A 116,728-nucleotide genomic window follows, 5' to 3' on the forward strand; every position below is an offset into this window, starting at 1 on the left:
TGTTTCATGATCGTTCGCAACATAGCACAACATAACGGAGCTCCTACTTCGTAGGTAGGCGCGTCTGCAACAAATCCTTGTGGTTTGGAGTGATCCCAGAGCGTCGAAACGTTATCGTTTGTTAGCCATTGCGTCCTTCCTTACCTGACCAATGCCAGGTTTGATTCTTTTTCAGTAGATTATGCAATGGTTTAAGCTAAGCCTACATGTTCGAAATGACCTTGGCATAAAATGTAAGCAAGCCAAGATAGGCTTTGAGCTACGTCAGGTTTGTGGGAGTTGGAGCGCTTCTGGCGGCATTAACCTTCTGTGTGCAAGGGCACAAGCCTGAATTTTCAATAATGTGTCTTACATACTTCACAGAGGTGGAGCAGGAACCTTGCGAGCACAGCGAGTCCAGCATTCCTCAATACCTGGCTCCAGGCTATGAGGACATCGCCCAAGTAACACACGACTTCTTCCTCTCCTCTAAGCATATCGTTCATAAGAGCCTTAAAAATTGCCGGGGCACTTGAAATAGAAACTTGAACAAGCCAAGGTGTGTTTGTTAATAGCAAACAACCTTGCGAATCCTTATGCACGGCAAGTTGCTGGTATGCCATGGTTAGAGGAAGCACAGTGAAGACTTTCCCGCCAACTACCGCGAAAATATCCTGTACTAGTGACAATGGGTAGTGCATGATCTTTATGGAAGGATTTAACGTCACTTTGTAGTCTCCACGCAGTCTCACCTTATGCTCAGGCTTTGGGACAACTGAAAGTGGTGTACCCCAGTCACTCTGCAGAACGAGCTGCAAGATCGCTTTTCGTTTGAGGGCATCTATTTCCTCAGCGACATGTTTCCGTGGTTAGAGAATAGGACATGCTTTGGCGAAGACCGGACGGGCCCGCTCTTTAAAAACTATTTTTCGCTTCATGGCCCTCCATAAAACAAACTTGCGTGCTGAACGCATCAAGATACTTCTGCAGCAGGACTTCTACTTGTTCTGCTTCCACGTTGAAAAGGCGATACCAGTTCAATTTGACCTGCGCGAGCCAGTCTCGCCCTAGAAGGCATGGTTGAGTCCCAGGAATGACAGCCACAGGCAGAGTTTTCGTTTGACCTTCATAATCGACACTTGTCCTTCCGTCTGTCCGACACTTGTCCTTCCGTTTCGAGCGGCGTGCCGCCGCAACTTTTCAGTTCCAGAAGGCACTTTCTCAAGCATAGCTTCCATTGCAGTCGACTGTCGATTTCCTCGTTGACAAAAGATAAGACTGCACCGATATCTATACGCATGTTAACAGGGTGCCAGATAGTGCAGTTGGATTTGCCTGTTTCTCACAGATTGAAAAAGCTGCAAGTGGTACAGCTCACCCTGTGCTTCGAACGCATTAACCGCTCTGCCATTTTTCTTCCTCCTCACCTTTTCTAAATAATCTACGTTCTTACACCAGTAGCATCGTGCCTCACGATATTTGCATTCGCGTGCTTCGGGCTTATCTCCGTATCTGTAGCTATTTCCTCCAGAAAAAATTTGTCTTTTGTTTCTGGCGGTTTCTGTTTGTTGAGGGCGGCCTTTCATGATGACAGCATTAATTTAATTAATTATGGGGTTTTACGTGCCAAAACCACTTTCTGATTATGAGGCACGCCGTAGTGGAGGACTCCGGAAATTTAGACCACCTGGAGATCTTTAACGTGCACCTAAATCTAAGTACACGGGTGTTTTCGCATTTCGCCCCCATCGAAATGCCGCCGCCGTGGCCGGGATTCGATCCCGGGACCTCGTGCTCAGCAGCCCAACACCATAGCCACTGAGCAACCACGGCAGGTGATGACAGCATGAACGGCTTCGTCCATTTGCGGAGTTCCCTCAGATGGTCGGAGTCCCTTCAGTTCTCTTTCCGCTACTTCCGCTGCTTTTGCCAAGTCGCAAGCTGCTTCGAAGTTGAGCTCTTCTTGAGCAGTGTCGCCTGAATGTCCGGGTTCCTGAGCCCTGCAAAGGGCCGCTACTGCAGCGCATTGTGCCGAAAATTTCAGAGAGCGCACTCGGAAGCGAAGTGTCATAGTTCTATGGTAAACGCGGAGACTACGTTTCTAGATGGCGCCGGTGGTTGAACTTGAACCTTTCAGCTATTACTTTCTTACAGCATTACTATTACTTACAGCGCGTAATGCTCCTTCAGGACTTTTTGACCAGGTCCTCGTGTGACTTGTCATCCGGTTTAGCAGGCAACAGCAGGTCCTCGAGGATATTGCACGGGTGCATGCCGAGGGCTGTGATGAAAGCGGACTTCTTCAAGTTGACGTCCTCGATTTGCGCTGCTTTCCAGTAATGGTCGGAGCGCTCTACGTACGAGTTGAAGGCTTCGTCATCGCATTCGACGTAGGAGTGGAATTCCCAAAACATCAACATCTTCAGCCGCTCCGCCCACCCCACTTCCTTTCGCTCGGTGCCGATTGTAGCTGAGCCTTCGCCGCCAATCCTCGTCCCCAGTTGATATAGAAAGACACGCACGCCCGGAGCCAGCCGAAGAATGTCGTTTATTCCGAGAACGAGCGGCACTTGTATTGCTTTCGCCGAAACTGCGGTGTCCCTCTCGCGGCCGTTGATGCCGGTGCCATGATACACCAGTAAAACGGATATCGGCCATCGGTTCCGCAATGACAGCTTTCGTTCGCGAGTTAGAACACGTACCACACCCTTTCTCACAGATTCTACTATTGTATTTTGCTCTCGAAACCACTGATGCCCGCTTTGCCGAGACGGCAAAGCAGCCTCAACCATTTGCAAAAGGTAGAGGCTTGGGTGTGTCGGTAATTCATTGTAACACAAGCCCAGTGCAAAATACGGGACAGGCTAGAAAGACTTACACTGCCTTGATCTGCCTTTGTATCTCGTCGCCGCCTTTTGCAGCCGCCGTCTTTTGCGTTGCTTGAGCATTTACTGACGAGTGTTGCCTACATGCAACATACCATGAAAAATAAGATTTCTTACCGAGTTTCGGTATTGAGTACGAAGTTTATGGCTATCTTTTCGCCCAACATGGAATGTGAGGCAGCAAGCGTTATTTGTTGGTTTAGAGCAGGAATATAGGAGGACATGCTTGATTATATATAGGCACGCTGACTCGCTTTCTCTTGAAAGCACGGCAAACAGAAACATACCGATGCAAGATATCCGGCTGATATGGCGTCACGCACGTATATAACCAGCATCGCATTGTTTGCTGCATAGAAACCCCGAGATATGTAGCTGCATACTATACTGAAACGTTTAGAATTCGTGTAAACAGAACAAACAGGTGTCTCCCTGTACCTGACTTCTGCAGTGTGCAGGCAAAAGTGCTCTTATTGCTAAAGTGAAACTTTCTTTGCCTACACGCCCGCCCCCGCCGCCCCCCTTCTAAGAGGAGAGGCAGAGTGGGGGGGGGGGGGGGAGGCGTTGGTTGTAAATCCAAGCCGTGGAGACCACTTTCATGAGAATACTGCAACAGCGACTTGTGAAATGCATTGAACTTGAGTCGTCGCTCAGGGTTGTCAGGTTGGTCCCTTCTTAACTTCACGTCCCAGAGCGCGTTTCCGAACATCGTCTTCACCCGAGAGCATATCCAAAGTAGATAACAGGCCATCTGCTGCAGATGCAGGAGCGGAGCAGTTTAGACCAGAAGCGTGGCCAGAGGGGGGACACCGGGAAAGTGGCCCTCGCACCCGAAATTCTTGTGTACCAGGATACCTGGCATAAAAGCGCGTGCGAAAACATCCGCCTTTCCCTCTCTCCCAGTGAAGTGCGTCCCCTCATCCTTCCCGAAAAATATCTCGAGCTACGTCACTGGTTGGCACAGTGAACATATTCAAATGGTAGACCCTAGGTGCAAGTTATGGCTGGTGCAAGGACCACGAACTGCCCAAGGTTGCTTTGCCTATAGGTGGTTCCTTGTAAATTTCAGTATGCGCTTGCACAGTCGGCTGTTTCAATGCTGCGACCGCATTGCAATGCTCGGTGCTAGGTATCTGCGTCCACTTACACCCATATTTTCCCGTGCTCCTTTGCTTGCTGTTGCAGAATAAGTAGTTTATGGAGCCGGTTACAGATAAATATTTCATCTGAAATGCACGTGAATGTACTGCACAGTTAGAGGCAAAAACAGCAAAGTCGCAGCATCAGTACTTCGGTAAAGAGCCCAAGTCAACCACACTCGGCCGTTTACTTGGTGCCATGCATTAAATGCACTGCAGTATGATCATAAGTCATACGTCGCGTGATAATGTGAAGGCAAACTATGGTAACCGAAATCGAAACCCGCTGTGACATCTGGTTGAAACATTGAACATCTTTATATGATGGACCCCAGATGCAAGTTATGACTGGTGTAAGGACCACGCTTGCCCAAGGTTGCATTGCCTATGGGTGGTGTAAGTGCAGTTCCACGTCTCCCGAGTTTTTCTTTTCTCAGTGTATTAGTGCGAAAGTGCCCTACGTTCAGCCAAACGCTATTCTTCCCCGAGCAAGGCATGCCATATCTTTAGGGAAACTTCCCTAGAGTTAGCATCACTGAAGGAAGAAAACGCGGGGGGGAATGAAAGCCGTGTTTCCCACAGGAGGAGAGATTTTCAGCCAATGACCCTGGAGCGGGGATCAGAGACGAGGTAAAAGTAGGGGTTAGAGTGGGTGCAGAAAGAATGGGCTGCGCACCATATTGGCTCGTAATCATGAACCAGCCAGCCGAAATGCGTACTCTTCCAAAAGAATGAGCATTGCAGACCTACTGTCCTTGTGTTCGCATTTTGGCATGTCTTGTGCACGCTGTAGTGCTTAAGCATAAACAATTAATGAGACTAACCTTGTCATGCCAAGTATGTCACTTATACTGCGCTGTTTCGATACCTCTAAATTCTCATTTAAGCACGAGAACTTTCGCTCATAGCAATAGTAACGTTTTTTATCTGCTAGGGCGAGTTTCCAGCTGTAAATAGCATGGCAAATAAATCATAACTCAAATTATTACTGTGCTCATTAAGTTATAGATCAATTACCATTGGCATTCTTTTTTTGCGTGTACCATGTTCTCCATGGCCGAAAATAAACGTGAACCAGCTCTAATTTTTTCGTATATGAAACAGCGCTTCACAAGCCGAGGTTAAAGCAGAGATCTGTGGGGTGCCTAAATGTGCACATTGCTGGATATTGCGCTTTAAATAGGATAAACATAACATTTTGTGCATCGCCTTTAGATCCACAGCGTTCAAATTCGTACAGCACCTAACGCCTCGCATCGCATATATTCCGACATGTGCGTTGGATATGCGTACTTTCTTCAGGTAACATATGATACGCGTCCTCGAAACGGAGCAGAGGTTTTTTTTTTTTATTTATTTAACCGTACTGAGAATTGAGGATCAAAAAACACAAGAAGCACATACGTGTACGCGCATCCTTTCTCACGGGCGGGCATGCGTGCGCGTAAAACAGCCTACACTGCTAGTTATGAGGAACAAGGGGGCGTTTGACAAGAACGTAAACAGGTAAGGTAACCACCAAAGGCCAGAACGTTGTTCGTAGCGCAAGCATATTCAGTTTCTCGTTATTTCTGCAACGAACACCCGATAGGAGCCTTCAAGGGTATACGGTCATCTCGGAAATTATTTAGACACTACAACACCCGCGATTCTGTAACGTGGACGCTGGGCACGCTAATCGAACACTTTTCACATTGCTTCCTCGGTGAAATGCGGCTGCCGCTGCTGGAAGTCGCACCGCTGATCTGATTTTCAGCCGCGGAACGCAGCTTATGTTAGGAACGAAGCGATATGTTTGGGTAAACGATGTTTTCAATCTGACAGCTACTACTAACATCCGTTCTGCCGTATTGGCGCGCGTGCAAAATAAACACCTCATTTGGCTTGTTAAATCTAATGAATTTATTAGGCCCGTTCCAGAAGTTGGTGCCACGAAGTAAAATTCTTGTAATTTTTTTTGCCAATAAGGAGCTGTATGCGTCACAAAATTTTCTAGCAGGAGTTCAGCCGATTTAGAAGCCAAGTTTAAGAACTTCTGGCTGAACATATCCAGTTTCTAGTCTTTGATTTGCTCATGTCTGACGCAATGTCGGAGTCGAACAGTCAGTTGGGCTCCTTCAAGGCCGTGTGCGTGTTGCGTACTGCGCATGCAAAAAAATAAATGAGCACCGAAACACTGAAATTAAGGCACTAGCCATTCTTTATTTATTTTTTTTCATTTTATGTGTATACCGCGTTTTTATTTTATTACGCGCATCCGCTGCACACAAAGGCGTCGTCACTCGCACACATCGTCAGGTAGATCTGTGCAAATTGAAACAGAGATATAAATAGTTTCTTTTTTTTTTCAAAACAACACGTTCACACCGTCGAAATGGGACAACGTACGGGACATAGAAGGACGCACATAGGCGACTAGAAGAATGTTAAAGGGACACTAAGGAGAGAACTAAGTTCGGCAGCATTATTAAATTACATTTCTACAGTAGCTGAGCAGTCACAGAGAAAACCTTAATTAAATAATTAAAAAATGGCAATCGTCGAATGCATTTCGCGACGGCACACAGAGGATCCAGCACCAGCTTCCTATGACGTCATAAATTTTTGAGGGCGTATTCTCAATTCATTTCATCGTTCATTGACATAGAACGACTACGTTGCATTCTCAAACATCCAAGGACAGACTTGGTGATTTTATAGAACTGATTCTGTACTAGAAAAACCCAAGTACTAGAAAGTACTTTGAAATCCGTGACGTCACACTGGCGTGTGGCTCTAATGTTTCAGCGCAAAATGCGGCGAACATTGACCTTTGTTACCCTTGCTGGTAAAGTACCCTTGACCGCCTAATGAGCGATAATAGTCTTGAATCAATGCTTTACAAGAATCAATTAATTTATTATTTCTCGTTGGTGTCCCTTTAAAAACACATCTGGAGAAATACAAACACACTAATAAACACTTTGTAAACAATAAAAGAAACTATAAGCAGCGCGCCGAAAAAAAAACTATATTGTTGTAGCTCTCTAGACAACTAAACGAAACTATGCAAAAAGACGTCCAGAGAGAGGTTCGTATTACCCAATACAATAAAGCGAAATTACTTATGCATGCGTAAGCTGAAGAGTTAGGTCTATCGTAAAATATTTTTTAAGTAACTATCGCCGACGTGTGCCAGTCCAGAGTAACAAGACCAAAAATAAAGTTTATCCTATTTAGTGCCACCGTAATTTAATTGTATTGCTTTTTAAACAGCGTACGAAGCCAAAATGATTTTCAATCATTTCCTTTTCTGCATTTTGCTCGCAAAGCGTCTTAATGTTAACGTTATCCCACAACGGCCACCTATTAATGTACTGCTTGGGAAGATCTTGCTTGGTATAACATAGGCACAGTAAATCCTTGAGGCAAAAGTCGTAGAGTACCTCCACTCAGCCGCAAGATAATTTGACATTTCTTTCTTTACTTGTTATTTCTGATTTATTTCATTTTTGGAGTATCTTTTAAGTTAGGTTTATTTATGGTGCTTCCTTTGTTTTTTAGCAATATTATTGCAAATTTCCTCTCTTTCTCTCTATTGTCCTCAGTTACCTTGGATAAGTTCCATGGCCGCAGCATAGCCTTGCTGTGCTCTTAAAAGGGAGACCGTTAGGAAGCAGAAACCGTTTTTATTTCGCTCTTCCCTGCCCATTTCCAATAAAAAACTACTGCCAGTACTTTACGTCTGCCTCCTGTACCCACAATTTCTACATACTTCAAAAATCGCAGCCAGTGATTCTTGTCCGGGGGAAACTAACTGAACTCTGTGATTGCATTTGAGGTCGTTCTGTTCGGTACCCCACGTGGACGTCACCTGGTCAACTAGTCATGCCGTCTGTCTCGTACTCTGACACTACCATGGGGACATCGTTCTTTGGAGTAAACAGGTCTTCTTTACAGCATATTCAGCTGAAATGCAACAAGTTTGCGGCCAAGCCGCGCAGAATATAAGTTGGAAGTTCGTTTGTGTTGTATACAAAACTTTCCCCGGTCCTTGAGATAGCACAGTTCTCCGCAAGAAACTTTCAGGGCAGAGGAAAGAGTATTTAAAATGTTAATTCGTGTGACAATGCAAAAAGATGAAAAACGTGTTTTCTCCATGGAAAGTACCACATTTTCCCCGTGCTGTCAATTCATCTTCAAATCACAACACCACGACAGCATTTAGTCAGGTCACTTCTTGCGGAGAAAACAAGTGGTACGTCGTTGGCATCTTCGGAACTAGCTTTGTCGAATATAATTCAGCTGAATGACTTCGTTAAAACGAGCGTAATAGCACACTTTAAGCTTTAAAGGAAACATCACCTTTGATTACAAATTAGTGTGCAACAAAAAACAAATGACTCGACACGATGCACAACAAACTGTTGGTTTTCGTAAAGTGGTCCTAAATTGAACTGACAGCAGCAGTTTTCGGCAACCAAGGTTCAACTGTATGCCTACAAATTGAAACCAAAATTATTTGCAAGGACGGTTAAGGGCGTAACTTACAATATATCAAAATAAACAATACTATATAGTATTCGAGGATTGTAGCAGCACAGCATCACCGGCCGCACACATGCCAACCGCACAACCTCAGCAAGCGTCTCGGGATACGATCACTTTTTTAGGCTTTGTATCATGAAATACTATCCACATTTTCTTTTCAACATCTAACGTATCTCCATCTAGATTAGATTAATCACTATTGAATCATTTAAATTTTGTAATACTAAATTACGTCATTCCAAACGTGCACTGAAGAAATCAGAAGCGCTGATGCTTTAGAATTAAGATCAAACGGATGTTTTGTTGAACATTCCACACAAAAACGTGAAGCCTGTTTCTATGCTATTCTCCTGGCCTTCAAACGTAGTACATGTGAAGCACTAATTTTCGTCAGCCTCTTCCTTTTTCACGCTTGTTCTGCAGCTCCTAGTACATTTTCGTTCATCAAATCCTCATGTGATTATGGTTCAATTCTTAAACTCAATTCAACATTAAGACAACACTGCCAATTCTGTGCCACACACAAAATTCCACGTAACGCTGACAGTGTCTGTGCACCTTTTTTACACTTTTGCTTCACTTTTGCATTATAGTAACAATATCAAGCTAAGAAAAAGGTATGTGCAAGGAGATATCCTAAAACACGTATATTGAGCCAGAAAAACTGTTTCCTTGACGATGCTAAACTGAGCGTTAAGCGAACAAGATTTATTCCTATCTTGTGTTGGTCGATAGGCAAGGTGTGCACTGGTACTGTGTGCTGCCCAGAACAAGTACGAAAAAGTACAATTCGCGGACACTCGGAAGCATAGCACACATGTACGAAACAGCACTGGACACCTAAACGTCCTTTCAAAAAAACCACGTACGTACACCACAAAACAGCAAAACTGTGTCCTGTACAAATAAAACAGTGCGTATATTACGATAAACTGACTAGAGAACAGCCTGTTTAACGCAACTAAGCATCAAAGTCACTCACTTCCCTCTGACAGAACGTGGGAAAAATACATTTACACATTTATATAAATATATACATACACACGAGTGGTGCAAATCACATGCACCTTCGCATTGCTCATGAATGACACAGGAAGGTCTTCATTTTTAGTTAATTCAAAAACCATGTAATATTTACGACAATTTAAAAAGCGAGCTAAATTATTGTTTTTCAAGAGCTAACAATGCGTCAGTTCATCTAAAGAAATTCCACTTCAAATTTTGGCTTTAAACTACCTCATGAATACATGGACTGTGAGCGACACCGTACCGCGAGCTCCGAATTCTGCAGCCTAGACTTCCTTAACTGGACCCAGAGCACGTTGTATTAGCAGTTTACGTTCTGTCACCCCAGCCCCACTCCTTTTGAGTTTATCAAAAGTACCACGCCATCTCTGGCGTCTGACAAAAAATACACAATAATGCACGTACGGTCCTTGGTACAGTGCTCTGTTTCGTTCAGGATATCCAACCTTTTAACATATTTTTACAACCCTTACGGTACATATTTTCCACTGGCATGTAGATGGCTCCTTTAATGCCTATGCCAATGCACAACTTTCAAAGTGTTCAAAAAAATGACACGTTACTAAGTAACAAAAACACATTTGCAAATATGTGCCGCTTACTGGGTAGCACCTGCATGAAACAAATGTCTCTGAAAGTCCGCTCTTCCTTCGACCGAGCTTCCCATCCCTGTGACTGTATCTTTCCACATAAGTTACCTTAAGTGCGACATCTTAATCTTGTTCCACGTAGGTTCCACCACACAAGTGAAATATATATTTGCAAAAATGTCACACATAGTATCGCTTATATAGGACTAGAATAACAGTTTATCTTCAAACGAAAGCCCCGTCGCTTGCAGTGTTCATGTGCAATGCGCAGCGCCGCGCTACTTATGCGTGCAAACACGACAAAGTGCGACACATTTAAAAAGTACACGATCAGAAACATTACGCGTGTTTTCACACATTCCTGGATGTGTTGACCCATGCGCGGCCTACGAGATATTGTTTATGTTGTCTATTGTGGCAGTAACATGGTGGCTCAATGTGCGGCCGGTTCTAGTTTAGTCGAAAGCAATTACTGAATAAGTAAAATTTGACACCTCAGAGGGAAACACTTCGTTTCGCTTCGGCAAAAGTGCACAGAAATACACATTATAAGCAGGTGCATCGGCAAGATTATACATCAAGGCAACACTGTCACCACAATAGAATGCATTTGAAGTTCAAAATTTCGAGTGCACAACACATCAGGCCTAACAATGACTACCACAATATCCCGAGAGATTGCACAACACAAAAACAAAAGTTAATCGAAACAGAATAGGTTGGGAGCTAGTGTCCTATGTGCGACCAAAAATGTTCATCGGCAATACTGTGCCCATAGACGAAATGACGAGAAGCGGGTTCATGTGGCACTAAGTCCTTTGCTGGCTAGTGGGGCTTGGGTGACGTTTAGAAAAGAAAACTGAAGTTTAGAATGCTTCGACAGGCCACTTCGAATATTCAGTGCCAGTTGTCGTCCAGTTACCAGCAACGTTCATCTTGCGGGTCGCAAACCCTCTTGAATTCCCAAGAAACAAGCAGGCCACCTCTCGTAATTTCACAGGAACCGTTAGGCAGAATACATTTTCTATAAGTATCCAGCTCACAAAGAACCAAGGACAACCAACTCTCCAACTCATCAAATAACGGGCAGTACGGGACTGGCAGAACCGGCATGAAGAATACATATAACAGAGTGCATGGCTTTCTTAGTACACAGTAGGAGAACGACAAGCAACAAATCTCTCATCTCCCCCACGTGACATAAGCTGCCAAAATGAGACAATGTCAGATGGAGCTTGCAGTGTTCAAAACCTGCACGGTTATTGAGTGCGCTGAAGACGAGTTGAGTCACGTGCGGCGGAAAAGTGTGAGCGTGGGTAAAGCCCCCACGCTCTACGGTAAATTGCATGCGTGTTTGTGAGCGATTAACACCGAGACACTACAACGATCGTGGCCCACTGCCCATTACAAAGGAGTGGGCGCCTAGACTAGATGACACGCATCTTACATCACATGTCTTGCTGCATTATTCTTCAGGTACAATCTCGAGATTGTTTCGTGATGCAGAGTGGGTGGATGGTAAGTGTTGAGCACGAGTCACGGCTGTGCGCTAGAGTGTGCGACCCCCTACACAGCTACGGCGAGTGGCAACCTCCTATAGGCGTAAGACGAGGTTACGATGAACATGTCTGCGTGAACAATGGCTTCTTTTCGGGGATCGTTCACTGCGCATGAGCAAATGGCTTGCGAGTAACGTTATCTATATATGTCTGGACACATGCAACCGCATGACAACGAGTGATGAAAGGGACTAATATTGTGTAGCGGTTCTCCCGGGTGTAACTAACCAACGCGTTCGATATCTTCAACACCAAGCTCTCGTTGTCGTTGGAGCAAAACATCATCAAAATAGGTGTCCCCAGCAGTTGTGGACTCCGCGTATGCTTTTTAAATGCCAACAAACATTTTTCGCTCCGCCATATATGCATTTCATGGTGCCCTTTCAACTAATCTTGCTCTGAACTACCTTACAAATATGGTAACGTCTTGCTTATGCAGAAAGCTTTCGTCCTAACTAAATTCGCATACGCACGTTGCATCGGCTGACGACAGTCATTTTCTTACGCAAGTCAGCAGTTTTCAGACATTTGCATGCGTCGGCCTAGTTTCATTTTTGTATTACATATCAGCTCGGCAAAGCAACAGCTACACGCAAAATCATACCTACCGTGTATATAAAGTGAGCGACCGAAGAATCAGAATGACACTGGCTAAGATGTCAAATGCTTATTGCCCACTGCAGTGCTGCTGAATCAGCATGCAGCTTCTTGTTTTCAGTTAAAATGCACTTGAAGGCTGAAAATCAGACATTCTAGGCAGCCGTGGTCTATTAAATCTGTGGCATCCCCCTGTTTTAGACAGAATTTGATAAAACCTTGAAATATACAACACTTAGGCGAACGCAGTGAGCATTCCATCCAGAAGGTTGCTAGAACACTTTCCAGAAGGTATGGGTCAATTTTGAAGATGCACATCACTTGCGCTGCAAAACCTACTACTCTTTCCCAAACCAAGCACCGATAACATTGCCAATATATTCTTAATGGTGTTGTGTCAGCGCCACAAATTTGTGGCGCATTTATTATGGAGAATGGAAGTTTGTATTGCCATACAATGTCGTTGCTATTATGGCAAACGTACATTGGTCTCCAGGCCCGTCGCGTGGTTTCTTTTGCACGTTGTCACGGACGTCATATTAGACTGCGACAGACATTAGGACAGTGAGGATTGCATAGCTGACAGTGCATTGAGGAACTGCTCAGTTCCCACAACGATTTGCACTCCTTTTATGCTACTTTGCCCCAGCCCCAGTGTCACACCATCAGCCAGATGTATAGAATGCTGGCACTGGCCCGTTTCCTACAATAATTATCCTTACAATAAGAGTGACAGCATTGCACGCTCCAGGCTAAAGATTATGAAAGAGCAAAGCTAGTTTTCGACACCTCGTGTATGCAACGTCTCAGACCTGGAAGAAGGTACCTTCGGCATGCTATTTCACCACAGTTAATTCCTACTTGTGCCAGAATGTGCCAACTGTATGGTTCCGTGACGACGTCACCCAGGAAGATGCATCAAAATGTGGCTAGGCAAAATCTTTCGTCCAAACTTAAGTCATAACGTGATGTTGTGAAGATGTTGCATTGCTTCGGTAGAGACTATCACAACAACATGTGAAGCCTTAACACTTCCACAAATACGAATTTCGTAGCTCTTGCATGCTACTTTTCACAAGTGCAAGTCTTTCGCATGCTGTCTGATTATGTGAGATTACCAAGACAAAACTTATGAAGCACGACATTCTACTTTGGACAGAAATGCCAAGGAGATGTACGATCTCCGTTTTTGACCACACAAACCGCTTTGGCAGAAGCGTCAGTCATAAGTGCTGACACCAAGTCTTGACAATGCCAAGTCAAGCCACCTATCTTGGTGTTGGTTACTTGTGTAAAAACTTGAATATCAATCACACGCTGTAGAGAAAAAAGTACGCTCTTATGAACGCAATTGGTACTATCTTATGAAACCATTGTGCGTTTTTACACTGCATTGTAAGAGAGGGATCCCTTAGAGAGAAACATTTTGCTCCGTGGTTTCTTTTTTGGGGTGATAGGCACAACGCTATTATTCAGGCACAAAACAGTGCACGACTCTGCAATGGCTTGTATTCTTTCTTCTTGCGGTATCGTTCATTCTGTACTTTGTGCAGGCATTATACACGATCAGTTTGCTCTCTTTAACAAGACTTTTGTTGGCATCCTTTCGTTGGTAATACTTCTTTTACTACGAGCACCACCGGCAGGGTTATTTCTATATAGTTGACTTGCATTGAAGATTTGACACCGATAAGTATACGATGGTGGTGATCACTTATCATAACAATGAAGAGAGAAGTAGAAACTATCATCCGGCTAACAAATGAATTCTTTTCCTTCCCTCAATACTCGAGATTACAAGTGCATGATCATCATAAAAATTGTGTTTAATTTGTTAGTCTGGATAATTGTAATCACTTAAAACCCGAAGTTGCGCCGATTCTTGATGTCCCCTTTCCTGCACTGTTTGAAGACAAAAGAATATGTTTAGTTGCAATAGCAGAAGATTATGTGATGCCTCCGAAGGTGCTGTTGCCGTCGTAGCATAACGTTCTGCCTCAGCAATAAATGTCTTGTTCTACCTATATGACATCGGCTTTTGCGTCAAGACAAACTGAATTTTATTGCAGTGCGACACCATGTCTTAATTCGGACACCTTGTAATTACAACAGAAGCCTGTACCAGTAAATCTTTGTTTGGGCTATTCTTTTCTACATACTTATGGTTGAAGGTTAGGAATTGCCTTCGTTTGCTTTCTTGTGACTTAGCTTGTTCCTTTGCTAAATCCAGACGCAAGAAAGTTATTTTGAAAACTTTGTCGTTCCGACAAGACGTCAGATTTAAGACTGAGACACCCATCTCATTTTGGTGCATACATTCCTCGTAGAACTTTTTCACCTGGATAGCTTAACTAAGGTCAGCTTATATTGCGAGCCTAATGGGCCTCAGTATTTTGCCTCACCTTCTCTTATATGTTAGCTGTGTGACGATTTGCTTTATCGTCATCTTTTTAACATCGTATCGCGCAACCCTTTTTTTACAGTCTTGTTCCAAAAATACATCAGCAAAGCCACGTTACCATGTTGCAAGGTGCCATTGCTACGTCTATATTTTCACACAGTGTGTTCAAAGTTCTCCCCAATACATTTCACAAGTAAGGAAAACAAATGTGAAAGGTTCTTGGCGTTCACCCCTACAAAACAAATGTTAAAGTGTGTCACTGTGGCATCAAAGTCCTTAGAAGTAAGAAAATATTAAATACTTCTCGTTTCTAACTGCTAACCACTTGACTTTAGTCTCATGTGCATAGCATTCTAGTTTCAGATGACAGACCACAATGAAGAGAAAGGAGAAACATTTTGGCCACAAAAACGGAGAACCAACGAAGCACTGCTTGTCCACTTCCCCGTGTATGTCTTGTCTACACACAGCGCCATTTTCCATAAATCCCCATTGTAATCCTTTTTAGTGGGGGTGTTTGAATAGCGAAATTTTCGAATCGAATCGTTTACAAATGTTTAAGCAAAAGCGAGGCTTCTAAGTATCCAATCAATCGCCGAACATTTTCTTCTACCTCCAAAGAATAGGTAAACAAAGTTCGAGAACACTGCTGAAACAAATTTTTTATTGCCTTTATTGCAAGCAACGCTATTTGGCAGTCCGTTCAATTGAGCTGCTCTTCACTGAGGAAAAGCTGAAAGGACATCGAAGTTCCTAGTTGCCTTACAACAGGCACTGAGGTCTGCTGGTAGATCGCATGGACTATTTGCATATGATGAATGGACCACGTGGATCATTTTGCAAAGCAGGTCAGCTCCAACAATCGTAGTAGACCAACATAATCAGCCATTGTGTGAATTCTAAGAAGTCCAATTCTCAAACTTGAGTTCGCAATATATAGACTTCAAATTTCAAATCCTGAATCGAAATTCTGCGCACTGATTTCTGCGCATTAGGCGATTAAGTTTATTTCAAAAATTCAATTTTTTTATCGCGTTCGCAACATTCAAACAATTTCTCAATATTGAACAAACTCAAATTTTCAAATGAATATATTGGAATTCCTAATTCTGAGAGTCAGTCCCAATTTCCGAATGGCATCATTCTCGAATCGAATACTTACGCTCTCAAAACAAAAGTGTTTCGATTCGTATTCGAAAACTTCGAATATCAGTGCACCCCTACTTACAGAGTGATACCCAAAACAAAAAGAGAAGTACGAAGGTCGAGGAGGCCTGCGTGACGTCATCGTCGTCGGTGCGTTCACTTGCGCCCTCCCGCGGGGTCATTCGCTTTGGCCGCGATGCTCTTGGTGCCGGCGAAGAAGACCCGGTCGAGCAGCGACTGCTTGGAGCGCCTCCTGTGGGCGTAGACGTCGCGACAGAGGTCGGCGAACGCCTGCGCCACCTGGTGCACCTGCTCGGAGGCCGTGAGCTCGACAAATCCGTCGTCCGCGTCCTTGGCCAGGATCTCACCTTCCTCAGTGCTCACCTGAAGGGTCGAGATGGAGGAGAATTAGATTTTGCTTAGCCGGTTGTTATTATCGTTGTCATTACTATTGCTGCTACTACTACTGCTACTACTACTACTACTACTACTACTACTACTACTACTACTACTACTACTACTGCTGCTGCTGCTGCTGCTGCTGCTGCTGCTGCTACTACTACTGCTACTACTACTACTACTACTACTACTACTACTACTACTACTGAGCATCCTACTTGAAACAGGGCAGTGTCATATTTCACCAAGCTCGTTCGCTTCACCTATCTAGTATATCACATATTCTTTAAGTGCCTTTATACACTACCAACCATATGAGCAACAACCATATGAACACATAGAAAATATGGTCATATGAATCGCATGGTTTTTAGGAAGAATCGTAGTGCCTGCTGTTAAAAAGGCAGCCGTGTAGATTATATGTTCGTGTGCTCATCGCTAACGAAAAATTCCTCATTTTGGTTGCCCTTATTGATGCGAAAGAGTCAAATGGCCCACTGAGTGAAAAGGATGGAGTCTGTAGTCTGTAGCAGGGAAATTGCGCTTAAATTCCCATTGGCTGCGACGTCACGTCACGAGTGCGGCTCGACAGAGCAGAGCTGAAGAAAGAGAACGCATGCTGCCGCAGTAGCGCGCCAGGTGTTGCGTGAGAGGAGAGGGCATCGACGCGACGCCGCATCACCTTCGCTCTCGCTCTCAGATGCCGGAGCGCAGTCCCTATCTGTCTCTCTCAGCCCCACCGGGCTTAGCTGCTGCGCGAGATTTGGTGGCCGCTGCTGCTTCCTCGGTCTCTTGTCGCGCAAGACGTCGGTGGCATGCGGAGTTGGCACCGCAGGCTGCTGCTGCTTGCTGGTTCGGGCAGCACGTACCCCTATGGTGGTTTACTCGCGGTGCGAAACTTGAAGCAACGCTTAGCGGCGTTAAAGTGGAGATTGATGCTTTAGCATGCACAGCTCATAAGAAGTGCTTAGGTGTCCTCTCACTTTACTTTCCGCTTTATAGACTATGCTACGTCATTCAAAATGCAGATTTATCTTTATTGCAATTTGTATTGTTTTCCTTTGCGCCACCCGTTCTGCAATCCGCTAACACTACCACAAACGCAATCTTTTCGAGGTTCTCTCACATTAGCTGCACTGAAGGCAACGATTTTGACCGTATCATCTAGGCCAAGTATTGACAGCGTGCTCAAGATAGTGAGAAAAAATTTACTTTTAACATGTGGGTTGCAGCACATAGGGCAGGCATTATCAGATCACGACCGATAACTTAATCATAGTCTTTAATATAAACGTATATAATCGAACCACTCTTGCTCAGCAATAGTCGTAACTAGCTTTCTGCTATGCGTCCAGCCAGTTTTGGAAACTGTGTATTCTGCCTGCATAACGAAAACAATTGGCTCGCCATCTCGGCCCTGCGCAAGTGGATGTCCAGCGAAGCTGTTGAAAACCACCACTAGAACTGATGTGGGGGTCACTCAATGCTTTATTGCTTTAGAGTAGTGGTGGTAACGTTCATTTAGAGTAATGGTAGTAATGGTAATTTTGTCAGCACGCCGCCGCTGGTCGTATTGTCGTTTCTTTTCCCTTGCCTCTTCCTGTTTTCACGCTGATCCTCGGTAGTCCCAGCTATGCGTTGCCTACCCATAGCCGTGGTGCAACAGTGAAATCAGTTGCTAGGTTGGTTCTTTTATATATGAAATGCTAGTGACGTCACTACCCACGTCACAAGATGTGTTCGCCGCGGCAACTTCCGCAACGGTGATCTTTACCGGGACACGTATACGGGGAGCGCTAAGTGCTTCGCATTGTTATGAGGAGCGCGTTATCATCAATGATGTGGTTTGGATGCTTGTTTTGTGCTTGTTCTTTGTTTAAACGAATGCTGTACTACCTGTAATATACGTGATACCAAATAATGTACGCGCTTTTCGCTTCAATCACGGAAGGTTTCTTTTAATCGGTGAAGACTTTTTTTTTTTTTTTTTGGTGAGGACCGGCAGCGGAAAATCCCGACAAACTAGAGGCCAGCAGCTTCGCTGTAAAGTCTTTGGAGACAAAACTTTCAGGGGGTTACAAAACTTTCAAAGCAAGGTAACAATTACGTTGCGAGTGATGAGCGCAACGGTACAAGACACAAAGACGGCAATGCGGATTTAAGAGCAAACGTGTGTTGCCGTTATGATTAGAGAGTGAATACACGTAGTTCAAGCGGAGCTGCGTAGAGCTCATTGTGCAGAAAACAGAAAACAGCCGGTGGCATATTACAACAACGAGATCAGTGATAAGAAGTGGTGCAGAAAGTTGGGCGAGTTGGTTTCCATTAGTAATGAATGTACAGAGAGAGAAAGTTACAAGTAATTGGAAACACCATTAACTTTTCTCTTGCAAGAGCGGGGATGAGATGTAACGATCTGATCAGCAAATTTTCAAGCAAGGAAGGGCTGTTTGCCCACGTTAGTCAGTGGATTAGAGATAAGTAGAGATTGCTGGGAGAAGCCTTCGTTCTGTGGAGGACTTTAAGCCTGTAACGTCCAAATACAGTTTCGCATCAAGAAGAATTCGAAAACATTTTTCACCTTTTCTTCTGGCCAAGGAGACAACTTAATTAGCATAGCACTTACTAGTAATTTGTTCCTGAAATTACTTACAAATAAAATCTGGTTCTAGCGTATCAAGAACGCGCTGCAGCATGTTATTTGTTAAGTTTCCCGTACTTAAGAAGAAGCTTTAGCTTGGGGCCAAGCCCGATGCCACCAATTGAAACACATGTAAAACACATAAATGCTCTTATGAAGCAACCTCTGGACTGATATGAATGAAATTCGTTGCATTAAAGAGTGAAAGTCAAATTCTAGTGACGGGAGAAGCAGATTTTCGATTTAGGCCCTAGATTATTTTACAAATGTTCTCAAATTTCGTAACTATGCACCAAAAACAGATATAACAGTTCTGTAAACTACATTCGTTACAGCGCATATAGGAGACAGATGTTCTATATCAATTTATATATTACGTGAATATGTTACAACGTGTACGAGAGTTTTGCAAAAGTCCTACTCATATATAAAAGTGGTGCAGTTGAGAGCCACATATATTGTATCAATTTTGTCCGCTTCAGACGTGCTAACTGAAGTAGTTTACAGAATTAAGACATGGTTTTTCATTGCTGACTTAAAATTGACAATTTTGCTTCCTGATAATTCGCGATTTTTAGTCATTCTTACAGAAACATTTCTGACCTAAATATAAAATTCGCTTCCAGCAGCCACTATAGATTTCCCCAGCTCTTTACTTTAAATACAACAAACCTCATCAAATTCGCTGCCATGGTTGCCTAGAAAAACGATTTATTCATTTCCATGCATTTGCATTGGAGTCCCCGATCCAAAGCTTCCCCATAAATCATAATTTAAAGGTATCACACTCAGCGTAGCACCTATGACACTGGACATTGCAGCGTCAAGATGTTGGTCATGATGACGAGCGGAGAAGGTAAGAGCTAAAGCTTCTTTTTAATTAAGGTAACTGGGCTGTCGAGTGGTCTTACGAGCCATCCTTCATATTTTTTTTGTAATTAAAGTCGGCAACAGCCTAAGAATGCACATGCGAATGCAACACTGTCCATACCGAAGAGAATTCCTATATATTCGTCAGCCAAGTGCGTTCGTTCGTTCCCATGACTGCAAGGGGTAGCCGCATATACTTCTTTCAATATCAACGTTTCTCGAGAGCTTAAGTTTCAGTGCGTGGAGTGGCAGAAGTCAAGGGCGTTTCGATAGCGGGAGGCGCAGCTTGTAATTATTTCTCGGGTCACTCACAGAGTATAAAGCCACTCAGCGGGACGCCATGATGACGCAATGTCATATTCTGTGACTAGAGAACAAAACTGGCAAACTGTACTAGCGCTAATTTTTGCTGCTAACTAGAATAACCGACAAGGTCCAGTTTGCAAAAAATAATACTTTGCAAAGATTCTCGTTGGAAGCGGCGAACAGTGAAAAAGAACAGAACTGTCAGCACAGTCGTTTATTAGTTTTCTTTATGTGCTATGCCTCTTCGAACAACTTACTACAGGCTTCAAAGTTTTTGGCGTTTCTTTTCACTGTTTGTCAGTCAGTCAGTCTGTCTGTCTAGCTGTCTGTCTTTCTGTATATGTATGTATGTATGTATGTATGTATGTATGTATGTATGTATGTATGTATGTATGTGCGTACGTACGTACGTACGTATGTATGTATGTATGTATGTATGTATGTATGTATGTATGTATGTATGTATGTATGTGCGTGTACTTAATTCCCTGCTTGTCTGTTTGCTTGCTCGCTCGCTGGCTCGTTCGTTCGTTCGTTCCTTCCTTCCTTCCTTCCTTCCTTCCTCCCTTCGCATCCTCACCTGCCTGAGGTGTATGAGGTCGGCCTTGTTGGCCACGATGCACACGGGCGCCGGCACGGGCGCCTGCTGCGCCTGCTGCTGGGGGGCGCCACCGGCCCCCGCGGGGCCCCCGCCCGAGTGGGAGAGAGTGGCCGCCCTGTGCAGGTTGGGCAGCGTGTTGTTCAGGTGGCGGCGCAGGAGCCCCAGGTAGCGGAAGCTGGCCCGGTCCACGATGGAGTAGACGAGCATGAAGCCGTCCGCCCACTGCAGGATCTCGTCCCGAGGGAGTTCGTCCTCGCTCTGCAGACGCGGCGCCAGCGCGCGAGTGAGACCTTATAGGGATGCGCGAACGGTGACGTCCGAGACCGGAGCGAGTGCGAATTTAACAGCGCCAGCGTAAGGGTCGGTAGAGTGGGTGGACCAATAGTTTTGCAATCCGCACATGCTTTTGTATTTTGTAAAACATGTCGTAATTAATTAATTAATTAAAGCGAGTCTACTCACTTTTATGTACATTCACACTCATTGATACTCACTTATGTGCCCATCGGTTTGAGTAGATTACTCTTCCAGAACACCAACAAGAATCTTACCGTGAAAAGAGGCTTGGCAAGCCAGAAAATACGTTAATGTGAAAGATGGATTGTGAAGCCATCTTTAAAAGTATTTAAAAGGCTACAAGGCCTGCAGCCTTGTAGCCTTTGTAGCCTTAATACTGCAAGGCCTGCAGTTTTTCTATATGAAGTATTGCAGGCCTTGTGAAGGCCAAAGCAGGACTGGTAAGGCACTACACAGAATAATACGGCACTGAATGTGAGAAACCGAAGTGCAGTGCGAAATATTACAACGAACTTTCTCGGCAAGAAATAGATAAATAAATATAGGTAAAATACATCTTAAAAGGCGGACAGGGCTTCAACTAAAGTGTCCACAGATGACGCTGGGAGTGCACTGCACATTCTCAATCGGTCTGCAATCTGTTGAATCTTTCTTGCATCGACAGCACGCGCCGCGAACGAAAATTTCCCGGCATTAAAAAGTAATCTGTTCACTTAGAAATTGCCCACGATTCTTCCTTTTTTCTTCATCATACGAGCCAGAGTACAGTCACCACTCCTGCGAAACCAAAAATCGGCAGTCCTTTGTTGCATTTGGCGTTCTGTTTGCATGAATTTTTCTCCTCCAACAAAGCAAGAATAAATACGCGAACAAAAGTGGATTGGGGATTACCATTGCCAGCTGCCTGCCGCCGTTACTTAATCCCCCAGAAATCTCCGTCGTTTGGTGTCAAATACTTTGTACTTCCCTTTTTTTTTACCCCGACTGCAGCCATAATGCCACCGCCTTGGTAGATCTGCTGTCCCAGCCAAAATTTCCGACCCTTTTTATATTTGACCGTCCTTTTCTTGTTAGCTCACTTTCAACATTCCACGCAGCGGTCCCAGGAACGTTCAAAAAGAGCGACCAGGTTTCCGAGAAACCTAGGACATCCTCATTATCTGGGGAAGGACTTGAAACCGAGGATCCCGGAGCTTTGAGAGGATTAGAGCAGGATTTAAAACCGCGAGCAGAAAATGAACGCTAAGCTTTCTCTGTTTTTTTTTTTTTTGTTTCTTTTTTCAAGTCTATCACCCATGATTGTCAAGCACAAGCTTAGAATGGCTCAAGGGGATTTCACTGACCGGCAGCATTAAAGTCAGAGCTGCCCCCGTTTGGCGATCGAGCTCAGCGAGGTAACGCTGCTCTCTTTTGAATTATTGCAGAGCTTGCGGAAAGAATCAGTACAGCTACAGTTTATTTTTTCCTTCAGGCATTAACTTGTTTAACTTTCATCTAATAAATAACACGGCAGGACATACCAGATAGGGCGAAGATGCGCATCTCGTCTCGGTCTCCTGTATAGTGTGTCCTCCCGCGTGTTAATAGCCGTAGCCAGTTTGATTCAGCACATTACAAGACTAACGCAAACTAGCGCGATCCCTCGCTTTACTCAGTTGTTTTAACCATGGCAAGAATGCTAACACCTGGTTTATTTCTTTTTTATTCTTTGCGAGTTTCCTGGCAGCGATGTTTCAAAAATTTCTTGCTTTATTTTGTGAAATTAAGCTGCGCTAGGAACGAGACACCGAGGTGGAAGAAGGTTGGACGAACGCAGCACTGCACAAGTTGTTGAAGTCCGGCTGGTCCAATTTTTTTTATGACATCGTATAGGCCATGTGTTGCTTTGAGATTCAACAAACCCCAATTTTCTTTCTCCTCTTAAATCACACCGTACATATTATGATTGTACACCTCATGTGCTGTTAAATAAAGGCCAAGAACTACAATGAAACAAAATTATTAACAAAATGACAACTTCTCGACCGTATCGGAGTACCGCCCAGAGTATGGTCCACAAAAAACTTGGCGATATGATGCAATAAACAAATATCTTAACTATTTGTCATGTGTTTGATAGGAGTAGTCCAAGGGTACAAAAAAGAAAAATTAGCCCCTCGCTGATTCAGTTTTTTTTTTCTCTCTCTCTTTCGAGTGCTCAAACGTCAGTGCTGATTATGCGAAAGCTATTCAATAAAAAAAAATATTCGCTGTTTCGAGTATTAATTATTCATTTATTCCCCCGTGGTTGCTTAGTGGCTATGGTGTTTGCTTGCCAAGCACGAGGTCGCGGGATCGAATCCCGGCAACGGCGGCCGCATTTCGATGGGAGCGAAATGCGAAAAAAATAACGTGTACTTAGATTCAAGCGTACGCTAAAGAATAACAGGTGGTTAAAATTTCCGGATTCCCCCACTAAGACATGCCTCATAATGAGGTCGGGGTTCCGACTTGTGAGATCCTATAATTGAAAGTTGATTGAACGATTCAATTTGAGCAACGAATCGAAAAGAAATTTATCCTATTCGTTGTTTGAAATTTTCTAATATTCGCTCTCTTTGTGAAAGAAAGAAAGAAAGAAAGAAAGAAAGAAGGAAGGAAGGAAGGAAAGAAAGAAAGAACGAAAGAAAGAAAGAAAGAAAGAAAGAAAGAAAGAAAGAAAGAAAGCCTTCAAATAAGCAAGCAAGCTCGAGGTGACTACATTAGCTGCGTACATGCCCACAAAAAGCTTGCGAGCGAAGAACTGCACATAAGCTATTCAAATCTGTTGGATAAACTTGAAGAAGGCATTTACCAACCGTTATCAGGCAGTAAATGTCTGACACTCACCCTTCGACAGGTGTCCAGGATTTCAAAGAGAACGGGCTCGCCGTCCACCATCATCTCACTTTTGTACCTGTTTTCTGTAGGCAACAAAGAAAAAAAGAATACGCTGGTAAAGATATTCGCACTTTGAGCAACACATTCCATCGGCTAAGCATTTACAAGCGCTCCAATTGCAATAGGGCAATCACTGAGCAGAGAACGCGATGAGAAACATGAAGGTACTAAGTCTCTCCCGAAAAATTTCTGATCAGCAATTTTCCATGACTCCGAGCAATTAATAATCAAGTTTCAAAATTTATTGTATCCAATCGCTACGCTAGATCACCGATTCTCCGAATGTCGAATGTATCCCGGCCATTTAGCACGGAGACTCATGGTTACTCAGCGGTGTACACTTAACAGCATTGCAATGCGACGAAAAAGGAATACTAAGTCAGTTTACTTTGATACATTATTCTTAAAAACCCTGTTTATGTCAGTTTTGCTGGGATAGGTTGATTATTAGAGGAGAAAAAAAAAAGAAGTTCCGAGTTTCGTTTCAAAATTTGGTGCTGAAGACCCCGCACCGGCATACGTCAGGGTGACGTCGCGAATTTCAAGGGGGTTTTCTTCGCATTCGGGCAGTTGTGGACCCGTGAATGCTATTTAAGCTTGCTCAGTTCAGGCTTTGTATTCTTTAGAATGCAATGTAGTCCATCCATGTCTACAATAAAGGATTAACTTTGAACAATTAAGAACAATCCCAGTGTGTGACGTCACGGCAAGGGGAGGCAGGAAGTTCGATGCAGCGTCACCACCCGTCTGTCAAGTTTGCTTCTATATATATATATATATATATATATATTTCTTTATTTGGGGTCGCTTTATTGTTTCCAAATCTCGTAGCTGTTCAGTGCGCCTCCTCCAGCATGCATGCCATTATACACGTAATTAAGGCGGCGCTGAGCCCTGCTACGTGTGACATAAGGCCATCACTTCTCGAAGACGGTTACGTACCTGTTTGGTGGTCATACTCTCCTATGTACCTCTTCGTCAGGAACCTCACAACCAGTGCTGAAAGAAATGTGGAATGGACATGTCAAAAAACGAAGGCCTATTAACATGAAATGTTCAAAAAAGCAAATCTGGGACTAAGTGTCAGCTTTTGAGCTAACTGCTAGACTGCCCTTGACTTAAAAATCTACTTGTTGATTTTTCTTTGTTATTATTACTGTCAATCGAAGAGAAATGGCGTGCTATAGGCCTCTTTAGAGCCGACTATCCCAAATTCCCAAATGCATACCCTGGCAAAGCAACACTCTTATGCTAACCTGATATTTTATCTAATCTTACACACGTACAGACCCCTATCAAAAGTTCTCAGGCCATAACGTGCTCGACAACGTTCACTCTCCGGCAAATGGCCGGGATCCTGGAGCAATGTTGGCAGTCGGAAGTTGTAGGTGCTGAGAGACACTGCCCTGTACCCTCTTCCCAAAAAAACATCGCGACTCTTATGATCCGATAGATGACATACGACAGGCACGAAGTCGACGTGTTCGCGCAAGCTGTGGCTTGGAAACTTTTTACCACCCCTGTACATATAAAACAAAGGGAAAGAAATACGCAAATACCTAACGCTACACGCCGCTAACACGTCACAAACCCTGTCACCACAGGCAACGAGCACCCGAATTGAGTTCATTTGGCGCAGTCACGACATCATCCCTTCAGGTCGAATCACCTCGTCCTCGGATTCCGTACTAGCTGAAAGCGCCATAGGAAACCGGCACTCAGAGGCAGTCCGTGAGATTGCTGTACACTAAGAAAGCGCAAGGGGGGGCTGACGGCACGTCTCTGCTTCTCAGGACATGAGCGCGGTCCAAGTACTTTTGCTCAGTGATAGAAGCCAGTCTTCTCTTCTGGATGCGATACCATTATAGAACTGCGCCCACTTTGTAGGTATCCATGTGACGAAAAATACGGAAACGATGCCGAAGTCAGCGCTCTCTAACGCATCGTCTCAAAGCGCTAGCTGCCATGAGGGAAGAATGCGAGAAACGCGACACGTAACGCATGCGCCGGACGGTCGGAAGAGCGGCTTTGTCACGAGAGAAGCATGCGTGCGATCGTGGTCTAAGGGTTAGAGCATTGGACTGCCGTGCTGGGTGACAGAGCTTCGATCCCGCCATCGGTCACTGATTTCTCCACTGCATTACCGGTGTATTTAATCAATCTCGGAGCTATCTAACCAAAACCTCGAAGTGCGTTGAGCGTACGCAATCACGTCACCGTGTACCGGTAACCTCACATTTGTAAGAGATACGAGGCCTAGAAAACACTCTTTGATGAATTAGAGCGTGCTAGATCGGCCGTGACGTATGCGCACAGTTGTCGGGCGAGGTGTCGAAATTATTAAGATCTAAGCACGCCTTACAGCGTTGGTGGAGCCACGTTCCGCCGGTGGCATCAGTACGTCTGTCAAGAATGTTGCTGCAGTCGAGTAGGGCCAGTGGTTGTCGTGAGACTCACGCCACCTTCAGCTGCCCCTGTCCCCGAGTAAGTGAACTGCGGCATTATGAAAGTAATGCGCATTTTCTGGGAAAAAATATATTTATTGACCGGAACGGTACAAAGGGTTAAAGTTCCTCAAAATATTCTCCCCCCTGCATCAATACACTTGCGGAGACGTGTCTGCCACGCCTGGAAGGCACCCTGAAAGTCCTTGACTGGAATGTATCTCGGGAACGCTGTAACGTGCTTTTGGATGTTTTCCACGATCTCCCAATGATTTCCTTTCAGCGCTCTCTTCAGTCGGGGAGACGAAAAAATTCGCACGGAGCTAAGTCGGGACTGTAATGGGACTGGGGAACCACCGGGGTGTTGCTCCGGGCCAGGAAATTGGTAACGATAGAGGACGTGTGGCTGGGGGCATTATCACGGTGGAGCTCGACCGTGTCTTCCATGTCAGCCCTCACGCGCGCGACATGGCATTTCAATTTCTTAAGCACCTCCAGGTAAAAGGCCGAGTTGACAGTTTCTCCCTGAGGTACAAACTCAAAATGGGCGATTCCTCGGGCGTCAAAGAAGACAATCAGCATTGTTTTGATGCAAGACTTGCTCCTTAGCGTTTTCGGGGGGGCGGGAGATGATTTTGTGTGCCATTCGCTGCTCTGCCTTTTCGATTCTGGGTCGTACTCGAACATCAAGGGATTCGTCTCCTGCTACGACAGGGCTAAGAAAGTACGGCTCATCTTGAATCAAATCCAGCAATTCTTGACAGCGCGAAACTCGAAGTTCTTTCTGATCTTCCGTCAACCATTTCGGCACAAGCTTCCTGCACACCTTGCGCAATTACAGATCCTCGGTCCCTATCCCATAACCATCATCATCATGACCAGCATGGTCACTATCCCATGTAACGCAAATGTGGACATGTGTAGGGCGGAACCCTCGCCCCACTTCCTGACCGGTTTTACCGCGCTGCCATGCATAGTCGCGTCATAACAAAATCATGCGCATCGCTTTCATAATGGACCCTGTATGCAAAACTACAGTTAACGGTGCTAGCGCACGATAGTTCTTGCGCTACCGCCAGCCAACGTTTTCTTTTAAAACGAAGCTTTCTTTATATTGCCTAATTTATGCTATCCGCAAAACTACGAGAGAGAAAGAGACAGAGATGTACCACAAGACTTGGTTCGTGTGATATTCGAAAACCTTGCCATCACTGCCCACACTTCGTGCTTTGTGTCACGCTGCGAGCTTGAAATCGAAGCTGTCTGTGCCAGCTAGGTGTTCCTGCTGAGTGGTTCAGGTCGCAGAAACTGAATTTCTGAGCCACGCCACAGATTTTCCCTTTCGAACCAGCAACCGCTCGACACATTGTGTGCAGAGGTAACTTCTCGTAATCTACATGCGTTTCTGAAGTAGAAAGTCACGTGCAGTAACCGACGTGTCTGCCCGTACGTATGCCTGTTCCAGTGCAGTCGAAGTATTCTACTAAACGTTGCGACGAAAACAGCGCAAACGATCAGAGCATGTTCTGGGGATCTGTAGAATTGCATATTGTTAGGTCTCGTTTCGTGCGTGTGAGAAGCAAAACGCTGTAGTGATCGTTCCGCTATTGTCATTGAAGCGTGTCGCTGAACTGAGACAAAAAAAAAAGTTATGCAGATGAAACGCAGATGTTGAAATCTATGTGAAGCGAAGCTATCACGAGGCGGGTAATAAAGTGCAATAAGTTTGCCCAATTGCTCGAGCAATTAGGTTTATGGGGCACGTCAAAGAAACCCAGGCGGTCAAATTTAATCCGGAGTCCCCACACTACGGTGTTCCTCGTAATCAGATCGCCATTTCGGCACGTAAGACCGCCGAGTTTATAATTTTTTTTTTCAGCAAATCCCCGACACGTCCTTTGACGCGACACTTGCGCGCTTCATCCAAACCCTCGGGTTTGTGAACTCGCTCGCCCCGCTATTGAGCAAGAAACAGTGTGTGTGCGGGGGGGGGGGGGGGGGGGGGGGGGGGCGAAACCGCGAGTCTTGGTACAATGCCAGGCGACCTCGCTACGTCATCCCGAACACTACGTCATGCCATTGTCTCGGCGGCGAACAAAACAAACGATGTCTTTCCACCCACCCTCAACCGAGCGGATCTCCCTTTCCAAGTCTGTCTCTCAGCAGCGCGCTTTATTTATTCCCGTTCGCTCGCTGCACCTGATCCGCATGCGCACACGTTTGACGCATCTGCGGGGCCAAGGTGACGTCAGTGCTTGTCACGTGTTTAGCGCTGTGCGACGAAAAAAAAAAAGTTTGATTCTCCGCAGTCCCTTCGGCGTGCATTGAAACAGTAATGCGCGCTGTTTTTAAATGCTGTAAAATGTGATTTATTGATTGCACCATATATCATGATTTCTACCTTGTAAACTTTTTGTGTGTGTAGCTGCAGACTCCTGATAAAGGGTGCGAGGTCGCGGATTCGTTCCCCGGCCACGTCGGCCGCATTGCGATGGGAAGCGGAATGCGAAAAAACGCTCGCGTGCCATGCGCTGGGCGCACGTTAAGAAAAATACAAATGGTTCAGAATTGACATGGTGTCCTCCCTCACCCTCCCTCCCACACTAAGTAAGAGCCTCATAACCCACTGTGCAGTTGCGGGACATAAAACATCATCATATAGGCTCCTATATCATCGCATACAACAGGTGTGGTATGCTTGTACGCGATAATTTTGTAGGTTGTTTTTTTGTAATTGCAGCACATCGTACCGGCTGTCATTTCACGATGAACAAGTCAATATTATTGTTGCCAAGGGAGCAATGCATGTAGGTATGTACAGGTAGATCCCTATAACCCTTGTTAAAGTTGTGGCAGGAGATCTTATAGTCAACATGAGAAATAAATATGCAATGAGCAGATTCACGGTGGCAAAATTAGAAACTAAATAAAAAAGAACATAGCGTTTGTGGATACGTTCAGTGAACACGTATACACGGCATTCAAATGTTTCGCAAATAGTGAGCCAGCCGGTAAACTTCAAGGTGCGAGAGTGAAAAACAACCAAAAAGAATCATTGTAGGCAAACACACAGTATACACATTCCATTTGTGCGTTTACGCTTACAAGGTTCCCCGTGACGGATTCCACTGCTCACACCGCACATCTGTAAGTTTTGAATAAACTTCAACAAGCGTGACTCCCATCCGGCGCTTGATAAAGTCGCAGCACAACGGTGCAGCTCGGGGTCTCCAGGGGAAGCTTCGTCCGCGCACGTGCTGTTTTAGTCCTAGATGTAGCGCCCACCTACACCCCCACACAGTCGCGCGCTCGCCCATCCCCCCCTCTCTCTCTCTCTACCTTTCTATCCCCCTCACTCTCTCTATCCAGCATCCTGGCGCGTACCTTCTCAACGTATTTCACACCTTAACCGGTCCCGCGTCTCGCATCGATTTCCGTTCCGCGAAGCGTTCCGCTTGGGCTCCTGCATTTCGTATCATTTCCCAAGCTTTTCCCTTCCCACTGTCGCTGCTTCGCGGAAAGAATGCAAATACGCGGAAGGGAATTCGTTGCAAAGCGTGTCGCCTTCTAATCAGTCGACTACGCGTACCACATTGTACATAAGCAAAAGGCGTCGACCCACCCTCCCGTCGTTTCGAAGCCCGTTTATTCGGCGCCCGAACACGAACTTGCTGGTGATGTTCCGTGTTACCTTTAGACAGGCTGGAGGGTGTGGCTGCTATCTGCGCCGAATGCACGCAACGCATAGCGTTGGATAGAAACATCGGCAGGCTTCAGCGGCTGCTCCAGGTTTGGGGTCATAACTGCGAGAGCAGCTGCTTCTTGCAGCGGATTATAACCTCTTCGAGGTTCCTCCATATATAAGTCGTCCAATTCGCCATCTTGTGAGCTCTGATTAGCCGACGAGATCTCGAGCTGATCCTTCTGACGCGCTCGAAAGGTACGCTCGGCGGCATTCGATTTGGCGCTCTGCAGGAAAGAACACCCGCAAGCATTCCTCTCGTATATCCGAGCGTGTTACCACGAGCTCCGAATGGCTGTGACAAGATGGCGCTCAGTAAGCTGCGATAGGCTCGCAAAGTTTTGAGCCAATCTTACCGATTTGCTGCAAGCGCTAATATCCTCCTAAGACCACTTGCACATTATATTGTGCGTTGCCTGCCGTCATATTCTTTTTTTTTTCAAAATAACTCGAAAGGGATTACGTGCAACAGTCAGCTCGCGATTATGAAATCAGGCATCTGTGGAAAATATTTGAGCGAACTCTCGCCCTCATGTTTTCACAAAATGTACATAATTTATTCTAGAGCGTCGTCACACGCTACGAAAAGCGACCGTGAGGTACGTTTCGGATACCATGATACCACATCAAAATTCAGGCTGCAGCATGAACATGGCAGCGTGCCACACGATCTTATGTGCATCATTATCTCCAAGTTGAGTCAAAGAAAAAACGGCTTTTATCATAAGAAACACGAGTAAATAGTTGTCTTGTGCCCGTACGTGCTTATGTTACCGTTGACATCTAACCAGTATATGTGAACAAAAGAAATTATTTATAATGTCATGAGCATTTTTGTCGAGCTTCACTAATTTGTGGTGTTTATGATATCCGTGTATCTAACCTCTTTCATGCTAACTTGGTTCACCGCCTATGCGCACTTGTTATGTGGCTAAACAGACAACTTTGGTAAATGCCGCTAGGTTTGTGTCATGGGCAAGTGCCCAATCTTAGTCGATCCCTCGAATAGGTATGTTTAACACTCTTAAAAAGAAATCCCCTTAAACATTTATCCTGCGCTGAGAGGGGGGGCGGAACCAGTGCCACACACTGTTTCCAGAGGCGCAGCAGCATGACGGTTCAGCGCGTTGCGCCATGAATGCGTGCGAGCAGTGAAGGAACAATTCTCAGAGTCCGCACGCACCGGCTCTCCTCGCATCTCGGAGGTCACATGCTCACTTTGCGGCGGCGGCGCTAGAAGGCGCAGCGTGTACAGATGTAAGCGTGGGAGAGCAGTTCGGTGCAGTGGACGCCTCGTACATCAGAGGTTTTGACGGTGGCAGTACGGTTTGTCACTACATCACTTCAATGCTAATCGCATCAACGTGGACGGCCGTTGTGAAGACGGCGTGTTCTGGAGTTCGTAACGTAACCAGCTGGCAATAAGCACATATTTAAGAAAGCTCCCTTCCGGTGTCTGGAGAACACTGGGGAGTTCGACGTCGTCCCGAATAACACTTGCGCCGGCGTTTCTCCCGAAGAACGTTGTTATCGCGAGACCCGCGGGCCCTTTCCGCGTCGCGCACTTTTCGCCGCGGTGCACGGAACTGAGAGCCCAGACTCGGAAATATGCGGCTCGCGGTCGAGCAACGCAGCCCACCCACGGCACGCGAATTGCGCGCAGCGAAGCGTGCCTCCCATAGTCGCGGATATATTTAAAAGTGCGGCCTACGCGGCGCCCCGCAGACTACGTCACCGACGACTGACGCGTCGTGGAGACAGCGCAGAGGAGGCTGAAGGTGGGGGCAGAGACGCGTGGCGAAATAAACGAAGGCGTTTGGAGGAGCGCCGGCACCCTCTTGTTCTTTTAGTTAGTTAGCTAGTTAGCTGGTTAGTTTGCATACCTGTTCTCGCCTGATTCCGAGCAGTGTTTCCGAGGCAACATTTCACGCTGCACCAAACAGTTAACGAGGCGATAAGTTACTTTACTTAGTTATTAGTCAGTATTTAGTTAACTTGTTTGTAAGTTAGCAAGTTAGCAAGAAAGTTTGCGTGGTTTGCTCGTGTTGCTTGAGTTCGCGCAGTGTTGTCGAAGCAACGCAGTGTTGGAACTAACTGTTACCGGAACTCAACTATTTCATCTATTGTTTTCTTGGTTACTTAGATATCTTGCTTGCTCGTTTCTCCGTTTGTGCTTGTTTGGTTTTGTGCAGCATTGTCGAAGGGGCAATCAAATTACGGCCGACATTTACTTAACGAGGCTCTTAGTTAGCGTCCGGTTACGTTGCTTGCCTGTTTGTTTGACCGTTTCATTTCGCGTAGCGTTGTATGTCCCACGCGTTGACTGCTATAATTGGGGCGAGAATCAGTGTGCCAGCGGTTCCAAAGATGTGGCTTCCTCACCCACTTGACGCCCGCCCACGAGCGATATTATAAGCGTCGCAAACCGGAAACAAGCGTAGACCTTTGTGCAGTGTGAAATACGAGGCCGGACCTAACAGTAACGCTCTTTTTTTTCCTGAGACTGACGAGTAGTTGATAATCTCCACGTCGGTAAATACAGGTGCGCATGCATCCGTAACCATTTCTAGTTGTGGCATTTATGAAGCAATATATTGCAGAAAATTATCAGCGTGCAACATTGCGATGAAGTTTAGGCGAATCCGTATACTGTTCATCGTTCCCCTGCCTCCCATGGGAATATTTGTCACTGTAAGTTTTTTTGTCCTCGGACAGCAAGCCCAAACTTCAAAAAAGCAAGACGCGGCCTTTTTGTGCTATCGCACAAACTTTATTTCTCGATTTCTTGCTCTCCACTTTTGCAAGAGTCCACGTGCTTTCCATGTTTTCGTGTTTCGCGTCCAGGTACACCTTCTCTGTTAAAAGCTCGGGAAGCGCGGGGTAGTTGCGAATACCCATAATTCCTGGTCGTGTTGCATGCAATCGCCGCTTCAGATGCAGCGCGTTGGCGGGGGCTGCAAAAGTGCGCCCAGCGATGACGCTTTCCTTCTCCTCGACGCTGGAGAAAGAATTGCGGTGAAGGAAAGGAAGAAGTGAGAAAACAAGAAAGAAAAAATAAATCGTGAGCCCCTCGTCGACGACTCGTTTAGTTCGGGACCCACCAACGCCGAGAGCGCATCCGTCGAGCGAAAAAAAAGAAAAGTGAGCTGGGTGTGTGATGAACGCGTCTACAGAGTTTTGTTCCCCCCCTCTCTCTCTCTCTCTCTCTCTCTCTCCGCTACGACCCGTCAAACGACCGCAGATGTGTACGGCCAACTGTGACGAGCGACGCCGCAAGATTTGCGTAAGAGCGAGGAAAAAGGTATCTGCGTGGTGTGAACTTGGCTACGACTCCCGCGCGAAACGTTTTACACCTTTCTTCGAGTAATTTTCGCGGATAGCGGCTATCGTGGTCATTACCGCGTGCTTATTGTGCCTTCCCAAACGCCGTGCGACCGGCGTTTTACCGTCGGGCAGACTGTGGAACACGTAAACGGGCAAGCCTTCCTAGCGGGACAGGAACCGGTGGTAGAGGTTACTCCCTTTGAGGTGCAAGTATGTCCCGCAATACAGGCGCACTATATCTTTCTTCCCGGAAACAAGTTTTCCCCACTCTTACATGCATTTACTCCTTTAGGAATAAACATCCATAGGAATAAAGACTTTTCCTAGCAGAACAAAAACCGGTATCAGCAAAGGGCGTTCCTAACGGAACACTAACCAGTTTCAGGGCAAGAACCGGTATAAGCAAAGGGCGTTCTTAACGGAACAGTAACCAGTTTTCTGTTCTGTTACGCCTTTATTGCGCATAGTAGAAGACAGGAACCCGCTTACCGTACTGTTGTGAACGCCGCTTGTTTCTCCCCTCAGAAATAAGCGCAATAAATGTACAAAAAGATACCGACTATTGCTGTGTGGAGAAAAAATAGCCACCAAAGGGTATATACATTTTCCTAAGTTTATATTGCAAGATATGCTTACGTCTCAAAAGGTGTAGCCCCATTTAAGAATTCTTCGACACGTAGAAAGGTGTTAACAACGTTTTCACTCCATCTCCTGTGGAGTTTTCGGAGGCAGTTCTCCTCCCCGTCAGACTTGTGAAGTTTGTTCCAGTCTCGCTTTTCTTCCGGCTTCCCTCTCCTCCCGTGTAGAGTAGCAAGCCAGGTGTGACATGAACCTGGTGAACTTCCCTGACTTTTCGTATCTTTCTCTCCCTGTCGCTCTCTCCATATATATATCATTGCATCGAAGGAAACCAACCCAAAGAGGATTCCAACAAGCACCTCTCTCTCTCTCTCTCTCTCTCTCTCTCTCTCTCGTTTACGGCGGCTCCGTTCAGTCGCAACGTCGTGTGCAAACGCGCTTCCGGTGATCTACTGCCCCATTCGTTCCACGTCCGAGCCAGATCCGAAAGCTCCGACTGGTCGCCCGCGCTCTCCGCTCTTATTATTTATAGACCGCGCACGAAGAAGCTTCGAAGCGGCGGTATGGCCTCCTGAACGGGAGGAACATGAAAAAAAAAATTCAAAGCAGCTCCCAAGAAGTCTGCTTTCTAAAACATTGCCGCCGCCTCCCCCTCCCCTTACCCAAACACCCAGTAGCCATCTTCTATCCTTAAAGAAGCGAAACCAAACGGCCAAGTGAACGAGTGATAGAAAAGAAAAGAAACAAAGAGAAAGAGAGAAAGAAAGAGAAAGGGAAAGAGAAAGAAACCGTCTCGCATCGGTGCCTTCCTTCTCAAAAGCTTGTTGCGCCTTCTGTCCCTTCCCCAAGCGGAGAGGAAAAGGAGGAACGGTGGAGAGGGCTGAGCAGAGGATTCCCGAATGTCTTCTTCTTCGACCAGAATAGAGTCTCTCCTGCCAAGAGCCCTCCTTGTTCGCCATGGCCGAGGTGTTGTTCTATACCGATGTTATTTTCTTGCTGACGATGTCTATGTTTCTTCGGGATTTCGATATTGCGGCTTCTGGCATTTCGGACGACGATCGTCGACACCTCATTTCATCTTTTCCTTTAGGTTGTTTTAGCATGTCCAGCCTGTCTCTCTAGCGGATTAAGTTATTGCTCATTGGCGCAGTTACTGGTCGCTGTAATTAATTACATTTTCAAATGAAGTAATTGTAATTGGTTACTTTTGTTTTTGTAACCTGTACAATTCCGCGACGAAGATCACCTGTCGGTGCTCATAGAGTTCGCTCGACAGAATGCATCCAGCGAGTTCCTGTACTCTACGACGTTTTCATGATCGCTCTCATTACCAGTGAAAGTTTACCCAGGGCATTTACAACATTGATAACTTCGAATCCCCTGATTTTTTTTTCCTGGCTTTCCCCGACTGTTTTCCTTTAATAAAAATTAACATGCAGTCTAGACACTTGCAGATTTATTCTCAGAAAAAAAAATACAACGAGGGTTTCTAACTACGAAAACGCATAATTTTTAAAAAACTACTACAAGTAAAGGATGTAAATCAGGTGGGACGCGCAACGCAATTTCACTGAACCACGTGTTTCACCATATTCCAACCATCCTGCCACGCACACACTCACAGAGCTAGAAAAAAGATTTTCAGATCGCGTAGGTTCAATTGAAAAATTCGCTTCCTCCAGGCAGACCAGCTCCGGCCATAACCATGCTACAAACCGTTTCATCTAAGGCGCCGTCATTTTGAGGTCACAGCGCCACTTCTCGATTCGGCACCATGCTGGTATGTGGGAACGCCCTGGAGGGTGCACCGCGAACGTGCTGTTAACGACTAGTGTCCAGTTTTCGCGTTTTCTGAGAGGTGTCGATAAGTATATTTTTCTGATTGGGAAACTTCTTAGCGTGTCGCTACTAAGTTTTGAGCTTCTATAGTACCGCAATATCGAGTGGCGTCGGGTCTACAGGCGTTGCCACAGCTCTACCCGCGATCGAAATAGGAGGCGAGTTAAGCCTAAACATTGTCCCTGCATACATGTTATTATTGTATCTCTAGCTTTGAACTCTACTACGGTATCACTCAGGTGACAACAATGAGAGCTGTCTCCGTTCTCCGTGTGCCACGTGGTCTGCCGCACCGGCATCCAATCCAGGTGACTATAGCAAAACTCCGAGGAAACGCGTTTTGCTAGCTTTCGTGCTCTTAAAAGTTTTCGCTGTACGATTTTCTAAGCATCGTTTACCTGGAACCCGGGGTATCAAGCTTGACAACATAAGCAACTGAAAAATAACTCAACAGGAAGCGCCGTTAGCACGAAGTACTCGATAAAGCCACCTGCTGACAGTGATAGTGACAGATGTTTTTATCTATCTATTTATCTATCGGAAAGATATTGCCATTCTCCCAACTGTTGCACGAAGCTACAAAGGAAACACGTAGGGGGTCCTTGGAAAGAAAGCTTCGCGGTTGAAGAAAAATTCATCCTGGTCTCAAGTAACTCCTCTACAATGACCTCCATATGATTTCTTTAGCGCAAATGAGAATACTTTTCAAGGGTCCTTTCCAAAAGCCTGATCCCTTTAGTGTGGCATTGCTACAGCTTCGGGTTTTAGCACCGGGAACGTTTGTGACCCCGTCTGGAATTTCCCGACCACAACAAGGGCAACGTCGGGCTAAATTATTTCGCAAATAATCTCATTTTCTTCTTCACGGCAATATTCAACAGTTATTATTCGATGCACATTCGTGTCGGGTAACCAATTTCAATGTTATAGGTGTTTATTTCTGCTATTCTGACACATATAGAAATTTTTATTATTATTCTTCACTTCTACCAGCCAACTTTCGATCGATTCCGCACCCTCCACACCCCAAAAACAAACCAAACATAAAGGAGTCGGTGCCCTAATTACACTGAGGAACAACTAACACATCAATCAGCCATCCGACATTAGGCGTACCATACACTGCATCGCTTCACAGAACGACGTTGGACAGCGCACATACCGAAGGTTCCGGGCGAGCGAATGCTAATTACTTTTCCATTTCTTTGCTCTGTTTTTCAATTATGCTAGCTTCTATGATACCCTAGGGGAATGTTCCCATTTCGCGTACGCGGTTCAAGAGGGGCGCGGGGCGGAGGGGGTGTTATAAATTGGGGCTGGTGGACAGACTCTCCGTGAGCGAGTCAGCGGGCATAGGTGCGCGAAAACGATTCGTACGTCGTCACCATTCCGGCTGGCTGCCTCTGCCAACCGATCAGAGTGCAGCCAGGCGTTACAAATAACATCGTCGTGGCTAGGTGAGTGGGCCGAGGGCCAACGAACAACCGCGTTTGCGCACAACGTCGAATGTTCCGTGCACTGCGTATAGTTCATTAAAACCACACTGTCTAAGAAGTGCGTGTGTGCGTGAGGGGAGGGCCTACAGGGAATGGTAATGGCAAACGATTTGGCTTTTTCTTTATGAAGCGCTACAACTGTTACACTGTCTTTAAGCCATCGCCACCTGAGCTGGCTGAACATGGTGCAGTTGTTTGCAACAGGTACGACGGAACAGTTCTGCTTCCAAGCAGTGTGGCTACGTGGCCCTGCACTCTCAATCAAAGGCACACCCTTTGGGCCGTATATCTGCCACACAACAATAATCGTCATCTGCCTTGCTTGCGTTTCCTTTCTTGAAACGCCGCGCCCGCTACTTTCCTGTCGGGAATTCTATGTCGTGCTGATAACGTGCATGCCGTTCGTTACTGGGAAGCACCGGGCTCGCAGCGTTAAAGAAAGGAAATGCGGACAAGACAGATGACGTTTATTGTTGTGTAGCAAAGTACAACCCATGGGTTTAATTTTGTTTTAGAGTGTGTACATGCTCAACGCGACTCCAGACAATGGTTGAGAACGTGAGCTCTGCCAGGTACAGCAAACCACAGAAGCTAACGTAGTGCGTGATCCGAGACAAAGGTGAATATTTCCACGGGCTCAGAAAGTAGCCTGGTATTAGTAGATAGATAGATAGATAGATAGATAGATAGATAGATCGATAGATAGATAGATAGATAGATAGATAGATAGATAGATAGATAGATAGATAGATAGATAGATAGATAGATAGATAGATAGATAGATAGATAGATAGATAGATAGATAGATAGATAGATAGATAGATAGATAGATAGATAGATAGATAGATAGATAGATAGATAGATAGATAGATAGATAGATAGATAGATAGATAGATAGATAGATAGATAGATAGATAGATAGATAGATAGATAGATAGATAGATAGATAGATAGATAGATAGATAGATAGATAGATAGATAGATAGATAGATAGATAGATAGATAGATAGATAGATAGATAGATAGATAGATAGATAGATAGATAGATAGATAGATAGATAGATAGATAGATAGATAGATAGATAGATAGATAGATAGATAGATAGATAGATAGATAGATAGATAGATAGATAGATAGATAGATAGATAGATAGATAGATAGATAGATAGATAGATAGATAGATAGATAGATAGATAGATAGATAGATAGATAGATAGATAGATAGATAGATAGATAGATAGATAGATAGATAGATAGATAGATAGATAGATAGATAGATAGATAGATAGATAGATAGATAGATAGATAGATAGATAGATAGATAGATAGATAGATAGATAGATAGATAGATAGATAGATAGATAGATAGATAGATAGATAGATAGATAGATAGATAGATAGATAGATAGATAGATAGATAGATAGATAGATAGATAGATAGATAGATAGATAGATAGATAGATAGATAGATAGATAGATAGATAGATAGATAGATAGATAGATAGATAGATAGATAGATAGATAGATAGATAGATAGATAGATAGATAGATAGATAGATAGATAGATAGATAGATAGATAGATAGATAGATAGATAGATAGATAGATAGATAGATAGATAGATAGATAGATAGATAGATAGATAGATAGATAGATAGATAGATAGATAGATAGATAGATAGATAGATAGATAGATAGATAGATAGATAGATAGATAGATAGATAGATAGATAGATAGATAGATAGATAGATAGATAGATAGATAGATAGATAGATAGATAGATAGATAGATAGATAGATAGATAGATAGATAGATAGATAGATAGATAGATAGATAGATAGATAGATAGATAGATAGATAGATAGATAGATAGATAGATAGATAGATAGATAGATAGATAGATAGATAGATAGATAGATAGATAGATAGATAGATAGATAGATAGATAGATAGATAGATAGATAGATAGATAGATAGATAGATAGATAGATAGATAGATAGATAGATAGATAGATAGATAGATAGATAGATAGATAGATAGATAGATAGTGCGAACGACAAAACTCGGCGAGCTGTGTCCAAGAGTCGTTGTGTTCTAGCCAAGCTAGTTAGTTGCTTAGTTTAAAATATCATTGTGGCATACGGGCTCAGGATGGCAGAAACAAGTGCGAGTGAACGTGACAAGTGCGATGCGTAGCTAAGTTGGTTACGAGAAGTTTTAGGAGCTGCGCTAGAAGTCCGTGACCGAATGAGCCGAGAGCTCCACTTTTCACCGTCCTGCACTCAATTACTGTCGCGGCCCGTCGTTGGATGGAGTGTCGAGTGACCCCATTTTAGTCATTTCAGTGCCAGTAGCGCACGCACGTTTCGGGCCAGCATGTGCCGCAGTTTCCGGGAACGGACGTTAGGTTAGTTAAGCACAGCTCTAATGACCTGTTTCCTAAGAGAGGTTGGCGTGCCGATATCATCATGTAGGCCCCTGGGCCGCTATGCCATTAATTTTGCCCCGTATAACAGCGACAGAGACCGCTGCTGTCATCGGAAGCATAAAAGTTTGTTTGGCTTTTTCTTCTTCATTCGTTTTTTTAATGGCAGCGCATGTCTGGAGGCACTGAGTCAAATCGATCGTGTCTCAAAGCACGTCCCTGAGTAGACTTCGTATTTAGCCGATTTTATCAAGAACGTAGGGCTCTCGGCGTGGAAGCATCTATCTATCTAGCTAGCTAGCGTTTGACATCAAACCGACATTGGCAGGCTGAGTCGGCTTGTTGGGCTGTATTCGGCCTACCAAATCCGTGTAAACACAATTGGGCGTCGCTGAGCGAGCGTCGAGTCGAAACAAGCCAGCTCTACGGCCCGACCCATCTTCACCGCGCATCTAAATGCGGACGAGTTGGACCAACCATGCAGCTCCGAGACCTTAGCACTGGCCTACTGAAACGCCGGAGTTATCATTTGCCGGCAGCGGGAATGGCATCAGGACAAACAAAAAACAAGCGCTGTGCAGTTCAACCTTATCCATGCGTGTTTTTCTGGACATTGGCCCATCCCTTATAAAAACGACTATTGAAACGTTGTTGTCATATTGTTGATGAACTGTTGACTCAATAGCCTTTCAACAATACCTAGACAATTATTGAAAGCACAGAGAAATTGTTGGGAAGTTCACAACAAAAAGGTCTGACTAAATGCTGTTGCCATATAGTTGGATCTTATTCAGTATTAATGAGCCATTGTTGAGTGGTTCCTAACAGTAAAGTCCTTGACTAAATTCTGTTGATATATTGTTGAATTATATTGAGTATTATTGAGCCATCGTTGAGTGTTCACAATATTAAAGTCGTTGACTAAATGCTGTTCACTTATTGTTGAATAACATTGAGTCTTATCGGGCAATATTGAGTGTCGAAGTATATGCGAAAAACACGCACATGTTGTATGTGTGCGTCTTTTGCACATATATATTGTTTTATTGATCACTTAATCACCATTTCATATATACAGGGTGTTGTTTCACGTTACTTCAACCATAGACGTTTCTACCGAGTGGGCAGGGGACAGTGCCCCTACCCACCATGTACATACGCTTATGATTCAAATTACGTGGCTTCGCCGGGGAGGGGATGTGCCCACTTCACATTACTGGTTGGGTGCCCCCTGTCCACCCAGTCCACTCCTGTTCACAGCTGCAACAATATTTCAAAGGGCTTTCAATGCTGACTCAACAAATCTTCAACAATGCTTCAACGGGCTTTTAACATTGAAATACATCATAGTTTCAACAATACACCAATGATATTTCAAACTGAAAGGCCCCAATGATGTTTCCACGAAATGTCGCGGGCCAATGATCAGCACTTCTCAATAACCTCCTCACTAATGTTTCAACAATACCCCAATGTTTTTTCAACGGAATTTGTTGATGTTGAACAATGAAATTTCAATAACCTTTCAACAGTTTTTGTAAGGGATTTCGCTATCTTGTCGGCTCTGATTGGCCCAGAGGCATGCCACGGCCTCTCTATAGCGTCTGACTGGCTCAAACTGCTGCCATTACAGAATTGAAAGGTGGAAAAATTTGATAATTTCCTGATAGCACCCTTCGCAAAGCTAAACGATATATGAAATAGACCTGCTGCAGACGGCCGCGGGAACCGGAAGCCCTTTTAGAGTCACATGATGGAATGAAATAACGTTCTACGTCAATTTTTGAGTTCATACGTTACTGTTGCAACACATGAAGCAAATGCTAGGAAGAAGGCACCGTTCGTGTCAACCTGGCATCCAAGGAACGCGTGTTGATGTCTCGTCTCGACGCTGCGTGGCCGCCGTTCGTTCAAAACCCGTCGGAAGAGGGTTCGTGTGAATGCGCTCACATTGGGTTTGGTCAGTGAGATTTCTGCTCCACCCGCTCGCGTCGGGTTTGTGTAAACGTAGCCATTGTTGGCGTCATCGACCCGCACTCCTCGGCAAGGAACTTACCGAGTAGACGCGCCAAATACCAGGGGAAAAGAGCGAAGAATGTTTGTTTGTTTTTTGTTTGTGTGCTTGTTTGTTCGTTCGTTCGTTAGTTCGCTCACTCGTTCGTTCGTTCGTTCGTTCGTTCGCTATGGGCCAACAGTGATTCGCGTTAAAGGGACTCTAAATGTAAACACAAATTCAGTTTAGAACCATAGGGTGTTCTTTAATAACTGCACTTTTGTTAATTTTGGATTAATAGGTTAATTATTAGAAAAGGCAATGGAGGTCTAAGTTCCTTGTTTATTTGTTTGTTTTTAGTTTGTTTGTTTGTTTGTTTGTTTGTTTCTTTGTTTGTTTGTTTGTTTGTTTGTTTGTTCAATTTCACACCTCATCGCAGGTACGTCAGTATGACCCCGAATTTCAAAGCATTCTTCTTTTTCGTATTCGAGCAGTTGTGAGTCACTAAAAGTTGTCGAAAGTCACCAACTTCAGCGTTTGACTCTTTGTCCCACCTCTACCGATAAAAGCTTGATTAGACCCCAGCAGACGTCGTCAAAATTCCTGACGTCACAGTTAGTGCCGCGACTTCAACACGGTGTCGCCACCAGTCTCTCGGTTTACCGCCCTTTCTGACTTACCTGGCCAGGCCTCTTATCACAGTAGAAGTGGCTTTCTTTGACATTTCGACAGGGTAATATTCTATTTTCAAACCAAATAATAATAATAATAACTTACAAATACGGCCCAAATTATTTTTCCCTTTCATCATCATCATCATCATCATCATCAGCCTATTTACGCCCACTGCAGGGCAAAGGCCTCTCCCATACTTCTCCAACTACCCCGGTCATGTACTAATTGTGGCCATGTTGTCCCTGCAAACGTCTTAATGTCATCTGCCCACCTAACTTTCTGCCGCCCCCTGCTACGCTTCCCTTCCCTTGGAATCCAGTCCGTAGCTCTTAGTGACCATCGGTTATCTTCCCTCCTCATTACATGTCCGGCCCATGCCCATTTCTTTTTCTTGATTTCAACTAAGATGTCGTTTACCCGCGTTTGTTGCCTCACCCAATCTGCTCTTTTCTTATCCCTTAGCGTTACACCCATCATTCTTCTTTCCATAGCTCGTTGCGTCGTCCTCAATTTCAGCAGAACCCTTTTCGTAAGCCTCCAGGTTTCTGCCCCATATGTGAGTACTGGTAACACACAGCTGTTGTACACTTTCCTTTTGAGGGATAGTGGCAACCTACTGTTCATGATTTGAGAATGCCTGCCAAACGCACCCCAACCCATTCTTATTCTTCTGGTTATTTCAGTCTCATGATCCGGATCCGTGGTCACTACCTGCCCTAAGTAGATGTATTCCCTTACCACTTCCAGTGTTTCGCTACCTATCGTAAACTGCTGTTCTCTTCCGAGACTGTTAAACAGTACTTTAGTTTTCTGCAGATTAATTTTCAGACCCACCCTTCTGCTTTGCCTCTCCAGGTCAGTGAGCATGCATTGCAATTGGTCTCCTGAGTTACTAAGCAAGGCAATATCATCAGCGAATCGCAAGTTGCTAAGGTATTCTCCATCAACTTTTATCCCCAATTCATCCCACTCCAGGCCTCTGAATACTTCCTGTAAACATGCTGTGAATAGCATTGGAGATATCGTATCTCCCTGTCTGACGCCTTTCTTTATAGGGATTTTGTTGCTTTCTTTGTGCAGGACTACGGTGGCTGTGGAGCCGCTATAGATATCTTCCAGTATTTTTACATATGGCTCCTCTACACCCTGATTCCGTAATGCCTCCATGACTGCTGAGGTTTCGACTGAATCAAACGCTTTCTCGTAATCAATGAAAGCTATATATAAGGGTTGGTTATATTCTGCACATTTCTCTATCACTTGATTGATAGTGTGAATATGGTCTATTGTTGAGTAGCCTTTACGGAATCCTGCCTGGTCCTTTGGTTGACAGAAGTCTAAGGTGTTCCTGATTCTATTTGCGATTACCTTAGTAAATACTTTGTAGGCAACGGACAGTAAGCTGATCGGTCTATAATTTTTCAAGTCTTTGGCGTCCCCTTTCTTATGGATTAGGATTATGTTAGCGTTCTTCCAATATTCCGGTACGCTCGAGGTTATGAGGCATTGCGTATACAGGGTGGCCAGTTCCTCTAGAACAATCTGACCACCATCCTTCAACAAATCTGCTGTTACCTGATCCTCCCCAGCTGCCTTCCCCCTTTGCATAGCTCCTAAGGCTTTCTTTACTTCTTCTGGCGTTACCTGTGGGATTTCGAATTCCTCTAGGCTATTCTCTCTTCCACTATCGTCGTGGGTGCCACTGGTACTGTATAAATCTCTATAGAACTCTTCAGCCACTTGAACTATCTCATCCATATTAGTAACGATATTGCCGGCTTTGTCTCTTAACGCACACATCTGATTCTTGCCTATTCCAAGTTTCTTCTTCACTGTTTTTAGGCTTCCTCCGTTCCTGAGAGCCTGTTCAATTCTATCCATATTATAGTTCCTGATGTCCGCTGTCTTACGCTTGTTGATTAACTTAGAAAGTTCTGCCAGTTCTATTCTAGCTGTAGGATTAGAGGCTTTCATACATTGGCGTTTCTTGATCAGATCTTTCGTCTCCTGCGATAGCTTACTGGTTTCCTGTCTAACGGCGTTACCACCAACTTCTATTGCGCACTCCTTAATGATGCCCATGAGGTTGTCGTTCATTGCTTCAACACTAAGGTCCTCTTCCTGAGTTAAAGCCGAATACCTGTTCTGTAGTTTGATCCGGAATTCCTCTAGTTTCCCTCTTACCGCTAACTCATTGATTGGCTTCTTGTGTACCAGTTTCTTTCGTTCCCTCCTCAAGTCTAGGCTAATTCGAGTTCTTACCATCCTGTGGTCACTGCAGCGTACCTTGCCGAGCACGTCTACATCTTGAATGATGCCAGGGTTCGCGCAGAGTATGAAGTCGATTTCATTTCTAGTCTCACCATTCGGGCTCCTCCACGTCCACTTTCGGCTAACCCGCTTGCGGAAAAAGGTATTCATTATCCGCATATTATTCTGTTCTGCAAACTCTACTAATAATTCTCCTCTGCTATTCCTAGAGCCTATGCCATATTCCCCCACTGACTTGTCTGCAGCCTGCTTCTTGCCTACCCTGGCATTGAAGTTGCCCATCAGTATAGTGTATTTTGTTTTGACTTTACTCATCGCCGATTCTACGTCTTCATAAAAGCTTTCGACTTCCTGGTCATCATGACTAGATGTAGGAGCGTAGACCTGTACAACCTTCATTTTGTACCTCTTATTAAGTTTCACAACAAGACATGCCACCCTCTCGTTAATGCTATAGAATTCCTGTATGTTACCAGCTATTTCCTTATTAATCAGGAATCCGACTCCTAGTTCTCATCTCTCCGCTAAGCCCCGGTAACACAGTACATGCCCGCTTTTTAGCACTGTATATGCTTCTTTTGTCCTCCTAACCTCACTGAGCCCTATTATATCCCATTTACTACCCTCTAATTCCTCCAATAACACTGCTAGACTCGCCTCACTAGATAGCGTTCTAACGTTAAACGTTGCCAGGTTCAGATTCCAATGGCGGCCTGTCCGGAGCCAGGTATTCTTAGCACCCTCTGCAGCGTCACAGATCTGACCGCCGCCGTGGTCAGTTGCTTCGCGGCTGCTGGGGACTGAGGGCCGGGGTTCGATTGTTGTATTCATATAGGAGGTTGTGGCCAAGTACTGCACCAGGGTGGCCAATCCTGCTCTGGTGAGAGAGTGCGTTACCGGTTCTGGTCACCGGGATCAGGCCGCACTGTTCTTTTAATAAAGAGAAATTATGAGCTCGAAGCCGTAGGCATGTTGCAGTGACGATATTTGGACACGATTTGTTGTTTCACTGCATAGTTCCACAGGGAGCAGACCAGGGTCCCAGACATATCCGTAGGGGTGGTACAGATGGGTCTACACGAAAGCCGATTGGCTACGTGAGCTTTACTGCATTGGCTACGTGAGGCGAAAGCTTCGCTTTGAAAAGCTGTACTCCACCGTTGTATGCACGCTTCTGTCATCGGAGGGGCGAGCTGCAGGAGAGAGTCTACGTGGAAGGAAGCTAAATAGAAGTCCCCGAAAAATGAGGCAAACAACATTGCCGAGGGAGGTATTGTCTCAGTGCGCAACCTTGTTGAGAAATTGGAGCGTAAAGACCAAGAAGCTCGGAGACATCAGGCTGAAGCCAACGTCCCGAGAATATGGCTAGTTTGTTTTACTAGCAATGGCTGCTCCTAGTAAGTTATTCAGGTCCCGCAAATTCACTTTAAGAGGAAGCGTTAGTGCGGGGCCCAAATCTCCACTTTCCAAATGCGCGTAAAATGCATAAATGTGTTTATGAGACAACCCGCGGACCTATTTGAATGAAATTTGTTGCAATTGAAGAAGAACGCTCAATTCTAGTGATATAAAAAGGCAGAATTTTGTTTTAGGACCTGAATTTTTTTATTGCCAAACATTAGTACGCTTGAAAAAATATAGAAGCAGTAAGTTTATAAATCCGTAACTGTGCACAAAAAACATTTATCGCAGTTCTGTCGATTGCATCCCATTTAAATATTTCAAGGCGATCATACTGATATATGGATTTATAGTTACGTGTAGTTTTTACAATGCTTTTGCGAAGTTTTTATTCACATCTCAGTGATGCCCATAAAAGCGGTTTCTAATATATTAGTTTTGTTCTCTTTAGATCTATTATTAGGTGCTGTTTACTGAATTGCGATATCGTTTTTTATTGCCGAGTTACAGAGTTGTAAGCTTCACAGTATCGTCTCTTGAAATTCAATGCCGGGCGATTCTTATTCAAGCATTACCGGCCTAAACAACAAATATGCTTCCTACAGTCAGCAGCTTTTACCTTTTCTTTTTAATTTAGCAAACCTTATCAAATTCGGTGCAGCGGTTACCGTGTATTTAGATGAGGGTCCCTAAAAAGGTTTTCGTCGTACGCCTAGGCACCGAGGGTATCGCCACAGGGGTGCTCTCCCACAAGACTTTCGTGTCAGTGCACTATATTAACACACGTGCGAGGGGTCAAGCGTTGCCCTTCCATCAAGCCCCAGCGTTCCCCTTCAACTTTTACACCGTGCGCGGCCGTTGCCAAGCCCCGCCTCCTTCAAGCGGTGACGCAATTGCTGTCTACTTCCGGTTGATTTCAACCGAGGGCGTTCCCGCGACTCTTCCCTGCGGAGTTTTTCTCGTTAAGCGTGGGATACACGTAGCGAAATTTCAAGGCGAACATCGCACGGCGATTGGAGACGCGGTGGCACTATACGCGCAATGTTCGCTGGCTTGCGCTATGCGTGAAGCTAAAAGAGCCGGATGCGGAAGTTCGCCGTATCGCTTCGAGGGTATATGCAATGTACAAAATACAAAGTCACTGTATCGTGTACTATTTCGCTTCGATAATCGCCTGCCCCTCCCCCCCCCCCCGAACGCGTAAATATTGAACAATACGTACGCCCACGGCTGTCCATGGTAATTTGTTGTAGCCATCAACAGAAAAATATAATAATACGCGCTGCCGCTAACTTGTAAACGTGCTGAAATGGGATATCTGCAGCATTTGCTCTAACCTAGAATTTAAGAAAATGTACATTAGCGTAGCGCGTGAATGGAACCCACACTTTTCTCTGCGTGGGAGGTGGTGACGGTACCAGTATACACCAAAGCCTAACTCAATATCGCGGCTTTAGGATGGCTTGTTAGGATATGTCTTTCTTTTTCTACCTCTCTGGGCAAATTACACGGAAAACTTGACTCTCTGGCAAATTCAGAGCGTGCGGTTACATCTAAAAGCCTTTTTTTTAAAAAACTCCCAGTTTTGCCCGAAAGACGAAGCAACGATTGCGATAGCAAATTAGTAGGCAGCCACACGAAGTATGAATAGTAGTTTTATCAGCCGAATAAACTTGTAACCATTCGCATACTAACTAAATTAACCCGCCGTGGTTACTCAGTGGCTATGCTGTTGGGCTGCTGAGCACGAGGTCGCGGGATCGAATCCCGGACATGGCGGCCGCATTTCGATGGGGGCGAAATGCGAAAACACCCGTGTACTTAGATTTAGGTGCACGTTAATGAACCCCAATAGCAATTTCCGGAGTCCTCCACTACGGCGTGCCTCATAATCAGAAAGAGAGTCTTAAAAATTAAAAAAAAATTAAAGAAATAACTAAATTATTAAGCGAGTTTCACGTGCGCGCAAGCAAACATTAACCCATCTTACTCGATGGCACCGGAAACTCGATGTCAAAACGCTGGAATGAGGAAGAGTGGCAGCAGCGAATGGACCTTCGTGCTGCATCTATAGCACTAACGCGATCTAAGCGGTGAGAACAGAGCGTACACAAAACTTTCAGCCCTTCGCGCACCTAGACTCTGTACTCATCGCAGGTTCGCTTTCAAGACGCAGCAGCCGCCGGAGTAAAGCGCGCGCCCCCTCTCCCCGGTGGCTTGCGCGCGACGGAAGACGGCGCGCTTCCTCCCCGTTTCTCTCGCTTGCGCGCTCGAGATTGAGCCGCCATCGTCGGCTCACCCTCGCGCGCTTTCACTCGCACATACAGCACACGGCTCTCACCGACGGCGTTATCGCCTTTGGACTTTACTGGGAGCCTCACGGCAACGGCGACGCCGACAGCAGAAATGCACCTGGGGTATCTGTACAATTGCCACCGCGATAAAAAATACTGTGGATGATCGCTGTGTTGATCAAGCATGTTGGTGTTAATACTGATGTGCAGCGCTCACGCCTTGTACAGCTTGTAGTCGCTGATCTTACTCCCCTGCACACAACTGCAGTGCAAGACAAGCGTAATACAGCGCTGGTAGCATTCACGTTCCTGCCGCCAAAGAAGCTCCTATTTTCACGTGAGAACCCCTCCGCGTCCCGTCGGCTGTCACTGGAAGAGCTGCAGCAGATGATCCGTACTGGCAAGCGGAAGTGGGCCACTGGTTGGAATAAACGTCTGCATTTATTGCATTTGTGTACTTATGTTCAAGGGTAGCCAAGTTACTGTGCATATGCTATTAAAGGTAAGCTTAATGCAGTGGCATGTTTCAAGCGTTTGCGATGACGTAATCTGGGTAGCCAATCGGATCGCTCGCCCGATTGACATCACCCACCCTCGCTACGCGTAAACCTTATACAGTGAGCAGTCCGCGCACCGCGCACCAGATGCCACCACAGTATTAAAGTGTAAAGTTGGGCGAGTTGGTATACATTCACAATGGTAACAGCGCGAACAAAACGACGACAGAGCGAAAGCAGCGCACGTCCTGTGTCCTTTCACTCCGTCGTCGTTTTGTTCGCGCTGCTACCACTATGAATGCCACCACAGACCCACGGCCGTTGGACGCCGTCTGAATCGAAAGCAAGCAGGTATCAGGCGCCTCCCGCCGCTCCAGCAACGTTCCACCGAGAGGCCGGGAATCGCTCAGTACTGCTTACGTAAAATGCAGAAGAGAAGAGCTAGGGGAAAGTGTGCTGTGTCCTGAACTGCAAGAACCGCGACGAAGACTTGAATGAATATGTGGAAGGAGAGTTCGCGCGCGAGATTTTATCCGCCTCAACTGCGCAAGGAGGGCCCGCATTTATGCGGCCGTTCGTCATGCACTCCTTTAACGCATGTGCGCTTGATAGCCAGTCACGGTCAGTGACGGGCAGCCAATTACTGGCAGTGAATTCCAGAGTAACCCAACCTGCAGCAACGACACAGCGTTACTGCCACCACTTGGCACACGGTATTGTGGAACGTTGAGCTTCGATAAGCATGCTAGTCATGCACTGCCAATCTGTCTTACGCAAGCGCGACTGACACGCTCGAGCAACTTCACTTTCCATAACAGCGAAGTCGGACGTGGAGTAATGAGCGGGCACCGCGAATTTCCTTTCTGCACCGGGTACAAACAGCGAGCGAGCGATCGCCGAGCCGCTCGCAGCATTTTTGTCAAAGCATACGCGAATACATTTCAATCTGCGCTCTAAATCACCAGAAAGCTTCTTCCCAAATTAAGTTAACTGATTAGTGCTGGCGACAAAAATTACGCGGACGCCACCAACCACCGCGGTAGGAGCAGATCGCAAAGACGAAGTTTTTTGCGCGAGCACACACAGCCTTACAAGTTTACCGCCGTAAAGACTGGAATATGAAGAGTAAAAGCAAACAACCGGACTGCTACATTCGTCGCTTTCAGCCGGTATAAGCTTGTATAGACTATTGAGATCGCAGTGCAGACGTAATGGATAAATGAAAGTTATGCTTAGCCTGCCTCTGCAGCTTTGGCCAAAGTCTTATGCCGTCCACCCACTCACTGCTCACCGTGCTGGCCGAAGTGGCGTTTCAGCCGTGACTGCGGCCGCCGTGGCCATTGTAACTAAGCGAGCGAACGCCGATCAGAAAGATGATCAATGGCGGGCGCTGTCACGTGAGCAAATATGGCGGCGACCATGGGTATGGTGCTATGAAAGGTTTAAGGCGATTGAAAACGCAGGGAAGCGGCGCCGCTGCTATATAGGTGGCGATTCACATTTTTTTTTTTTACCTAATAATAAATCCCGCGCCTTCGCGCGGAGCCCTTAACTGTCTTGTAATCGTCAAAAGGACGTATACCCTCTGACCACTCAGTACGTTGGTACACAATGGTCAAAACCGTTTCAGGGTCCCTTCGAGCTAAAGCTTCCGCTTAACGAACCGCGTCACAAGGGACCATTTGAAGCCGGCAGTTGCTGAACGCGTTGCGTTCATTATGCAACTTAGCGTAATTTCTGCGTGTTCCTAGTTAAATGCAACGCGCTGTGAAAGGAGTGCTTACCATGCAAGTCTGTGTTTTGGTACAGACACAAAATTCTGCGATGCGTTTAGAAAGAAGCAACAAGGATCCCCAGAGCTACTATCGGGGGTCTGTAGGATGAAAGATATAATTTTCCTATTGGGCGCGCTTGCAATACAAAACTGTGAGCATATTTAGGGAGGTAGTCTGTGACGAGAGTGTTTCCATTTGTATAACGTCGCGAACAAAGAAGAGCGTGGAACTTGCCGATTTGTTGCCGAATCCAATGAAGTTCTTCTTTAAACAACCTCTTCTCGTCACCTAACATAGTACAGTAATATTTGATTCCAATCGCCTCTCAGCAGTAGGCCGTTTGGCTTAGAAGTTGCCACGTCTGTCTCAGTTGGCATAAGTCGCTTTATCGTCTTTGTTAGCGCGTTACTATGTTTATTTGTTCTAAAAGGAGGCTAATGTGATACACGGAATAAATTTAGAGTGATAAATAAATCTACAATGAGTAGTTTAATTAATTTCGCCGTTAATAGGTTGGTTATTTGAAGAGAAAATTACGGTGAAAGTTTCATTTTTTTTATTTCGCGCCGAAACCCCAGGGCCGGTACGTCAGTGTGACGTCACAGATTGCAAATAACCCATTCTTTTCTTGTGCATTTCGGTCGGTGGGGTCAGCAAAGCTTCTTGAAACTTTCCGTGCTCACTCTTTGGCTCTTTTAGAATACAATGTAGTCAGTCTTTACCGATAAAAGCTTAATCACGCCCGAGCAGACGGCATCAAAATCCGCGACGTATCGGCAAGCTGATGCGGGAACTTCAAGGCGGGGTCGTAGCCCGTCTTTCGCTTGCGCGCCTTCTTTTTTTTTTTTTTTTTGGCTTACCAAGCACCGTATTGCGGTAAGAGTGACTATTTGGTACGTAGAGGGGCAATTTACTATTACAGATCAAATTATTTTTCTCTTTAGTGTCTCGCTAAGTGTCGCTGTGCTGTGTTCAGGCTCTGCATTGTACAATAAGTTAACTTTGTCTATCATTGTTATTAAATGCGTTAAATATATTATTTGTAAAAGTACAAAAAATATTCATATCCAAATGATACATTGCAGTCGATCTGCTGCGGGTAATTCCATTCTATAAAACTATTAACCTCGTTATAGCGAAGCCGGACCAGAGATGAAAATACGTGTTATATTCGATATTCGTTGTAAGCATATACTTGCTACACACTGCTGCTGGCGAGAAACAGTTTATATTTTAGTTCGATATATCTGAACATTCGTTATATCTGTGTTCATCATACTAATGTTTTATAAATGTGATGCGTGTAATTGTGCTTATTTTCATGTCATGCAAGGTTTGATGATATATCTTTGCGTTCATGGACTACGTCGTTCACAGGATGTGCTGCAATGCAAACCAAATTAGGCGACTGCACCACGTGATCGTCGACGACGTAACGTCACAATTACGAAGGCGGTGTATAACCTTTGTCTAGGGAAGAATGGAAATGATATAGGTGTATGGGCACAGAGAAGTACGAACACGAGGATTCTATACCTCTTGCATCGCAGTGGCACATGCCATTTCTGGAAAAATGGCCGGGAATGGGCACATATATTATTTCCACAGAAAATATAGGCACTCCATACGAATTTTCGCCATCGCCGTGATGTTCCGTATATACTCAAGCATATGTATGCTATATGTTTATAAACGCCGCATATGCAACGTAGATGCTACAATATTCAACCGAAAAAGTTGCTCAAGTGAGGTCTTACGTTCCTACTGAATTTGTTCCACAGAAGCTCGGAGAATTGTGGCAAGCAAACAAAAATAATAAGTTTTTTCGGACTATTAAAAAATTGCAAAACAATGTCGGTGCTCGTGCGCAATCTCAAAGTGACGCAATTTCACTTGCACCGCTCCTTACGGGAAGCGCAGTGGCGCCTGTGCAATGCCATTACAATGAAAGGTGCCAGGAATTTTGGCGCACCCGCGTATGGTCAGAGCACTGTCCGAAGAGTTGAAAGCGCAATGCTAAACCTAATTTCTATCGCTGTCACTGGACGGTGTCAACTGCCAGTTTTCGAGTGGCACATCCCCAATTTCACATGTACCGAGTGCCGTATAGTCGTCTGTTCGGGCACGCACTGCGGCAGGCGAAGTGTATTACAGTCTAATTCGCATTCCCATGATTAGGTAAAACCATCACCCTGCAAAGGAACGGCAGTATACTAATGCAAGCCGTTAAGCTGGCCGCAAACTACTTCAAGTGGCTATGTACTTAATAGGAAAGCCGCTTTCGCTTTCGGGTATGTTAACGCGCGTGCTGTCGCATCGCTATAGCCATGCAGAAGCGCGTTGACGCTGGAGCCCAACAAGGGACGCTCTAAAAGACGACAGTCTGCACATAGCAGTGGTTTGGTTCATTACAGTCTAATTTGCATTCCCATGATTGGGTAAAACCATCACCCTGCAAAAAAACGGCAGTATACCAATGAAAGCCGTTAATGTGGCAACACTCTAGTTCAAGTGGCTATGTACTTAATAGGGAAGCCGCTTTCGCTTTCGGATATGTTAACGCGCGTGCTGTCGCATCGCTATAGTCATGCAGAAGCGCGTTGACGCTGGAGCCCAACAAGGGACGCTCTAAAAGACGACAGTCTGCACATAGCAGTGGTTTGGTTCATTACAGTCTAATTTGCATTCCCATGATTGGGTAAAACCATCACCCTGCAAAAAAACGGCAGTATACCAATGAAAGCCGTTAATGTGGCAACACTCTAGTTCAAGTGGCTATGTACTTAATAGGGAAGCCGCTTTCGCTTTCGGGTATGTTAACGCGCGTGCTGTCGCATCGCTATAGTCATGCAGAAGCGCGTTGACGCTGGAGCCCAACGAAGGACGCTCTAAAAGACGACACTCTGCACATAGCAGTGGTTTGGTTCATTACAGTCTAATTCGCATTCCCATGATTGGGTAAAACCATCACCCTGCAAAAAAACGGCAGTATACCAATAAAAGCCGTTAATGTGGCAACACTCTAGTTCAAGTGGCTATGTACTTAATAGGGAAGCCGCTTTTGCTTTCGGATATGTTAACGCGCGTGCTGTCGCATCACTATAGCCATGCAGAAGCGCGTTGACGCTGGAGCCCAACAAGGAGCGCTCTAAAAGACTACAGTGTGTGCACATGGGAGTGGTGTGGTTCATTACAGTCTAATTCGCATTTCCATGATTGGGTAAAACCATCGCCATGCAAAAAAGTGGCAGTGTACCAATGCAAGCCGTTAATGTGGCAACACTCTAGTTCAAGTGGCTATGTACTTAATAGGGAAGCCGCTTTCGCTTTCGGATATGTTAACGCGCGTGCTGTCGCATCGCTATAGCCATGCAGAAGCGCGTTGACGCTGGAGCCCAACGAAGGACGCTCTAAAAGACAATCTGTGCAGATGTCAGTGGTTTGGTTCAGGTAGCCACTCGGAAATCGCTTTCGCTTTGAAGAAAATGGACGTACTCGTATCGTAGCCTATAGAAATGCGCTGTAGCCGAAACGTGATGATCGAGGGTCGTTCCCAACAACAAAAAAAAAAAAACGCGACAACCATTGGCATACAAAAACCAACCTCCACAAGCCGACAATCTGTCAGTACAGTCCCGCCCGGCTGTTCACATATTCTGTCGGGATGTCGCGTTCACTTTCAAAAAAAAAACCCAGTCCTATAGCTTCGTCACAGTGTTGCCTGCAAAATCCTACACTGCCGCGGTTAACATAGCGAGGGATACGCTCTGAGTTGAGACACGGCATCGACCTTGATCCACAAAGCCAACACCCGGGCCGAGGCCGGCGCGGCCACGCGCTGTGCGACCCGCAGGTGTTCCTAAGTGGTCCCGCTGCTCTGCGCCCGCCAAACATCGATTTCTTAACCTCCGCTTCTCCTCACGCAAGCTGCGTGTGTTGCTCAAGATCAGCACAGCGAGGTCTCCGTTCCTAAAGCACGACTCATGCATGCAGCCCCTCTTCTTGCTCCCTTTTTTTTTCATCACCGGGCGCTGAGAGCTTTCTCAAGAAACGGAAAGAAAGAAAAAAAGAAACTCACGGCGAATGTCATCAACATGGGTTTGCGGCGAAACGCGCACGTTCCTTCGACTGTCGACGGAATTTGCTGCCCGCGGTTCAGTAAACACGAAAAATCCCCCAAACCCATACCTCGGCCGCAGTGCGCGTGGTAGCGATTCGCCATCCAGAGCGACACCACCGACTGGACGAAGCCGTCGGTGGCCGACACGGGATCGAGATCCGCGCGCACTCTCGGGTAAGCCTAAACGGCTTAGCCGACGACCAACTCACCGCTCTTTCCTACGCCCGACGCCCCGAGTACGGCGATCTTCACTTCGGAGAGCGTCGATTTCTTGCGCCGGATGCCCCGGATGGCGTTCGAACTCATCTCGCCGTCGAGAGGCTCGGTGTTCACCTCATCGTTTCGCCGAACTCGCCTCCCTACACACACGCGCACGCACGTTCACGGGCGCTCCTGGAGACCACCTCGGAATGGAGCGAGAGGAAAATAAAGAAAGAACAGCGAAAACAAAAAGAAAGACGCGAGATAGCAGCGAGAGAAAACCGCCACCGCCAGCCACACGCTCAGCGCAAACTGCTCCGTCTGCTACGCTGTCGTCTGCTGCGCCGTCGACGTCGGAGGAGGGAGCGGGGAGTGGGGGGGAGGGAGGGGGCGGCGGATGGAGAGGATGCACTTGGCGCGGTTTCTCTAGCGGCGTCTCTCGCCTGCTCGCGCAACCCGTGCCATACCGGATGTGGAGGAGGCGTGACGTCACCTCCGGTTGCTGCATCCTCATCCGAAGGAGCAGCAGCAGAGGAGCCAGAGCGGCCGGAGGTGATGATGGAGAGAAGAAGGCTGGAGTGAAAGGAGATGCGGCGCGCTTGGACCAAACTAAACCACCACAACCAAACGTCGTCTGCCGAGGCGCGCTTTCCTTGGCGCACAGTACAAGCGCTAGGAATCTGGGCCAGACAGGGAGGGAATAAATCTAAAGAAAATAAATTCTAAGAAGTTGGGGCCTTTGAATACTGAAATCTTCGAACAGAATGCGAATATTACCGAGAAGCACTATCTGTTAATACAGAATGCAATGGTGAATATTTCCAATATAAATGTTTGATATATTTTAATACTTGCGACAAAAGGCTTCTTTATGTCCTTTGATACGTATCATGCATTTCTCAACTGGATGTTCAGGTCAATTGAGAAGCTTGTAAATGCTAACGAAGTAATGCCAATTAACGTCATTACACCAAAAAATTTTAGTAACACATTTTTCGAAGCTCACGTATACAATGTAACAGTTTTACGTAAGCTGTAAACCAATATATCAATATATACATAATTCAGCTGAAATATATGTATTGCTCACGTAAGGTGTGAACTAAAGCATGCATATGCGCATAATTAAACAAGGATATGCGTATTTTCTTTAGACGATCTGACAGATTTTACAGAATGCTGATGTATGTATTTTGGTGCAGAGATATGTTTTTTTTTAATATTTGCAATGAATGCTTATTTATTTATTCGTTTATTTATGATTTATTTATTTATTTTATCAGTTTCCGACAACTTTTGTGAAGGTCGAAGACACATATCAAGACCACTTTCTAAAATTAGTAGAATTTATCTATTTCTCTCAAATGAAATTAATTTGAACCCTATTCTGCGGTTAGCTAAAGAGCTCATATCTGCGGTTCCCACGCATGTGAAGATGGATATCAGAGTTTGCCTTGAGCTAAAGCTCTCTTACAAGAGTGCTCCGCCACGTCGCAGCACTGTCCTGTGGCAAAGCCTTCCAATTTCTCTCCGGCCGTATCGCGGTCGCTGGCTCTTAGTTTTCAAATATTCAGCACAGTACTTTCTTGAATGATTATCCAAAGGTACCAATTTTGCTATGGCGGTTCTGTTATTTGAATACATTTACCGATTCTCTTTGTCACCACTCTTTCCTTTATTGTTTCGCTTTGTATATTATGTTGTTATGTGTATGTATTATTACGTGTATGTATATTATAACACCATGTATTATATTATGGTGTTATGTGTATATTATATTATGTTAATATAGCGCGACTTATGCAATATTTGTACTTGCAATAATAGGCTACAGGCCCATCATTGCTTACTTCAATGTACTATCAATGAGTACAAAAAAAGGTCGCAGCTTCGGCCGAAAGGCTAAGCATCGATTGCGATAACAAATGTGTACGCAGCAATACGAAGTAATGATAGTTTTATCGACGTATAAACTCGGAAACATTCGCCTACTAACAGAATTACCAAGAATTGTGTCAGCGCGCACAAGTAAACATGAACACATCACACTCGATGAGCGCGGACGCTCGCTGCCAAAACGATGGACGCTTGTGTGAGCAAGCGCGGCAGCTGCAGCGAGCGAAGTGACCTTCGTTCGGTCCGTCGCTTCAACGCAAGAGTGGCGAGAACACAGCGCGCGCAAAGGTATGAGCCGTCTGCAGATCCCTTTCAATATACGGCGATCGCCAGTTCCCTTTGCGCCCGGTCGTGCCATGCGCAGTTGCTGCCCCGGCACAACGCCGTCTGCCCCACCCCTGCCTTTACATTCCCTCCCTACCATGGCCCCGCGGCCTATCACGAGACGGAAAACGGCGCGCTTGCTCACCGCTTTCTTCCTTCGCGCGCGACAGATTGAGCCGCGATCGTTGCCTTCCCGCACGTGTTTTCACTCCCACATACAGCATACGACGCGTGGCGACGGTGTTATCGTCCTTGGACTTTATGTGGAACATCACGGCGATGGCGACGGCAAAAATGCGCCTGGGGTATCCATATATTTGCTATAGCAACAAAATTAAAGGGATAGGCAGCCGTTCACAACATCAATCGAAATAGCCCTACTGATTCAAAGACCGTGTTTTGTATTGCCTGAAGCGAGCGCTGTCGCCCTCCTAAAACGATTATTTGTATTTTTTAATTCTTCACAACCAGTCGCGAAAAAAGTTATTTTTGGCGCCCAACGTGGCAAGAGCATGACAACAAATAGAATACCTTATCACGTCACCTTACATCAATGTACGCGGCCCCTGGGGCATAATTAAATATTGAAATGGAATACATATTTTATTACAATGCGCTGCTTGATTTTATATTGTTGTGTGTAGAAAAGGGATGCTGCCTTTGCGGGACCAAATGCTACCTAGCCGTCAAATGCAAAACCATGGTTTCGTTCTGGATGAGTTGGCTTGGCCAATCTATAGGTATAATAAGGACGCCAGCCGGGGCCACGCCATGATGTAGGTGTGTACTTAGGAGAAATCTAATAGAAATCTAAGAAAGGTCTGTACACCAACGCACACTTATTGCCGCAGCTTTTTTTTTTTCAGCAGTGGCTGAAAGAGTCATAATGCAGATGGTTGACGGAGTTCCGCTCGCTTCCGCGTAAACCGCGCATCGATCTGCTTTTCCGATTTGCGGCACGGGCTATCGGCATCGCTCTCACTTCAGTGCTGCTGACGTCGGGACTCCTACTCTTCTTTTTTTTCTTAAAGACTGCTCAGATCGGAAAAAAAATATGTGCTTACAAAATTTTACGCGCGCTTTTGGTAGCAACAGTTGCAAGTATAAACGTTTCCTGGGACAAGCTTTTCGTTGCGCTGTTAACAGCTGGGCCTTTGAAATTCAGTTGTCAATACCTGCAAATTTATTTCGAGGAAATGGGAGGAAAAAACACGCAGCTGTGCATCGTGCGGACACGATGTCAGCGAGAACATGCACCTTCCGACGCGCAACAGCTATAGTCGTCCTGTACCTCTGTCTCCAATCCATTCCAGCTGGGGGCGGTATACCGTTGCAAAAAACGGAACCATCGTGGTCGTCGGCCTCGCAACTCGAGCAAATAGGGATAAAATACGGTGACAAAGGTTACACCAGGCTTACACCAGCCACCTGACGACAGTAGTAAGCAGCATGCGTAAAACTCTTACATTATACGTTCACGAAATGTAGGGCGAATAGCAACAATGCCGAAGATTGGCCAGTTGGTACATGACCGAAGGTGGATAATCAGCTGAGAAACACAACGCACACAAAAATGGAATACAACGGGAATTCCTCGCCCCAGCTTCGTCCCGTTGTCTTTTTATTCCGGTGTGCGCTGTATTTTCACCTGGTTGTTCACCTTTAAGCCAAGTTTGATTAGTCACTAAATTAAGCGAATGCATAAATTAGATTAGGCTGCGGAAATACTCTGTCAAAGCTCTTTTTTATTTTCCTTAATTTCATGGTAAGAGGTTGGCTACTACCTCAGAAAGCGATGGCCTCAAAGTTCCTTTTTTCTTTTTTCGTTTCGCTACGATACCACATCGCCAGTACGTCAGTGGGACGTCGCGGATTTCAGTATATTTCTACGTATTTGGGCAGTTGTGATCGCATTAAAATTTATCATGACTTGACAAGTTCACTCTATGGCTTCAATAATATAGAGTGTAGTCCACCTATATCAATAGGGAGAGAGAGAGAGAAAAGAAAAAAAGAAAAACAAGATGGTTAAACAGAAGGCAAAATCCGGTTTGCGTCACTACACTGGGGAAAGGGGCAGGGGAAGGTAAGGAGATATATAAGAACGTAGAGAGAGAGACAGGGGGCCCAGACACAGGATCACAGCCAATCAACATCACAGCACATCATAATTTCTACCACAACGAACGATGGTTATTAAGGCTACATCCGCTTGTGCAGATCGGTTATTCTAAAAAACATTGGCAATAGACTCAAGCAGCCACCGTCAAACTTCATATGACGCCACAGTAGGTTAGAGTGTTAACCTGCAAGGTGGCATCGCCACCGGCACGTCTGTTTTTTTTTTTTTTTTTCATCTGCAGGGTGTTTATTTTAACTGTACCAAATTTTTAAAAATTGCTTGTGTCAGAAAGCACAATTCTAACCCTTGATCTAAATTACTCGAATAGTCGGCCGTTACTTCTACGAGAAATCAAAACACTTAATTGGATAAATAACATAATTACGCTAATTAACGCCTTGATTATTTATTCACGGCACATATTTTAGTCTACGCGTTGTAGCTAGTGAATTTTCAAGGCGTATCCACTTGCAACAAATTCTCTGGACTGCACCAGTTTCGAGATACCAATTTTCAAAGTGTCTGACGAAACACATTGGTGTTCCAGTTACTTTCGTGCTTCAACGCACAAAACAGCACTTTCTTTAAAAGGGTAACTGGAAAGCCAATGCATTTCGTCGAAAACTTTGAAAATTCCTATATCGAAACTGATGCAGTCCTGAGAATTCGTTGCAAATGAGTACGCCTTGCGAACTCGCCGGTTATCGTGTCCAGTTTTTCTCGACCTACTAGCGCCCCAAGCGGGCACGGCAGGAAGCTAGCACGTTCTCTGTGGAACGAGCGGGTTTTTCTCGAATAATTGGAAGTGCAGCTCGATTATTAAAGAAGGTAGGTGACGGACATGTTCTAGAAGACAATCCACACGAGTCAAACGCAGTAATCATGCTGTGGAAAGGTAGCACTAGGTTCCCAGAGTGGTTAAAGATTCAGCAATGGAAGTCGATGGAAACGACAGAAATTTGTACTAGATTTTCGAGACAAAGGTGGTGGCTGTGACAAAACTACGGCTGCTATCGTATTAGCCGCTGCAGCATATGCCGTCCGAAGACTTGATGCCTATCTCGACTCGCTACACATAGCGTAACACTGTTCGCGAGAGCGATTTTTGAAACACATTCGCACAAATTCACATGGTATGTATAAAAACCCGAGCGTATCGCTTGCGCAAGCGTTAGAAGCGGTGGAGGAGTGGTTTAATCGCTCGCAACTATCGTTCCGCGTCATGCTGATGGCGGTTCCATACCGTGCTGCACGTAGGACTGAGTTCGACTGTCTCCCACCAGATGGCCGAAACACAAAACTCAAGATTTGGTTTAGGTTTTTCAGCGATGCTCTTCAAATATTATATTTCATTTTTCCTTCCTAAAAGGTAGCGATGTGTTTATCATTTGTTAAGCCATCACTTTTAAAATCAGATTTTATTCCTTGGACAAAATAACAACAAGCATGCGTATGTTTTTGCGTTACGTTAAAAAAAATAAAATAAATAACTATCGTGCCTTGTAGCACGGACATACTAAGGAATTCTGAAGATTGCACTTTCACCATTCTGTGGAACTTCACAGCAATGCACATGTGCAACTGAATGGGCCAAATTTTAAAAAATTTAATTTCAATATATCGGCCGCGTGACAACAAGTTTCAAGTGACTGCGCCGAGAGGGTAGCCCCTTCTAATAACACACACATTTATGGCACTTAGAACATTAAAAATTAAATTGTGGGGTTTTACGTGCCAAAACCACTTTCTGATTATGAGGCACGCCGTAGTGGAGGACTCCGGAAATTTCGACCACCTGGGGTTCTTTAACGTGCACCTAAATCAAAGTACACGGGTGTTTTCGCATTTCGCCCCCATCGAAATGCGACCGCCGTGGCCGGGATTCGATCCCGCGACCTCGTGCTCAGCAGCCCAACACCATAGCCACTGAGCAACCACGGCGGGTACTTAGAAGATTGGTGGTGCGTTAAAGTAGGGTTCTGGTCAGGGATGGGCGGTTATGTCGCACGACAGGAGCAAATGGTTTTGCACCCTCTCGGCGGAGGGCACATTGACTTGAAGAAGCGCCAAATTTAAACCGTAAAGCGATTTACAACAGCTGGAGTTTGAATGGTAATTGCTGAGCGAGTGTCATTCACTCTCTTTGCACGCGCATGTTTTTTGAGGCAGCAGGGAAGGAGAGATAGCACGCACGCACGCACGCGCGCCTTGAGCGTGCGTGCGTGCATGTGTGGGCGCGTGTAGATGTGTATGCGGGCGAACATGTGTGTGTGTGCGTGTGTATGTGTATGTGTGTGTGTGCGCGTGTGTGTGTGCGTATGCGTGCGTGTGTATGTGTGTGTGCGTGTGTATGTGCGTGTGTGCGTGCGTGTGTGTGTGCGTGTGTATGTGCGTGCGTGCGTGCGTGTGTATGTGTGCGTGCGTGCGTGTGTATGTGTGCGTGTGTGTGCGTGTGTGTGTGTGTGTGTGTGTGTGTGTGTGTGTGTGCGTGCGTGCGTGCGTGCGTGCGTGCGTGCGTGCGTGCGTGCGTGCGTGCGTGCGTGCGTGCGTGCGTGCGTGCGCGTGTGTTGTGTAGAATTAAGGTGGCTGTGGAATGTCTGTAGATATTTTCCTGAGTACTTACGTAAGTGGCCTGTACTCATTGATTACGCAATGCCACTATGACTGCTGGTATCTCTACTGAATCAAATGCGTTTTCGTAATCTATGAAAGCCATATAGAGAGGCTTATTGTACTCTGCGGATTTCTCGATAACCTGATTAATGACGTGGATGTGATCCATTGTACAGTATCCCTTCCTGAAGCCAGCCTATTCCCTTGGTTGTCCAGTGTTGCCTTTATTCTATTGGAGATTATTTTGGTAAATATTTTATAAAATACTGGGAGTAAGCTAATGGGCCTATAATTTTTCAATTCTTTAACGTCTCCCTTTTTGTGGATTAGTATAATGTTTGCATTATTCCAGTTTTCTGGGACCCTTGCCGTCGATAGACACTTCGTATAGAGAGCCGCCAGTTTTCCTAGCGTTATGTCTCCTCCATATTTGATTAAATCGACTGTTATTCTATCCTAGCTCCTGCCGCTTTTCCCCATTTCCTGCCTTGCAAGGCCTGTCTGACCTCATCTCTAGTTATAGAAGTTTCTGTATACTGTTTATTATTGTTTCGAATGGAGTACTCCCGAGTCTTCTGGGTACTGTGCTGACATTTATTATACCTTCGAGATTGCTGGTGATATTACCCTGCTTATCTTTCAGTGCATATATTATCTTGGTTTGTCCTATGCCAAGTTTCCTTCTCACTGATTTTCAGGCTGCGTCCAGTTTTAACGGCTTCTTCAGTCTTTTTCACGCTATAATTTCGAATATGCACTAATTATCGTGTTGTTGATCAGTTTTGACAGTTCCGCGAATTCTATCTTATCTCTTGAGTAGGACGCTTTTATTCTTTGTCGTTTCTTCATTAGGTCCTTGATTAGGTCCGTCTGCCGACGCGGCTGCCATGGAGTTTGTTGTCGCTGATTTCCGTCCTCGCACCTCAGTTCTTGTACTGCTTCTACGCATTCTTCAGACATTTCGCACATTCGAGATAACTGAGAGCGCAGCCTTCCGTGTCATAGTTCCATCTGCAGCCACACTTAATTTTTAGCTTCAAACGTTGTGAAAATGGCGCATCGCTGATAGAAGATCACGTCAAAACGTAGCAAAACATATACATATCTCATAAGAACTGCTATTGTAGAATCTTGGACAGATTTTAATACCATGCGCCAGAAACGAAATTCCGTTCAACATGGTCGCCTCCCTAACAAGGCCCCTTCAGTGAAAGTGTCGCCTGGAACATACTGGAGCAAAAAGTGCCCACCAGCAAGCTCACTACACCGGCCAAGCAGTCTGCTAATAGCAAGCCGCCAGGGGTAGAGGATCAAGCCGCACGGTTTGCACGGTGTCAAGCGCTCCACGTTACAGCAAAAAGAAATAAAATCCAAGATTCGATGATGGCAGTTACTATAGGAGAAAACCTACCGAAGCCGCTTCCTCTACTGCGAATAAACCCTAGCACGGCCAGATACCATGGGCAAATATAAAGAGTGGGTCACGCACCGTCATTCCAACAACCTATCACGCACGGATAACTCCGAGTCTAGTGGACGAGACGCCGCAGTTATCCTTTGACTACGCAGTATCGTGGTCACGCGACAGAAAAAAGAAATGTATAGGGACTGCGGCTTTAAGGTGGCAGACGTCAGCAGCAGCGTGAGCTGGGCGCAGAGAACAGTGCACCCCCGACAACCCATTCCGGCAGCGCACCAGACGTTGCGGCGCTGTAGCGGCGTAACCTCGCGCTGTTCCCTACGATTAAATAGCGCTGAGCCGATGTTAGAGGTTTGGAGAGGCTGCGAACTAAAAGGGACGCGCATGCAAGAGCAGACGTCTCAACACGTATCGGGCGCCTTTTTTCACTTGTTGGCACTGGTCCGCGTTTTTTGCCCGAAGCCATAGCTCATTTCATTGCGTCCGCCACTGCAAATCGCCGACGAAAGAAAAACATCGACTTTGGTTCCTTCACAGCGCGGCGCTTTGATGGGCTGCGGCCGTCCGCTACTGCGCGACAGCGTTAAGTGCTGAACTACTGGCGATTCACGCGCCCCCTTCGTCCCGACCATCAGCAGCAGAGGAGCCGAACGTGGCACTAGAAATTTATCAAGCGCGACAAGCGCCAGCGCCAGCGCGAGAGTGAGGAGGAGAAGTTTGACGTCACTCGGGGTACTCTCGTCGCGAGCGCGCGACAGCAGCGCCGGCCCCGCAGCCGCTCCGGCCGCCTTCGCAGTGGTCCATTTTATTCTGTCCGCGACTGTACGTTTCATTTGCTTTACATGCCACGTGCGACACCAATGAAGCTGGATATCTCTGGTCGGCCGGTCTCCACCTGAGCTTGTGTTCGAAAGACATGCAGCGAGTCGCGTCTCGATCGAACTTTTTCCTCGTCCAGTGTTCCTGCTCTAAACCAACAAATGACGCCTGCTGCCTGTCATTCAGTGTTGGCCTAAGACATAGCCAGACTCTGCAACTCGGCAAAGAAAAAGAAATAAAAGGGTTAAACAACGGCAGCTGTGATCCAGACGCATACATTATGGGTTATTATTCTGATTACCGCATTTACTTTATTCCTTCATACTTATTTTGCGCGTGCCATAAAGTATTAGAAAAAGAAACTGCTCGACATAAGCGCTCACTTGTAGGCCATGCGATTCCCTCGCGTAAACGCGGATGCCAGCGATTGAGCGAGCTGGTTGTTGACATGCTGTTGCACCAAATGTTTCCCCATTTCGTGCAGAGGTAAACATGCATCTCTAGAATTAAGGACTGTCGGCATAACACGTACGGACCACCAATCGGTACCGAATGCGAGTGGCAGCCTTCGGGATCGGTAACGTACAGGTGCTGGCACAGCGCCGTATAGTCACTTATTGTGTACGCGCCAGGCGAAGTAAAGAGTAGATTTCAAATAGCTAAGGCCAGAACAGGACTATAAAAGCAGTTTCCCTCTACCTGATTGCATTTCAGTTCCGCCAGTAGCGGGTGAACCAATTCGACGGCGCCAGGCTTAACCTTCGCTGAACAGGACCGTTACCAGACATAATCAGGCTATCGATTACCATCGGTCAAGCTATCAGTATGCTGATCTGAAAATGCTTGGAGGCATTTCAAATGCAAGACACTTGAGAAGCTGCAGTATCGACGCTGGAACTATGTCCAAAATTTTATTCCAGTTCACGTATAACTACAGCGAACGCCAAAGCGCTGACACTACGCACTACAAAAAAAAAAAAGAAGAAATGTTTACAAACGTGCAATATGTTATCCACGCAAGGGAAGTATTCTAAAAAAGATCATTTTATTAAGTTCCAGTGAACATTGTAAAGCAAGTACATGTTGTATGAAAGTACAAGTGGATGCGAACAGGCAAATTTACACAGGGCAATTAGCAGTTAAGTACATTAATTAACGGCGATGAAACAGTGATCAAGACTTAACATAGTAGGCACGTGTGGTGGTGGTGTCCGGTCAATGTCCAATGTTGCCGAAGGGAGGTTCAGGACCTGCTTTGCTTGGCTGTGTAGTGGTACGCAACTTTACCGCTAACATAAATCACTGTAGACAGGTCTTCTAAAAATAATGTTGGTGCCATGCCAGCACTGTATGTGAAAGAATAAGCATGATCCTCACAAGTTAACGGGAATATTTTGCTGCCCTTAATTCACACCATATGCGTTTTGTAACGGTACGCTGGTGCTTCGCATTAGCCATAAGGAATGACGTGATAAACAAGGACGATATGGACGAAGAAAAGATACCAACAGAAACTCCGATTAGAACATAAGCCGACAAGGCAAGCACAAGGCAAGGCGAGTGGACGCCCTTAAATTAAGGGCAACGCCCAGAGCCAAAGTTTGAAGGGTGTCCAAAAAGACCAGCGACCATCTCCGCGGAACCATCAAAGAACATCCTGAAGGAAATCACCGACGAGACGAGGTCAGCCAACAAGGATGCCATGGGAGAAGCGAGAACGAACCCAGTGAATGGTATGCCAACAACCAGATGAAGCGATCGAAGTCGCACGCGCGTACAAGAACTACACAACATACATGCATCAACACACGCACACAACAACACACACGCATGCTCACACGAACACATACGCGCGCGCAACTTCGCAATGCGAACCAGCATCAGCGTACCATTACTATAGCAGAGGATGTGAATTAATGTGCAGCAACCTTCAGATTGAGATGTGTACGACAGATGAGCAGGCATATGCTACTTAGAATTGTTCGACCCACTCCTCACAGTTATCGACTGTCCATACTAGAGTACCTAACGGCCATGATGCAGGTACAGGGCGGAACGATTTCTCGCAGGGATATCGTGGTCGGTGATCGAGTCATGACTCCGTAGTTGTGCAGCGTCGTCGACGCAGCACGGAACACGCAGAGAGGGACTTCTGCAGCTGAACGTTAGCGGGCGTAGCAATGTGATGAACTGTGAGCAAGGCTGCGTAGTGGACCGCATGGCCGACTGAAATGACACAAAAAAAGTGTAATGAGCCGTCAGCATACTGCCTCAGTACGGGTCGAAAGAACTCCGACTTACGCGCATTTGACGTACTTCAGGGTGGCTCGTGAAGCTTCTTCCATTGGCCAGGAAGCCAGTAGCCGTGTGGTTGGAGGAGAAGTGCCCAGAGGGTCGGCCGCGAGAAAGGCCATGAACGTCATCCGTCTGGGACACGGCAGGGCGTAGGAACATCCGCCGCACGTGACTGATGGCAAAGGGTGGGGAACTGAAACGATAAGGAGGCGTCGTGTTAAGCACTCGTCAGCACAGCACCACAGCAAGGGCCAGAAGAACTGGCATTTAGTTACGGGCATGCGACGTACTTCAGGGTGGCTTGTGAAGGTTTATTAATTGGCCAGGAAACCAGTAGCTGTGTGGCTGGAGGAGAAGTGCCCAGACAGTCGGCCGCGAGATAGGCGATGAACGTCATCCGTCTGGGACACGGCAGGGCGTAGGAACATCTGTCGCACGTGACTGACGGCCAAGGGTGGGGAACTGAAACGACAAAGACGCGTCGTGTTAGGCACTCGTCAGCACAGCACAACAGCAAGGGCCAGAAGAACTGGCATTTGCTTACGCGCATGCGACGTGCTTCAGGGTGAAGGTGTTTTCATGGGCCAGGAAACCAGTAGCTGTGTGGCTGGAGGAGAAGTGCCCAGACAGTCGGCCGCGAGACAGGCGATGAACGTCATCCGTCTGGGACACGGCAGGGCGTAGGAACATCTGTCGCACGTGACTGACGGCCAAGGGTGGGGAACTGAAACGACAAAGACGCGTCGTGTTAGGCACTCGTCAGCACAGCACAACAGCAAGGGCCAGAAGAACTGGCATTTGCTTACGCGCATGCGACGTGCTTCAGGGTGAAGGTGTTTTCATGGGCCAGGAAACCAGTAGCTGTGTGGCTGGAGGAGAAGTGCCCAGACAGTCGGCCGCGAGACAGGCGATGAACGTCATCCGTCTGGGACACGGCAGGGCGTAGGAACATCCGCCGCACGTGACTGACGGCCAAGGGTGGGGAACTGAAACGACAAAGACGCGTCGTGTTAGGCACTCGTCAGCACAGCACCACAGCAAGGGCCAGAAGAACTGGCATTTGCTTACGCGCATGCGACGTGCTTCAGGGTGGCTCATGAAGGTTTTCTCATTGGCCAGGAAACCAGTAGCTGTGTGGCTGCAGGAGAACTGCCCAGACGGTCGGCCGCGGGACGACAGGAAATGAACGTCAAGCGTCCGGGACACTGCTGGGCGCAGGGACGGTGCTGGAGTGCGCTGGAAGCGGCGGCCTAGGGTGCGTACCTAAAAATAAAAGGGCAGCTCTTCAAATTCGAATATAACCCGAAAGTAGGTACTCACCATGACAAGCATCGTCGCACGAGCCGTACGAGGGAGATGAACCAGTCAAACATTGTCCGCATGTCGAGCGACAAAAACAACGTGGCACAAGGAATGGAGAAGAAAAAAAAAAGTCACCACATACTCTGGCCACAGCGCGCCGCGCCGCGGACCGAAGGCAACGTCCGTGCTTCAGTGTAGCTAGATGGACTGGAAGCAATACGCCACTGGTTAACACCCTGACACTAATTCCGGATGCCACCACTTCCGCGACTCCACATTCCGCGCCCTTTTTCGCGCGCGTGGGCGCGGAATGGGGCCGTGAAGCGATAGCGCCCAGAATGGGCCGACGTCCGTGTCGCAAACGAGAGAGGACCCCTGCAGCTGTTGCCTACGCGCAGCGCCAGCTACCTTCCTAGTGTTAGCTCAGCCTGAAGCTAGAATCGCCCCACCCTGTCCTCTCAGCTTCCGTCACGTCGACGACCCTATGTGGCTGCGACCGAAGCTCGTGCGTAATCAAGCACTACAGTTAACTGCAGATAATTTGCCAATGTTTGTTGTGTCAATCAGTTTTTGACGAGGAAGTTAAAGGCCGAGCCGCCCTCCCAAGCTAAATTTTCCCACCTCGGCGTTTAGATGCCGAGGCTACGCAGCGGAGATCAGTTGCTGCGTTGTCCTTCGGGGGTAGTGCCACGGTCACTTGGTTCCAAGAGCTGCACCTACGGTTGGGAAGATAAAGAAAGACAAGTCATGCCAAGCACGGGCGTGTTGAAACCTAGCTTATATTCGCTAGTAAATAATGCAACCACGAATGCAACGCTACGTCGAAAAACGCACCAAACAGGATGCTTCGCAGGGCTTTATTCAACGTTATTGTGAAACGCGGCCTCAAAACGAAGTCAACGGAGGGTCTGGGACGTCCCACTGTCGGTGAGAGCGGAGTGATTCGTTGCTTTCACTAAAGTTATTGGACAAACAGAGCCTCCAGTATATTACAGAGAAACCATCGAACTCGACAGAGCCTTTCGCGGACTGCGCGACGATTGACCGCTCGACGCGCGTTTGCACATCGGCGTCTACCGTCTTGTGCAGAGCTGCAAATGATTGCACCGCGAGCGTTCACGCGTTGCAAATGCTGCGGGCACGGCGAGTTGCCGTACAGAGGTGAGCAGCCTTGTCTACGGAGCGCGCATCCCGGGCCCTTGCGGTGCAACACAGCGCTGTCCAGCGTTAGCCGCTGCGCTCGAGTAGCACTGCGCACGTGCTAAGAACAGAAAAGGGCCGGCTGCCGCATGGCTCCATTAACCAGTTCGCGCCATGTGCACTAGCGCTCCGCCGCCATACGGCCCCGCTGCATGGCCATGTGGTTGTACTAAGAGGCGCGGTCAGCGCACTATCATTCTCGCTTGCTTGTCTGGAAGCCCTGGCAACGTCATATTAAAGCCACAATAACGATGAAGCGCGGCCACGCCGGCACGAAGCGAACGCACGAGGCGAGAACCGGTCAAGGAAGCGATGAGCAGGCACCCGACTCTGCCGCGCGTACGCAGTGGATCCACCCAACTCGAGCCTGCAGCGGTTAGGGTTAAGAGGTGCTCCGCAGGGCCCCGGCCGCGCGCCCTAGACAAGGCCGCCCGCCTTCGTACAGAACAGTACCGAAGGCGACGTAATCTTGTCATGAATCCGAAGACTTGGCGGGGCGCGTTAGGAGCCGAGAAACTATTGGGGGAAAGAAAAACTCGTTATATTTGTGGAAATACGCTCGCTACGTATGAAGCGCTAAACATGGGAAGAGGCAATCATGGCGGTGAAAAAAAAGAAAGGAACAGCCGCGACAGCGTAAGATATGGAGTTACAGCTAATCTGAGCCAAGGCGTTGCAGAAAATAGAAAGCGTGGTGCAAAACAGTCGTAAGGCTACGGTGTTCGGTAGCCAAAATTTTAACGACAGAAAACAGGAAGCTTTATCGGTCCTTACACCATCTATCGTTACGCCTTTCTTTTCTTTTTGAACGGCTTGGATAATTTCAGCTACTACATACAGCACACACACGCGCGCGCGCACCCACCCAGAGTGGCTCACCTCACAAGGTAGTTGACGCAGCCGCCGACGACAGTTGCCTCGTTGTCCCTCGGTCGAATGGTATGGTCAGTCCGTTCGTTGGGAAACGCGCACAAAAGAAAATACCGCGGCAGACGCGACTTGAGACTTGTCGGCAGCAACGGCGTCGTTGGCATCAGGCGTGACAGCTCAGGTTTGAGACCGGATGGAATGGCCGCCGCCCGTCGCGTAATACGTATTCCGGAAGCTGTAGTGGGCCGTGCGAGAATTCCGGAGCAAAAGAGAGTCCCGTAACCGCAGTTGCAGAAGTCCATGGCCGTATGTGGTGCAGCCGCGGCGACAGAAAGCTTCGAAGCACGCCGTACAAGAGAAGCCAGCGCCGGAATCCGTGGCTCTTTCGGGGTTGGTGATGTGGTCGACTATCGCTGCCAGAGCATAGACGGTACGACGCAGAGGTTCAACTGACACGCGCGGCAGCGGCGTGAAGCCCACAGTGAAGGGCGGCCCACTCGGCGGCAGCTTCTTGGGGCAAAATTTAAGCGCAATTCTCGGCTGTTGGCGCATGCGCTGTTGTGCCCGGGCGTCTTCGTGCCCCGCACGTCGTCGCTCGTCGCCACTGGATCGCGACAGCCGTTATCGCCGAGATCATTAACTCGTCTGCAACCACTCGTCTGCCAGAAAAAAAAAAAAAAGGAAACCGAAGGATAATTATCGCTGCCATCTTCTGGCCTTCCATAATGCGCCGGTTTCGGAATGTTCCTGTAGCGTCCACTTTGTTTACAAACCATGGCGGCGTGCCACATTCAGGATACGGTACCGTCCGCAGCCGCATCGTCTGCTCCGATCGCGCTATCAGAAACTGCGCGACTTGCAATCGACGGGCCCGTATACTACGTAACGTGTCGGAACCACTTTCGAGTTTCATTATCGATTTAATTATTTATTCGCGCCGTCTCGTTACCGACTGCTAGCGACAATGGTTCGCCGTTCGTTTGACATGCGACCCCGCGTTGCAGATGTTTCGATTTCATGTCGCGCGCGCTTACATCGTGACTCCGACGTCGTGGATGTGTTAGCAGCGTGCTAAATCGCGGTTAACGGTTAAAAAAAAGAAGACAAAGAGCTGCTCGCTGCAATACTGGCGCGAATGAAGCCGACCGTCGAGGGCAAAGGCCCGTGTGTCGACGACGATGGCTACACGACGTTGCGAGAAACATCTAGCGCCGACGATACGGCTGTTTCATAACGTCTCTTCCTACGCCTGTTTTCAGAGCTTGCTTTGCGGGGAAGTCAGCTCTCTGCGCTTTAGCCAGCCGCTTACCCTCAGTATACGTATATCCTCGAAGCTGCCCGCCGCATGCTGTGGCATTCTGCTGCTCAACACGGGGTCGCCGGTTCGGGTACCGGAGGTGGCGGCCGCCACATTCTGATGTAGTCAGAAAATACTTGTGTACTCGGATGTACACAGTCGGCGTCACCCTTGTGTAGAGCGCGAGAACAGCGGCCTCCGCGGAGCTCCGGAGCCAGCCAGCGACGTGTAACGCTAGCTGCTGCTGGGCTCGACGTCTAACGGGAGCTTCTGGACACTTTTGAGCCCAGCAACTATCGTTAGAAGTCGCTGGCTGGCCTCTGAGCACCCCGGATGCCGTCGTTCCCACGTTCTACACAAGTGGGACGCCGACTGAACGTACGTCTCTTTACGTAAGAAATCACTGCGACCGTTATGAGCGTTCCTGTCTTACGTTTGTCGTGTCTGGACCAATTCTCTGACATTTTCTATCTTGGTCATAGTTGTCGACAGTACGGAGCGCCTCACTTACCTTACCATAAACGCATCATTCTGGTATATTTAGAGGGCTAATTTACAATTCTCGCCGGGAGAGTTGCAAGAACAAGCCACGCTACGCGTGTTGCAAGCACTCCTCACCAGTCGAGTAACATACGGCACGCCATACCTCGCGCTGAAGAATGCAGAGGTAGAAAAAATTAACATTCAAATACGCAAAGAAATCAAAATCACCCTGGGCCTACCATCTACGGCTTTGACTGTGAGACTTCTCAAGATGGGCGTAGACAACACCTGGCAAGAACTAGCTGAAGCTCATAAAGCCAGTCAATTAGAACGACTGAAGCTCATACCCACCGGAAGATGAGTGCTGCAACGGCTGAGCTACGATGAAACCTTTAAGCCACCACGGAATGGACCGAAAAGAAAGAATTCCGCCAAACATCCGCGAATTCGTGTGCGTAGCACCAATTCCACGCAAAATGCACCCAACGTACCACAAGGAAAGAAGACATGCCCGAGTGGATACCCTGTAGCGAAGACACAGCCAAGATCCGAACGCCAGATACACTGACGCAGCCAAATACCCGCAAAGAAACGCTTACTCCCTGAGCGTCGTAGATTCTCAGCGCAGAGAGCAAGCGTCTGCCACAGTCCGTGCACAAAACCCTGAGACCGCAGAAGGGACGGCGATCGTCCTAGCAACTACCACGTGCGTGAACGCAGCTGTCGTCTTTTCCGATTCTGAAGCAGCTGTTAGGAACTACGCTAAGGGTTGCGTGTCGACAGAAGCACTGAAGATATTGAAGCGCCGCAGCACTCCGTTCCCCTGCACCTGCGTGACGTCGGGTTCCTGGGCATGAGGGGCTGGAGGGGAACGAAGCGGCACACGCCGCGGCCCGAGGCCACACCTGCCAGGCTAACCCTTCCTACTCTCGAGACGCCTGGTCTGCGTCAGTGGGGGGCAGCGACCGTACCCGTCACCTTCTCAGGGATCCTTCAACATCACAGGCTGGAACGCAGGGTATACCCACCATCTCACCCAAAGCTCAGCAAAGAAAAAAGTACCATACTCAGAAGATTACACAGTAACATTTACACCCGCGGAATCCTCATGCACAGACTATACCAAGCGCTACAAGGATTTCGCTGCCTAATGTGCGGCGTACCGGACACCTTGGCGCACCTGATCCTCGAATGTCCATGGCATCTAGACACAGACGCATTGCCTTCACCGAAAGACTGTTGTAGCGCCAGACAAGAAAGCGAAGACCTCATAGAAACGTGGGAGGCCAAGCTCATCTCCGAGGACCTGGAACAACAACGACGCCTCGTCGCCAGGTCCAAGGAGGCAGCAAAGGCCAGAAGGTTCCTGGAATGAGGAGACCTTCCACCTAAAGTAGAACCGGGGCGTAACCCGGGATACTGTTTCATAAATAAACGTTTATTCCTCCTTCTCCTTCCGTTGTTTCAATCGTCAATGTCAACGAATTCAAAAACGTTATTCCCATTGGACCACGAATATCCTCTGAACATCCGGATTAGATCCGAACGTCCAAGTCCCGGTCAGGACGTCCGGTGGATGACATGTGGACATTAACTTATGGGTGCCGTATTTAAGACATCACACGATTGAACTTCTGGGATCTAAACAAAATCCCAAAACTTTCCTCCTATGGACGCCTGAAGGATCCACTCAACGGGATGCCCCCTACCAGCCGTATGTGGACCAACACACAATCCAACACGTACCAGGGGATCATATCGCGGAATGTTAAGTCTCTTCCACAGCTGCCTTCAGCGCACGCTCTTCCGAAAAGACATGTCAGCCAGCAATGCGAAGCTGCTGCACTCAGAATGAAACTTCCAATGCAGGCGATAAATGGAGAAGTGCAATGAATGACCGACACTGCACAAGCATATCGGGAGCAAATGTCACAAAGCGATAGACAGAGCGCTGGAGCAGCTGCGTATTACCAGCGACAGCAAGGCGTAAAGGAATCAATCGTGTATGGTCCTGCGCTCCTAAGCTCTACGAACATGTCGAGAAAGCCGAGTACGGCAACCTTCACAACGGCTGCAACCGCTGCCGTAGAACAGAGCGCGGTGAACATAGCACGGACTGCTTTACCCAGTCGAATCGCCACTGTCTGTTGCATGCACGCGCACGCTTTGCGCGGAGCACTTAGATGCGTCAATTAATGATCAGAAGGACCTACTCTAACGACTCGGTACTTTTGTGTAAAGCGTGTAAATTATTATAAGGTTTTAAAGATGTACATCGCTGCCGATCGCAGCACATCGCTCGGCAGAATTTTAAGCAGCCCCTACCCATTTGACGTCATCTACCCCAGTGACGTTCGTAGGCCGAGCTATCCGATTGGCTGCCCAGGGCGCGTCATCGATAATTTTTCTAACTTTATGGTGAACAAATGTTGTTCGTAATACTGGAATGTTAGTTAATTTGTTTCTAAAAAGGAAAGTAACAGAAAGAGAATGCACATGAACAATTGCTCACTTATGTTCCCGCACCTGGGGACTGTGACGTCTTGAATTTTGATGGCATCTGCTAGGGTCTACTAATTATATAGAGCGCTACAGATTGAATACGTTGTGTTCTAAAGGAACCAAATATTAAACATGGCAAGTTTCGGGAACCTTTATTCAGCCAACGCGGCCCAAATGCGAAAACATACTTTGGAATCCCTGACGTCACGCTGACGTACCGGCGCTGGGGTTTCGGCGCGAAATTCAAATATTGATACTTGGACCTTCATTTTCTCATCTAATAATCAAACTATATTTTTGAAATAAATGCCTGCAGGGTTCTCAAACAATGCTTCATTAGACTAAACTGATTTATTGTTTCGCTTTAGTGTCCCTTTAAGCACTTCCGGCACACAGCAACTGCCGCCTGCTTGTGTTACAATATGCTCCATTCTGACGAGAGCTCCGCGGTCAGAGTCGGTCTCCGTCTTTTTGCGAGCACCATGATTTCAACTTTGTGGCGTTGTGGGCTGCAAACGTAGCGACTGGCAATATGTCAAGCTGCGACATCGTGTCCCTGTGGAAGGCAGCAGACGAGCGGACTGGCTGCAGCGCATCGGACGGCCGCTATCCGATCGGTGCCAGGATTTGAGTGTTTGCAGCCGTCACTTTACACCGGAGGATTACTTTTCGCGAGTCCGGTATTCGGGTAAATGCAAGCGCAAGGGGACAGGGCCTGGCCGTTTGACTGTGCCGTTTAACGGGATGAGGAGAAGCGCAACTGTGAATGGTCTGCACGATGCAGCCACCTGGTGGCACAGCGCTCAACCACACACAGTAGCAGTAACGAAATGTATTCTATGCTGCTGGTGCGAATTTTTCGCGTGAGTGTAATCATCAACACATTTTTGTAAGCATTTTACACTTGGTTCGAGCAATATTAGCGTTTTGTTTGGCTGGTTAAGCTCTGCGCCAACAGGTAGCTGGACCGTGCAGACCGATCAGGCCGCTGACGTACGTCTACGGTCTACGATAAAGTTCCCTCAAGAAAAAGTACCTGGCCACAAAAACACAACAGTATACACAGATGATGCACTATACGCCAAGCAAAGAGGAACAAACATAGTAAAGACAGCTGCGATAGTAATAAGCCCGGACTACAAAGAGATCAACAGCGCGTCAATGAAGGACAACTCGGTAACGGAAGCTGAGGAAATAGCCGTAGCTCTAGTGGCAGTGGAGGGCTACCGATCCGAAAGGTCCTTAACAATACCCGCCGATTCGCAAGCTACGTGTCAGAATTACATAGGACGCAGAATTACATAGGACGCAGAACGCTTCACATCCTCCGCTCCTGCAGCGCTAACTACAAAGTCAGGCATACGATTTTCTGGGTACCGGGACACGCCGGAATAGAAGGGAACCTAAGGGCGGCAAGGCAGCTCGAGAGCACACAAACCGAGTGGCCACAAGCACCAACCCTGAGGAACCCCAGTCGATGCAAGCTACTCTGACATTCTGAATTACTATAAGGGGGTCCGAATCGAATACCCTCCACCCCACAACAGCCTAAATCAGCATGAAGCAACCTCTTGGAGGAGGCTGCAAACAGGAACATACCCAAATCCAAACACACTAAGCAAGATATTTCCCACCCAGTATAGAGACATTTGCCCCTGGTGCGGCGCCAAGCCCACCTTTTATCACATTACATGGGGATGCATTGACAATCAAGAAATCCTTCAAATAAAAGACTCGAGTGCGGAGCAGTGGGAGAGGGTGCTCTCCAGCAGCGACCCGAAAGTCCAGCATGGACTAGTAAGGCACGCTCACCGAGTAGCCACCCTCAGTGGTGCCCTGGAATAGGGGCGTCGACCCTGCGCAGATGGGGAAGAAAATCGTGAAGACGGCCGACCCCACCTGCCACCGCTAATTTCTAACCAATTAGAGCAAATAAAGTTTTTCCTCCTCCTCCTCCTCCTCATCAGCTATAGTTTACGCCTTCAGCCATCCGTCGAAACGCCCGTTCGCCTGCGGTTACCGGAATACGAGACACGTGCGGCGCTCTGACAGAATGCTCGCAACGCACTCTGCTTCGACAGCTCTCGCTTGGGGTCGACTTCCAATCAGCTGGCTGAGAGTTTGGAGAGGCTTCGCGCGCTCGCGCCTAGAGAGCCGGAAGTCGACGACACGACGTGCCATCATGACGCAGAGCCAGTGAAGGCGGGGGTTAGCCCCGATGACTCGGCGAACGAGTTGAGGAGAACATGCATGACTAGGGAGGAGGGTAACTCGTAAGCGTCCGTAGCTCCTTTAATACCCCAAACCCCAAACTAAATTGTTCTCTAGAACACTACACGAAAGCGAGAGCTATCGAAGCAGTTTGCGTTGCGAGCATTCTGTCGCAGCGCCGAACGTGTGTGGTACTCCGGTAACCACAGGCCAGCTGGGCGTTTCAATGTATGGCTGGAGGCATAAACTCAAGCTGATGAAGAAACTTTAGCGTAGACGTACGTGAGCGGCCTGATCGGTCTGCACGGTCCAGCCAACCTGTTGGCGCACAGCTTAACCAGCCAAACAAAGCGCTAATATTGCTCTAACCAAGTGTAAAACATTTTAAACATTTACAAAAACAACGTGTTACCGATCACACTCCTGCGAAAAATTTACACCAGTAGCAAGGAAGAATACATTTCGTTACTGCTACTGTGTATGGTTGAGCTCTGTGCCACCAGATGGCTGCACCGTGCAGACCATTCACGTTTGCGCTTCTGCTCATCCCGTGAAACGGCACGATCAAACGGCCAGGCCCTGTTCTCTTGCGTTTACCCGAATACCGCACTCGCGAAACGCTATTGCAGTAGTAATCCTCCGGTGTAAACGCGTAAATCCTGGCGCCGATCGGATAGCGGCCGTCCGATGCGCTGCAGCCAGTCCGCTCGTCTGCTGCCTTCCAGAGGGACACGCTGTAGCAGCTTTACATATTGCCAGTCGCTACGTTTGCAGCCCATAACGCAACGAAGTCTAATCATGGTGCTCGCGAAAAGACTGAGACCGACTCTGACCGCGGAGCTCTCGTCAAAATGGGGCACGTTGTAACACAGACGACGCTTGCTGTGTGCCGGAAGTACTTAAGTGTAGTGAGAAATTGTTCTTGTGTATTCTCTTTCTGTTACTTTCGTTTTATAGGAACAAATTAACCAACATTCCAACTATTTGTTATAGTGAACAGCATTTGTTCACCATAAGGATAGAAAAATTATTAACGTCAAATGGGTAGGGGCGGCTTAAAATTCAGCCGAGCGATGTGCTGCGATCGGCAGCGATGTATATTTTTAAAACCTTATAATAAATTACACGCTTTACACAAACGCACCGAGTCGTTGGAGAAGGTCCTTCTGATCATTAATTGACGTATCTAAGTGCTCCGTGTAGTTTGATTTGATTTGATGACGCGCAAAGTACGGATATCAGAAGGTCGGAGGAACTGACAACCGATCTTCTGATTTAAGAATAATTATTGCATGCTTCCAATGCAACTGAATTTGCGCGCGAGGAATTTCTCATATGTAAAGCAGAGCGCATCATTCGGCATACCTCACAAGAGACGCATTAGGTAGTTCATCAGCACCGGCATGGTGACCTTTCTCTTTTATGTTCAGGTCAAGAAGCGGGGACAGCGCACCTGCTCCATTTTCGATATATTACGATGTCACTTTGGGATAGAGTATTATCAAGGGTAACTGTGCTTTCTATGTTGCGGTCGTCGTTCGCCTTTGCGTTCTCTTTCATTTCATTTATTTTCTCTCTGGGCTTTGACATTACAGAGAGGAGTGGATGGTATCAAAAAAAAAAAGAGAGAATATGCATTTTAGCAGCATAACAGGGTTACAAGAAGTTGTTAAGGGCGTTTTTGAATTCGTTGTCATTGACGATTGAAACAACGCAAGCTTCTTTTTTTTTTAATTTTCGTCCGAGACGAACGTAAATTACCCTTCTAAACATACCCGTATGATGCGTTCATGGTAAGGTAAGCGAGGCGCTCCGTGATGCCGACAACTGTGACCATGATATAACATGCCAGAGAATTGGTCCAGACACGTGACCAAAGTGAGACAGGAACGCTCATAACGGCCGCAGTGATTTCTTACGTAAAGAGACGTACGCACAGTCGGCGTCACCCTTGTGCAGAACGCGGGAACGGCGGCCTCCTGGCCGCTGCGGAGGCAGCCAGCGACGTCTAACGGTAGTCGCTGGGCGGAGGTGTGCCCAGAAGCTACCGTTAGACGGTAGCTTCTGTTAGAATACCGTTAGACGTCGAGCCCAGCAGCAGCAAGCGTTACACGTCGCTGGCTGCCTCCGGAGCTCCGCGGAGGCCGCTGTTCTCGCGCTCTACACAAGGGTGACGCCGACTGTGTACATCCGAGTACACGAGCATTTTCTGACTACATCAGAATGTGGCGGCCGCCACCTCCGGGAACCGAACCGGCGACCTCGTGTTGGGCAGCAGAATGCCACAGCATGTGGCGGGCAGCTTCGAGGATATACCTATACTGAGGGTAAGCGGCTGGCTAAAGCGCAGTGAGCTGACTTCCCCGCAAAGCAAGCTCTGAAAACAGGCGTAGGAAGAGAGGTTATGAAACAGCCGTATCGTCGGCGCTAGATGTGTCTCGCAACGTCGTGTAGTCCTCGTCGTCGAGACACGGGCATTTGCCCTCGACGGTCGGCTTCATTCGCGCCAGTATTGCAGCGAGCAGCTCTTCGTCTTTTTTTTTTTTTTTTTCACCGTTAACCGCGATTTAGCGCGCTGCTAACACATCCACGACGTCGGGGTCACGATGTAAGCGCGCGCGACATGAAATCGAAACATCTGCAACGCGGGGTCGCATGTCAAACGAACGGCGAACCATTGTCGCCAGCAGTCGGTAACTAGACGGCGCGAATAAATAATTAAATCGTTAATGAAACTCGAAAGTGGTTCCGACATGTTACGTAGTATGTATGCGGGCCCGTCGATTGCAAGTCGCGCAGTTTCTGATGGCGCGTTCGGAGCGGTGGTTGGGTCCGCGTGCCCCGTAGATAGACGATGTGGCTGCGGACGGTACCGTACGTAATTCTCAGTGTAGCACACAGCTGCAGTTGAACAACGTAGACGCTACTGGAACATTCCGAAACCGGCGGATTATGGAAGGCCATATTTGGAAGCGATAATCTTCCTTCATTATCCTCCTTTTTTTATTATTTTTTCTGGCAGACAAGCGGTTGCACCGAGTCGTTGATCTCGGCGATAACGGCTGTTGAGATCCAGCGGCGACGAGCGACGACGTTCGGCGCACGAAGACGCCCGGGCACAACAGCGCATGCGCCAACAGCCGAGAATTGCGCTTATATTTTGCCCCAAGAAGCTGCCGCCGAGTGGGCCGCCCTTCACTTTGAGCTTCACGCCGCTGCTGCGCGTGTCAGCTGAGACCTCTGCGTCGTACCGCCTATGCTCTGGCAACGATAGTCGACCACATCACCGACCCCGAAAGAGCCATGGATCCCGGCGCTGGCTTCTGTTGTATGGCGTGCTTCGAAGCCTTCTGTCGCGGCTGCACCGCATACGGCCATGGACTTCTGCGGCTACGGGACTCTCTTTTGCTCCTGAATTCTCGCACGGCCCACTAGCGGTTCCGGAATACGTATGCGACGGGCGCCGACCGTTCCATGTGGTCTCGCGTCTGATGCCAACGACGCCTTTGCTGCCGACAAGTCTCAAGTTGCGTCTGCCGCGGTATTTTCTTTTGTGCGCGTTTCCCAACCAAAGGACTGACCGGGCCATTAATCTGAGGGACAACGAGGCAACTGTCATCGGCAGCTGCTTCAACTACCTTGTGAGGTATGCCACGGCGGGTGTGCGCGCGCGTGTGTATGCTGTATGTCGTAGCTAAAATTGCCCAAGCTGTTCAAAAAGAAAAAAAGCGTGAGAATTCGCGGTGGACGAACCGATAAAGCCTGCGGTTATCTATCGTCAGAATTCTGGCAACTGAACACCGTAACCTTACGACTGTTTTGCACCACGCTTTTTTTTTTTCAGCACCTTGGCTAAGGTTAGCTGGAACGCCATATCCTACGCTAGCGGCAGCTGTTCTTTTTTTTTTTTTTTTTTTTTTTTTTTTTTTTTTTTTTTTTTTTAACCTCCATAACGGCCTCTTCCCAGGTTTAGCGCTTTATACGTAACGAGCGTATTTCCACAAATATAACGAGTTTTTCTTTCCCCCCCTATTTTCTCGCCGCTTAACGCGCCTCGCGAAGTCTTCGTATTCGTGGCAAGATTATATCTCCTTCGGTGCTGTTCTGTACGGAGGTGGGCGACCTTCCCTAGGGCGCGCCGCCGGGGCGCTGCGGGGCAACCCTTAACCATAACCGCTGCAGGCCCGAGTTGGTTGTCCACTACGCACGCGCGGCTGAGTCCGGAGCCTGCTGCTCATCGCTTCCTTGACCGGTTCCCGCCTCGCGCGTTCGCTTCGTGCCGGCGTGGCCGCGCTTCATCGCTATTGTAGCGTTAAAATAGCGTTGCTACGGCTTCCAGACAAGCAAGCGAGAATGATAGTGGGCTGACCGCGCCTCGTATGAAAACGACATAGCCATGCAGCGTGGCCATATGGGGGCGGGGCGCTAGTGCACAAGGCGGGAACTGGATAATGGCGCCATGAGTTACCCGGCTCCTCCTATTTTCTGTTCTTCGCACGCGCGCAGTGCTACTCGAGCCCAGCGGCTACCGTTGCACAGCGCTGGGGCCCGGGATGCGCGCTCCGTAGACAAGGCTGCTCACCTCTGTGCGGCAGCTCTCCGTGCACGCCGCATTTGCAACGCCGTTAGTACCGCGTGAACGTGCTCGCGGTGCAACCAGTTGCAGCTCTACACAAGACGGTAGACGCCGATGTGCAGGCGCGCGTCGAGCGGTCTTCGGAGTCGCGCGGTCAATCGGCGCGCAGTCCGCGACTGTCGAGTTCGATTGTGTCCCTGTAATATGTCAGACGCTGTGTCCAATAACTTTACTGAGAGCAACGAATGACTGCGCTCTCGCCGACAGTGAGACGTCCGCGCCCGCCCGTTTGCTTCGTTTTGAGGCCGCGTTTCACAGTAACGACGAATAAAGCCCTGCGATGCGTCCTGTTTTGTGCATTTTTCTTTAGACATAGCGTTGCATTCGTGGTTGCATTATTTACGAGCGAATATAAGCTAGGTTTCAACACGCCCGTGCTTGGCATGACTTGTCTTTCTTTACCTTCCCTACCGTAGGTGCAGCGCTTGGAACCAAGTGACCGTGGCACTACCCCGAAGGACAACGCCGCAACTGATCTCCGCTGCGTAGCCTCGGCATCTAAACGCCGAGGTGGGAAAATTTAGCTTGCGAGGGCGGCTCGGCCTTTAACTTCCCCGTCAAAAACTGATTGACAACATTGGCAAATTATCTGCAGTTAACTGTGGTGCTTGATTACGCACGAGCTTCGGTCGCAGCCACATAGGGTCGTCGACGTGACGGAAGCGGAGAGGACAGGGTGGGGCGATTCTAGCTTCAGGCTGAGCTAACACTAGGAAGGTAGCTGGCGCTGCGCGTAGGCAACAGCTGCAGGGGTCCTCTCTCGTTTGCGACACGGACGTCGGCCCATTCTGGGCGCTATCGCTTCACGGCCGCATTCCGCGCCCACGCGCGCGAAAAAGGGCGCGGAATGTGGAGTCGCGGAAGTGGTGGCATCCGGAATTAGTGTCAGGGTGTGTTAACCAGTGCCGTATTGCTTCCAGTCCATCTAGCTACACTGAAGCACGGACGTTGCCTTCGGTCCGCGGCGCGGCGCGCTGTGGCCAGAGTATGTGGCGACTTTTTTTCTTTTCCATTCCTTGTGCCACGCTGTGTTCTTGTCGCTCGACATGCGGACAATGTTTGACGGGTTCATCTCCCTCGTACGGCTCGTGCGACGATGCTTGTCATGGTGAGTACCTACTTTCGGGTTATATTCCGATTTGCAAAGCTGCCCTTTTATTTTTAGGTACGCACCCTAGGCCGCCGCTTCCAGCGCACTCCAGCAACGTCCCTGCGCCCAGCAGTGTCCCGGACGGTTGACGTTCATTTCCTGTCGCCGACCGTCTGGGCAGTTCTCCTCCAGCCACACATCTACTGGTTTCCTGGCCAATGAAAAAACCTTCACCCTGAAGCACGTCGCATGCGCGTAAGCAAATGCCAGTTCTTCTGGCCCTTGCTGTGGTGCTGTGCTGAAGAGTGCTTGACACGACGCCTCCTTGTCGTTTCAGTTCCCCACCCTTGGCCGTCAGTCACGTGCGACGGATGTTCCTACGCCCTGCCGTGTCCCAGACGGATGACGTTCATCGCCTGTCTCGCGGCCGACCGTCTGGACACTTCTCCAGCCACACAGCTACTGGTTTCCTGGCCAATGAAAAACCTTCGCCCTGAAGCACGTCGCATGCGCGTAAGCAAATGCCAATTCTTCTGACCCATGCTGTGATGCTGTGCTGAAGAGTGCTTAACACGACGCCTCCTTGTCGTTTCAGTTCCCCACCCTTGGCCGTCAGTCGCGTGCGACGGATGTTCCTACGCCCTGCCGTGTCCCAGACGGATGACGTTCATCGCCTGTCTCGCGGCCGACCCTCTGGGCACTTCTCCTCCAACCACACGGCTACTGGTTTCCTGGCCAATGGAAAAAGCTTCACGAGCCACCCTGAAGTACGTCGAATACGCGTAAGTCAGAGTTCTTCCGACCCGTCCTGCGACAGTGTGCTGACAGCTCATTCTACATGCTTTTTTTTTTTTTTTGTCTCATTTCAGTAGGCCATGCGGTCCACTACGCAGCCTTGCTCACCCAGTTCATCACATTACTACGCCCGCTGACGTTCAGCTGCAGAAGTCCCTCTCTGCGTGCTCCGTGCTGCCTCGAAGACGCTACACAACTACGGAGTCACGACTCGATCACCGACCACGATATCCCTGCGAGAAATCTTTCCGCCCGGTAGCTGCATCATGGCCGTTAGGTACTCTAGTATGGACAGTCGATAATTGTGACGAGTGGATCGAACAATTCTAAGCAGCATATGCTGGCTCATCTGTGGTACACATCTCAATCTGAAGGTTGCTGCACATTAATTCACATCCTCTGCTATAGTAATGGTACGCTGATGCTGGTTCGCATTGCGAAGTTGCGCGCGCGTATGTGTTCGTGTGAGCATGCATGTTGTGTAGTTGTACGCGCGTGCTACTTCGATCGCTTCATCTGGTTGTTGGCATATCTTTCGCTGGGTTCGTTCTCGCTTCTTCCATGGCATCCTTGTTGGCTGGCCTCGTCTCATCGGTGATTTCCTTCAGGAGGTTTTGATGGTTCCGCGGAGATGGTCGCTGGTCTTTTCGGACACCCTTCATACTTTGGCTCTGGGCGTTACCCTTAATTTAAGGGCGTCCACTCGCCTTGCCTTGTGCTTGCCTTGTCGGCTTATGTTCTAATCGAATGAGTTTCTGTTGGTATCTTTTCTTTGTCCATATCGTGCTTGTTTATCACGTCATTCTTCATGGCTAATGCGAAGCATCAGCGTACCGTTACAAAAAGCGTGTGGTGTGAATTAAAGGCAGTAAAACATTCCCGTTAACTTGTGAGCATCATGCTTATTCTTTCAAATAGTGCAGGCATGGCACCACGTTTATTTTTACAAAACCAGTCTACAGTCATTGGTCATGTTACCGGTAAAGTTGCGTACCGCTACACAGCCAAGCAAAGCAGATCCCATCCCAGCCAAGCAAAGCAGATCCTGAACCTCCCTTCAGCAACATTGGACATTGATCGGACACCACCTCTGCACGTGCCTGCGGTGTTAAGTCTTGATCACTATTTCATCACCGTTACTTTTGTCCTTCACTGTTCATTGCCCTGTGTAAATTTACCTGCTCGTATACACTTGTACTTTTATATAACATGTGCTTGCTTTAAAATGTTCAGCTGGAACATAATAAAATGACGGTGTTCTTTTCCTATAAGAATGTTTCCTCTGTGTGGTGAACAGCGCATGTTTGTGAACATTTCCAGTTTCTTTCTTTTTTTTTTTTTTTTTTGTAGTGCATATTGTCAATGCTGTATATTGTATAGCTATATGCGAACTGAAATAAAATTTTGGACAGTTCCGGAGCGGGCGATGCAGCTTCTGCAGTGTCTTTCATTTGAAATGCCTCCAAGGATTTTGACCTCACTTGCAGCATGCTGATAGCCTGATCGATGCTGTGGTGTGGGATCGTATCTGGTAATCACCCACGGTTCTTTTCAGCGAAGGTAAAGCCTGGCGCCGTCGAATTGGTGCACCCACTACCGGCGGACCTCAACTGAAATGCAATTAATAGTGTCGAGGGAAACTGTTTTACTAGTTCTGGCCTTAGCGATTGGAAATCGACTACTCCTTGCTTCGCATGGCGCGTACACAAAAGTGCCTAGCGACGCTGTGCCAGCATCTGTACGTCACCGATTCCGAAGGCTGCCAGTCGCATTCGGTACCGATTGGTGGTGCGTACGTGTTGTGCTGACACATTTCTTAATACCTGAGATGCCTGTTTCCCTCTGCACCAAACGGGTAAACATTTGGTGCAACAGCATATCAACAACCACCTCGCTCAATCGCTGGCATTCGCGTTTACGCAAGGGAATCGCATGGCCTACAAGTGAGCGCTTATGTCGAGCAGTTTCTTTTTCTAATACCTTATGGCACGCGCAAAATAAGTATGAAGGAATAAAGTAAAGTAAAAGCGGTAATCAGAATAACCCATAATGTATGCGTCTGGATCACAGCTGCCGTTGTTTAACCCTTTTAAAACTTTTATTTGCCGAGTTTCGAGTATGAAGTTTCTGGCTATGTCTTAGGCCATCACTGAATGACAGGCAGCAAGCGTCATTTGTTTAGAGCAGGAACACTGGACGAGGAAGAAGTTCGATCGAGACGTACGCGACTCGCTGCATGTCTTTCGAACACAAGCTCAGATGGAGACCGGCCGACGAGAGATATCCAGCTGCATTGGTGTCGCACGTGGCATGTAAAGCAAATGCATGAAATGTACAGGTGCTCCCAGAATAATTCTGAACGCTGCACGCGCAGCTGCTCGTCGGCGGAGCGCGCCGGCGGATAAATACAGGCAAGATTTGCGCATGCGCGGTCTCCCTAGCGAGCAAGTTTCGCTCCCTAGTGCATCTAGATTGGCGTTGCCTTGCTCCAAGAAGGTAGCGCTAGGTGCCCTTTAGCATTGTGCAATGGGGGCTGGGCGAATGAATGTCTGTAGCACAGCATGCATGCACCGTTATCTACAAATAAAGGCTCCTGCATTCCTTGCAGCGCATTCTCGCCATGATCTGCATGCCGACTGGGAGATAGCAAGGCTTTGCGTGATTGCGTGGTAGTGGGGTGGCTTGGCTATAACGGCAACGCTGCCTTATTTTTCCACCAAGTTAGCCTGTCCTGCGAAGTATTAGCTCTTAGTAAAATATCTCCCTATCCGTGTTACTACTAGCTTCGCAATACGAGGACAGTTTCCACTATTACATGACCCCTCTTAACGGGTGTGTCTGCGATAGTGGCAATAAAAGAGTTCACAAAATTAAATAACGCGGCACATTCATCAAGGCCAGATTCAAGCGCAGGAAGTCACTTCATGCAAAGGTCACTCTAGTGAACGCTTCACGACTCTACTCATTTATTGACGCACCCCGTTACGGGGTTCGTATATATTGTGCGCCAATCAATCACAGAATCTGGACCATTGGTAGCGAGTATCCTTACGTATTGATCGCGAGTCGGCGTTTGTTGGCGAAGATACTCTTCTTTTGCTCAGAGGAAATATACAATGATAATCCAGGGTAGGCTGTGTGAGCTGAATGCAAAAAGTAGTAAGGAGAACATAGCAAATCTAAATAATAGGAAGAACACGGGGTTTATTTTTTCCACAGTAAAAAAAAAAAAGAATCGAAACGTAACTGTTTCGTCTAAAGCGATTGGCGTGTTCCGCTATCAATATCTCGCGAATGCGCCGTCCACGCGAAGCGCAGCTTGAACGCGGCATGGAATTGACTAGCAGAGCGCATCTACGAAGTCCCTCCTCTCACCAAGGCGCTTCCACTCGCGCGTTATGGCGAGCCAGAGCTCGTCGGCACTGGCCCCTCCCAGATTCAGCTTGGATAAGCTTTCCTTCATCGTGCCCCACACGTTCTCCATAACACTGAAGTCTGCACCTTTCGGAGGCCAGTCAAGAACGCGCACCCCACGTTCTTGAAGAAGTTTTTTCCACAGCTCTGGCGGTGTGCACCGGGCTCAGGTCTTGCTGGAACAAGTAGCAGCCATCTATAAATGGCCCGTTCAGAGCGTATGGCAATAGGTGGTAGTCCAGAATGTCGCAGTAAGCTTCACGTGTGAACGATGGGGACAGTCGCATTAGCGGACCGAGGCTCTCTTTGCTAATTGCTCCCCAAACGTTGACAGTACAGCAGCCACTGCTGTGGATCTCAGAAACATACCCAGGCTCGTATCTGCACGAAAAGAAGGGAATAGATACTGGTCTTTTCAGATGAAATACCTTTTGCGCGTCCGAAGAATTTGTGCTTAAAAGATCAGAAAGGAAATGAAAATACCTGCAGTTATATGGTATCCATACGCGGCGCTCTTGGTCCCATCTAGATGAAAATGTCGATTCATCTGAAAATATTACCGTATGAACGCGTGTAAGGGCCGCACCCGTGTATGGGCCGCACCCCCAACTTCCCGAAGCAAATATTTAAAAAAAAAAAATATCCGTGTAAGGGCCGCACCCCGAACTTTCCACGACCCACGTGTGATTAGCCTTCAAAATGCGCGCGCACGGAAGCTTCCAGATGCCGCCCACGGATGGCGCCGATGTCGCGGGTCATCATCATCATCATATTTTCTTTCTGCCGCGAGCTTCCGCAATCCATATCGTGCAGTCCATATCGTGCTCTGCTTTATTTTTCACGAATTGCCATCGAGCGTTGCCATTCTAGCACGATGGGCAAACATATCAATAGCTACACGGCAGGCTTTAAATTGAAGGTAGTGGAGTTTGCCCTCGACCATGGCAAGCGTGCGGCGGGTAGAAAATTTGACGTGGACGAGAAGTGCGTCCGAAGGTGGTGCAACCAGAAGGATGCGTTGAAGACCACCAGCTCCAAAAGGCGTGCTTTTCGAGGCAAGCCATGCAAATATCCTGAGCTCGAAGAAGAGCTGTTCCGCTACGCAATGGAAGTGCGGAACAATGGATATGCTCTGACGACGGACATGCTGCGCGTGAAGACGCAAGCTTTGGCGCGTGCGAGAAGCATACCCCGCGAGGAGTTCAAAGGTAGCGTCGGCTGGTTGCGGAGATTTTTAAAGAGGAAGGGCCTATCCTTTCGGCGAAGGACCACGCTGTGCCAGAGGCTGCCCCCCGACTACACCGACAAGGTGCTGAACTTTCAAAGGTACGTGATCGGGATGCGCCATGAGCACAACTACATGTTGTCGGAAATAGCAAACGCCGACCAGACCCCCGTGTGGTTCGACTGTCCTGAGAACTGCACAGTTGAGCTTAAAGGAAAGAAGAGCGTTTCTGTGCGGACAACTGGCGCGGAGCGCCAACGGTGCACAGTTATGCTGTGCGTCACTGCAGACGGGCGGAAGCTGCCCCCGTATGTGATTTTGAAAAGGAAGAGGATTCCGAATGAGGCTTTCCCCAAGGGAATTGTAGTTCGAGCCCAAGAAAAGGGCTGGATGGATGATGAGCTCGTCCTCGATTGGATCAAGAGCGTTTGGCAGAATCGCCCAGGCGCGATGTTGGCCAAACGATCGCTGCTCGTCTTGGATAGCTTCCGCGGTCATTTGACGGATAGAGTCAAAAAACAACTGGGCAGTATCCGCACAGACATGGCCGTTATTCCGGGCGGCCTCACCGGCGTGCTGCAACCACTGGACGTGAGCATTAACCGGCCTTTTAAGGTTGAGTTCCGGAGGCAATACTCGGAATGGATTGCAAACGGCGATCACGATGAGACTCCGACCGGGCGGCTCAAGAGGGCACCGCTCGCGACTGTGCTGGGCTGGATTTTGACCGCGTGGAATTCGGTGTCTACGGACATTGTATCCCGCAGCTTCAAAGTGACCGGGATTTCCAACGATTTGGACGGAACTGAAGACGACGACTTGTGGGGTGATGAGCCAGAAGAATGCAGCACCAGCTCGGAGTCTGAGGACTCCGCGAGTGATGATGACTGATTGTAAATAGTGATGATTGATGAGGATTATTGTAAATAAACGCGCATTCACTTATTGGTCTGTTTTTACTTGAAAAAAAAAATTTTTTTTCGTATGTCGCGTGTATGGGCCGCACCCCGAAAATAGGCCCTCGAATTTGTAAAAAAAAGTGCGGCCCTTACACGCGTTTATACGGTACTTCCTTCCATTCTGCAGTCGTCCTGTGCTCATATGCCCTGCAAAACTCAAGGCGCCGACGTTTTTGGTGCTCCGTAACGTGCGGCTTTTGTGCCGCGACAAATCCACGAAGACCAGCCTCTCGCATATGCCTTCCAATTGTTTCCTCACTGGCTTGCAGGTTGAGGGCTGTCTTGATCTGGCGGGCGCTCTGAAAAGGATCAGCAACGGCTGCAGCAACAATAAGAAGATCGGACTCTTCCGATGTGCATCGGTGTCGTCCCGATCGTGCTGCATCTTTGAGTCGGCCATCTTCATCCCTGTATGCTTGGATTAATCGGTTGACCACCCTTATAGACTTTCCTGTGAGGCGGCATATCTCACGTTGAGGTATACCTTGTGAACTGAGCTTAATTATATTTCTCCGCACATTCATCGGCACTCTTTTCGGCATGTTGCCTCGATTGGAATAGGACGGAATTCGCGTAACTGTCGTGGTTTAAGTATGTTCGTATCCCTTTATCAATCGAGCCGCCGATATCATCACGGTTGCATCAGACGAAAACGCCGCCCTTTGCCAGCGCTAGTCACGGTAACCTACCATAAATATTTTTAGTAAATGATAAATACGGCCCACACGAAAAATGAAAAAAAAAGGCCAAGCACGCGAACATGCAGACACGAGCGCTTATGCTCCAACTCGAGTGCATGCGCAGACACAGCTTGTCACAGACACCACCGGCCCAGCCCCCCTTGACAAAACGTTAAGGGGCACCTAGGGCTACCGTTCTGGAGCAAGGCAACACAAACTAGATGCACTAGGGAGCCAACCTTGCTCGCTAGGGAGACCGCGCACGCGCAGACCATGGTACTACTTCTTCCACAGGAGCGCTCCGCCGGCGAGCGGCCGCGTGTGTGGCGTTCCGAATTATTATGGGAGCGCCTGTACACCTTCTGTTCACATACGACGAGAGCTGTATATAGAAATATAAAACGAAGCCTCGGGTGGCTTGGGGTGAAGCCCACTTCAAGTTTCCTGCCTGCGTGTTTTCCCCATATTGCTGAAATAATTTCCGCAAGATATGTTTTTTGTTGTTGATTGTGGATATTGAGTCATTCTTAATGGGAATACTACTGGTTCGTGACCATTTGAAACATCCTAGTCGATGTTTAAGCTGGTTCGAGTGTTCCATCGTGGAATTTTCATGTGACGTATCTGGCGCCGTATTAGACGCGCGCGCCTCCGACCTGTATTTCGTTGACCGATCTAAAATGAGTCCATCTTATACATCTTTCTTTTTGCGTCGTTAGTGTTATAAAAATGTGCGACTTCTACATCGGAAAGTACAGTACTTGGAAATATGAGAAGACATTCAAACCAGCCTGGTAGGCACCGCGAATGCATGCCCACCGCGAAACGCGATTGCGTATGTTCATCGCGAAATGTCTTGCTCGCCCATTTCAGGGCAATAAACTTCCGTCTCTCTTTCACACACACAAAAAAGTACACTAACAGTCACCGTGACCTCAATTTCCAAAGGCACCTATTTTGAGGATATTTTTTTTTTTTTTCTCCTCCAGGGAGGTGTTTATATTTCGCGCTTACACTGTAACGCAACTTCAACTTCCTGTTTTCTGGACCGGGGTCGAAACTGTAGAGCTTTGTAGCTTTTAACACGAGCTTCACATCAGCGTTACTAGATTAGTTGAAAGCGGTAATCTAGTAACGTTGCTTCACATCGCCTACTCGCCGTCTTGCGCTCCTTTCGGCTAAGCTTGGCGAAGCAATACTCGGTCAGCAGGCAACCACAGTCAGTGAGATTTCAAAGATGGTAGACTACAGCAAGTGGAAAACAATCGAGGTAGGTGATTTACCTTCGTTTTTCTGTTATTAAGCGGCATCGCTGCGGCAGAACAATGCCGCGTGAAGTGTGACTGCCGAAGGAAACCGACTTGAACCGCTGGGATTGTCTCGAGCTTTCAAAGGTCAGCGCCAGAGGAGCTGAGACGGAAACCCAAACTGACCCTGCATGGATCCTTCTAGAACGGCGCTTCAAAACACCAAATATTACCGCGAGACCGATCGTCGAGCGATCGACGTTATTATTTTTTTCTGGAAGAGCGCCCGTGTCCCAATGGAAATAGTTTCACGCGCTTCGTAACCAACCCACTTGTCGACCGCCAAGCAGGACCCGCTAGTCTATGTAGCGGTTCTTGCTCAAGACCGTTGGCTGTGACGCCGTTAAGCCCATGTCGCTTGGATTTTTACTAAGGTTTGTTCATTTTATTGCACTGAGCGCTAGATGTTACGGAATATTTGATCCGACAGATTGTTTATGCGCTTTGCATTATTTTTTTCGTTGCGATAATTGTCGCCGAGCTGCTTGCTCGCGCTGTTTCTTGCGGGTGCATTAAGTGGTGTCAAAGCGCCGTCAGCTTCCTACTGTCGCGATCTTTCGTGTGCCGCTGCCAAAAAGGTGCGGATTCCATCATGCGATGATACTGTGTTCGCATCGTGGTTCGCATGATGGAATGATAAAGATGATATTCGTAATATTCTACGTTGACATTTTCTCGTAAGCTGCGTAGCTGGCCTCACAAGACAGTTATTTGCATCGTGCTTGTGATGTGAAAAAAAAATTAGCACGCTCAGAGGTAAAAAAAAATAAAATAAATACATGTATGCTAACGCAAGAAAGGCACATTGATTCACTGTTCAGCGTTTTACCTAAAGTGACCTTGGAAAATTGTGTAGGAAACGAACGGCAAGTGACCTCTATTTGTACACTTAAACGTTTAGGTTTCACTTTCCCGTCATCTACAACGCTTTGCCAGTGCTTTCTTAAGCAGCCTCACTCGAGATTTTCAGTTGTTTTCTCGCGGCTAAGAATGCAAGGATAAATCAATGCGTTAGTTAACTGTAGGTCATCTAAAATTTGACCACTGGTGAAATGAGCGACGTGAGTGCCATCCGCTTAACTAAAACGAGGGTCGCGGGCGTACATGCCGTGCCAAACTAGTGCTTAACTTTACTTTGCTGGGCGCTTTTTGGCCAAACCTGGCCCTTGTGCCATTAGACCCTCCTCGTCATCATAATCAACTGTCCGTATCTAGAGGTTGACTGTGATGCACCTAGCACCTAATGGTGGTGTTACTGTCAAGCTGTTTGGTTTACTGATTTGGCTGCCAATTCATCCATTCACACATTGACTTGTTAACCGCCATGTAATAAAGGGCCTAATTCACTAATTTTACAATATTGCCTTTTCGTTTCTGGAGCGCTTCTTTATTTATTTATTTTTTTGTATGTGGTTATAGTGATTTGTCTTCGTTAAGCCCTCTGAGGGGACATAACGAACACAGGTTTGATTAATTAAATCAAAACTTTCTCACCGATATCAGCATGTAACAAATCTTATCGAACCCCGATATGACTAACGCGGATATAAAAAAAAAATAAACAGTGCAACAGACACATGTTTATAATAGATATTGGATATAATGAAACTATATTTTGTCACATGCAACTTAATTATAACGACGTTATGCCATCATCTGAACTGTTGATAAATTTTAATTAGTGGACATGAAGATTTTATACCTGAGATACTGGTATTTTTTAAGGTTTTTAAAGCACCAAGTACTTTCTCCAAGTGATTGGAGGTGGGGATGTTGAGATGCATGATAACTGTTCTCACGCTGTTTCAGGTGTCGGATGATGAGGACGACACGCACCCCAACATTGACACGCCAAGCTTGTTTCGATGGCGGCACCAGGCGCGTGTCGAACGGATGAACGAAATGAAGAAGGAACGTGAGGAGTTCAACAGGAGGAAGGCCAAGTGAGTTCCACATTCGAATAAAAATATTAATGACAATAAGACTAGACCTACACTTGCATTAGTGTTTAAACAGAGTCGTATGCAGCCGCTGGTTGTTTTGCCCCACAACCCTGTGTAGTCCTGTATAGTTGCATGTAATATTGCGCAGTACCTAGACAGTAGTGTTTGTCTGAGCTTGTGGGTTGAACGTAGCTAGAAAGTAGGGCGATCACCCATGCCGCGACTCTCGCAACTGTCCCGCATTGAGAGCTATTGTCCTGCGTCCCGCAAGAGATAACGAAAATCTTCAAGAATGTCACGCATTTCACACTTTATGATTATTGACCAGCAGTGCGTTGAGTTCAGCTGCATCAGGCCAACCCTGTTTGAGGATGTGTTATCTGCAAGCACTCCAAGCTTCTGAAAAAAATTGGCTAGCCACACTGTTCACGACGGCGATCAATGCTTTTGGCACCAGCTACACGCACTGTCCCACTGTTCCCCCCTGATGTGGGCCCCCGGTTAGCAGTGGCATGCGCGAGCAAGTGAAGAATTAGAAGACGAGTCCTGCGAAAGAACGTTTATTGCCAAAAGTTAAAAAGTAAATTACTGTAGTTAATTTCTCATCGTCCTGTGTAAATTCCCCCCCCCCCCCTGGTCAGCGTGTTCCACATTTCGCTAGAAGACAGGAGGTCACCCAACTAGAAAGGCTGACATGTTGGTGTTCTCTGCTGGAAACCTTTCTTGCAGTATAATCATACAAGAAACTTAAAGGAACATTAAATAGAAGCACTTAGTCGGTTTATACTGATAGAGCATTCTTTTAGAACAAGATCTGCATTAGTCTGACTTGCAACATTGATTGCTAGTAGGGTGAAAAATAAAGGGCCAAGCTTTTCTTTCTCTTCTTATTTTTTACCTTTATTATTATTATTATTATTATTATTATTGTTTGTTGTTGTTGTTCACAGAAACCTCGTCACTGAAATGTCAGTGTGATGTCGTGGATTTCAAAGTGTTTTCCTGTACTTGGGTCTATTTGGAACAGGAAGAGTTGCCCAAAGTAACTAGGTTGAACTTTCATTGTCTTTAGAATGCAGTGTAGTCCTTCTTGGTCAATAAGCAGCCAACTAGACCGAAGTAGACGCTGTCGAAATTCACGGCACCATAGCAAGCGGGTGTGGAAACTTCAGGGCACCAGCGCCACTCATCTTTCGTAATAGCTCATCTTCTGCATTACCAAGCCTTGTCTCATAATAACGAGTGGCTGTTTTGCTCTTGCTGGATTGTAATTAACTAATACAGTTTAACTTACTATTTTTCTTGAGCGCTGCTTTGGGATCCAGTACTGCAACATGCTCACTAAAACAAACGTACGCCATGAAGGGCATCGTTGCTTTAAAACAAGCGAGTAGTTTTCTAGAAGCATTCGGCTGTTCGCTTACATTGGCAGTCTTTGTCAATGGTTCCTGCACAATTTTTGTTTGTTTGGCAGTTTACCAGGGGGCCTGTTCTGGTCAGTCCTCAATATAGTGGACATGGATATAATGAATGATCAAGTGTAAGGAACGCTGAAATGGTTTCTCGCCGCTATCAGCGTGCAATGAACATGCATTTGTAATCCATTATGATATTGCAGACTTCGTAGTGTTTTCATAAGAATTAAAGATGTTGGGGGCACGAAAGAGGCGCTACAAAAAAAGCGACAGATAATGATCGTTGTTGTACGTCTTCTCCGTGGCATTTTTTCCGCACCCGACTTGAACATGTCGACTATGACCAAATAGCCAGATGCCATGTAATTTTGGTGTTCTTTCATAGCTAAGATCTTCTTGTGAGAGAACAATAAGAACAACAAACGTTGACTTGTTGAATTTCCTCACTAACCTTGGAATGCAGTGCAATCCTTTTCATTCTTGGGGCATTCCAGTCACGCTAGTTGGGAAACTCTCCTGAGGTTCCATGTCTCAGAATTAGTGCAGTCTCATCTCCCAAAGGTGAGAGAAAGAGTGATCATTGTCTCCTTATCCTTTCCGGGCACCCGTCCGCTCGAAGTTTGCTTTTATCACATTTCATGTCTCCTTGGAATAATGAAAAAGCATGCAGCTCCCGAACGGATTAAGAATTTTCAATTTTTCAGTCAGTCTTGTCAAGTTTATGGAATGTGGATTTCATGGGAGAACCCTCAATGCGAACGCCAGGCACGAGAACATCATCTCTCTCGCATATAGCATACTTCGAAAACACCCGTTGAGCCACTTGAAAAACGTGCCCGATGTAAAACATTGTGAAATAACAAATAAGGAAGTGAATCTGCTGCTTGACAACGTGCCGATGCCAAGAGCAGTCATCGAGCCGTCAGGAATGCCATGCAGGTCCACTCAGAAGCGTGAGGATCTATACGACAGGTTTTAAGCATCACCTGCTGCAGTGGCTTAGTGGCCAGGGTGTTGCTCTGCTAAGCACGAGGTCGTGGGATGGAATCCCCGCTGCTGCGGCCGCATTTCGATGCGGGTGAAATGCAAAAACGCCCATGTCCTGTACATTAGGGGCACTTAAATATCCGCTGGTGGTCAAAATCAATCCGGAGTCACCACTACGGCGTGCCTCATAATCAAATTATAAGAAGCCAACAAACAGTGACACCAAGGACAACATAGGGGAAGTTACTTGTGCTTAATAAACGAAATAAATAAACAATAAATTAATGGAAATGAAAGTGGATGAAAAAACAACTTGCCGCAGGTGGGGAACGATCCCACAACCTTCGCATTTCACATGCGATGTTCTGCCAGTGAGTGGTGGCGCTGGCTAACACTCCCGGGGTTCTACTAGGAAACATAAATACCCAAGAAAGTGGACGGGGAAACGGCGCCGCGGTAGCTCAATTGGTAGAGCATCGCACGAGAAATGCGAAGGTTGTGGGAGCGTTCCCCACCTGCGGCAAGTTCTTTTTTCATCCTCTTTAATTTCCATTAATTTATCGTTTCTTTCTTTAATTTCTTAAGCACAAGTAACTTGCCCTATGTTGTCCTTGGTGTCACTGTTTGTTGGCCTCTTATGATATGACTAATAAAAATCGGGCTCCTCGGTTAATGCCCTTTCTTCTCGTTTATTTCATAATCAAATTGTGGTTTCAGTTCACAGAATTCAGTTCACACATTCTGAGTATCATCATCTTAATCTCTGCTCTTGCTTTTGATGCACAATTTCAGTTTGCACAGTCGTGCCCGCAATCCCTGAAGGAGTTCATGCAAAAAATGTATTCATGGCAGCATTCACTTATCACTCCATCGTCTGTCCAGGCACGACAAAATGCTGCTGGAAGCCCGCAAGCGATGTGAGGGCAAGACTGGCAAAGACCTGGAGCAGGCAAAGCGAGACGTCGCGAAGCTCGAGAGGAAGGACAAGGAGCTGCGCAAGGAGAAGGAAGAGTTGGACAAAAAGGAGAAGGTAGGGTGCAGCTCCTTTGCCATTGATTAGGGTTGCCACCTTTGCCAAGCAAAAAAAAAAAGAAAAAAAAAAGTGTCACCGAGAAGAGGGAGTAGCTTGCCAATCATCCCGAATTTAGTGGATTTAGTACACAGTCCCGACTTTTCAGTAAATCTCCCGAGGACCCAGTTAGAACTGCCAAATGTCCCTACTTTTCTTTTTTCTGCTCAATAACAATAAGACATGGAAGAGTTGGGGAAAACTGGTCAGGTTGCAGCCCTGCTGTTGATCCACCACTGTAGGTCACTGACCTACAGATTTCTGTTCGTCAAAGTAAAGCAAGAATTAAAAATGTCACTTATTTTGTAGTACATTCGACTGGTCACTTTCAAGCGGTCTCAATGCGTGCTTTACATTTGTCTGGTCCAGATCAAGTGTTTCAAATACATTTGCACAGTATGTTTAGAGTGTTGGGCTCCAGCTCGAATGAATCCAAGGTTCTCTCGCTTGCATCCTGCGGCTTTGACTTTGATTCTCTGGAGTTGCAGATCATGTGACTCATGGCGTGGTGGGAGTAGCACTACGCGTACGCACAGCTTTAGGTGTCTGCCATATTTGTTTGCAACAAAAGCCGCACTGATGTGCTGCCTTTTTGGCCTCTGAATACTCTGGCTAGTGGCTGCTTGTGTGGCTCATGCATTCTTTCTGTGGTTCCACTTGCCAGTAGGTCTGGCATTGTTACAGTCCAAGTCCGAGTCTGCCAGCAACTAGTAAAATTTTTCATTAACTGAGTGATTAGATTGTTCTTTATTGACAACTAATGTTTGCAGTACAGTCGGCTCTTGTTACTAGAAACCCTGATAATCCGACAAAAGCTTCCGTTTTATCCAAAGTCCGTAATATCCAGAACACCTCACTTCCGAAGTTTTGGTTACGTCTAACAACGTTATTGCAAAGAGTGAGTGACGAACATCCAAAGTAAACAACAAACAAAAGAAAGTCGCAGTTTTACCCGAAAGGAGAAGCATGTTTGACGACCGCAGAAAGTGGCTATCAATATGTTGAAGTGAGGAAGCGTGGCAGCAGCAGCAAGTGAATTGACCTTCGTGCTGTCTCTCGCTTCAATGCGAACTAAACGTCGAAAGCACAGCGCATACGAAGCTACTGGCACTGGGTGCACTTTGTCCATATCGCAGATCGCTTTGAAGATGAGGTCCACGCAGGCGAGCATTTTGTCCACATCCAAATCGCTTTCAAGATATGCGCAGCCACACCGTAAGCAGTAGCCGTCGGAGTGGAACCCCTCCTCTCCCTTGCCTCTCCCAGTGCCTCGCACGCGAAAGAAAACGGCTCGTTTCTGTCCCGCCTTCCTCTCTTGCATGTCCGATATTTAGCCACTATCGTCAACTGACCTTCGCAAGTCAGTTGTCAGCCCATGTTGATACAGCAGAAGTATGTTTTATACGCCCTATTTTCAAAAACATTGCCACTACTTTCGTCCGCTGTAGCTGACAGTCTGTTCTAGTGTAATAGCGAACTTTGTTGCATTAATAAAATAGGTAGAACAAACTAAGGTTGAAATATAGTCCGTTAGATCGAAAGTCCATTGTATGCGGGTCGATTGTAATGAGCGTAGACTGTATTCAGTCTACGCTCATTAGTCGAAGCCGAAGCAAGGGCAGATTGTGTTTATCTGTATGGATCTGGTCTGAAGTGCAATTAGTGGATGCCCTTGAGTGTGCGCATGTGTGCGACTGCTTTGCATTCTCGCAGTCCTTGGGTGCTTTCTGGTTTCGGGGGATGCCCACCTGCTGAGCTCACGTGCTGCCTTTCCTTTTTTGTTTGTGTTTTAGCTGGCACCTTGGAATGTTGATACCATCAGCAAGGAAGGTTTTCAAAAAACGGTGAGTTGTTTACTCTTCCACATTACAAAAACCAGTTGCCTACATTCACAACTAGGTTTACTGTAGGCCATCAGTCACTATGCACAGATATACAATTCACTGAAGCATGGCAACTGGTTTGGGAAGCATCCCACACTTTAATGCCTGACAAGGAAAACTATCGTAATTATTCATGAAAGGCCTGCACTTTTCTTAGTGACACTGCAATATTTTCTCACGTGCACGCCTGTCTCGTTAAAATGAACGCTATTAGGTCATTGCCAGTAACTTGTTTCTAAATACCTGACTGCTATTGCGTGAAGTAACAGACAGGTTGTGTCAGTGTTTACATGAATGCTTACTCCTAATAGAGTACTTGATAAAGTGCGTAGTTGTGTAGTCGATCAATGTAGTTGTGTCAGGACTATCATTGTTTCTATTGGAACTGCCTTCATTTTGCTTTTCTGGAGTCATGATGGTATTTGACTGAAGCTGAGAAACGAAATAAAAGAAATTCAAATCAACTTTTTCGGCTTTCTCATGCAGATTCTGAACAAGCCGAAACCAAAGGAGGAAGTCGTCTTGACAGAAGAAGAAAAGGAACAGACGCAGGTAAAAATACCTTTGCCGTCAAGCGTGACATCATTCTGAGCTTCGAACATTCATGTACAGTTGGTGTGGTCATCATCCACACCTCAGCACGTTGGTTCCGTTCACTTATTCTTGATACGTAGGCAATACAGTGGGTGTAAGTTTCGGTGCGTGTTCGTGGGTGGAAGTTTTGGTGCGTGTTCAGGTGTGTGTGTGTGTGTGTGTGCTGCGTGCACATAGATAACGTGTGAGGAACTTACTGTGCCAGGAAACGGTGCTGCTCCTTTGTGAGTGTGTTACGAACTGTAATTCCTCTTGCCAACATTATGGGGTGGAAGTTCTTTCTTTGGAGGTTAGCAACAGAACGTTGGCAGACGAGTGAATTTCGTTTCCCCGAGGAAATGTGTGCATTGTGAAGAGCCGCCAACACAGGCAGTCCTTGTGTAGCAGCGGTCTCGCAGATTAATTCCATTCTTCCATATGCCAGTCACCATTCTTGCAACCAACTACTGTACAGGTCTTCCTTCTTCCGTTATGCATTTTGCAGCACGAATGAAGTACAGTGTGTCACCGATCACCCCATTGCATTTCCGACAGCTGATCGCAAAGTAGCAGGGCAGAAGCGGTAACGGTTTCACATTCATGTGCTTTTTTGCACGCTTTCACCTGAGGCAAAGCGCGGCGTGCTGCCAGTAGCGCCATCTCGTTCCTCTGGAACAAACCGCTCTGCGAAACGGATCTATCCTGGCAAAAGAAATGCTGAGTATATATCTACTCAGCAAAAGTGATTGTCTTCTTGTATCTACTTAATCGGCATTCTTTTTCATGTGCGTGTATAATGGTTTGTTTCGTTTAATAAACTGTAGATGTTAGTGCAGTCCTTCGTCTGTGTGTTGCCTCATTCTTGTGATCTGCCTTTCGGGCTACAGTTTGCGTCATGTTCGGTCAGTACCACCAAGGCTGACTTCCTGGTTTGCTAAAGGCTCTGCATTGTTCTTGAACTCCATGCAGAAAAAATTTGTGTCGGAGAACGAGTCGCTGCTGAAGCAGTTCGGGATGCTGCAGAAGTACGACGACAGCAAGCGCTTCCTCCTGGAGCACCCGCACCTGGCGAGCGAATACACGGCCAACTACTTGGTCCTCTGGTGCATACGACTCGAGATGGACGACGTAAGTGGTCGCACAATTGGCAGAAAGCACGCATTCTCCTTTTTTCTGTAACCCCTGAGGGGACACCAAAGAGGAACTCTTAAAACATTGTTTTTGTTAGCAGTAATTTCTAGTAGTATGCAGACACTCGAATATCGCTGTATCGAATATCTACAATTTGAGTTTTCGAACATTGAGTATATTTGGTGCAGAGATTCGCACGGGGCCGCGTGTCACGCGCACCGCCTAGCCTCTCATGCTTGATGCTGCGGAATCAAGTGCCTCGCTCATTGTTCTCGGCACAAAAAAATTGTCGAGCACACCGTCAACAAGCCACCCCAGCTGTGACGGTTGTGGGTTTTCTTGACGAGCAGCTCTGACCTGTTGCATGTATTCCCCTGACGTCGTCCCGACGTGAGGATTGAACATACAGCGCCCGAATTCTGCAATTCACAGAAAAGTGATGCGCCAGCCAGAGTCGCCTCTGTCGGTACAAAAGTTAGTCCAAGTCGACGGGACTGACGAAGTAACTTTGTGACACAGTTTTGATTTTACTAAGTTTTTGGCTATTTCATTCATGTACTTGGAGCCTGTATGGCTAGTAAATCTAGCAAAAAAAAACTATGTCGGCCGAAGCAAAAGTTATTTCAAGTGTCCTTCCGCATGAAAAGTTTGAGCGGCAAGACCGCTGTCAGAGCAGGCATGCTGAAATGTGGTAGACGAGAAAAATCGCTGTGCCATTTGTGGCATGGGTAAACAACTCTGAGAAACGAGAGCTAGTGATTCCCTCTGCGCAAGAGGGATGGAGTGGGAGTGAACCCACGGTAACATGATCAAGCATGCGTTGTGGTGGAAAGGGGGCAGGAACGTGTGCCTATCCGCTTTCTTCTCTGAGCACCGGTCATGCATCGTGTCGGTCTTGGAGGTAATTTCACCGCGGCAAGCCGAAGGGGATAGTGTCCTCATACACATTTTGTTCTTCGTGCGCATATGGTGTTGGCGGTCATGTAATCACAAGTTTTTGAGACATGATACAAAGCGGTAGCTCGCAATTTGACTGAGTTCATGGTCATCGAGTGAGGTCTGTCAGTGTTTGCCTGAGCACGCATGACACCGATAAAACTGCCAACCTTAGTTCGTGTAGTCTCCTTGCCATCGCCATCAATGCTCGACCTTTCTGGCGAAACTGACTTTTCTTTCTTTCTTTTTCTTAATTTATTTCTCAGGACCAATATTTGTATACTTTTACGCTTTTGTTTTTGCACGAAAGCTTAACTGGCCAGCTCTTCAAATCGGCGATGTTTGTCTGAGGCAGCCAGGCAGGTGAACGAGGAAGGTGCCTGGAGGTGAAGAAAATCGCTTGCCGGAGGCAGTATGGAGGAGCGAGCTCCGCACGCGGCAAGGTACTACCACCTAGACAAACGTGTAGGTAATGTTGAGTGAAGAGATGGAGAACTGAGGCCAAGCGTCGCGGAGGAAGAAGGCAGGCAGATGCACGCTGGGTTGACCTCCTCTGGTAGTTGCTACTGGTTTTCTTTGTGATGCATACATGGTGGGTTTGTCTCGTGGTAATGTCGTCCTTGCGCGCCATATGCCGTGTGTATGAGTGAAAGCGTGCAACGGTGAGCCAACAATGGCGGCTCAATCTCGCATGCGCAAGAGGAGCAAGCGCACCGTATTCCGTCGTGCGCATTGCACCATGGCATCAGGAAAGGGGATGGAGCAGGGGCATTGTACTTCGGCCGTGCACGGTCGCGCGTGCTTTATCTTGAAAGCGATCTGCCTTGGGGGCACAGTCTAGGTGGGCCGACGGCTGATAGCTTTGCATGCGATGTGTTCTCACCGCTGAGTTTGTGTAGAAATGGTAGACAGCATGGAAGTCACTTCGCTCACTGCTACTACTGCCGCAATTCCCCATGCCAGCATATGGACACTTCAGGCACATTTCTGCCGTTGCCGTGATGTTCCGTGTAAAGTCCAAGTATGGTAACATTGTTGCCTCACACCATATGCTGTATGTGCGAGTGAAAGCATGCAAGGGTAACTCGACGATGTTGACTCAATCTCTCACCAGCAAGGGAGGAAAACGGGGAGGTAGTCTACTATCTTCCTCCATTGCGGATAAGGGTGTTCTACTCTGGCAGCAACTGCATAGGGCGTGTCAGCACCGGCCCTATATTGAAAGCGTTCTGCAACGGGGACAGAATCTAAGTGCTTCGACAGTTCATAGCTTCGTGTGCGCTGTGTTCTCGCTGCTCAGTTTGAAGCAAGAGGCAGCATGAAAGTCATTTCGCTTACTGCTGCTGCCACGCTTCCTCACTCCAACATTCTGACAGCGAGTGCATGCGATCGAGTGTGGTGGTTTCATCTTTGCCTGTGCGCGCATGACACCGTGCTTGTTAATTTGGTTAGTAAGTGAACATTTACAAGCTTATACGACCCATAAAACTGCTATCATTACTCAGTTCATAAAGCTGTCTACTAATTTACCATTGCGATTGATGCTTCACCATTTGAACGAAACTGCGACTTCTTTAACATATTGTTGTATCGAAAAAACATAAATTGGCTTTAAAACCTAAACTCAACAAGCAGCATTGCCTATATTTGTAAGCAGTACATCCACAAATGCATTTATGCCAATGGAGGACTCCACAGGATAAAAGTGAGAATGCGCATTTGTGTGAAGTCATCTCCATCTGCTGCACGCACAGCTCGTTGGCCTCCCACAAGATGTAGAAATTCTTATGCTTGGCTTTGAGTTCAGGTAAAGGATTCCAGATGGTTAACACTAATACGGAGCTCTCCGCTGTAGTGTCTGTTATACTCCCGTGTTTCAAAGATTCAAAAAAAGTTTATTTTGAGAATATTGCAATATACATAACAGTTTACATGCACAATATGAGGTGCAATAGTTCAGGAATCATAGGTGGGACCACCTCACAGAGTTTAAAAAGAAAAGAGGAATGCAATAACAGCATCTTTAGTGAAATCAATAAGTTTATAAATGCATTATTGCAAGTGAGGACAGCGTAAAGATGATTAACTAGTAATGACAGCATGACTGCAAATTGAAAAATAACTATGCGTAAAATAAAAACTACGTCAAATTTATTGTAAACAGGTCAGTAGATAAGTCTGTCTTTGTCTATGGGCTCATCTTCATCGATTTGCCTTGTTATTAAAATTTCTTGCCTCCATGGTAGTGCTGGCATGTGCCGGCAATTTCACGTGATCTGGTACCACTGGCGACGTGGCGCAAAGGTGTTGAGGGTCTCAATTCTCTCGCCCCGTGCAGAAGCACGAGCTCATGGCCCACGTCGCCCACCAGTGCATCTGCGTCCAGTACGTCCTGGAGCTCGGCAAGCAGCTCGAGGTGGACCCGCGATCCTGCATTTCTTCATTCTTCACACGGTGAGCCTGAAGTGCACTGACCCAACCGCAGTGCTTCAGCGGGAACGGTGTTCCGCTGTCGAGCGCGAGGTTGCGGGTTCGAACCCCTGCCGCAGTTAGACGCATTCCGGCAGGCAGAGTATGCTGGAATGCATGCATAGGTGCATGTTAAAGAGCCCCAGGTGATTGTCGTTAAAAAAAAGTATAAGTAACATCAAAGATTGGGTTAGTTAGTTCTGTGCAACCCAAAATGTAACAGTGCAACTGTGGTTGAGCATATATAAATCGAAGAGCATACAAGGACAAACGCTTATCCTTGTCTGCTCTCAAATTCCTTTCACTTTTGGAATAAGCAGCGTGCTTGAAATTTCAGTAATAGATACTATTCTGGGGGGTGTCATATAGTTCTGAAATGTGGTTCAGTATTTAGAAGACATGTTCTCATTGTCTAAGTGGAACAAAGCACTAATTTTGAGGTGTATGCTATATATATGCTTTAATATAGTAGGCAAGGCTTTCAACGGGGTCTTAAGAGGTCCGTAACTGCACCCTTTGCTCTTGCGTTCAGCCTGTTCGTCAGCGGATACTCCAGCTTGAAAACATCTCAGACACGTGGATTGCCAATCATTCAATAAGCCATTTCATTACCGTCAGCATCCAGATGGCTGACCAACAGTACAAGGACGCCTTTGAAGACGAACTGAAGGGATTCAAGGAACGTGTCCAGTTGCGAGCCCGAGAGAAGCTGGAAGAAGTGGTCAAGGAGATTGAAGAAGTGAGTGTCAGTGAGTGCAAAGAAGTGAGTGAGATACTTTGTCATTCGCATGCGAGGCATTCGTGCCATTGTGCAAGGTTAGGAAATGTGTGCGTGTGTCTATGTGTGCATGTGTTCCGGATGTGTGCTGAAATGTTTTGACGGGTAACGGAGTCGGACAGTTAGTTCTACTATTCATAGTGAAGGTCTCCTGCGACAGGATCAGCACGTTGGCATTCTAGTGCATTCTAGTGCCTTATTATTGGCCCGAGTGCCCACCGAGAGCTCAAGAATAAAAGGAACTGAGGGGCTGAATTTTTTTATTAGTCACAACCATGTCAGGTGACGGAAAACGAAGCCACAGAGAGCATATGTAATTTCTATGTCTAATTGAAATGTATAAATAATCCGGTAATCATAAATTTAACGCGGACAAAGAGATGACATGCCACAGATGGGGACTGAGCCCACGTCCCCCCGCACTACTTGTGTGGCGCTTTACCAATCCAGCTACCGCGGCACTTTCTCGAGTATTTGTGTGCAAAATTGGCACTGGGAGTGTGAGCCAGGGCTGCTCACAGCCAAGGCAGTGGACGTGGAATGCCCTTTTGAGCACGGGTGTCGCGTAGTGCATGGTCTTAGGAGCAGGCTATTGGACAGTTATCCCTTCTACACTACTTTATGGCATCAAGCTTCAAACTCATTTGCATCAAGCCAGTAGACAGTGAAGTCGGGGAAAGCATAGCAAGACCATTCTTTTTTTTTTTTACTGTAAATGTAGAAATAACTGGGGAAAGAGATGTGAAAGCAGGCGTAAGGACAACTTGCTACAAGTGGGAGCCGAACCCTCCCCTTCTGCATTACGGGTGCGATGCTCAAGCAATCGAGTTACCGTGGCAGCAGTCCTACAGTCTGGTTTTTGGGACATTGATGTATGTGTACGATACAGATCTAACCCTGAGAGTATCAAAAGGGTGTTTCACATCAACCGCCAGGGCTCTGACTGGGGCTGACTAACACTCCTAGGGCTAGGCCAAGTACAAGTTCGTTCAGTTCATTCGTCAGCGGATACTTGAGCTTGAAAACGGTTAGCCGGTGGTTGATGGGTCAGTGGTAAAACTCGTTATACAAAGGAATTGAGAGAAAGGGTGCTTGAGCTCTCACGCAATGGAGTTGCGGGGCGGGAAAGAAGGGAAGGGGGCCCTGGCACTCGCTCGTTCGTTTCTTTCTTTCATTTGGGCTATTCACTTGCATTAACAGTCGTTGATGGTCCCTGCTCAATTTTTTTTAACCCTTATTTTTCCTTTTTCTAAATATTTGTATGTTACAATTAATACAGAGCAGTTTATGTGTCCTATGCTTTTCCACGCTTCATTGTCTGTTGGCTTCATGTGCTAGTTACTAAGAAAGTAAAATCAAGCCACTTAGGTCTCCTTATTCTTGGGGTGCTCATTATTTAGAGTTCAATTCCTTTAGCGCTTGCTGCAGTGCATGGAGAAGTAAAGCGCGAACATGTCAGAGCTAATGAGAATGCATTCTTTCACGTCTGCTTTCACTTGTTTGTATGGTGACAGCCCAATTTTGACTTTTACGGTGTGGGACCTGCGGCATCTTTGACGACAGGAAATATAGCAACCTGAAATTCCTTTCTCAGTTTGTTGGTTATTTGAGCTGTTCCATTTCATGTTCTCCTGTTTGTGCTTAATATGTTCACAATAGCATATAACACGTCAACTCATTTAAGACCGGGGAAACAGCATTGGCATTTACGCTTAGTACAGGGCATAACCAGGTTGGGATTTGTTTAAATAGTTTGTTTGTATAGACGCATATATCGTGATGAGTGTTGCCTGTGAAGCTGGAAAATCTTCTGCAGTTGTAGTGACTGTTAAAAAAAAACTTGCAGGAAGAACGGCAGGAGAGGCTAGGACCTGGCGGTCTTGACCCAGTTGAGGTGTTCGAGTCCCTGCCTGAGGTGAGTTGCGTCGGCCCATTTGTCATACAATATAACTGAGCTTTGGGTGCATGTTGTAGAACCCCGGGTGGTCAAATACAGTAGAGCCTCGTTCAGACGTCTTGTTTAAATAAAAAAAAAGCAAGAAAAATATGTGTAAACCGGGGAAACCGGGGAAACATGCGATCTGATGTCACAAAAAAATTTGGCAGATTCAACTGCAGTTGACATCTATGTAATCTGAAGTGTTGCAGCACGAGACATCGACACACGTGGAGCTGGTGGGGACCATATGGGTCGAGACACATTGTTCTTGCAGCTTAGGCAAGAAAATGTTCACACTCCTCCAATTCAGCCTGAGTCTACCTTCTTCTTTTTTAGAGAGAGCGGGTATTGTTGTATCGTGGTAGCATTCCTCCAATTCAGCCTGAGTCTACAGGTTTCCTTTTTTTTTTAATATAAAGAAAGCAGGTATTGTGGTATTGTGGCAGGAAGTTTTGACGCGCCCAGGCAGTGAGAGATGCCAATGCACGTCGACCTGATGATTCCTAAGCACGTCGACCTGATGGGGCCCCGAGCAGTCTGGGGCACCGTTTGTTGTTTTCCCTATATTGCGTAATGCTTGAAGAGGGCAACAGCTGACCGAAATGAAATTGAGCTGGTGGGCAACGCCAGAATACAATGCTGCCAGAATGAAACGTGATGCCCACTTCACGCCGCCTGCAGCAGGGAGCGGCAGTGCATTTGGGTTATCAGTGCAAATCTAAGATTTTCAATTTTGAAACAAATTCAAATTATGAGAAACAAGTGTGAATGGAATCACAATGCTGGTACTGCAGCACTGTAACAGCAGCACCAGTCACAAGCACACCAAAAAACAGTGTCGAGTCCGACACACAAAAAAAAACTGTTTTCTTCTGTTGACTTGCCTCTTATTTGACTTGGGATATAAAGCTACATTTTTGCCAAAATAATGGCAGAAATCGCGGGATTCAGTATATTAATTTCAAAATTGTCAATGTTGCTGTATTTGAATGGAACGCAAGGGTTGAGTTCAAACAACGACAAGTGTGAAAAAATCTTGCCTTACATACGAGTAAATGCGGTAATTGGGGAGCGGCTTACACAAGGACGTGGGCTATACGCAAAAAAGTACGGTAAAATTTTCACTGCGACTTAAGTGTATGGAGTTGCTCAGTCCTTTTCTCTTGCTTTTCCTCAATCGTTTTCTCCCGTCGTTGTCTCACAGTCTATGCAGAAGTGCTTCGAGTCTCGCGACCTGGACATGCTGAAGGATGTCATCGCCAGCATGCCCGAGGAAGAGGCCAGGTACCACATGAAGCGCTGCGTCGACTCTGGCCTCTGGGTGCCTGACGCCAAGGCCGCGGAGGCGTCAGAGGCGTCGGCACCGTTGGAGGCGTCCTCCGAGACATCAGGCGCAGAGTGAAGGAGGAAGGACCGCAACAAGGATGATGCCGTGCATTAATTGAGGTGAGCCATCGTTTGAACCACTTGCATGTGACTTTGGATTGACTGAGCTCCATGGAGTTGCCTAGGACGTTGACCGGTGCCAAAGTAAACTTGAGCAACAAACAGGATGAGGGCTTTCTGAAAAACTAGCCTGAATAGAACAAGCATTGTTTGCCAAAAGAGAGCCTAAGGAAGGATTGTGGAATATCTAGGTGCAAACAAACTGTAATGTATAAGATTGTTAAACAGTCAAGGGGTATGCAATCAGTATTGTTCAGAGATGGCATAAGAATTCACAAACATTTTTTTATGACACTTTTTGTATTGTTTTTGTTATTTTCTATCTTGTGCAAGGTTTCATGCAAGTCAGCCAAATACTCTACCCGTTCTTCGAAATGATTCTAATATTCTAATTACTATTCATGTCTACACAAAACATTGATACAGTCGACGAACAATAATTAGGGCTCCACGGGGAACACCAATAAGTCTGACCTGTCGAATGTCTGAAAAAAGTGAATCTATCCAAAAAAGATCATTTTATTTACGTTTGAAGGCTCCTTTACAAGGAATGAGGGGTCGATTCGTTGCTGCACGCGCTTCCACTTGCGTGCAACCAAGTGTGCCTGTACTTCTGCCAGTTTGTGCTGTCGCTGTATGCTGATGCAAGGACTGCAATAGCGCAAGTCAGATCCGCATGTGAAAGCTCCAGAGCATACGCACATCATCATCATCCGAGTTAGAGTCGCTGTTTGACTGTGGGAGGTCTTGCTCAAGTATTTCGTCATTGTTCAGTTCCGTACACAACACCGTGCTGTCAACATCTGCAAAGTCTTCAAATGTAACGGCGGCAGAAATAGGCACCCTGCAGCCTAGCAAGTCATCAGTGATGTCCGCATTTTGAGCTCAGTGTGGTATATGGTATGTGGCAGTTCAGCCTCTTCAGTTGCGGAGTCGGGCTCATTCGGACTGCGACTCAAGACTCATTCTGAGTCAGACTGTGAGCTGTTGGTGCCACTTGACATGGCCTGTCGACAAGATCAAGAGAATGGCTTCTTGGAGTCAGCAGAGCTCTGTCTGGAACGCAAACTGAACAAACAAGTACGGAATAGCGGAGTGCTGTCTGAAAGGCAAACGATAGAATAAAGAACCAGCTTTGGCGAACTCAACAAACAGAATCCATGTGTAATGTTGCTGGAATAGGATGTGATGATCGCGCTGTTGATGTGACCTGTAATTCAGGCAAAATTTTCACCTGTGACGGCAAGCAAAGAATTTCCCACGGGCCAAAATCGGGACGCTTTCCGGAGCTGTAGGCCAAGCTTGCGGTGTACGTCGCTAAATGCGTGATTGGTCCCTGCCATTGAAGTGCAACATGGTCATGAAACAAGCCCAGATCTTTGCCTTTTAAGGACCTGCTCCGCCGTGAGTACGAGTGGCTGGCGGCAGAAGACCGCGAACTTACGTCAACCGGACCTGTCAAAAGAGCCTCCCTGACGGCTGCGTGAAGTTGGGGGCATTCGGTATGGGTTGCTGTTCCACAAGATGTCATGGTGCGGTCGTTTGCCAAATGTGGAATTTCGTTGGACGACGACACGCTTTGGTACCGTAGCAGCGATGACGATGGCAGCACTAGTGAAGACGATGGCGCAAGTGAAGATGAGTAGTCCAGTGACCATGCCAGCTACTAATAAATTTTCATTATGGAATACACCCTCGGGTATGCTCTTTATTTCTTTTTTCCTGTCACACACGATATGGAGGCGTCGACTTACATTCGAGTCGACTTACAATCGTGTAAATACAGTAACATACACTGCAGATGGGCAGTACTCGTGCGAACAGGGCTGCAGAAAATGGCATCTTTCCCGTAACTCAGTCACCATTATTACCCGTGCCGAACGTATGATTAGACTGCGCGCAGAACTCCGTGCATAAATCTGTGCACGTTTGACATGCATTTAGATTGCAGTAGCATGGGCAGAGCAGCGATAGAGGATCCGTGCCGAGAAACAGCTTGGTCCTTTAGTTTTTGAGTGAACCATGCACTTTCATAATTCTCTTGAGATACAGTGCCACCACATAGGTCTCAGCCTACATTTCCCTTTGCCCTGGCACCTCTTTCAGCAAAGTATCTCTAGCGTATACCTTGCGATACACGTCAGATGAGGAGTGAACAAGCATTTCTACCTTTTCTGACTGTACAGTGAAACCTCATTAAACCGTAGTTGGCCGGAGCTCGGAAAAAGTACGTACTAAACGGTAGTACTGTTTGACCGAAATAGCATGAGATCGCCCACTTACCTATAGAAAACGGGACTCTGAGAGAGTGCGATGAAAGGGGAAAAAACATGCAGTATTTATTCACTTCACGCGACAACAGTGTTATTTTCGTTTGATGCCGCGGCGGCCTAGCACGACGACGACAGCGGCCTCAAACTTACTGAAGCTGCGTGCCAGCTTTTCAGCCAGCCCCCTCTTCTCGGCAAACACTCGCATGGCAGATTCCTCATTGGCGTTACGTATTCTCCGTATACGTGTGCAGTAGTGCTGCAGAAGTCCCGGGCGCACCTTTTTCATTGCCGGGTGCCGGAGTTTGGAATACTTTTCATTTGGAATAGAGTTACATTATCGCGCCCCTGTTCTTGTCGCGACGATTGCACTCATGAGGCTGACGTAACGCGCAGCTTATGCCACTGTCGGGCGTGAATCGCCCGTGCTGTCGCTTTCCGTGTCATCCTCATCACTGTCGCTAGTCGACACTTCAGCAACAACACAGGCAACGATGGCGAAAAGTCGAACCTCGTAGCCGACATGTCTTCGTGGTCGCAACAGTGCTGCTGAGCAACTTCTTCGCATTCCAAATGCCACACACTGTAGTCAACAGCAGAACCCTGTTGCGTGCCAGCGCCGTCTTCGTGTCACGTTCTATAGCACAGACGATGTCTAATTTTTGTTCTATGCTCAGTACCCGGCGTCTTTTTTATCCGAGCTTCGGAACGATGCGAGTCCTCGCTTGCACGACGCCATAACACTCTCTGGCACGGCGGTGTCGAAATGATGTTGACGTTGATGTGGCTTCACGCACAAACGCACAGGGTGCCTGGAGGCAGTTGTTCCAATCTCTGAGGCTTGTTGTTCTGCCGGGCTGCCCGATGGAGACGGCGCACCGCCATGTTTGCGCGACGAAAAGTTGAAACGCTACGTTTTAGCAGATGCATACGCAATAAGCTGGCACGGTTTATGCAGATACAAAGCACATTATGTTCAATGGCCGCTGAGTCGGGGATTTGACTTTACTACTTTTAAAATGAAACTACTGTTTAAGCGGGTACGGTTTAACAAGGTTTTACTGTACCATGCTTTTTGCCATCAGCACAGACTTGCAGTAGACAACGCCATCATTGCCTGGGAAGTGTTGCTTGCCCCAAAACACGGGAGGAAGTCTTAGGCAGCCAATTAAATCTGCATCTGTGTTAGCTCGTAGATCCTCTGAGCTTTCTTTTGGATGAGCTTACCGAAGCTGTGCACACTTGGCGAGCCTTCCCGCTGAGTTGTCGACAGAGCCACCAACAGCACCACCAGTGGTACAAGAACATAGCTTTTTTTCGACTGGAACACTTCCTGACCATTTTCTCTTTCGAGTCAACCTTTCTCATGGCTTCTTCTTCAAGTATGATGCCAAATTAGGCAAGTTTGTATGTACAGCATCCTCTGCCAGGCAAGGTTTTCCACATGGAGTATGCACTTCCTTCCCTTCAATTATGTGCACATAGTCCTGTAGCTCATACTGCAGCACAAAGTACAGTTTGCAGACCACACATGTGTGGTCCAGCTTTGTCCACTCGATGCAGATTCTTTTCCCATTGCTTCCTGAGGGCTGCATCCTTCGGAGTGTCAAACAAAGACATCTTCGTGCCGACCTTCACATAGATGTAACCTGTCTGACAACCTGGCGCAAAACAATGGTTTTGCCGTCGGGGTGGCATTTTGGTTGCGCAAGACAGTCACTGGTTGTCAGGGCACATCACTGTCTGCAGAAAAGCCTTCGGCAGATCGAGGATGCAGCGCGTGATGTGTTCACGAGAGAAACAAAACTTTGCACACTCCAAAAGCAACTTCCAAGTGCGGAGAGGCCCCAACGCTCGCTACATTGAAGGCGGCGATTGCGCCGCATTGCGAAGGCACGCCAAAGCACAATCCAGCGGCATGGCCAGAGTCACGGCAACGCATGGCACCAGCCAACGCATGAGCCCACTACCTCTTCCTAGCTCACTTTAACAGCGCTGGGGACGTATTTTGTGATGATCACTTTGGGCAACAGTGTTGCCACGGCGATAGTATTGCCGTCAGGCTCGCGCTGATTGGCTGGTTGAGCAAAATCCGATGACATAGTGCTCAACCTGCCAATCAGCTCGTGCAATTTCGCTCAACAAGTTAATCAGCGCGTGCCAGTGGCGATGGCATGGCCATGGCGATAGTATCAGCAAAAGCGATCATCGCAGAATACATTCTCTATTTGGTCACGTTTTGTCCTGAAAATCAAACTTTTGGATTCATGTTTGAAATATTGGTTGTTCATGTGTACTATTCCTGTGCCTGGGGCAACTGACACTACCTTGGGAAAATCCGGAATGTTCAGCAAATATGAATTTCTTAGTCATAACAAGCAGTCACCTACTCTATTTTACTCTATTTTAAGTTGCAAGGAAACTAATATTTGCCGATGCCAGCTGTGGTGGCCGTATTCTGATAGGGGCACAGTGCGGAAGCGCTTGTGTAACCATGCAGTGGGTGCACATTAATGAACCCCAGGTGGTCAAAAATAAATCCAGAGCCTCTCACTGTAGCGTGCCTCATACTCAGATCGTGGTTTTGGCAGGTAAAACCCTAGTACTATTTAACTTTAAATAACTTAATAAATACCTTTTTGCTGTAACCAATATTGCCTTGAACATGGCATTTGTCGAATTTATTATAGCAGTAGGATTTTCATTGAAATGAAGCATGGCCACTGAAATTTTATGTTTCCTTTGTTATATTCATCTTCGTTATATTGAGGTTTGGTTGTATTCATTTGTGTTTTCTTTGTCAGTTTGACCAGGCCATTGGTCATATAGACGCAGGCTTAGTCGCAGCCTAAATTCAGTTCTGGCAGCAGCTGGGCACACTTCCTGCAGCAGCTTTTGCTCGCGCCACCATGACGATGTAATTACTTATTCATTCCATTCTTGGGGGTTGGGAGTTATGCATCAAAGAAAAATAAAGATGAGACAGGAATTGGGTGCAAGTATACGCCTGTATCCCTTCGTGGTCATGCGCATTTACACGGTCATTCTGGTCAGGCGCCATTTCAAGCATTTAGACGCCACACTAGAAGTGAACAAATGCATGTTAAGTGCTTCAAGTCAGAAAAGAAGAGTGTCGAACTTAAAAAAAAAAAAAAGGCTGTTGGCATTTGGGTTCGTCACGCACCAAGTTCGTTCCGGTTGGGAGAAGTAAAAGTTTATAAACACTTGAGAACCAGTTTGCAGCACGGAACCAGTTTGCAAAACAGTTCGGCACAGAAAATGCTTTGACACAGGGTCTGGTCACGTCTGACATTTATCACAAGAGTAAAAGCAAACGCAATGAATGCACTAATCGCATGGCAGAAGTGCTTTGCACTTGCTAGCGAGGCCCCCCTCCCCCAACATCTTTCCTATCAAACCCCTCCATTGCGTTGCGGTTTCACAAAGAGTTGACGCAGCTTCTAGAATGAGCGGCACTGGGGAAACCGAGGTGAGGAAGAAAAGTGTGGCGGGTGCTCTGTGGCGGGGCTCAACACATGACCATAAGGGGTTAATAACGACACGTTCACATATCACTGTTAAATGTTTTCGAATCTGTGTTCATATGAAGCTGTGTATGGCATAGCCACTGGTAGATCCGAGGGGTGGCCTCTAAGGCTTCCCTACCCACCCCCTGCCCCTTACCCCTGAGAGATGCCTTCTGAAACGTGCCTTAGTCCTGGTATATATTGCTTGCATGCAAATGTCAATGCTAATTAAAGGGGCCCTGAACCAACCCTCGATCTTGATGAAAAAACATAGTCTGCGGATGGCATATTTCAGCCAACTTTATCAGTCGCGAGTTTGCAAGCTCGCAAGTGGAGTGCGAAGTCGCCTTTTTCTCAGACGCTCTCATCTCAACAGAAGCCTGCTCCTCACTCTTTTCTGGACACTTTATTTTGTGATGTAGTGAATTACCACACACGGCTACTCTTGGCCAATAGCTGATGTCAATCAAGAAGGGTGTTTGGGTAGTGCACTTCTTACTGTTACTGGGCATATTTATGGACAGACTTAGTAAACAGGCTGAAGTAAGCAAAAATGTGCTTTCAAATTTCAATAATATTTAACTTCCAGAAGAAGCCAACTATCGGCTGCTCACGCTCTGCTGCGGCCACCCGCATAGGTAATAAACTTTGGCCACCCTGCTTATCGGTGTCGTCTCGCTAATTTTGACTAGTTTTGAATGCCCAACTAGCCTCGAACCACCCGAAACTAAAGGTCAGACTATACTCGCGCTTTCCAGTGCATGCTCATTCGTGGCCGCTCCGGGTTAGATGCCTTGGCAGACTAATAGCCCTTCGAAAATGCGCAAGTTGGATGTGGCTACTATCCATCAGTCAAGCTGGTGAAGGACAAAGCTGGTCTGCACCACGTGGCAGGGTCAAACTGCTGCATATGAGGGTGAGCACGCACTCAAGCCTTGTTGTGCGCAAAGCAAACACTGCACATACGCAATACCGTTGCATGTAGCTGCGGTTCGCTATGCAGCATAGGCACCGCGGCCGCCACGAGATGCCACAACGAGTCCACTGGCTAAGCGCGCTCCAGCTGGCTGAGGACAACCGCATTTGCCTTATGTTTGGCGCGTCATAGATGCTAAAATCGGAAGTGGCGACTACGTTAACATCGAAAACCAAATTTGAACTGTGCGCCATGTTGACATTTAGAAGGCTGAGCGTTGTGGCCACGCCCCACTCCAACGTAGCCCTCACAGTGCGAGGCATTGAAGAAGGAGTAAAAGGATTATGGAGGTCGTGTTTGATTGCCAATCATTCCGCTTCTGCTGAATGCATTGGAGCGCTTTTTGTGGCAAAATGCTTCTCAAATGGCCTATTTTCACTTCAAATGCCTTTGTCTACTTCAATAAAAAGTGGTTCAGGGCCCCTTTAACTAAACTGTAGTTACTCTGTAAACGGCAACACGGGAATTAATATAGCTCTTCCTTTTGCTTTGCAGGCCAACACAAGCAAAGGAATGCTAGAGCAGGAAAAAATTTGAATGCCTGGAGATGTCCTTGTGCCGTGTCCAACGAGATACTTCAATACATGGACACAAATTAACTGCTTGTTTCTGTGCATAATGTTTTTGTTTTTGCTGTGTACATAGAAAGCATCGAGATTTTTTTTTTTTTGTGATTCTTATTTTACTCCCCACTTTGCCGACACTTGGTAGGAACGCGTTTGCTGTTTTAACTTTGAGGAGATTTTGCTTACGGAAAAGAAAAGGCTAACGAAATCTTGACAGATCAGTACTGGTAGCCAGGATAATGAGCATCACAGCTTCTTTATTTTCACAGATGAAGAAAACTTGCCAAGAGACATGCGCCTTTCTATGCTTCCTGAAAAATAGTCCACTAATAAATTGCTGCCATGATTTCTGAGAATCGAAACTGGCGAGTCATGTAAATTTCTATGTAAAAAAAATTTTTTTTTGCTGGAATAAAATTGCACCATTCACATATTCTATTGTATTTGTGTGAAAGTTCTTGTTCACTCATCCTTTTTTAATACAACATAGTAATTTAAGTTTCAGCACAAGTTGCCACAATTTTATGACCAGTATAGTTGGGTGATTGATAAGAGGTCCCAAAGTAACACTGTGGCTATGAGAGACACTGTAGTGGAAGGACCTCAGACTAGTTTTGACCACCTGCAGTACTTCTTGCTTTTCTCATCACAAATATACATATTGTGCACCTGAACGAGGTAACGAACGAAAAAACTAGACCCAAGCTTAGCACCACTAACTCTCTGAGTATGTAATAGCGTACTTAGATTGCGACGCCTCAACAGCCACGCGTGCGTGCATCGCAGGCGACTTTGCTCTCTCTCATTCATCAGTGTGGCACCTATATATTTCATATCGCTTGTGCATGTGTAATTTCATGCATTCTGTGACGCGCTCACATGCGCGCAACGCAACTCGAGCTTTCGGTTACGTACCTGCAAAAGTTGGTGAAGTCTACCTGTAACGCTATGAGGAAACGTGTGGCCAATGGAGGGATCGGACCTCTTGGCATTCCGGCACAGCTGCCTAGTGCTCTGACCATGAGGCCATGATTGCACGCGTGCTTCTCTCGTGCCATAGTCGCTGTTTAGTACATCTGGTGCTGGTGCTGCATGCCAGTTTCTTACGTTCTCTTGTGAAAACTAACGCCGTGAGATGCTGTATCAGAGTGCCCTGGCTTCGACGTTGGCCCACGTTTTTGAGACTCCAGGATTACGGGTGTAGTCCACCCGTAATTTGCCGTTGCGTACAAGAATCGTCATTTTCGGCCAAAGGCGTGAAGTATTGAAAGCTATGACAAGGCTTAGCATTGCACACGAAGACGGCTCAGAGTGCTGGTTTGACGAGCAGCGACGGCAGCGCTGTTGCAGCCGTCGCACCTCGATGGTGCACGAGATGAGGCCGAAGAAAAACTGGTGATGTTTGTCGGCATCCAAAAGAAAGGGTTAAATTTAGCTTGACGTCTGCTGTTTGTTCTGCTCAAACCAGTGTGTGCACCTCGGCGTGGTTTTGCACACATGTAGGTGCTCAGCAGCAACATTAATGTGTGGGTGCACAGCCTTCATTCCAGCAGTGGAAGCCAGAACACTGCCCTGGCTTTGGCACAGCACACCTGCATTCGTGACTCAACTGCACATAGTTTATTTGCTCCTTTTTTCATTCATTCTGTCCTTTTGCCATGTTGAATTCAAGCGTCGGTATGATTGCTTGAACTGTATGTTTGTATGAATGTACTTGTATGCTCCCACCCTGCTAAGATCTTGTAAAAGATCGCAGTATGTATAAATAAAATTTAAAAAATAAAAAGCCGACTGAGTGAACCATGACAGTCAATCCACTTCGCTTCGATTTTGTAGCAAAATGCACTGCGCGTTTCTGGAGGCATTCTGATCATCCACGCATGGAGCGAATGCACTATTGATAGAAGGACAGCACGACGGGTCCAAAGCAATGGCGCCAATGCACGTCAAGTATCCACGTACTGTAATTGTCATGGAAATAAACAGAAAGGATTTTCAGTTTAATTTTACATAATTGCCATTGCAATCAAGACTTTCAGTGTGATGCTTCGTAATTATATTGAAGCCTCCTATCATGAACTCAGGGTAGGCCTACTCTGAGCAAGCGGCAACCTGTGAGTTTTTTTTTTTATTTCAGAGAGAACCACCAGTTTGCAGCAGTATGTCTGCATAAATTTTGTAACTAGGTTGCCGAGACTGGTTTCTCAGCAGGTTAGTTTTAGCGTTTGTTCGTTAATGTTATGCCTAGAATATTCCTTGTAAAGCGTTATGATCACCTACAGTGTCGTTGGACCGGAAAATCTTATGAGCGTTTTTGCATTTAGCCAGATCACAGTGCGGCGAGCAATCAATACGCGACCTTATACCCGGAAGCACTACGCCATAGTCACTAAGCCA

General features: G+C 46.9%; 2 protein-coding genes, 2 long non-coding RNA genes and 1 other non-coding gene across 7 annotated transcripts; 3 read left to right on the forward strand and 2 right to left on the reverse strand.

Moving 5' to 3' along the window:
- Positions 1-6,185: 6,185 nt before the first annotated feature.
- LOC126544774 (ras-related and estrogen-regulated growth inhibitor-like) lies at positions 6,186-70,970 on the reverse strand. Of its 2 annotated transcripts, XM_055077839.1 has the most exons (6): positions 69,834-70,970; positions 68,376-68,470; positions 24,828-24,884; positions 23,835-23,908; positions 20,649-20,927; positions 6,186-16,236 (listed from the first exon to the last, which is right to left on the reverse strand). In XM_055077839.1, exons 1-6 carry the CDS (start codon positions 70,124-70,126, stop codon positions 16,009-16,011), a joined length of 1,026 nt encoding a protein of 341 aa, XP_054933814.1. In that variant the 5' UTR covers positions 70,127-70,970; the 3' UTR covers positions 6,186-16,008. The 2 variants fall into 2 exon arrangements, with proteins under 2 accessions (XP_054933814.1, XP_050048204.1); XM_050192247.2 differs by lacking the exons at positions 68,376-68,470; positions 69,834-70,970 and adding an exon at positions 54,972-55,276.
- LOC140213734 (uncharacterized) lies at positions 67,003-68,300 on the reverse strand. The gene is made up of 3 exons (XR_011890649.1): positions 67,521-68,300; positions 67,259-67,438; positions 67,003-67,176 (listed from the first exon to the last, which is right to left on the reverse strand). It is a non-coding gene; the product is annotated as an uncharacterized lncRNA (long non-coding RNA).
- A 7,885-nt stretch (positions 70,971-78,855) lies between the features above and the next one.
- LOC129380315 (uncharacterized) lies at positions 78,856-83,310 on the forward strand. The gene is made up of 5 exons (XR_008608314.2): positions 78,856-79,963; positions 81,370-82,298; positions 82,381-82,556; positions 82,639-82,825; positions 82,913-83,310. It is a non-coding gene; the product is annotated as an uncharacterized lncRNA (long non-coding RNA).
- A 6,808-nt stretch (positions 83,311-90,118) lies between these two features.
- Positions 90,119-114,764, forward strand: Cdc37 (cell division cycle protein 37). 2 transcript variants are annotated; one of them, XM_050192243.3, is made up of 11 exons: positions 90,119-90,386; positions 92,233-92,366; positions 95,651-95,798; positions 97,631-97,681; positions 98,207-98,272; positions 99,263-99,421; positions 102,699-102,814; positions 103,448-103,592; positions 105,454-105,522; positions 106,751-106,992; positions 114,261-114,764. In XM_050192243.3, exons 1-10 carry the CDS (start codon positions 90,354-90,356, stop codon positions 106,946-106,948), a joined length of 1,119 nt encoding a protein of 372 aa, XP_050048200.1. In that variant the 5' UTR covers positions 90,119-90,353; the 3' UTR covers positions 106,949-106,992; positions 114,261-114,764. The 2 variants fall into 2 exon arrangements, with proteins under 2 accessions (XP_050048200.1, XP_050048201.1); XM_050192244.3 differs by having other exon boundaries at positions 90,122-90,386; positions 103,448-103,568.
- On the forward strand, positions 95,219-95,291 carry TRNAS-AGA (transfer RNA serine (anticodon AGA)). The gene has a single exon. It is a non-coding gene; the product is annotated as a tRNA-Ser (tRNA).
- Positions 114,765-116,728: the final 1,964 nt, after the last annotated feature.

Source organism: Dermacentor andersoni, chromosome 10, assembly GCF_023375885.2.
Source record: "Dermacentor andersoni chromosome 10, qqDerAnde1_hic_scaffold, whole genome shotgun sequence".
Classification (NCBI taxonomy): domain Eukaryota; kingdom Metazoa; phylum Arthropoda; class Arachnida; order Ixodida; family Ixodidae; genus Dermacentor; species Dermacentor andersoni.

Excerpts from the sequence above, each read along its gene's own strand:
- Cdc37 (XM_050192243.3), top strand. The coding sequence starts at position 90,354 with ATGGTAGACTACAGCAAGTGGAAAACAATCGAG. Across the intron at positions 90,387-92,232 it reads GCAAGTGGAAAACAATCGAG|GTGTCGGATGATGAGGACGA; the intron begins GTAGGTGATTTA and ends ACGCTGTTTCAG. Across the intron at positions 95,799-97,630 it reads AGTTGGACAAAAAGGAGAAG|CTGGCACCTTGGAATGTTGA; the intron begins GTAGGGTGCAGC and ends TTTGTGTTTTAG.
- LOC126544774 (XM_055077839.1), bottom strand. The coding sequence starts at position 70,126 with ATGGACTTCTGCAACTGCGGTTACGGGACTCTCTTTTGCTCCGGAATT. Across the intron at positions 68,471-69,833 it reads TGCGTCAACTACCTTGTGAG|GTGCAGCTCTTGGAACCAAG; the intron begins GTGAGCCACTCT and ends TCCCAACCGTAG. Across the intron at positions 16,237-20,648 it reads ACCTCATACACCTCAGGCAG|GTGAGCACTGAGGAAGGTGA; the intron begins GTGAGGATGCGA and ends TCGACCCTTCAG.